This window comes from Artemia sp. Qi Xiang Cuo, chromosome 19 (genome assembly GCF_049724085.1).
Source record: "Artemia sp. Qi Xiang Cuo chromosome 19, ASM4972408v1, whole genome shotgun sequence".
Lineage (NCBI taxonomy): Eukaryota > Metazoa > Arthropoda > Branchiopoda > Anostraca > Artemiidae > Artemia > Artemia sp. Qi Xiang Cuo.
Window position 1 is genome coordinate 26,822,809 of NC_142812.1, and position 144,179 is coordinate 26,966,987.

At 36.9% G+C, this 144,179-nt stretch overlaps 3 protein-coding genes across 3 annotated transcripts in view; 1 reads left to right on the forward strand and 2 right to left on the reverse strand.

Moving 5' to 3' along the window:
• The first annotated feature begins 2,392 nt into the window (after positions 1 to 2,392).
• Positions 2,393 to 2,827, forward strand: LOC148940674 (uncharacterized). The gene has a single exon (XM_089105036.1). It carries the CDS (start codon positions 2,393 to 2,395, stop codon positions 2,825 to 2,827), a length of 435 nt encoding a protein of 144 aa, XP_088961162.1.
• A 10,266-nt stretch (positions 2,828 to 13,093) lies between these two features.
• LOC148940675 (late secretory pathway protein AVL9 homolog) lies at positions 13,094 to 103,540 on the reverse strand. The gene is made up of 10 exons (XM_089105037.1): positions 103,486 to 103,540; positions 78,812 to 78,892; positions 74,848 to 75,048; positions 70,748 to 70,970; positions 59,299 to 59,629; positions 42,741 to 42,999; positions 36,934 to 37,068; positions 33,149 to 33,365; positions 22,148 to 22,319; positions 13,094 to 13,256 (listed from the first exon to the last, which is right to left on the reverse strand). Exons 1-10 carry the CDS (start codon positions 103,501 to 103,503, stop codon positions 13,094 to 13,096), a joined length of 1,800 nt encoding a protein of 599 aa, XP_088961163.1. The 5' UTR covers positions 103,504 to 103,540.
• Positions 103,541 to 121,375: 17,835 nt separating this feature from the next.
• Positions 121,376 to 144,179, reverse strand: part of LOC148940676 (transmembrane protein 45B-like) — a 38,055-nt gene continuing 15,251 nt past the window's right edge. The window contains exon 2 of the mRNA XM_089104828.1: positions 121,376 to 122,013. Within this exon, the coding sequence (XP_088960954.1) occupies positions 121,618 to 122,013 (396 nt within the window). The 3' untranslated portion in view covers positions 121,376 to 121,617. The remainder of the gene's footprint in view (positions 122,014 to 144,179) is intronic.

Sequence of the window (144,179 nt, forward strand, 5' to 3'; positions counted from 1 at the left end):
CCATATCTTTGATTTGGACAAGTCCAGATTGACTATACCCGCTTAATTTATTAACATGTCTGTACATATTTTCCTATTATGCCGTCTGGCTGCATCTTGCCGGTATTCGGCAATTTTATTGATGGCCTCCCCTTCACACCTCCTAAATTCACATTTTAAAACTTTCTATACTGTCTTTAGTTTCTCCTTATTTTCGTATGATCTATCATTCAAGTAATTTTTTCACAGGCCTCTCCTCCTTTCTATTAAACATAAAATATTTTCACTAATATTCCTAGCTGTGTTTCTAACTTTCTTCCCTAAAACACCATCACCGACTTTACACACTATTTTCCTAAAATTATTCCATCCATCTTCTACATTGTCAAATTTTAAACTCTTGACTTTCGTATTCAACTGCTCTTGAAACTTTTATCTCAAATTCTCATCCTGGAATCTACCAACATCATAACTCCCCGGAATGTAGTTACCCTTCCTAAATTTCAGCTTTAAATTAACCCTAGACACTACTAGACACTTACCTTTAACATCAATAGCTCGACACCGACAGACCCTAGTATCTTGTATCGATCCTGCCAATCTTTGACTTTAATCAATAAGGTTAGCTTTCTTATCATCAAGTGAATACCATGTATACTTATGTGTCATTTTATGACCGAATGCTGTATTGGTTATAACTAGATTGTTATACCTACAAAATTGCAGCAGTTTGTAACAATCACCCCAGGAGAAAAACGACAAGAAATTGCATTTACCCGTAGACAATTTTTCCGAAAACGTGTTTTTCCATGTAGGAACTTGAGCCTCTAGAGTAATGTCCTTTGAAATGCTGAATTTGATAGCATAATTTTCATCAAGATTGCCATCCTTTTCTGTGGGATATTTTTCAACCTTTTCAAAGTCATGAAACTGCTCTTATGCTAATAATTTTTGGTACGCAACTTTAAGCTTGATGAATCTTAAACGTCTGGAATTACCTTGCAAAACATCTTCTTTTGATGTGTAAATTGCTATTCAGATTTTGCTTTTTTGTATTTCAGTTACTATTGGCGCTAGTAATTCTTTACTTACAGTTCATTACCCAAAAACGAAATAAGCACTGTGGGGCTTAAATCGAGCCTGTAGCATTAAAAGCCATTGAAATATAACCATAAAAAAAACAGTAAGGATACAACCAAAAATCAAGCCAAAACGGAAGCTCGTATTTAGTTTTGCGCTGATTCACTTGATTCAATCTAGCAGTAATACGCCCATACTGATAAAATGGAAAGGAACGGAGCCTCGGCTTTTTACTAGCTCAGTTTTATGGAGTCTCAAAGGTCAATCTGATAAGAAGTACCCATCTAACAAATGGAAAGTTTACTGCATGTTATCTATATCAAGTTCTATTTGAAAAGACCTTTGAGTAACTTGGTGCCTGAGGAGCGAGATAAATGAAACTTGGATAATTTCACTGATCCATATTTCACTTGTCTCGCTTATTTTACTGCGATGACCTATGAACAGACGCGCGGTGTTTTAGGTCAGAATTGATATGATAAGATACCGGTATACCAAATATATCGAAGAGATAGTTGAAAAATCAATCCCCATTCTTTTAGTCTAAATAAAAATTTCATAAAACACCAATGCAAGTATTGGATAATTATTTCGCAAACAAGAAACATATTTGAAGCATTTATGCCTTCAAGAAACAGTTTACCTTCAAATCTACGAGTCCTTGGCTACAATACGATTAAAGAAGATTAGTTGCTGTGTTTTTCACTTGCGTGTGATTTTTTCTTTGTAAATTGGTTTATTAACAATGGTAGGTTAAAAATAAGATAATGTAAGCAGCGTTAAATTGGTACTTTAGGAAAATATTTGCATCACCAAGAGGAAAAAGATACGTAGTCATAATATTATGGGGTTTTTACTAAAATGGCCTAAATACAGCTTTCATTTCAAGAATGAACTGACAGTCACTGATAAATACTGAGTCTCCAAAGTGACAGAACGACAATCATATACGCTCACATAAGATATCTGTTTCAAGCAGTGGAACATTTATGACATTCCTGAGCAACTTATCAGGGATGACTATGCAAAGATTATGCAAAGCAGTACTTTTGGTACTGTGTGTTAACCGTAATATTTTTACGATAGTACAGACCAGCAACGAGAGGACCACTTGGTACACTGGGACATTGAAAGATTTCTCAATTAGACTTCAGCGTGAAATAGTGAAAAATCCACTAAGTTTACATCTATGGATGCTGATATCGTGTTAACATCAGCCATGTCAGATAAGAATTGATAAGAAGAAGTTTAGAAAGCACATTTTTGAACTTCGTAATTTTTTATATCTCACCACAGTCAACTTAGAATTTTCAACGCCCTCGTCGGTTCCGTGATGCTTTATGGAGCTGAGACTTGGCAAGCATCAGCCACAACCCCAATGGCTATCGATAGATTCCAGTCGAAGAGTCTGAGAAGGATAGATGGTCTACGGTGGGTAGACCACGTGAGTAACCAGAAGCTGCTGTATCTCACCAAGCAGTCCCGTTTTTCTACCCAAGCAGCCGAGCGTACTTTACGGTCGTTTGGAGATCTACTTCGAATGCCCCCGCACATACCTGCAAAGATGATCTTCGACTTTGACCCTGTCAAAGCCAGTTGGAAGCGACCTCGCGGCAGACCCAAGAAGCGATGGCCCGACAGCGTATCCGAGTTCCTAGCGATGGCAAATATCAGACCAAGTGAAGCGCAAACCCTTGCAATGGACCGAAGTGGATGGAGGAGGCAGACGTCATCCTCTACACCAAGTAGCACCCAGCAGGAGACCTAAGTCAAGTAAGTCAAATCACCACAGTCAACTCCCTTGCAATAAAGTTACAAACAGGCTGGTGTTATGAATCCCATATATTGGCCAAAGAAGTTGTCATTCGCCACATCTACCTACCATGTATAGATTACCCCGAGGGCTTATCCAGCCTTCACTGGCAGAAGAATATTTTCATCTCTTGTAAACTTTTTCGCATGCTGACCAAAGGTCTGCGTTGCGCAGGTACCGATCTCCAGATTCAATGCCTTCGGCCGGGAGTACAATGCGTGGTTGGGGGCAAATCATCCGACGGTTCCCATGTTTTTCTCCCAGCTTTCTCCAGGTACCCATTTATAACTGGGTGGACTCTTGTTGAGCTTATAGTCACACTATTGACCCATGTCCCAAACCAAATAACCCGCGACACCAGCATTCGAACCTCTGACCTCAGGATTTCAAGTCCGGAGCACTAACCACTCGGCTAGCGCTCATATCTTGTTGTAATTTATGAATTAGTGCCAAATCTTTTGAGTTAATTTACCAAATTTGCATCAAAGAAGGAGCCATTGACATTGACATTTGCAGCCATTAACTATGTACATGAAATCTAGCCTATATTTTCAACATAAAAAGGGACTATTGGATATAACAGATCCTACAATGTCTACTCCAGATACTTAAACAGGAATTTATTAAGGAGGGACGTTTTTCTTTTGGAGAGGACGGGCAAGGGTCAGATAGTATGCAGGATTTTGTTTCAGGAAAGCACTGATATTTTGGGAGAGGGAGGGGGGGTCCAAACTTCTATAGAAGTGTAAAAAATAGAGAATGTATTGAAACACAAGAACTTGCAGATCAAATCGTTGACTACTACTACTACTAACAACTCACCGCAGCACCAAGCCACCTGAGGCCAACACAGCTACGCACGCTCCTCCTCCACCCAATCAATTCAAAGCCTCCCTTTTTACACCCGCCCACGAAGTTCCCATTTCCTTTAAATCTTTCTTTATGACGTCCTCCCACCCCAGACGGGGACGACCTGCTTTCCATTTAGCCCTAGATGGTTGGCCGAAAAAAAACGATCTCCGACAATCTGTCATCCTTCACCCGCACATCGTGCCCTAGCCACCTCAACCTTTCTTTCATTATAGCCCTGGAGAGCGGTATTGAACCACATTTTTCGTATAGCCTATTGTTTGAAATACGGTCAGTCATCTGGGTACCCAAAATAATCCTTAAGAAATTTCTCTGGAAAATATCTAGCAAATCTTCATCGGCTTTTTGGAGCACACATGCCTCAGAGCCATATTTGACCACTGTCATCACTATAGCTTCCAATATTCTAATCTTGATTTGCAGACTTATCTTCCTATTCTTCCAGACTTTTTTTTTACTGTGAAAAAACACTCTGAGCCTTGGCTATTCTATTTTTAACATCTTCACTGCTCCCACCATCTTTACTAATAATACTACCAAGGTAAGTGAAGCTGCCCACCTGATCAATCTTTTCATTACCCAACGTAACCTTTTCATCTTCACTTATTCCTAGCCTTAGTGACTTAGTCTTCCTAACATTAATTTTCAAACCAATTCTAGCACCCTGAACTCGCAAAACCTCTAAAACTTCATTCACTTTGCTAACACTTTCATCTAGGATGCTTAAATCATCAGCATAATCCAAGTCCAGGAGACTTTTTCCTCCCCATTTGATTTCGTGGTCTCCCATTGCCTTTCCTGCTCTCCTTAATACAAAGTTCATCAAAATAATCCATATAAAGGGGGATAGAACACAACCCTGCTTAACTCCTGATTTAATACAAAACCAGCTGCTAACCTCATTTCCTACCTTGACCGCAGCAGTGTTATTCTCATACATAGCACTAATCACTTTAATGTATTTGTCTGGTACACCATATAAGGATAAAACCTTTACTAAAGCTCTTCTATCAAAAGAATCAAACGCTTGCTCATAATCTATAAGACTGAGGACCAAAGGTGTTTGAAAACTCAGGCACTTCTCAACTATTAGCCTAAGAGTGAAAATTTGGTCGACACATCCTCTACCTTTTCTAAAACTGCACTGCTCTTCTCTTAAAACTTTGTCTACGGCATCTCTCAGTCTAAAAAGTATCATATTACTAAGTAATTTGTTACCTACAGAGACCAGACTAATGCCTCGGTAATTACCACACTCACTTTTATTACCTTTCTTATAAAGTGACTTAATTAGGGTTTTCCTAAAATCGTTAGATTCTTCCCGCTTTTTAAAAATCCTATTTATAATCTTTAGTAACTTATTTCTAACCTCAGAGCCACCATATTTAAGAAACTCATTTACCACCCAATCAGCCCCTGGACCCTTATTATTCTTTAATCCTTTTAGTACTGTTGCTAATTTCTCCTCACAAAACAAATCTTCCTTCACATCCAAGGTATCCCAAACTTTTTCATTTTCCTCTATATTTTTTCCTGCTACTCTATCTCGGTTAAGCAAGTTCTCAAAATGTTCGGCCCATCTCGCTTTAGTTTTTTCCTTATCGCTAATTGCCACCCCATTCCTATCTTTAACTGGGACAAGTCTGGATTGACTACTCCCTCTTAAATTGTTAACGTGCAATTAAAATATTTTACTCTTGTACAGTCTAGCTGCATCTTCCAGATCCTCAGCAATTTTATCCATGGCCTCCGCTTCAAACCTCCATCGTTAATATTTTAATGATTTCTTCACTTTCTTTACATTTCTTTTGTTTTCATACGATCTATCACTCAGATAATTCTTGTACAAGTCCTTTTTCCTTTCTATTAAACATAAAGCTTTTTCACTAATATTATTAGCTGCAGTTCTAGCTTTCTTCCCAATGCACCTTCAGCTACTTCACAAATTATTTTCCTAAAATTATTCCAACCATCTTCCACATTATCAAATTTTAAACTCTCAAGTTTAGTATTCAACTGTTCCTGGAAAGTTTCTCTCAAATTCTCATCCTGGAGTCTACCAACATCATAACTTCCCGGAAGGTAGTTACCCTTCCGATATTTCAGCTTTAAATTAACCCTTGACACTACTAGATGGTGATCTTTACTTTTAACATCAATAACAGCACTCCTATATACCCTAGTATCTTTTATTGATCCTACCAGTCTTCGGTTTACTATCATATAATCAATAAGGTTTGCTTTCTTACTATCACATGGATATCATGTTAACTTATGGGCCATTTTATGACCAAACACCGCATTGGTTATAACTAGATTGTTATACCTACAAAATTGCAAAAGTCTGTAGCCATTACTGTTTTCTTTTCCTACACCAAATTTACCCAGACTGGGATACCATCTATCCCTATTTCTACCAACCTGGGCGTTAAAATATCCCAGTAATAACATCATATTTTTACCTGGGACCTTGTCTATTTGCTCCTGTAACTGTAAGTAAAATTCATCTGAGTCACTATCATCTCCGTCAGTCGGTTCTAAAGGGTCGTATACTACTATAACTGATACCCTGAACTTTCTAGTCATAAAATGAGCAATTAGTATTCTATTATTAATACCTTCCCAGCCTAAACAAGACTTAGCAGCTTCCTTATTCATCATGGGCCCTACTCCCTGTCTATATACCCCATCCTTCCTGCCTGAGTAAACAAATTCTATATCACCTAATTTAATGCTTCCTACCCCTGGAATATGAGTTTCTTAAACTCCTAATAAATCCAGTTCGAATCGTCTGAATTCGTCAGTCAAAATGTCGATACGATAGTCATTGTTTAATGTCGTAACATTCCAAGTTCCAATTATCATGTTTTTTAAATCATTGAAATTATTTTCACCTCAGTGAAAGCAATGATCCCGGATACAAGTGCAGGACGGTGCTCACATATCTTCTCAAGTCTACACCGAAGTGCTTAAGCCAGCTTGGAACTGGAAAGCAAGAAGTCCCTAGGACCCTCATAAATGGAGGCTTTCTGAAATCCAGGACCAATCTTGGTCACAACATGGTTTTCAGCACTTGGCAATGCTCCTCTGTCAACAAGAGTTGAAATCCTGCACAGACAGTCTCAAGTCCATTACTGCCGACTCAGTATTTATTCATGCCTACAAGTATTATGCTAGTGCGGTGATGCGCACCGTAGTAGATAAATTATCTAGGAAGAGATTTTTCAGTCCGAAGACGTCTGTCAAAACATACCAATCCCAGAAGAATTGTCCATTAGTCAGAATCCCGTACGAATTCTGTGTCGTTTTCTAGGCTATAATTTCCTCGAGGGGCGCCACTCCTCAAGTGGGAATAGAGTTGACCGCAAGGTCCCGAGTCTTGCAGGTACCCAAAAAAGGTCGAGGCAGCCCTTTGCAGAGGCCGGTGTCCATAGAGCTGAATCTTACGCCCTGCCACAGTTGTCCTCCTATAGAGAATCCTCCCGTGATCGTGTTCTGCATCACCAAGCAATTTAACCCATTACTGGGAGAAGGTTTGCAACTCATGGAACTTGTGGACAAACCAGTGGTCCCTTTTAAGTGAACATTTGAGGGGCCTTCTTCCTCCTCCGCCTGTATTTATGACCCCGGGTGAGGGTGTCCCAGATTCTATTATGGACCCCTATGGACAAGGTCCCCCCTTGGTCCGTGCCTCCTATGGAGGTACTCTACATATCTGTAGAGTGTTCCGCTTTAGTATTTACGGGAAAACATGCCCTGAGGTCTTGCTTACGTGCCTGGATAGAGGAAATATGCGAAAAAACAAAACTGGTAAACTGTATGTGCAATGTTGAAAATCACGGGGAACATTGCAAATATATAGGTATTTCGAGGCCAGGTCTTAAATCCGTCTCCACAGTACGTGCCTGATTTACTACTCCACGATACCTTCAACCGCTTCTCCATTATACATCTTAAACAGGTCTTCAAAGAGGCAAGCACTGGATTGAAAGCAGGAATAATCTTAAGGAGATGGTGACAGAGGGAAATGAAATCACTACATTATAACAAGAATCGAATGTAATATCCCTCAAGAACGCAGTAACATGCATAGGATATACATAGCTTTATTCATGATTAAATAAAAAAGTTTTTCGACAGAAAGTAAGAAACAACACTAAGATTGAAAAAGTACATAAATTATTCCGTAGACGGGGGGAATTACTCCTTCCTCAACCTTCGCTCTTCACACTAAAGTCGAGTTTATTTGAAACCACTTCGCAAGCAAATTCAACAGTCATTGTGCTTGGGCAGTCTTTCTCAAAGGATTGTGACAAAAAATCAAAGTTTAGCGTAAAGAGCGAGGGTTGAGAAAGAGGCAGCCCCATTGTATATAGAATAATTTCTGGTCGTTTCAAGTTTTAATACTGCCTCCTTACTTTCAGGCAAAAAAATGCTTTTATTTAATTTATGACTGTAATACCAATCTTGCTAAGAAATCCCCTCTCCCCCTTCCCGTGAAAATTTTTTCCCTAGAAAATTCACCCAAAAAACTTTCCTCTCTATAGAAAATCCCCCCGCAAAAACATTCTCCCCTGCCCCCCCCCAAAAATCCATACATTTACTTACCCCAATAACAAATACTATTTTGAATGGGCAAATTGCGTGACTTACAGTCCTTATCCCAGGAGCTATGTGGGGTCTTGTCATCTCCAAAGGATAGTTATCGGATATTTTAACTGTGGTGAATCGAATAACAATCTACAAATTTTTATCCGACGTCTTTGAGCAAAGCCGTATCTAGGGGGGGGGGGTTTACCCGGTTTGAACCCCCCCCCCCGAAATTTTTGACTGATTCGAAAATTAGTCTAAAAAATACCTGAAAGACAAAACCTTACCAGAAAAAAAATATGCTCCCACACTAAATCCTATTGCATTTATGTGGGTTAACGGTTCTGATCAGCTGACGCACTTAGGTAACCGTAGGTAACCCCATGTTCACCTGACCTTGCATAGTAAATTAGGGTTAATAATATGCGCTCTGATCAGCTTACACAATTAGGTAACCCCATGTTCACCTGACCTTGCATAGTAAATTAGGGTTAATAATATGCGCTCTGATCAGCTTACGCAATTAGGTAGCCCCATGTTCACCTGACCTTGCATAGTAAATTAGGATTAATGGGCGCTCGAGGTATGGTATAAGAGAGTGCAAGATTGTCAGTTCAGTTGAATTTTAGACTTGGCTAAGAGAAGAGCGATTTTCAACATGAAGAGGAAGTGTGACATTACGTCGTTTTTCGCCCCCAAGCGGACCAGGGATGTTTCTGACAGTGGCATTAGCGGGACGTCTGCGGAGCATTCATCTACACTTGTGGGTCTGAAGGGCACTGGAGCCATCCTTGAAGCTTCTGAATCACGCACACTGGAACCAACCACGACGCAACACGCACTTGCACCAACCCAGTCTTTGTCGTTGTTTGCAAATGACATCGGTCGTTTTGTCAACAAATCATCCAGTCGCAATTTGTTGTGTGTCTCCATGTGGTCAAAGGGCTTTTCTCCTTACGCTTCCATTGTTCAAGACTCTTCAGTCAGTTGACTAAGATTTGGCAGCTGCATGCAGGCACGTGGAAACTGTCCTTTCAAAAACAAAGGAAATGCGAGGAAATGCTGCTACTGCTTTCACGGCTATTTTCGACGAAGTTCAGCGTTTTGCCAGCGACTTAGGACTGGAGATGACTCGTCCAAGGACGAGAGGTAGCCGGAATATGCAAGCAGATGACCCAGACCTTCTCAATCAATATAGAACCTCGCTCTTTATTCCTTTCCTGGACCACTTCACTTCCGAGCTGAAACAACGATTTGTGCTTCACCAGAAACTACTGTCAAATCTCAGCGTCCTTTCTCCTGCCAAAAATTGTTTCTGTCGATCTGAAGGCATTAAACCTGGAGTCATTGGTTGAATTGTATGGCAATATTCTTCCCGAGCCAGACTGTCTGAAGCAAAAAATTGAGCTATGGCGCATCAAGTGGGAGATTGTTTCGGTATCAGAGAGGCCTACTTGTGCTGTGTCTTCGCTTCAGGCATGCGACACTACCTTGTTTCCAAATGATTTTCTTCTTCTTGCTGTTCTTGCGACGTTACCTGTTAGCACTGCTACTCCGGAAAGAAGTTTCTCAACGCTCAGAAGGCTCAAAACCTGGCTGAGAAATGCAACAGGAGAAGAACGATTGTGTGGCTTAGCCCTCCTTGCAGTCAATAGGGATGTTGACATCTGCCATGAAAAGGTTATCGACATTTTTGCAAGGAAGAAAAATCGTCGCCGGGATTTCGTTTTATAGATATTAGCCCTTACTTTTAGCTAAAAAAAAAACAAACTAAAAAATGTATAGACTACATCGAGCCTACTATTTGGCTTCTTTTTTCGCAAAAAAAATAAAATAAAAAATAGCTTGATGTAAAATTTGATGTAAAAATGTATCAAGTATATTTTTGGAAAACCTTACAATGGGTGCGCTCAAAACTCAAACTCAAAACTCAAACTTCTTCCGCGATCATCGTTCATCTATCATTCCGTCCCTTTTCATGTTCGGGAAAAGATCAGGGACCGTTTTTTTTTCACATACCCATTCCCCCATAGTTGCAGCCCTTTGACTTTATTTAGGATTGTGTCGAGAGATTACTGCCATCTTCGCATTTTATCGCACTTCACAAGAACGGTATATATTATCTTAACCCTTTTTAGTGCCCTAAGAATTTCCGATTTATAATCGGAACACTTAATTGAAAAGCCTGATTTCATTTTCATAACCCATATAATGTTTTGCTTTTAAGAGCTATTTTACACACTACAGCTATTTACAGCTATTTTAAAAGCAAGAAAATTAAAAATTTTCTATAGTTGATCTTCAAATTTAAATGGAACAGCAAGTGTGCAAATCGAAATTTAAGATTGAAGTGAGGGTCCGAGAATTTTATTAAGTCCAAACAAGTTTTCTTTTCTTCTTGACATTAATCCTAAATCCTACTTTTTCCCATTAGAGTACACTCATTTCCACCCCACACGTTAATGTTTGACTTTATGTATACCAACAATACTTTTTCGGTTTTTCTTGATATTCCAAAATTTTTACGTTAATATCGTCTTTTGTCAAGTTTTACATCATGAAATACTGTTCAGTTAATCAATAACTCACATTTTCTAGCTCCATATAATCCGAGGGTCCATATAATTTTTTGCTTTTAAGAGTTATTTTACACACTATCAAAATGTTGTTGGTAACATTTTTTTTTTCAATTTAAATTAATCTTTAATTTTTGGGTCATGTTGCTTGAAGATTTATTAATTGTAGAATGGCAATAATTTTAACTTCTTTGTTTCTGCTAGCTTTTTTTTATATAAAAATTGATGTTGTGCTATCAACCACTGCTGCCGCTAAGAATTCAATTCAACTATATCCCAAAGCTCACTTGCAAAAACCCCCATTGGTTCAAAACCCCAACACTTTTCTACTTTTAGCATATTTAATTTATGCTTCAGCAATGTCCAAAAAACTGTTCCGATTCTTTGTTTTTTCTCTTTTTTTTGCTTTTCACATTTTCCATGATCAAAGCGATTTTCTTTTCTTTTTTTTAAACATTAAACTTTTGATAGCTGCATGTAATGTAATTTTGAGAAATTACACAGAATCAGTCAATTTCTGTCGGTAGGAAAGGAATATGTGAATTTTCTACTTATCTAAGGTATTTGACAAGATTCGAAGGTCAGGACTATAATCCCAAGATGCTGGGGAAAATCCTACGGAGTGGCAACCCTGAATTACAGATCTCAGAGGAATTCACTTAGTACCCTGATAAGAGAGGTGAAGACATGATAACAGCAGAAGCTTTCAATTTTCCATTTATACCAGATGTTTGGAATTTCTGAGAGGTTTTACACGTAGATATAATTTGGCCAAGAAACGTTATCCAAATAATTCACAAACTGGAGTTTTAGAGATTCGAGCAATCTACGAGATATTTATCTAGGTTTTGTCCTGGCTCAGCCACGGCAAAACTTTCGTCGAAAAATCTCACACCAAAGGGAACTCAATGTCCTTTTCAAAGGAGATATTTTTTTTTTCGTTCATACTTGGGTTTGAACGAAAGTACAGGGTCTGGTATTTTTGTTCCTAGGAGTGGCATCGATAATCCTGATTTTTACGTTGCGAGGATTTTAAAGTTATGCTTAATTTTAAACTTTCCACATCGACATCAGCGAGTTAAAAAGAGCATATTCAAATTTTCAAACTGTTATATCTGGAAAACTTCCAGATATAATCGTAAAAAAGACCCTAGGAGCCAGGTCACAAACATGCGTCTATACCTGTTCCAGCGCATACGAGTTATCCTTCTTTCAAGGCATGTTTCATTATCTTAAATAACCTTTTTTTGCAAATTGATTGATAAGGACAAAAGAAACGAATTCAAGTTCTGACAAGCGTCATTTGTTAAAAATCTATCAAGGGTTTTCAAAAGAAAATTGAGATTAAAAAAAATAAAAATAATACGTTTAAATAAGCTTCGTCACTTAATTCCTTATTTTTAATGTCCTTTCTTTTGTGTTGTAAATAAAGAGACCTGAAGTAAAAAATAACGTAACAATCATAGTTTTTTAATTAATTAATTATTGAATTTCCAATTAATAATTAAGTGTTAATAATACTAATAATGAATAATTACTTATCTGTTATTTCTATTACAGATGGCAATAAAATAGCATATCCTTTTTTTCATTTCTTCTCTTAGATGTTTTTACTTGCTAACTGAGCAGTTTTCAAGTCAACAAAAAAAAAAATATTACTGGTTTAAAGCACCGTCTTTAGACATATATTTTGAAAAATGAGAATGGGAGTAAAACCATTTCAAATGAGAAAAACTTATACAGAGCACTCAGAAATGCAACTTTTTTGATGTTTTGCATTAACAAATATAAAACACTGCACAAAAACTCCAGCATTGATGTGAGAATGGAATTTGAACCATTGAAACTGTGTTTTAGACAATTTAGGAAAAATTATCAAGGAGCGTTTTTATATGAATGGAACATAACTTTGATCCAAAATCAGGTTTCATTTTTATTCTAAAAGTTATTTGGAATACATTTTTGCCTAAAGATGTTGGACCTAAAGATTCAGGTTCAAGACGTTTTTTAAAGAAAGGTTGCTTTGTCCGTAACTTACGTCAATTTAAGAAAACAGTGAGTCTGATTAACCTATCAACTTTAATAAATTCGTGTGGTATGAAAATTTAATATTGATAATCTATATTAAACACTGAAGGGCTTAATTCCTAGATGTCTTTAAAGATTCTAAATTTAAGAATATAGGCTAAATAAAGCACACAAATCTGACATAGCTACTACTGCGTATAAAACAAAAGATATAAAACAAAACAGACTTACCCACAGCTTTTCCTGTTTGTGCAACAACTTTTCCTGTAGTAACAGCAGCAAAAGAGAGCTTTCGTCCACTTTCTGAAGTGGATATGGTACTAAAAATATCATTTATTCCATTAGATGTAGGCCTACACATATATATATATATATATATATATATATATATATATATATATATATATATATATATATATATATATATATATATATATATATATATATATATATATATACGCGCATATAAACAACAAACAGGAGGAAGGAGGAACTAAATTATCACCAGAATCGTTTAATTAAACTGAAATTCCTGGTTTTTCCCAATAGAATGAAGAACTGTTATTTTAGGGTGTGCAAAGATACACAGGAGGGACAATATATATCTGTTGTTAGAAGAAAGCGACAGGCGTGATCACATCAAATCGTAAGCGAGATCTGCAGTTAAAAGCGAAGCAACAGTGAGAATCACAACGAATCCCAGGAGTAAAAAAGTCCTATATAATGGATGATACTTTGATGCGTTAACAGGAGAAAAGAATTGAATTCAAGCAAGGATTTCTTAATTCATTTGAAATTACGGATTTGAGAACTCATTGCTTAAAAAATACAGAATAACGAGAGGATTATACTAATGGGTAATTAGAGAATCAAATATATACAAGCCTGCCACGTGCCGAGTTCCAGGACCCGGGTGAAGTCCGGTCTCCCGGCACCAAATGTATATATACATATACATACATAACTTTACAATACATACATTTATCAAATAAATGTATGTATATACATATATATATATACTATATATATATATATATATATATATATATATATATATATATATATATATATATATATATATATATATATATATATATATATATATATATATATATATATATATATATATATATATCATAAAAATATAAATGAACTCCACAAGTCTTCTGATAACAGAACCCCAGTTATTTTGCTTAAACCTGTGGTAGCTAAATTCATTGATGCTCTGTTTGGCACAATGGGGCCGGGGTTCAATTCCTACTACCGCAAGGTAGTAGGAATTTTGAATTTTGTCACTGAAAAGGGCATGTTAAATTTCATTAAATTAGGCTGATATCTGTTCCCTTTTTCACCTTTTACGACATATGATCGACATTTCGAGATACCCATTTTGTACTTTCTCTGTGGATGCTCAATTTTGCATCTGAGAGAAATTTTAATCAAACATTATTTAATCGGGCGTATTTGGCGAAAAAAGGGGGCGTGGAAAGGGAACTAGTTCCTCTCCAATCTGTTTGGTCACTGAAAAGGACACTAAAACTTAAAAAATTTTTTCGAATGAGTCCTCTGACGATTTTCTAGGGATTCTCGGCCCGATATGATTCCCCTGGGGGAAACAAAAAACAAAACAAATAGCAAACAACACATATTCGTGATCTTTCTTTGGCGGAAAATAAAAGATTCAGAACTTTTGTCGAGGAGAGCTTGAAACCTCTACAGCAGGGTCCTCTGATCAGGTTGTAGTTAGAAAGGGGTTATCAACTCCAAAGGGTGTATTTTGACGCAAAACATCTTAACTCTCATTGAACCTTGAGATAAATACAGAATTAGTTCTAAGGAAGGAAGGTGAGGGAGGAGAAGGAAAGGTGAGTTTTCCAGGTTGGAAGCCGGCCCACTTGCTACCTGTCCCTGTAAAAAAGACCCAGCTACTGAACCACCCATATTAGCCTGTCGACGTACTAGGTGCCTGGTCATGGAGCATTTTTAGAATTTTTTTTTTTTACTTTCTCTTGAACCAGGGCTCCAATCAGCAAATCATATAAACTAATTATATGCAAAAAGGTCTGGTCATGGATGGCAATCTAGCTTACTTTGACGTAGGTCCTCCAAGGCACAAAATCGTTCTCGAGAAGGAACATTCTTTGAAACATAGTAACTAAATTTCTTACCTTGGGTCAAAATAAACTATGACAATCAACTGTAGTTATTGTTTGGAAATACAGTCTTTTAGTAACCAGACAGAGCTAAATTTTAGAAATATATATAACGACAACGGTTGTTGCTCAAGTGTGGAAAGGCAAGCCAAGGAAAGGTCGAAAAGGACAGAGAAAATGAGTTCCGACAAGAATTCTCTTAACAAAACCATTTTGAATATTTTAAAATCGTAATAAAATCAAACAAAGTAAGAGGTAAATCTTCATTTTCCCAAATTAGTTCTTTTTTTCTTTGAGCAACGAAGATGGGACATTTTCTCACTTCTACAGATAGCTAATGGAAAACTGTTGGCTAAATGAACTTTATTTGAAAAATGTTTTCCCAGAAAAATAAATGGCCAAACAAACTTTTCAATGAATAAACGTGCCAAAGAGAGAACTTCTCGGAAAAAGAGCTATAAGGGATATAAATGTCAGCCTTTCATTACTTTTTCTGGACCACAGAAACTTGCTGGCTAGTAGGAGGATCAGTTTAACGAAAGTGAGTAATAAAGAAATTCGTGGCAAGCATATTTTTGAGAAGTCTAAATAAATGCATGCTACTTAGATCCAACTTAATTCAACCCACAAAATCCATCAAAATTTAAAGCGTCCAAACTCAGCCCGAACACATTCAACCTAGCAAAACTCAACCCCTCAGCATTCAAGCTACACAAATTCAATCTATACCGTTTACCTATTAATCCAATAAAAGCCGATCTACGCAAACTACATCCCACTAAAATCGTCCTTCAAAAACACAGGTGGAGCTAAATTTTTAGAAAAAACTCTACAAAAATGCAATTTACCATTAAACTAAGCAAAACGCAACCCTACAAGACTGACCAAGAAATATTCAGACTCTGTAGTTTTGCTTTCATTTCCCTCATGTTGATATATTCTTGATTACTGGTGTCACGCAATGAATGAAAGTAGAAAGATTATTTATATATGTTAATGTGAGTACATAAATTTGCAAAATATACGAAATTTAACACAGGCATCAATCTATGACTCAAAAATTCAGGCTCAACCCGATATAACTCAAACTATAGCCTACACATGAAAATAAACTTAAGAGAGCCATGGCGCGCTGAACTATCTACCTTTGCATCTACGGACTTTTAGTTAACTTGGACACAGGTAATTTTTCGTAAGCCATTCTATTACAAAAAAAGATGAATTATATTTTCAGCACTTTTTAAAAGCAACTGGGTTGTTTCTTTTCTTCTTTTTTAAGTAAGGGACTATAATGAAGAAGCGTGAGTAAATTACGATCATCGGGCGGCGTACCTTCTGCGAAAGCTTGTCAACGTGTCGTGTGATTGCTTTCTAAACATTTAAAAATATTTGTGCGATTTTTTTTTTTTTTATAAAAAATAAGATGCTAAGCCATTTACGTAAGAATAAATCTGAATTCTTTGAACTTTTTTTGTAACAAACTTTAACAAATACTGAGTTTTGTTAGGTCAAACTTATGATGCTCAATTACGCATTAGTCAAATGTAATTTGTAATGGCATTGTTCTCTCTTGTGGCGACAAAAAACTTGTAGCTTAAACATCACTTTGGTAACGAAACTTTCCCCTTCCAGAAAAAGTAGTATTTGGAGGGGATGTAGCTAGAATTTTTCTCTAGGCCAGGGACGTTCAATCATGAAAATGGTCAAAAAAAAAAAGTCTTTAGCACCTTTTCTCATATTTTGGGCGGGGAAGTGGTCTAACACCATAAACTCCCCTAATTAGGCTACTGAACGTATTAAGAATAAACACACTTGATTAGTTAAAGATCCCAGACTAGTGTAAAGGCACGGGGGGCATGGTTTTATCAAAGTCTCACGAGTCATATGACTTTAACCTACGTTATTTTGTTTTGTAATAACTCATACAATTCCAAAAGAGCCTCAACTAGTGTAACAGCCAAATAGGGCAGAGTATGAGCGTTGAAAGATTACTTGTATTATACTATGGGTAAATGACTTTGTGAAATATATCTTTACTGAGATAATACGTGGCTTTATACCAAACATGAACACATTCGAATTCGGTTTTTAAGAAATAATGTTATGAACAGGCACCAACAAGGGGCTCGAGCACATATGATATTTCCCTTTCCTTAGGTTTTGAGCCTAACTTGTTATGGTTCTGAAGCGTCAGTCTAGGAAATATCTTCCAGGGGAAATCTCTAAAAAAAATTGTCATAACTGGTTTGGGAAACTTTTTTAGATATAATTTAAGAAAGGTGAAGATGGTTAAGTGACTTTTACGTAAAATATTTAATTTGCCTGGAGCGAGTAAAGAATAAAGTTGTAAAGTGGAAAGTTTAAATACAATCTAGTGCTGCAATATTTTGTGAGTAGTAGTAGCATATGAAAACACTGGTTTTCTTTCAGCTTCAAATTAACAAGCCTACGGATTTACAGGGGCACGACAAAAAAAAGGTAGGTAAAAAAATAGAGACTAAGAGACTTTTCAAAGCCCTCGCCAAATACGTTAAGCCAAAACGTTTAAAACGTAAAATTTAAATCTATTTTACACTTAAGGGTTGTTACACCGGCATTTTACTTCTTTTAAAGTATATTTGTAGTTTTATCAGCGCTAGAGATGTTAATTTTTTTTGCATTACTATTTACGATTAAATCCTCGTTATTATGCATCATTTCGTTAAAGTCTTCCCCGTTTACATGGTTTTGTTGAGGTTTAGCGATCGTTTACCACAAAGACTTGTTTTTCAGAGCTATTTTTCCAAGTAATGAATTTACTAGTAGAAATAATTGATTTTGTGAGCAGCTGAGAATATTTTGGTCATACTGTGATAAACTTAAGATTGTTTCCAGAGTTCCTTTTCTCCATAACTCCAAAAGATACTTTGAACGAATAATGCGATACGACTTTCTTTTATTTCTGTTTTCGATAAATAACAGTAGGGTTCAGGATCTATTGTCAAAGAGAAATCATATTCTTCACCAGACAAGTCAAGCAAGAAGATTTCAAACCAAAGTTTGAGCCGGTTCTATACATATTTAACTAAGAATGACAGCACTATTATTTTACTTTCTTTTCAAATATTTTTTTATAGTTGTATCAGCCCTTAAAATATGATCTAGACAATGTCAGTGTTTGCGTTTGAATCCTTAATAACGTACTTGGATTTAATCTAAGTTTAAACATATTAGACTCAGTAATAAAATAGAAAATTCAAACAGGATGTTTTCCCCATAACTACAAAAGATAAACAAAAAATAATGTGAGGCAACTTGCTTTTATTTCTTCTTTCAATAAATAAGAGTAGGGTCAAGCCTCTACCGGCGGGACTTATCAAGTTTGGCCACACTTGACTCGACACTTATGATCCTGTTTTACACTTTTGTATCTAAGAATGAGCGCACTGATAATTATTTTTTAAAACATTTGTTTATAATTTTAGCGGCGGCAAAAAAAATACCTTAAACGTCTCAATTCTTTCCGCAAAAGCCTTTCTTGTTTACAAATTTGATTTTATTTAGATTTAGCAACCGTTTCCCAGGAGAGACTTCTTTTCCTAGCTATTTTTCCACATTGTGAATCTACCACCAGAAAATAGCATATTTCATGAAAAGCTGGGAATGTTTTGGTCATGCTGTGATAATGTTGAGACTCTTTCAACAGGTTCTTTCCCCCAAAACTGTTAAAGATACACGAAGGAATAAAACAAGTTAGAATTGGATTGCCACGCGACTTTCTTTTATTACCGCTTTCAATATATAGTGGCAGAATTAAGGATCTATGGGCGATTATCTTGTTTTGCTCTGAAAACCGCTAAATAAAAAATTTTTATTCTGCGTACAAAATTCAAGAAAACGAAATAACAACAATAATCGTCTTAATGTTTCATCTTAGTACAAAAGGGCAAGCGATGGGGCTTTTGAAACCATCATAAACGATGACTGTGTGTATTTCTTAAAAATAATGAGGTTATCTTGATACGAATTTTACAAACAAAAAAAAAAGGTGGTAGAAACAAGTGATGCTAACACAAAAATAGATTCTCAAAGCTTGAACGGAGTGTGATATTCATAGACAAAGCAAATGTACTATAAATCAAAGCTACGAGTTAAATGAAAATTTTCTCTCCTGACTTTTTGCGAACAATATGTTCGGTATGATAACTCAGGGAAAAAAATGATAGGAACACGTCTCGCTCTTCCGGATTTTCATGACAATTTATTCGGTTTAACAATCCCAGGAATTTTTTTTCCAAACAGCTTTCATCTGCAAATGAACTAAAAATCTAAATAAAGGGGTTAAAGAAAAAAGAAAAACAGTGCCTAAAACTGTAAATTAGTAGAGAGAATACTTCAGTAGCCACAAAACATGCACTATCTTACTATCACAGCAAGGTGAGCGTTTATTTTTAGGCTTTCAAAAATACTGAATCTAAAGTTGAAGCCTTTACCTAGATTCAATAGCCCCTTCAGGGGAGGGGCATGAAATCAATGTTGTAGTATAGAAATTACTCCTAAGGCCACCTCTAATCCCAATAGAAGCATTACACTGTATAGGGCGTTCAGTGCTAAAGTGTACTAGGTCCATAAAGCTATTTTCAACTGTAAGGCTCCCAAAGTTTATAGACAACATAGAATTTCTTAACTTTGGTTGTAACTACCCGACACAGAGACAAATCCCCTTTGAAAGATACGCTCCAAATATACCACCCACCTTGCCATGGAGTATGGAAAACATGCAAGAAACTACACTGGTAAACAGTAATCCCTTTCACAGTAATTATTGGTGAAAGCACCTCTGAAATTGCCCGTCTTCGATAATAGGTTTGTTCTTACATATAATTGCCCCTATTTGTAATTTTTTTTCTTCTTGTCTGTTCTTCTCTGTTTTGGTTCTGTTTGTATTTGTTTGAATTTATTTGTTTTTTTTCCATTTTTTTCTTTATACTCCATCAGTGTTGTATTTTACATTTATGATGGGCAATAAATTTATACATACATACATACATACAGTAATTCAAAACTGATCCAGCTTGAGAAAATTTACTAACAAACAGTGCTGCTATTGAATTAAGAATAGGATTAGTGCAGATTTTTATCGAAGTGTGTGGCGTGTCTTCTTTGTTTGATTTTCTAGTTGTTTCTTTTTTTGGTTTACCTAAGCGTCTTTGTAGTCTATTGTAGATGCTTGCCCGGTGTGTGACTTTTTTCAATTATTACGGAAGTGAACTAAAGCTAAGTACGTGTTGTTTATTCTTGCTGTGAAAAAGGCATACAATTGTTTTCAGAGTTCATAATAAACTGCTATAATATCTCGGCCAACGCACAGATTGGAACTCGGTTCATTAACGTGCTGCAAATTATAAAATTTTCCTCAAGTGCATTTTTTAAAGCCATCTAAATGACATGACCCCCCTCACGCAGAAAAAGGTAAAATATATCTCTTCAGAAAAAATATCACCTAAAGATACATCTTCTAAGTTTTTCGTTAGCTTTTAAATCTGTAATATATGTGCACGCGCTGCATTAAATGTGTTATCAACTGTCTAACTTTTCAATAAATAATACCTTAACATTTTTCTTCTTCATTTAAGTTATATTTACGAACAACAACAACTGTGCCAAAACTCGCTTTTTTTTCTTCTCCTAAAAGTTTGACTAATTGCTTTACACGCGGCACATCCACAATGCAGAAGACTGGAATATTCGGAATTGGACAGAGAAAGAGATTTTCTGCAATATTCTATCCCCGACTTTAAAAATTTCAATTTTATAAGCTATGGAAGGGATATAATTTTGATGGTTTCTCAGCTCTTATGAAACACTACTTCAGATGTTACCTTAACTGTTTCAAAAAGCACAAGTCGAGTGCTGAGTTGCCCCGTACTTCAAATGCTCTTATATGGATAAGACAACAATCGATAAGACAGAATAATGAAAAAAAAAAAACATTTTGAATACGAAAGCATAATGTAACATGTTTTTAATAGCATCCATACTCCAAATTTCAATAGCAACCGCTTTATTATGTATAAAATAAAATTGCAATGAAATCGGCTTCAGCAGCGAAATAAGGAATAGGTTCTCATTAAAATTGGGTCGTCGGTACTCGGTCCAGTGTTCTTTGGGATGTAAAATCAGGGTAGGAATTAACTAATTTTGGGGCCCAAAACTACCTAAAGGCGGGATAGCAGCTTGCTAATTCCGGTGCAATAGGGAATACGCAATAAACTTGATATCAGTTTTTTTGGTAATTTGGATTTCGAGGAGTGGGGCGAAATGTTACCTACATTTTGCCTCGGTTAGAACAACCACAAATACTTTGTAGTACACATAAATATTTTATTCTTATGGCTTCACATTCCTGGCTCTTTAGGGACAGGGGGCGAGGGGGGGGGGTAGAGTTGCTACGTAGAAGAACATATATTTCCTAGTTTTCGACATATATTATAGACAGGTTTTCCTATTAAAACGGTTTTGCAATTAGTAATTCCATTGATATCCGTCAGATGCACTTTTCCTCTATCTAAATTATTTTATTTATTTTACTGGGCAATAAAATTAGCGATTAGCATACCCAGTTTTAGATACCTTTTAATTTATTGGGTACCCAAATTAGAAAACTGCTGCACCAATTTTACATTGAGCTACATAGAGATCCAACCCGGTTCCGGAGGACAGACTTTATCCACTATATATATAAAAAAAAAAAAAAAAAAAAAAAAAAAAAAAAAAAAAAAAAAATGGATAGATTCCACAAGGGATACAAAACAAGCCATTAATCCAAACAAAAGTGCAGACCCTTCACCTTCAGATGTACACATATTTATATAGGCTGAGGGTAAAAAAAATCTTCAAGAAAAAGAAGGGACATGGCCTGAGAGCCAAACTGAAGACCTGTTTGTGCGGATTTTCCATTAATTCATAGTTATTTTTCATCAGACGCTCCTTGACATGAAAAACATCCTATCCCCCTGTTTCCCCTGCGCATGCAAAAAAGAACAGCTGAAACATATTAAGAAGAGCTTGTGACTTACTGTGATAGCCGTAGTTTCACGTCTGACACGGACATCTGACCACAACCAGGGTGAAGTGGCTGAACCTTCAGAATATCAAGCCGAGAATTTTCCATCCACCGTGAATAAATCTTCGTTTTCTTGAAGGCTTGTATGAAATGCAGATTGAAGCATTCAAGTTCTCGTGCGCTTTCTAGAGTAACGAAGCAATATAATACGGTATGAAGTAAAATAAGCCTTATTATAAGAAAATTAGTTTGCAAATGAAATACATAGATTTAAAAAAAGAATACAAAAAAACTGAACAATAAGCTAAAAACTGTTTTGCCTTTTAAAGAAGAAAATACACTTTTACTGAAAATAAAAACTAAAGTTAGTTAACCTTTAAACTTAAATTTGGTGAACCATATCATTACTTCGTCAAATCTAATCTTCACACAGTTCGTATTGAAAAATGTTAAATATCAGTCAAAGACCTCTTCTATCATTTTCTTCTTAACTGTGCAAACAAACAAAGTAAAGTTAGTATCTTAAGGAATTCTGAAGAATTTCCTTCTTCTTAACTCATTGGGCAAGTTCTTGCAGAGTGCTTGCAAGTTTCTGTTTATGCTATTTTATGTATGTATGTAAGAAGTCACACAGGGGGAGGAGGGGGCGATTCAGATGAGCAAAGATAGTTTCGTTTTTTGAACAAAACTATTAAATCCTTACGACAGACGCTAGTTAGTTGGTCAATTTAAGTGAGTTAAACTGAAACTTCCTAATTAATGTGCGAGCTTCATACACGTTATGATTCTGTCTTATTTCAGCCTCCCCTTTACCCCAAATTACACGAATAAAACGGTAAATTTATTGGATAATTAATTTTATAAAAACTTAGAATTTCTAGGGCTTTATGATAATCTGAACAAGATTGAAACTGTATCAAGCTTTTCTAATCATTTCCGCTACAAATTTAAATTTTACCCAACGATTCTAACTGACAATAAAATTCCAAAATTGCCTCTGCGACTGTATTGGATAATTACACCCGTCAAGATTGAGAATTTCTTGGCAGCGATTATACTTTGACTAATTTTAAGACTACTTCCAACTTAGATCTATTATTTTTGCTAAAAGTTTTCCATAAGCTACTAAAATATTCTTAGCAAACTTATTTAATGAAATCGACCTGATGCTACTCAAAAAATATTTAGAAGAATTTGTTTCAGTTTATTCTCATGGAGGCACGCAAGAGTTTATTAGACTTTAAAAGCTTATAGTGCAACATTAAGAACGAAAATTATCTTTTTTCAACAGTCTTTCGGGACCCCAATAGCAATACTGACAGTTTTGGATACTTAAACATGCTAAATCCTATTTTACCACATAAAACAAAAGTTGAAATCAAAGTTTGTTTTTAAAACAGATTATTATGTAAATAAGAGGCAATTATGAAGATTACTGATGAGTTATTTTCATGTAGCTTTAGATAGCTTCAAGGAAAAGTAAGAGGATTAGAAAACATGATTTCTGGACGACTTATTAGGGAGTTTAAAACTCAGGAAAACAATGAAACAATAAATGAGAGGGTACTACGATTCCTTAGCGTTAATTCAATTCATCAAATTTCGAAGGGTTGAACAATAAATTGGCAGATAAGATGTAAATATAATGGCTGACAATTGTTGGAGTATCACTCCGGAAATAGCAGAACTAAACATTCCAGAAAAGCTATAAGCGAAAATATTTACCTTAATACGTAGGATTACCTTTTGTTAAAAACTTTCTATGATCGTAATTTAACTTGCAGTAAATCCATACAACCTTAGTACGAATAAAGCAATTCTTTGTGAAGTTTTACATCTATCTTCCTTTTAAAAGTATATTTTTTATGGTTTTTAAGACTAAAAGAGGGTATCCTGTAGCTTTAAAGTTGACATTAAAGTGGAAAACTGAGTTATATTCCACTGAGTGGAAGGTCTGCATCAATTGTAAGCTTCAACTGAAACCTTCGTATGATTTAAAATCCTATGGTTTAGAACGGTGGATGATTTAAAAGATAAGCTCGTCTACACAAAAATTTTAAGGTTTAAAGCAGGTAGAGAGCAAGCGAAAAACTAACTTTAGAAACTTTAGAACTTTAGAAACTAACTTTAGAAAAACTAACTTTTGAACGAACAAAGAATCGTTTTTTCAACTGGGATAACTTCTATAATTCCATCACACTAATATTTTATTTGATTATCCCATTCTAAAAAGAGCCTTTGATTTTTCGTTCTTTATACTTGTCTTCTTTATTAAGATTTTCATATATTTTCCTATCATAAGATCTTGACAGCGCATATCTCTTCAACCTTCGTTTATTGTTTGTATAATCATAAAAATTAATGTTAGACTACACACAGACTACTAACAACTCATGCAACACCATGCGAACTGAGGCCAACACAACTGTGCACGCTCCTCCTCCATCCCAATTTATTCAAAGCATCACTTTTTTCCCTCTCCCTTGGAAGTAAATTTTTACAACCCATGAACTCCATTTTCCATTAAATCATTCTTTATGACCACTTCCCATCCCACTTGGAGACGACCAGCTTTTCGTTTGGCCCAGAAGCATGGCCAAGAAGAAGCAGAAGCACAGTTTTTCATTTTAGACAATCTGCCATCCTTCCTCCGTCGAACATGGCCTAGGCATCTCAACATACTAATATTTCTCTGGGACTATACTATTGTACAAAAAATCTTTTATTTGTTCTTTTTTTTTGTTTTTAGCAAATGTTAAGTTTTTAACACTCTTCTTTTATTCCTTTCTTTTTATTTCCGTTGCCAAGTTGAGAGTCATATATTATTCTTACATACGATTTTTTTCTGGGTATGCAGCTCCTTGATTGTATCCATACCTGGATAAAGTGAAAGGTTTTAGAGAAAAAAAACCATTTGAATATCAAATTTAAGAACAGTTCTTGACTTCCCGTTTCTTTTTTATTTACTATTAATTAAAGAGTTTTGAAATATGTTTTAGTGTGTTTCTATCTTTTTAACTTTTAGCCTCCCTCTCTCTTTCATTATTTGTTTTAGTGTCTATTTTACCGGGAATGTCCCAAATCTGGTTAATGTCGACATTCACCGGTAAAATGTCCGAAATTCCTTTTTCTCTGCTTGGATTCAATTAGCATTGCGAGTTAGCTTTTTCAGTCTTAGGCAAGCTATGATGGTTAAAGTTAAAGTTAGGTTATGTTAATTAAAATTAGATAAGGTTAAACTTGGTTATAAATATCAGAAATGGCTTAAAAACCTAACTTAACCTAACCTAACCTAACCTTTCATCATCAAACCTTGCATTAAACTGAAAAACTTGATTGGCAACACCGACTAAATCCAAAGGGAAAAAAAGGTATTTCAGACATTCACCGGTGAATGTCGTCATTCACGAATTTCGAACATTCACGGTAACATCTATATTAGCAACAGATATCGTGACGAAAAATCTACTTAATTATTTGTTTCTTAATCATAGGGTTAAAGGTTTAATTTAACAAAATACTTCTATTCTCCGGCGAAATAATTCTCTCAGTGTTTCATGTGTTGATTGCTATAAATCTCTAAATATTAGAAAATAGGATCGCTTTTCTAATACGACAATCCTAAATATCAGTTGTAATATTTTTTCCACTAGATAATTTTAAACTTGTAAGAGAATATACTTCAATTTATAAGAAGGAACATAGCGTTTGATTTATTTAAAAAAAATTGCATTGCGTTTTCTAATTTAATATTCAGATTTTTGATATTTCTTCAGTAGGTTTGTAACAAGCGTTTAGCACTTACTTTACATTTCGGTAATAACAATAATAAGGCCAATAATACGCTGCGCATCAATCCGTAACGTCTAAAAACCATCGAAGAAGACTAATAGCGAAAAACCATTTACAAATTTAGAGTTTACACAAAAAATCACATCACTCTTTAAGCGACTTCAACTAACTTCGACTTCAATTTACTCTGATTTTTCAATTTCTTTTCACTGCAGCACTCAGCGACCTAAAGCCAACATAGCTACGCACGCTCCTCTCCCACCCCAATCTGTTCCCAATGCTTCACTCTTTACCCCCTGCAAGAAAGTCCGAATTCCTTTATATACTTCCTTACAACCTATTCCCATCCCATTCGGGACGATCTGCTTTCCACTTTGGCAATTTGTCATCCTTCATGTATGTTTTTCGTACAGCTTGTTGTTTGATAGCGGTTTTGCTTTGGCTCGCATGAATAAATTAACGGAGAATGCATTACAAGAAATACATCAATTTAAAAGAGCAAAAATTCTTACTGCGCCATAAAATATATAGAGATAAGTCTGTTACACAAAAACCACCACTGTGACGATTTATTTAGATACGTCTATCTTGTTAGAACTTGCATGACATTTCTAAGTGACATTTGGCTTTCGAATACATAATAAGGTAGAAAAAATTTACGAAACTTTAAATATACCAACACTTTAAAATAAAAAATATGGAAATCCATATTTTTGACACCAAGTAAGGCAGCACAGATAGTTACTAGCAACCACCAACTTCGGCAAAGGTTACAGTGGAAATTGATTTTGAGAACGCTATTACTATATAATCTTGTTGAATAGCCTTATGACATCGTAGCGAATGAGATCGAGGCTATTGATTAAAGACTTCTCGGTTGAATCCCACGCGCCGCAAGAAAATTGTCACCAACTTACTGCATGTGCGTGATGAATGCCCTGACAAGGATAGGCCCGGCGTAAAATGTTGGAGCTGTTCCGGTGCTGCGAGATGGTTTGGGTCTCCACTCCGTCATAAGTTCCATTCCCCATCCCTATCCCCGACAGGAATATCCTGCTTGCGTGGCCTCATAGCGGCACCAGGGTGAACCTTTCACGAGTTTTCCTAAACATAACTGTGACTACTAAAAGTGCTGCAGGGTGACCTTAAGGATTGGCGCCCATCCAGGAAATTGTGGCCTAGTCAACAACACAGCATTTTCACTTGATTCTGATTGATGGATAATTCTTCTGGGTTTGGTCTATTTTGGTAGACTTTTTGGGATGTAAATCTTTTCCTATGGTTGCCATCCCGTAGTAAAATGATATTTGTAGGCATAAATACACAGCGAGTCGGAAGTAATAGGCTTGAGATTTTCTGTGCAGGATTTCGACCCTTGTTAATAGAAGAGCATCATCAAATGTGGAAAACCCTGTTGTGACCAAGATGGCCAAGGATTGCACAAAGCCTCAATTCAACTGGAGCGCCCAGAGACTTCTTGCTGTCCGGTTCTAAGCCGGCTTAAGCGCTTCATGCAAACTTGAGAAAATGTGCTAGAGCCCATCCTGCACTGGTTCTGAGACCATTGCTTTTCCCAAGGCCATCATAATTTCAAAGATTCAAAGAACATGAATATTGCAACTTGGAACATTACAACGTTAAAAAACAACTATCGTATCGAATATGTTGACTAATGAATTCATAGGCTTCATACTTCTTAGGGGGTTTAAAAACTCAAATCCAAGAGGTAGGAAACACGAAATTAGGTGATATAGAATTTATTTACTCAGGAAGGAAGGATGGGGTGCATAGGTAGGAAAAAGGGCTCATAATGAATAATGAATATGATCGTAAGACAGCTTACGTTATTGATTATGTTACTGTAAACCGAAGACTGCTAGAATCGATACATTATACAAGAGTATACGGTATAAAAATACTGTTACTGGCATCAAAAGTAAAGATCGCCATCCAGTAGTGTTTAGGGTTAATCTAAAGCTGAAATTTAGCAAGGGTAACTGTCTTCCGGAAAGCTATGACATTTGTAGCCTTGGGGATGATAATTTGAGAGAAACTTTCCACGAACAGTTGAATACCAAGCTGGAGAATTTAAAATTTGCCAATGTAGAAGGCAAATGGAATAACTTCGAAAAGTGTGCGAATGATGATGAAGTCACTAATGGTGTCTTAGGAAAGAAATTTAGAAATCGTTCTAGGAATATTAGTGAAAATACTTTATGTTTAATAGAGAGGAGGATGGCCTTGTACAAGAATTATTTGAGTGATGGATCGTATAGAAGTAAGAAGATTGTAAAAAAAAAGTGGTAAAGGCATTAAAATGTCGATTAAGGAGGTGTGAAGTTGACACCATGGATAAAATTGGTGAAGAACTGGAAGATGCAGCCGGACGACATAATAGTAAAATATTATACTGGCATATTCATAAATTGAGAGGGAAGATCCAATCTGGACTTGTCCCAGTTAAAGATAGGAACGTGGCCACAATCAGTGATAAAGAAAAAGTTAAAGAGAGATAGGCAGAACGTTTTGGGAATGTACAAAACTCTAGCAGAGTTACAGTAAAAGATATAGAAAATGGCGAAAAAATTTGTGACACTTCGGATGTGAAGGAAGATTTATTTAGGGAGGAAGAATTAGTGACAGTACTAAAAGGATTAAAAAAGAATAAGGCCCCAAGTGCTGATAGTGTGGTAAATGAGTTTTTTAAATATGGTTGTTGTGAGGTTAGAGATAAGTTACTGAAAATTATGAATATTGGTTTTTTGAAAAATGGGAAGTACATAACAATTTAAAAAAAAAACTCTAATTAAACCCCTTCATAAGAAAGGTGATAAGAGAGACTTTGATAATTATAAAGGCAGTAGCTTGGTTTCCGTAGGAAGAAAATTACTCAGTATGATGATACTTTTTAGACTTGGAGGTGCTATAGAGAAAGTTTGAAGAGAGGAAAGGTGTGGTTTTAGGAAGGGGAGAGGATGCGTTGACCAAAATTTCAATATTATATTAATAATAAAAACAGCTTTAGTTATTAGTTTTATAGATTATGAGCAAGCACTTGATTCAGAAAAGCTTTAGCGAAGGTCCTATCCTAGTATGATATATCAGATAATGTTGCATTAAAGTGATTAGTGCGATGTACAAGAATAACATTGCTGCGGTTAAAGTAGGAAATGAGGTACAAAGGCGCCACTTCTAATTTAAGGTCCATTTGGACGTCATGACATCAAGAAAAGGTTCAAATTGTCTGCGTCTAGAAGACAAGCAACAGTGAGAATCTACATATAGAAGCCTGCTGCGTGCCGATCTCCTTGTACTATATATATATATATATATATATATATATATAGATAGATAGATAGATATAGATGTATATATATATATATATATATATATATATATATATATATATATATATATATATATATATATATAGTATATATATATATATATATATATATATATATATATATATATATATATATATATATATATATATATATATATATATATATATATATATATATATATATATATATATATATATATATATATATATATATATATATATATATATATATATATATATATATATATATATATATATATATAATGTTGAAGATAGGATCTTCTGATTATTTGTCGTAATTGGCAATGGTCGGAGATATTAAATGGTTTTATCTTTAAAGTCATTTAAGAAAATTTCTATAAAATAAAAATATGATAAAATAAAATAAAATAAAAATATGAGACCGTAGAAGTATAGTTTCAAAAGATTTTGTGCCTTTTTAAGAAAAAACAAAATGTTGAGAGCACTAACATTGCTGCGGTTAAGGTAGGAAATGAGGTTAGTACCTGTTTTCGTATTAAATCAGTAGTTAAGCAGGGTCAGTTTCTATCCCCATTTACATGGATCATTTTGATCGGCTTTATCCTAAAGAGCACGGCAAAGGCAATCGGAGAACACGGAATCAATTTGGGAAGTAAATCTCTCCTAAACCTAGATTATGCTGATGATTTAAGCATCCTAGGAGTAAAACGTTAGCAAAATGAACGAATTTTTAGATGTTTTGCGAATTCATGGTGCATGAACAGGTTTAAAAGTTAATCTTAAGAAGACAAAGTCGCGAAGACTAGGAATAAGTGGAGGTGAAGAGGCGATGTTGGGTAACGAGAAGATCCATTAAATGGACAGCTTCACTTACCAAGGTAATACTATTAGTAAAGACGATGGGTGCGGAGAAGATGTTAAAAGCAGAATAGCGAAGGCCCAGGACTTTTTTTCATAGTTGAAAACAGTTTGGAAGGATAGAGAGACGAGTCTGCGAACTAAGATTAGAATATTGGAGCTACAGTGATGACAGTGGTCAATTATGATTCTGAAGCATGGGCACTCGGTAAGTACGAAAGAAGTTAGCTACACAAAAAGCTGTGGTTCCGTCCAGCTTTCTAGGGCTACGAGGGAAAGATTGAGATGCCTAGGACGCCCTCTTTGCGGATGAAGGATGACAGGCTGCCAAAGATCGTCCTGGTTGGCCAGCCGTCAAGGGCCAAACGAAAGCAGGTCGTCCCCGAATGGAGTGGGAGGATGTCGTAAGGAAAGATTTAAGAAAAATAAGAACTTCTTGGGGAGGGTGTATAGAGGGAGGTTTTGAATATATTAGGATGAAGGAAGACCCTGTGTAGCTATGTTGGTCTTAGGCGGTTTAGTGCTGTAGTGAGTTGTTAGTAGTAGTAGTAGTAGTAGTATTACTAATCCTGGAAACTCATCCCAGAACCAAGCCATATGATGCTAAATTAGCTGCTCAAACTCCTCTCTCATCCTTAATTGCTCAGGGCTTCACTATTTACTTCCTGACATGACGTTTTATAAGATAAGATATTTATTTCAAAAAGATCACTATAACAAGCCCACAAAGGGCCGAATTCGGACTTCGGAGTCGACATTATAAATGGTTGCACTAAAACTGGCAAAAATCATTATGAACAATCATTTAACAGTCAATAATTAAAACTGTAAAAAGTCAATTAAAAAGTAAAAAGATAAAAACTGGTCAAACTAAACTTACACAAATACGAATCGGAAAAATAATTAGAACGGACATAAAAAAAAGGAAGGGGGGAATAAGCGAATATACACAAAAAAAGACCGAGACATAAATGCGTATAAATTAAAAGGGACACTAAGAAAGTATCAATAATCCAACTACATTAAGTCAATAAAATAGTTAAAAATAAAAACTTATCAAGAAGGGGGGACAAAAAAAAGGGGGAAAAAGAAACAATTGGGACATTTTATTCATTTTTCTGTAAAAAAGGGGACAAAAGTTCTTTCGTATCTCGAAGTAACGCAGCGAATGGGGGACAAAACAGGGATGGGCTCAAAAACAGCTCGAGGCGGCCGTAATCTGGACGGGGAATGACGTTTGGGGAAAATACTTGCGGCGAAGGGTTTGCTATGGCATTTTTTGGATAACAGAAGCACAAATTATTTCTTCGTCTCCCAAGGGTCTCTAGTTTTGAAATATTTAACAAATGCAAATATGGTATCTTGCCCTCTTTAAAAATAATTCTTAGAGCTCTCTTTTGGACATTTTCAATTTTTATGTTGCTTCAGTTGAGAGGCCAGGGTGCCACACAGGACAAGAATACTCTAACATGGGACGCACAAAAGAAATGTATACTTGTAGTAAATGCGATTGGGGGCAACTAAATTTATTTGAAAGTTTAAGGAGGGAAAGCGAGGAGTTTGCTTGTCATAGGATATTATTTATATGGGCATCCCATTTCAAATTGGATGAAATTGTAACACCAAGGAGTTTAAGAGATGTGACAGAGGTTTCAGGAGGAATAGAAGCAAGAAAAAGCGGAGAGGATTTAAGGAAAGTTACTAAGAGTGTTGCGGATTTAGAAGGGTTATCTGTCATGTCAAGGGACGAGGCCTTACAGGCAATATCTTGGAGTATGACCATTAGGTTGCTAAACATGTTTTTATGACATATCTCTAAAACTGTCAAGTCATCGACAAATTTCCACCTATTGTCATAAAGGGTTGAAAGGCTGTTAATCATAAGAGGAAAAAGGAGAGGGCCTAGAATGTCATTAAATATGGGGAGATGATCTGAGAAACAATTTAGATATTTAACTGCTTGAGATCTATTAGAGAGAAAAGAGGCAACGGGCTTAACAAGGACAGTTTCAATGTAGAATTCCTTTATAAGTTTACCTATGAGTAAATTTAGGTTAATAAAATTAAAAGCTTTTTGAAAATCAATAGAAACCAGATTAAGCCAAGTGTTAGGTTTTTCAAGTAATTTAACCATGGTGTCAACAAGATGCATCAGGTAATGAGACGTTGACATGGATTTGAGATTACCAAACTGTCTAAGATCAATGAGTGGGAGGACTTTCATCTTAAGCCAGTCTGAAGAAAACTTTCATACAATTTTGAAAAAATTGAGGTGAGGGTAATAGGACGAATGCGATCAAAGCCACTCAAATGGTTTCTTATGATCCATTTCTACGTCCTTTGAGGACGTGCAGCTTTTTGTTTGCCCCTGACTGGATTGAACAAAAAACATAACTTTTGGTAACCAATCATCATTGAACCTTAGAATATAGGCTTTCCTTATTAAAGCCATAGACATTGGGATAAAAACACATTTTTTGCTCAGCATAATGCTTGATATACAATCTCGACAAAATTTCCAGACGATGATAGGCTTGGCATAGACGTCTAGAGGTGTCTTGGTGTTGTGAGATGGTTTTGGGTCTCTACTCGCCTTCGCGAGTTCCTTTAACAAGAATTTGTCCGTAAACAGCGTTGTGGGATGACTATCAAGAGTGGCACACCTGCGAAACTATAGCCCAGTAAACGACTCAGCATTATATTAGACTTTGAGCAATGGATTATTTTCAGGGTTTTATTAATTTTGGTGGTCATTTGGATCGTTTAACCTCCTTTTTACTATCCCAACCTGCAATTCTACTGGTTTACTCCTGAGTGCTGTACAATATTTTTCGACATGAGCATACAGTGAGCTGGAGGTAATAGGTCTTGGATTGCTTGTACAGGAAAAATCTTAGCAAACTGATGATCTGTGTGTCTTTGTTGTGATATAGCATACCTGGTTTATTTTCAGTCTTACATTTCAACGAGTTGTAAAACAAACAATTTAAAAGAAAAACAAGAAAAAACGAAAGAAAAAGGAACATGGCAAGTTACCTGCAAGTTGAGTCGCTCGGAGAAGTTGGATTATATAATTTCTGAACTGAGATCGCATCCATTCTTCAACCCCTTCCCAACCAACTGCATCAATATAATCTTGTTTTTCAGAAGAGTTTACTCTAACTAAATTGTCAAGAAACCGTAGATCTTCAGTAGTAAGCCTTAACTGCTTCCGCAACTCTGCGTCGGAAATAGTTAGTCGATGAGACGCAAACTGAAGGATAATAAAGGAATTAGCTTAAAAAAAATCAGTTGTGAAATACTAGTTTAAGCAACGCCATTTCTACAATAGAATTAAAGTACTAAGGACAGTGAAAATGAAATCTGACTGTTAAAATTGGTAAAACGTAAGCTTAAACAACCAGATATATGTTACTAACTTAGGAAAAATTAGGAATTCAGTTTTCAAATAAGAAAGAAACTTGAATTAAAAATCCGCAAAAAAGAACAAAAACCCAGAGCACCAAACTGCTTGAGAACTGCCTGTGGCTTTACTGCGCGTAGCTTTCATTTAAAGGTGTATTTGCCTTTGTGATTGACCAAATTGTTAATGTTGGAATTTTGATGAACAAAACGCGTTGTCAAATTTAGCTAATTTGTTCCTCCTATTTTTTTTTATGTGCAACGCTGACGAAAATGTAATACTGCCCTAACACCGTCATAACTTTGAAACAACCTATAGAAACATCTTAGAAAATCCCTGTTTTCAGGTATGAATAGACCTAAAATGGGTAAGATGGGACCAAGGGGAATGAATGTTATCATTTTGATGTTCTTGGTACTTTAAGAATAACATATAGTCAAAGCCACAGAGAACAAAACCATAGATTTACTAAGAAAGAAAGCTACCTAAGGAAGAACCAGATTTTTTTTAGAAATGGAACAAGGGGTTAAGTTTCAAAGGGTAGCTTTTATTTTACTTTAGCGACCTATAAATAGAAAGGTTTTGTTTAACCCTGCTCGTATTTATATTGTACTTGTTTTGTATCATATATATAAATATATACAAACATACATATATATATATATATATATATTGCCTTACTATAAATGATGATTCTTTGGAACCAACACCTGAAATATCAAACGTGATAAGATGTGAAATTTGACAACCCGGACCATCAATTGCGACAACACCAATACGGACAGCTGAAGCAAAGGTCATTGCTAGATTGTCTGAAGTAATCAAAATCCAAAAACGTATCAAAAATGAAAATGAAGAGCAAAGACACGGGCGGTTAGAAGATATGTAAAAACGACAATTAGAACGTGTTAAAAATGAAAATGAAGTTCAAAAACACACGCGGTTAGAAGACATACGACACCAAACAACTGAGGGAGTCAAAAATAAAAATCAAGAGCAGCAAGTCAATGAAAATTAACCCGAACAGCGAGAATCAAAACATGTCAAAATTGAAAATGATAGCAATCATAATTGGGTTTGGGATTTTAACATGCATAAGGTCATCAATGCCTATCATACCTTTGTAAAGAAAAAAAAACTTAGGTTCGGCGATATGTATTTGGTAATGACGAAAGATAAGACGATGTGGAAGGAAGCAAATAAATTGAATAAGTTAGTAATGATATATGGGTTTTTGATTTTGATATGGAACAGTTCATCAATACCTACCAAACCTTTGAAAATCAAAAATATGGACATGGTAATTCGTTAGAAGAAAAAGAAGTTTTTCCCCACCACCCGAACAATTAAAGAAAACAAAGGTTGGCGATATGTCTTTTATAATGACGAAAGACAAGCCAAGGCAAAAGAAGAAGTTTTTGTCCCACCACCTGTACAATTAAAAGAAACAAAAGTGGTCGTCAATTTCTTCCATACCTTGTAGAATCAAAAACTTGTACCAGATAAATCGTTAGAAGAAAAAGAAGTTTTTGTCCCACCACTTGAACAATTAAAAGAAACAAAGGTTCGGCGATATTTCTTTCATAACGACAAAAGACAAACCGAGCCCAAAGGTAAAGGTCCAATAAAAAAAAAATGTACTTCCAAAACGGCCAAACTTCTAATTGAAGATTCATTTGAAGGCCATTGTTTCAACAAAAGGCTCAAATGGTGAGTGTTCATAAGACACACGATGGTGAGAATCAATATATAGAAGTCTGCTGCGTGCCGAGCTCCCGGTATTACATAATATATATATATATATATATATATATATATATATATATATATATATATATATATATATATATATATATATATATATATTGTGTGTATATATATATATATATATATATATATATATATATATATATATATATATATATATATATATATATATATATATATATATATATATATATATATATATATATATATATATCTATCCAAGTATATATATATATATATATATATATATATATATATATATATATATATATATATAATGTTGAAGATAAGATCTTCTGATTAGTTGTCGTAATTGTCCATGGTCGGAGATATTAAATGGTTTTATCTTTAAAGTCGAATAAGAAAATTTCAGTTTTTGGTTGTTTTCGTAAGCAGGGCAGATCAGGCCCTATGAAATAAAAATATGAGACCGTAGAAGTACAGTTTCAAAAGATTTTGTGCCTTTTCAAGATAAAACAGCATGCTGAGAACACAATTTGTCAAATTATTCGATTCCGGCAGTTTTTCTTCTTCCAAGATTAGTCCGAGAGATTATTTTGCCCAAGGGGAAATCATGGGATTGGACCCTTAAACTGAGCATTACTGTTTTTGCGACCCCCCCCCCCCCCTCATCCTAAATTGCTTCCTCTTCCTTTTTGACTTAAAGAAAATACAGATTTTATAGCGTTAAAAAACAAAACAAACCTCAAACGACCTGCGACAGATTGTAAAAACTAATAATGTTTTAATTAGGAATGGTGGGTAATGACAGCGAAAAAATCAGTGGCCATGAAAGTTAAGTGGTACATGAAAACTGCACAATGAATGACTTTCATTTCGTTAACTACTTTAAATGCTTTTATTCTTCTAAAATCTTCTAAATTCTGATATGATGAAAACTCCCAAAAAAATATTGCCAAGATATCTTATACTTACCGTATTTACTTAGTCACTATTATTTGCAGTTTTATCCGTAGGATTTGCCTCATAATTCCTGATTTGCCTCATAAATTTTATTTCTCTAAAGTTTGAGACGAAAAACTAGTGCAACCTTTATAATAAGCTAACATTTGACTAATAGTATAAAAATAGAATACAACAAATACAATTTACCCTCGAGGATTTGCAAAATCAAGTAACTATGTATTTGGACACAGGGGCGTGCTCAAGGGGGGAGGCAAATTCTTACTCTAAATGGGTTTACATGTGACATTCATACTGAGTTAGCCTCCTCGGTTTTTTCAATCCTGTTCTTCTTATATTTTATTATTATAATTTTTTTTATCGTGCGTTACTTGGCATTGCTTTCCAATTATTTATGTATTAAGCTGACAGATCAAGCTCTGCTCTCTTTTGGCAAAGGTTAAAATTTTGCTCTAATTAAGTTGATTAATAGATCTTTCATGTTCATCCATACAAAGATTTTAGATTTCTCCACGATCCAGTGTTATAAAATGCACTCACACGTTTTAATCCGCTCATTATGATACACTCAAAAACTTATTATAATTTTTCAGTTTCGTCAGGTTCAGTTTGTTTTAAGGCTCAGCACTTTTTGCAATACAACCTCAAAACAGACGTAGCATCTTCACTGATTAAATCAATTCCTTGATTTAAACCGTCAAACAGTCGTCAGTAAAAAGCTTTTTACCTCTATTTGAACATCAAACAGTTCTTTCTTCTCAATGAGTAAAGCATTAGATGTTCCTGCCACGAATCCATAAACTCCTCTTTCGGTTAAGACTTCCATATTTGAGAGAGAGACAAATGGATGAAAAAGGTATCCCTGGAATAGAAACCTTTAATGGAAAACAAATAATAAACCTATCAGTAGAGACATTCAGCTTCCTCTATAAGAGTTACTCCATTTTAGCTGGGCTCACCATTAAAGACTACCTTCAAAATATTTGATTCTTCAAGTCAATGTTGGGAGGGTGTCCTCATCTCTCCACCTTGTGTTCCGGTAATTAATTCATGTCTGAGATGACAGATATTTATTTTTGTTCAAAGATATGTTATATGATCTATTTTACGTAAAAACATGGGAATTATTTATAATTTGGCCCCATTATATCACTCAATGATATCTCTGTCTATCACTCAAGGCTGTGTCGAAAACTCAGTCTTGGACAATGAAATCATTCCATATTTGTTCAAGATTATATTTTCTTAAATGATTAACGTTGATATTAATGATACTTTTCATTGAAGCTATACCCACAGGTTGGGTTTGGAGGTCTAAATTTTCGCAGAACTAGTTTCAAAACTTTTTGCCTCTTTGGCTGGCATAGAAGAAAAGCTCGAGATCACTAAAGCTTGCGCTTTCTCGTTTCCATTATGCCTTAATTCTTATATATCCAACAGCTTTCAATGGAACCTATCACAGCCTATGACAGACCCATAAACAAGGTCAATACTACAGCTCTAGTAACTCAGGGTGTTTTAGTGTTGTAAGGCATGACTTTTTAACAATGGCGTAGAAATAACTTTCTGGTTTTGACCGCTACTCACAAGCAGCTGTTTGTACAAAAAGTTTTTTTTTTTTAAATGAAAGAAACGGCGAAAGTACTTTTTCTAGGAATATTTCCGCTATTTAGCTATTTCTACGAGCGAAAAAAGGGAGATAATACGTGATATAAAAAAACATCTTCGCAGTAACTTAAAACCCAAATAAGATAAGAGAAAGTGAATCTAACCGTTTCATAGAGCGAGCCGATTTTAGGATTATACTCTATGAAAATTAGTTGACAAAAATGTTACATAACACTTTTTGGACCCCAAGCGCTACGAATTTTTGGTGGTCTGCTTAAGGTTCTTGGGAGATTTTTAAGGAATCGCACTCCCCATAAAGTTTTCAATGGGTTTACTTCCAGTGAATATCTAACAAAGGCTAGAGTTCCTCAGGGTAGTATCCTTGGACCCAAACTAATGACGCAGTATTACAACACTAATGACGTAGGGGATAATCTTATTAACCATCTATATCATTTCACTGACGATACCTGGTCGATGCAGTTCTTCATAAACGGGAAAACCTTATGCAAGCTTCCCTATCTTTGAATTTAATCTCCTGGAGACAGAAAAGTGGTCTGATGCCTCGAAAGTCAATTTCAATGAATCCAAGACTAAAGAGCTACTCATCACCCTAACCAACCGATGAAAGTTATCAATCGGTCAACATCCCGACTTTATTTCCAGGGGCAAACATATCAAGAAAGTTGACAAACTTCATCTCTTGGTCATTCCTTTTTTCACAGACCTCCTTTGAGGCCCATATCATACCTCTCGGTTCAATCCTCATGTGCAAGAAAGATGGGAACAAATTTTCGTTCTTAGAACCTGATACTATCCAGCTCAATTATCCCTCAGTGTAAGTTATGCATTAGGCCAATTGTCAAATATGGAATACCGGCTTTTGTCAGAGCCTCCAAAAATACTTCTAACCCCCCCCCCCCCCCAAGAGGGTCCAAAATCGAGCCTGAAAGCCGAGTTGTAGCACTTATCAGGTAACTTTATAGCCACTCACTGAGATATTTGATATGGCATAAATGGTTTTCTACGGGTATACCCACTACCCTCCCTCCGGCGAATTATCTCTACTTGTACCACCCTTTACCAAGTCAATACGGCAGACATGCACCAACCACATACAGCCGGATTACCCTCAAGAGAAAACACCACGCACTGAGTACTTGAAAACAGCTTTGTAAGACGTAGCCCCTTCATTGGGAATGGTTTATGAAGGATGCTATCCCTAAAAACTCGTCTGGTGATTGCTTTAAAAGGAAAATCAGCAGGCACAGCTCTAGTGAGAAAACTTAAGTAAATGGTTCTTCTATAGCTACAATTTCTTTACTTCAAATTAAATCAAAACAAAGAACGAGGTTACCACTCAAGTATAATGCAATGTAGTATTTTATCAGCAAAAGATCACAATCCTAACAAATAGTGTCACGCATTATGCTTCGTAAAACACGCGCAAAGCTGAATACAGTGGCAGCTATTTCTATATCTTCTGATAAATTTTACTTGTTAGAATGATCTTTATGCTCTTCCCGACTGACAAGCGTATTACTCCTATTCTTATAGATGAAGGTGATAATTATAAAAGCGTGGCAACAGCAATTAAGACGTTCGTTATAGCCTTTTTCGGAGAAGGATTTGAGGAAATATCAAATACAAGTTAAAAAAAAGGTTGTCACTCCATTAGAATGCAACGCATGACGTTACTAGCAAAAAGTGCTTTCAGAAGCGAAAAAATATTACCAATAAACTTTTTGAACGCTACCAATAAAAACCAAATAAACTTTTTGGACGCTACAGCATTCTATCTTCAAAAATAATAAATACTACCTTCAAAAGCAACGGATTTTTCTTCCCAAAATCTTGTGATAAATTTTGCTTTGCTAAAACGTTCTTGATGACCTTCCCGGTCCATCAGCTCATTTATGCATTTCTCGCACCAGCAGACAAGCATTTCAAACAGATTTCCACTATTGCCAATTCAACCGACATGTAAATCAATAAGAAGTTAGGGAAATAGCCTAAGATCCCTTGTTTTGACGCTACGGTATATCTTTAAAAAGTATCCCTGTCTCAAAGGAAAGTGTTACTTTTCATTACAAGAAAGAAAAGACCTTACTTTGGAAGTTCCTCTGCTTTCTCTCATTTTCGAACCCTTTAAGGCATTCCATGACCTGCTTGTGCTAGGTACAACAACGTAACGTAAGCATTTTTTATACCGTCCTAACAAATTGTTAGCCGAAAATTTTTACTTACAATTACATATCCGTGAGTCAACAAAAAATAGATGGCTAACATTGCTACACAATTTTTCTGCCAAATTCAATTGTTCTGTGGAATTTAAAGAGCAACATTCAAAAGGAGATAATAGAGCAAAGCACCATGACTATTTTATACACTACGAATATAGATAGAGTATTTGTGACTTGTAATACTCCTTAAAGCTTAGAAATTATTTTGCTGATTTACAAAAAATATTTGGGGAGCCAATCCAGCCTAGTAGAATTATTGTTTTTTTCGAGCTCGTATCTTTTGAACTAATCCATATATTTTTCGACAATTTTTTTTCAATAATCGATTTCCACTTTTGCTCCGAGGAGCTGACAGAAAATTGCAGACAAACATTGTTAGTTAACAATTAGACGGCGAAAAAAACCGTCTTAACAATATTCAATGTCAAAATTTTTCAATTGTCCTCCACGGAATTTCCTGGCATTTACATTCTCGTGAGTCAGAAAATTGGTGCTACTTCCTTGTGCAATCCCCATGTACACATCTTTGTCAGGGACCGTTTCTTATTACTGACCAATCCGACAAAACCAAATGGCCGTTGTCACCACTTCTGACACATCGATGTAAACCAGCTAGAGGAAGCGATCGGATCAGATTTACTGTTAGCTTCCATGACAAAACTCTCATTGGATAAATTTAGACACAAAAAGGATTCGTTATATTTTTACTGAATTTATTAAAATTTTCCGGGAGAAAAAATTTGGATGTAAGCCATAGATAAATTAGGAATTAGAAGATTTTCCTAAGCGAATTTTCGGAACTGGAAAAATGAAATCTGGAAGAGTTAGCAGGAAGTTTTAGAGATGAGGATTATAATGTCTTTTTTGGATGAGCAAGCATTCAATATCTTTAGTAGACTAAGTTCAAAGAAATTGGTATATTAAGACTTCTAAGATTTTAGATAGCGTTTTCCAGTGACAAATGGAACAAATTAAGTTCTAAGATGAACCTATTCATCTGGAAACAAAAAAACGAAAATATCATTTGATAAGCAAATTGTAGCATATATAGCATCAAATGTTTAGGAGATGTAAAAGCATATTTATTAGTAAAGTAGCTTGATTCTCCTGAGTCACCTAACATGTTATAATACTTACAAAATCCAGCTGTCGTCCAATTTCAAACAGTTTTCAAAGCTTTAGAGGTAGAGTAGAAGAGTTCCAGAGAAAAAGAAAAGAAAATCAAAGTTAGCTGGACAGATATAAAGGTAGAGAGAGAAACAGAGAGAAAAGGGGGAAAAAGAGGGGGGAGGAGAGGTAGAGCAAGAGGAAAGAGAGAGTTTCTTCCCGTATTTCCGTTCCAAGAAATTCAGTCGGGTGACCAGAAAATCTGCCATAAAGATGCATGCGTGGATACATTAGAACGCATCAGAAATAAGCAAAATTTATTGGGATCGGTCGTTACTTATATTAAAAACACAAGTAGAATGAATTTTACGAACAATCCTGAAAGAAAATACCAGAAAATAGAGGTGTCCAGGATTCTCCAAGACCAAAAAACATCACACCTTTCAAAAGTCAAATTTGAATCATTGTTGCTTATATTCTTCAACATTAGTGAAATTATAGGGACAACTAGGATCTTAGTGATCAAACCGTTACTCAACGGTACTATACTAAGGTACGGAGAAAATGACATAGCCCTGAAGTGATGAATGTTTGTTGAAAGCATAATTTATTATTACCATTATCTTTAATAATACAAACTAATATAGCAAAATCTTAACTGTAGCCAACTAAGGACAATACAACACCAATTGCACCCGCTCAAATGACGTTATCAGTGGTACTGTTTCTAACAATCAAAAATATTTCTGTTTTAGACAATCTGTCTTATTCAACTGACTGGGCTCCCTTTAACTTTTATTTAATATTACATCTGTTATTAAGTGATTCTATTTTTTCCTTAATTAGCGATATTCAGGAGAAGATAGAGCAGACCCTAAGGGGCTTCCCTAGAAGTAGCTTCTAGAAACACTAACAGTAATGGCAGCGTCGAATGAGGAAATGTATGAATGGTAGGAGAACTGCAATAAAGGCGATAGTGTGGAGAGCTAAATCTGCAAGTTAACTGATTTATGGGAACAGTTTAATGTTATTGTTGAATGTCATACATTGTATTACCTTATATGTTATACCGTGTACCTTGTATGGCTCACGTTTATAAGCAACAAGACCAGAAATTTTTAAATACTAACGGTAGCGGAAATCAGCAGACAAGTGTGAAATATATACTTATTGCCATCCGGTTTAGAACATTTTTAGTCTAGAAATAGATCCGATATATTAAGACAGAAATAATTTACGAACGATCACAGAGTCAAATGAGGTGCAATAAAAATATACTTATACAGTTAGAGTTGCGGATCTGGCCCGAACGCTTTACTTTAAGCCCACCAATTAAACAACTTAAGTTAAACATAAAATAAGATGATTTTTTCAGTTTTAACAATGAAGGGAACGTTTATATAGTAGATGTAACCCTTTACACTCTTTAAATTTTTAATCTTTTACATTTAGATAGAGCATAAAATCTATTGGCAATATATAGGCTACCTTGCAGGAAAGATCTTTTAGGATTCCTAAAAAAAAGTCAAAAGCCAAAAAAAAAAGTTGTTTTAAAGATCAAAATGTAATTGCTTACTTCTCCAAATATTCTCAGCGGGAATCCACATTCTTCATCTGTTAAATGTGAAGGGGATGGAGATGGACTATTAACACTTGTTTCAGCTTCTTTCCCCAAGTCCCTTCCCCACATTGCTGACCCAAGTTTCGTCTCAAACAATGAGATCCTCGACGTAGCCTTGTTCGAACTCTCCGAATCAGATAGGCATTTAGTTAAAGTTGCAGAGACAATGCTATTCTGGCTGCCCATTATCTCCGAACTGCTCCCGCTTACAGAACTAAAAGTGGTATAAAACAAATAACCATAATATAGCTGAAAAATTGTCAGCAATATCTGCATACTCTTTGTTCTTCTCTTCTTTTCCAACCAAAATTCCCAAGGCTGTCTTTTTTCAGCCTTATCAGTGCAATAAATACGTTTAGTGTTTATGTTCCACCTAATACATACAATTTTGGGACAAGTCTACAGCTTCAACTTACACCAGAAAGACAGAATACTTGTCGCATTGAACTCACTATTCTATCCAGTTAAAGAACTATAATTATGATATTACTGATATGTTTTCTTAGTGAATCTTCTCAGCTTGGTAAACAAATTGGGGAAGTCTATTTTTTTCCTTTTTCAAATGCAAAATTTTCAATATTTTCTAATTAAAAAAAGAAGCCAATTTCAGAGACGCAACTCAGTAGACGGTAAAAGCTGAACTTCAGCAACCAAATAAAAGCAAAATTGTGGCTTTACTTTCAAACATTAAAACAGTGAGACTTCATAAGATTAACACGCCAAAACCATGATAGAGAATAGAAACTTCAAGAATGGGAAATAATTTTAGTCTAGCTAATTATCGCTCATAATTACTCCCACTGAAATGTAAATGATCGACGGTCTGCCACAAAATCATTATAAAAGTATGTACCGACTGATAAGTGAACATGTTTTTCGATTCAAAGTTCTTTTGCCTGTTGTGCAGGGTTGCAATCTTGGCCCTTTAATACCAAAACTATTGAACTTGGCTTTTTTTCTTTTTTTGTTAGACTAGTTATAGTCGCAAAGACTAATAAAGCTTTAGAAATAATGTTGTTCCACCATCTTTTATACTAGTATTACTTTCACCAACGAAACTACTTGATAGCAAACAAAATCCCACCACGTTAGGAAAATTACAAAACGAATTTAACACTAAGAACTTTAAATCTAATTGAATTCTTTAGGCATGTTGACTGTCAACGAGAAGGGCAAAAAAATATACCTCGTCAGTAGATTCTTCCTGTCCATTGCAGGCAACATATTCCTTTTTGCAATTGAGTGAATGCAAGCGCCAGATCAGTTAGAAAACAATATACGACAAGGTTGGGCTAAATGAACTGCGAAACTTTATTCCCCTTTTTAGCTATTCGACGGGTGTGTTTCAAAGTTATACGAAATGATGTTCTTGCATCTTTGAATTACTGCCGTGTTTAGTGCAAAAGGCACGCCTTAATCTTAGCTTAATTTATCAGACGTCAGCAGTTTAGGAATATTAAGAATGTAGTCTACCTCAGTTTTTAGTGAGGATGCTCTTCCTCATGGAACATACTGAATTATCAGCCACTTAAGAAACTAGGGATGTATTATAGGGACTGGTTGAAACAACCGCGGAGTTTTTCCCTATCCGTAGGCCATATTAGGTGTAATGGTACTCTCACATCTACGTAATTGGCTACTGCCGTGTTTAGTGCAAAATACATGACTTTATTTTAGTTTCACTGTTAAGGATTTAGCAGTTTAGGATTGTTAAGGAGGCAGTCTACTTCACCTCTTAGTAGAAAAACCATTCCTCGTGAAACCTATTAAATTTTAAACATATTAGCTAAAAAAAATAGCATATTTAGCAAACAAATAAAAAGTCAATAAGTATATTACCTGTGAATCGAAATTCATAGAAAAGACATAAATCTAAGGTTAGTCTGTTATACTTGCTAGCGTCACATCAGAGAACCAAGTATAAACGGATCAATTTTTTTTTTTTTTCAAAGATTACTGAAAAAGACGAAGAAAAAACAAAACATTTAAAACCTAGTACAAAGTAAGTGTGGATAAATAGGGGAAAAAATACGCGTAGAGAATAAAGCAAAACCTAAATAATCAGAGAACTGCGTTCAATCTGTCGTAAGACCTTCTTTCTCGCGGAGTTCAGCCCTTAAGATAGCCAAGACACTGATAGAGCTTTGCACTGTGTTGGTCTTATGTGCTTCTGATGAGATTTTAGAGATAGTAGTAGAAAAAGGTGTAGAGCATGTAAGATATCATCTAATGAAGTTTGTTTAGTAGAATATGTGCAACTGGTACGAGTCAGTTAAAAATATTTCATCATGTACTTGACTTCATAAGAGGAAGCTAAAATTGACAGAATACAGAAAAAAGATTCAAGTTTGTATAATATCCCATTGGGGTAGGCGATTTTAATGATTATAGATATAAATTCTCTACAGACAAATAATAATAATCAAAATTGACCGAAAAATTTTGACCATTTTTGACACAAGGCAAATTGATTAACTAAAACTTTCTGCTATTATCCCCAAAGCTCAACACATCAGCTAATAAAGAGACAAAGAAAAGAAGAAAAATCCACACTATAGTCGCTAGATAATGATCATCTACATTACAGAGATAGGGTCGGTTCCTGATAAAAAAAAATTTCTTCTTTTTCATATATTTCCACGATTTCTTTTACGGAGTTAATGGATTTGGCAGGAACCACTCGTATAAATTTCAAAGATAATCATAGCAAAACAGGACGAAGACATAAATCAATTTAGCTATCTTCTAGAAGTTATACTGATAAAAATGGAAAAATGAAAGTAATTTTTGGTTGAAATATGAAAAGCAATATTATCAAGGCCCAACGAGGCCAGTTATAAATAGAGATTCTGCTGAGAAAGGTTTTTTGGAGTGGGTTCTCCTAAAATCTTGTCATTTGTATATCTACTTGTGTATATCTATAATACCAAATATGATAGGGGGTAAAAGCGAGTCCTAATTGTTGTTTTGGGGTGTCCGAACACAGACTATGAATAGAAACAGGTTCTCTTCTTCTCTGTTGAATGTTTTGTTTTCTTTAAATTAGTTTCGCCTTTTTCTGGTATACTTCATATCTTTTTGTGCATTTGCATTCGCAATGAGGTGTCCATTTTTTCTTTTCTTTTGCTCCGTCAGTGTTGTAGTTTAACACTTGTGACAGATAATAAAATTATAGATACGTAGATTCCCGTACAACACGACCAATGCGATCCCTCTTTCAACATGACATGTATTTGAAGGGGTTGTTATGCTTTTACCAAACTTGGCGGGAAGTAAGGCCTAGTGTACTAGTTACACCCGAAAGGTACTAGAACTGACCTCTTACGGAAAAGGAGCTGAGTTTAAATTATTGTCAATGGGACACCTAACTGCAGAAACTGTCGAGTATCAACCACAATTGGCGTAAAAAAGAGCAACTGTCCCCCAAGTGTTGCCATTAGGATTTCATTCACGATCTATCCTACATACAGCGAGGAGGTCCCAAAATTTTTGTTCTTCGCGATATTTACCTGAAGGGGATGTCGGGCTAGCGAAACAAAACTTGACATAAAAGAAAAACTAGCGGTCCAGTATATTTTTGGGGGATCAAAACCCGATCTGGCTTTTAAAAAGAGTGAAAGGTGAATAACCCCTACATTCTTGTAATCAGGACATCTACCAGAATCGGTTATCAAATATCAACCAAACTTAGTCGGAAGAAAGAGTAGACGTCCTAGTTTTGCCTTTTTTGGGCCAGTGTGTACTTTGACTTTTTCTGGTATGGAGGGAGGGGTTCCAAAGTTTTTGTCATCACAGTATTGTATCTAATCTCTTATCGTCCAGACATTTTTCAGAACGGAATCTCAACCATACTCAGTTGGTAATAGGAACTACTGTTTGTACGTTTTTGCATATAAAAACAAAACTACCTTTTTGGGTACTATGGGGGGTATATACTCTTGTAATCAGGCTATCAACCATATCGGGTTGTCAGATTTCAACAAAATTTGTAGGAAAGTGAATATGATTTCTATTTTGTCCTTTCTCAAAGTTCGCATACAATCAAACCTATGTAGGGAAATGGGGTTCCGCATGAGTATGTAGGGGAAAGCAATCAGAATATATTCCAAAATAGGTGATTTGATTGCAATCAAACCTGATGGGGGAAAGTCCTGATTAGACCTCAGTGGAAGGGGAGGGGGTATGAAATCATCTATTCATCAGTCTAACTGTTAGGCATGTTGGCAAAGTTCATTAAAGGAAACATAGCCAACAGCTACAGATCAGTCTTGATATCTGTCCTCGATCAGATTTTTATGAGGGAAGGGCGACACTCGGTTCAATTATAAACCATTTATGAACCTAGACAAACAATATGAGCTTTTACTTTAACTATCGACCCAGTGGGTGGTCTCACCGCTATTTTATTATAAGCACCACCAGCTTTTTAACTGGGCATTTGCCTACCGGTCTCAGAAGAAACACTGGGAAAAAATGGCATATTTGTCCCTGAAAATATTAAATAGAAGCACACACGTTTTTTTCAACTTAAATTACGGAGGGAGTAACATTAAAACTTAAAATGAATAGAAATTATTCCGTACATAAGAGGGAGGCCTCCCTCACTCTTAACGCAAAAATTTGGCTTTTCCATAAAATCGTTACAGAGCAACTGCTGAAACACGTTGGGCTGTTGAAATGGAATAAGAAGCTATTTTTAAAGCACTAAAAAAGTTTAGCGTAACGAGAGAGGGATTGAGAAGGAGGCAGCCTCCTCATGTGCGGAATAATTTTTGTTCGTTTGAAGTTGTAATGTTGCTTCTTACTTTTAGTAAAAAAAACTTATTTTTATATTTAATTTATGATTCTTTTTCAAATCATGCCGGGAAAGCCCTCCTTCAAAGAAAAAATTATCTTAGTGGGGAATCCTCCCCACCTCCACAGAAAATCACCCCCCCCCAAAAAAAAAATCGGTATATTTCTCGATAATAAATACTATACGTAAACAATGGGTAAATTGCACAACTTAAATCCCAATCCCCAGGGGCTGTAGGGGGGGGGGGTAATATAATCCCCAGCGGCATACTTATTGAATATTAAAACTATGCTGAATCAATGGTCTATCAAAATTTTCATCAAGTGTCTTTAGGGGAAGAGGCGTGGGAGTTAGGTTAGTTGCCCTCCAATTTTTCTGCTACTTAAAAACAGGGGGCAAGGGGGAAATGCGGGGGAAAATGCCGAACATATCCAGAAAATACTTTAAAGTGAGTCTTCTGGGGTTTTCATATACGCTGATTACGAAATTGACATCTAAAATTCAGTATAGAATAAGAGTAACACGGAAAACGGGGGAACAGGGGAGAGAGGGGAGAAAAGAGAAGAATACAGGGTAGGGGTAGAAAGCGGTCTGAAAGATATTTCCTCGGGTATTCCTATCTGGTGATTACGAAATTGAGAAGTAAAATGATATAAAAAAATCGATTAACAAAGAACGGGGAAATCTGGGGGTAGGGAGGGGAAAAAGGGAAATATACAGGGTAGGGGTAGAAAGCATGTGGCAGGGGTAGAAAGCAGGGGTAGAAAGCATGTGTGCCCAGTATTCCTCGAATGGAAACAGAGGCGCCATTTCAGCCAAATCTTAGGGTGGGCAAGCAATCGACATGGGCCCTGAAGCAGGCTTGTATAAAAAAAAAAATGCCTCTAGCTTTATCCGCAAAAAAAAACTGCCTTCCGTGGGAGTTACCGTAAAAATTAAGGAAATTGTCTCAATTTCTTTGCCTTTCCTTCTTTCGCTCTTATGCCATAGGTTCGGAAAAGGCCAGATATCTGAAGAAAGCGGAAACGGTATGTGTGATGTTAAAAAAAACAGCCGTTTGGAAATCTTCCACTTTTCCGAACCTATAACTTGACGAAAGCCGAACCTCTGAAAAAACTCACGATTTGACTAAAGTATATTCTGTAACCGAATTCTTCAGCTCGATGCTTACAGTAAATACTTTAGTCCAAGTCGGAGTCACGCTCCGGCTATGACGATGCAAAACTTTGCTCGATCAAGTATATTAAAAAAATCCAAAAATACAACAAAAATTTGAAACAGATCAGTGAACACTCAAGGCAACAAGGGGAACCGTCGTGGTTTCATCTTCGCAAAGTCGTCAACAAGCTGGTCGAAATCCAAGTTTTTAACTAAATCCTTCTTTGCAAAGATCAAAAGCAGGTGACTAAGACGATCGTGTCCTGTGGTTGAGCTCAGATATTTCTTCGACGATTTCCAGCCCAAAAGACAAGCGTTCATTACTGGATGTCGTGACAGGAAGTGTGGCAGCAATATGAAGACCCTTAACAATTTCTGAATAGGCCACTGGAAGTGTCTCGATATTATCGATGACGTCCATGAAGTTCTTCGGCTTTGCCTCCTCCTCGAGCAAAAGCCGCTTGGCAATACCATCTTGGGTCTCAAGAAGAATCTGGTCAATGTCCATTTCAGAATAAAGTTCAGAGAATTGCTTGAGGAGCCCTTCATCCATGAATTTAGTTGAGCTGAGGGCCAGAGCTTCGAGTGCACTGAGCAATGGAAGGTTATCTGTAAACCGTCTATCGAATTCCGCAATCAGACGATCTACAGTCTCCAGATATTCTCTTTTCAGTTATTCCGCTAGATTTGGAGCTCTATTGTCGGATTCAACAAAGTTTTTTCCTAACGTCGAAGTGGTCATGAATTCTTTCAGGTGTTTGATAATGTTTTGGGTTCTTCTAGGTCGTCCCTTCTGACCCGCAGAGGAGGATCCAGTCGCGGGTCCATTCACGTCAGGTGCTTCAATTTCTAGGCCTTCAGCAAACTCTTTTGCCTTCTCCAAAAGCGATGCAAATGAAGTGTCAGAGCGCAGTTCAGCTATTTCCTTCCTTGTTGCTTGAATCAAGGCGCGGGACCTAGATATTACCAGATCAACTGCCTGAAGCTGCTCAGAAAGGAGTTTGTCGTCCTCAGATTTGCTTATATATACATATATATACATATATATATATATATATATATATATATATATATATATATATATATATATATATATATATATATATATATTATATATATATATATATATATATATATATATATATATATATATATATATATATATATATATATATATATATATATATATATATATATATATATATATATATATATATATATATATATATATATATATATATATATATATATATAAATATATATATATATATATATATATATATATATATATATATATATATATATATTTTAAAGTGATTCCACTATGCTTTCGCTCCTTAATGTGGAAAAATATAGTAAAAATTAATTATTTTCTATGCATTTTGCCATGCATCACTCTTTTTTCAACTAGTATAACCGTAAATCAAATAAATGCTGACGAAAGCAAGAAACGGGGAAACATATGGGAATAATACAATTCGTCTATCTATACCTCTGCATATTAGAGGGGCTGGGAGGTAAGTATAGCGAAATCGATTTCAAAGTTTGATAACTACAGTTTTTGCATATTATAAAAATAGGAACTGTCTTATTAACATATCTCCTCTTCAATAGCCTTAATTTTAGGCTTATACTATATATATTACTTTATAGTATTATAAACTAAGTAAATATATTTAGTATTTATGTATACTATATATATTTACTAGTATATGTATATATAAGTACTTATGCATTATGCGGTACCCACCTCTATATACTGTATAAGGAAACCAGACATGGAGGCCCGTCGGTAATTTTTTCGCAGTTCATATTATTGACATACGAATAAAGTAAACATATCATTCGATTCTTTTTTTATGCTCTTTCCAAATAGAAGAATCATTTTTGTCGGATATGAATTTTACCCCCACCCCTATTCTAATTCAGGGTATATATTTGCACATTAAGGGGGGGGGGTGTAAATTGTATTTCTGATGTAAATGGGAGGAAAGTTTAAACTTAACCCCCCCCCCCCACCCCCTAATGAGCAAATATATGCCCTGAATTAGTATATATAGGGGTGAGGGTAAAATTCATTCCCGACAAAAATGATTTATTATATTTGGAAAGAACATAAAAAAAGGCATTGAGTGGTATGTTTACTTTATTCGTAAGTCAATAATATGATTTGCGAAAAATTTACCTATACATAAATAAACATATATATATATATATATATATATATATATATATATATATATATATATATATATATATATATATATATATATATATATATATATATATATATATATATATATATATATATATATATATATATATATATATATATATATATATATATATATATATATATATATATATATATATATATATATATATATATATATATATATATATATATATATATATATATATATATATATATATATATATATAATTGAGCTATATCACCTAAAATTAAATTTTTACTTACTTAAGTTTCTCTCAGCTCCTTTCCCGTGATGAAAATTTTCAAACTGAAGGAATGTACCCCGGGTGTTTGACAACTTGGCTTTAGTTTTGATTTCAGACCATCAACAATCGAAAGGTTTCATTTTGTTATATTTTCATTGAGATATTTGTGTGACGTTCGGAAGCCGGAAGTAAGTTTATATGAAAAAGGCGACAGCTTGTCCTTTATCTTGACCTTGCCGAGAAAAAATCAGGGCAATAATACCATATATAGGGGAAAGAGTTTTGAAGGCATTTTCAGAAAGTTTGCTTCAGAGAAGAGCAAGCAACCTCGGAAAATAAATACGGAGCTTCAAAAATAAGTAGAAATAAGTCTTAGCATCCATTTGGTGATGAGTGACATTTTTTTATGAAAGTAATTTGTTTTACGTAATAATTTTGTAAAATTTGTCCACTTTATGTCCCAAATGTCTAAAATGTGTCCATTTTTTGCCCTATTATGCCATTATGTCCAGGCAAATAGAAATATGTCCCTTAGACATAAAATATGTCCAGTTGGCAACCCTGTCCATGACCCAGTTGCACTATTAATCTCACTATTATCTAAGTTAATCTACATATAAATGTAGCAGTTTCAAAATTTTGACTAATTGCTAATTGTAATTTTGTTCTTGTATATTTTGTAAAAGAAAAAAAAAAGGACTTTTTGGGAGGAAGCTAGGGCCCCCCAGAAAAATTAGCGTGGGCAATGGCCCACCCCTGCCCCCCCCCCCAATGGCGGCCCTGAATGGAAAATAATGCAGAAACCCCCCAAAAGACATCGCAGGCATGATCTTCCACTTCTACAATCGAAGGATCAAAGAGGGCACTGGCATGGTGTATAGATCCCTCATGAGCTGTACAGCCTCTGAAAGTAACTTGTATCTCCTTTGACACAGCAGCTGGCTTTTTATAAGCCAAAGACCTGGTTGGAGTGGCCTTATCCAGGCAGTGCACGTCGGAGAACATAACGGACGATCCTCAGTTCTGCTTCTACCTATGATAGAATACAAACCTACTGATCCGCCGTGTGTTTACTCCACACTCATATTCATCAGTGACCAAGCGCGAAGACTCGGTGTAGCTCCCATTGTCACGTTTGACCGACCCCTCTTCTGGAAAGCGACAAAGATTTTCATGCCGAGCCTCCAGCAAGTCCCCTGAAAAAAATTGTAACAATGGTTGGAGGTTTCCATACACGAATGAGCTTCTTAGGGGCCATAGGCTAGGGGTCGGGCCTGAAAGAGATGTTAGAACTTGTGTAAGGGAAGAATACAGTGAAATACATTTTCAGCGGCAAAGCGGTTGCAAGAGCAGTAAGAGCTCACAAACTAGTCGACGCATAACTGAATATTTCACTTTTGTGCATGGCATATTCGATTCCGTATGGCGAGACCTTCCGACCACGAGGATCGTGTACGAGTCTCTAGCGTGTATGACGATTTGGTGGATGGAAAGATTTCTGTGGAAAAGCGGCTAACCACGAAACCCTTCAGGCGGTTTCGCTACGCCTTGAAGCCTACGCTACGCCTCGAAGCCTATGCTACGCCTCTGAAATCCAGCAGAACTGCGAAACTATTCATGCAGTATTCCGTAATGGTTTCGATCTTTCGGAAGTTTTTGAAAGCAGAAAGGACTGGAGACTGGGATCTCTACCTATCCTTTCTTTCTGATATGCTCCCAGACATCGCAGCTGCGGGGCATAATCTTTATGCCAAGTCAGTTCGTCTTTTTCTTCAGATGATGCAGCAACTTGAAACATTGAATCCACAGCTCTTCGGACAGTTTGCACGCGGCAAGTTTATTGCCCGGCGAAGTACTCCTTTTTGGGCTGGATTGGCTCCAGACCTCGTCATCGAGACAGTGCTGATGAAGAGCTTAAAACAGATGGAGGGCTGACAAGAGGAAAAGGGATGGCTGAGCTTCAGAGAAACTTATGGACAATGTCTATGCAATTACTCGCTTCAGTGAATGATCTAATGTAGAAACTGGCGGGCCTGGAGTACAGTTCTAGTGAACAGCACGTTACAGCAACCGCAGCACGAATAAAGAGAGATACTAAGGATCTACTGACGTTTCTTGAATTCCTTCTAGAGAACTCTCCTTTCTCTAGTTCCACAGAGCTTAGAAGAATAGGTTCCGGGCTGATTGCCCAAAAAGGCGTCAATGCAGAGGATGCTAAAGCTGTAGGTGAGCTGATCCTCCAGCGCATGGATGGCCAATCCGTCGAAAAAATTTTCATTCAGGAAGAAAGACGAAGTCGTTACACTGGCATCCGATGGGAACATTAGGATAGATGGCGAGATTTTGCATATCGACCCTGCACTGATTTTTCAACGCCTTTCGACTGCTGCCCATATATATGAAAATGACATGGCAGAAACTCTACGGTACAAACTGTGCAGTTATCCACCCGTTTTGTTTGAAGATCTTGGCATAATGCGTCAGCTAGACAAACCTGCACTAGCAAAAGCAATATGGAAAGAAGCGAAAACGGACTCAATTCACCACCTGCCAGTATCATATCGTGTCACTGTAGTTGACAGAGGTTGCCTGCTTCAACAAGTACCTTGGAAGATTGGTGATACTTATGGTTCAATCTGTGACAGCTATGTTAGTTTCATTACTCGACGCTGTACCTCCCCTACTGTTGTCTTCGATGGCTCCAGCGCTGGTCCAACCACGAAAGATGCTACGCACAACCGACGGTCTAAGGGAAGCCAGCATCAAGTGATCGGTTTCAGTTTAGGGATGAACCTCCAGAAAAAGAAAAGAGTTTTTGAGCAACTCTCAGAACAAACAGCGAATTATAAGCTACATCGGGGAAAACCTCAGAGCCAAAGGATTTGAAGTCGTCCATACGAAGGACGATGCTGACTATCTAATCGTGAAGACTACCGTAACGAAAGCAGAAAACTCTGAAACAATAGTTCTTGGCAACGACACTGACCTTCTGATTCTACTCTTGTATCACCTCCCGCCTAATGCAAAAACACTTTTCTTCGAATCGTCAACGAACGCAAAAGAAGCAATAACACGGTTCTGGTCCCTCAACGAAGTGCAAAAAAATGGGATAAGTATCCAGGCTGCTTCTGGTAGGGCACGCACTCTTGGGATGTGACACGACCTCTCGAGTTTTCGGACTTGGAAAGCAAGCTGTGCTACCTCTTTTGAAGAAGAGCGAAGTGTGCAGAAAAAAAATGCGAAGTGTTTCTGGATGAATCATCGTCCAAAGATGAAATTGTGAAAGGGGGTGAATATCTTCTGCTCCGCTTGCATAAAGCAAGACCAAACAAAGTTCTCACTAAGCTGTGACATCAAATTTTCTTGGAAAAAGTTTCTTCGTCTAATCCTACGGCGTTTGTTAAGCCTGAAAGGCTTCCGACAACCGAAGCTGCAGCTTCATTCCACTCCATGCGAGTGCGCCTCCAGGTATCCCGTTGGAAAGGAGAACCAGCTGACCTCGACCCGGCTATTCACCTGTGACGACCGATTTGTTGCCCACACCTCAGACTCTTTTGAGTGTCGTGAGATGCAACTATAAGACAGGCTGCAAGAACTCGCGATGCAGCTGCCAGAAAAATGGATTAGCTTGTATGTTCGCGTGCAGAGAAGGGCAGGATATCAACTGTTTGAACAGAGACAACGAGATTGTCGAAGACGAGGGACTCGACTAGTGATATCAATGCTGTGTTTTTCAAGTCAACTATACTGCCTTAAAAAGTGCAGATTTTACCTATAGTTACTGAAGTTCTTTTTTTAGTTTTTATTCAACGATATTGCCTTCGAAAGTGCAAATTTTACATATAATAGCTGAATTTTTATACACTGCCAAGCAGTTGTTTTCTTTATGTTTAGTAATTCACGTGGTTGTAAAAAATGTATGTGATTCAAGAAAGTAAAAGTTTGATACTGAAGCGAGTTATTTTGTCCATAGGCCTACTTATTAGCCATTAGCAGCTGGCTCAGGAGTCAGGCCTCCCTTCCCCTTTTCCGTTATTTCCTCCAGTTTTGTTCGGTTTTCATGGTTGTCGTTTTCTTTTCTTCATTTTTGGTGTCAGTTTCGTGATCAGCAGATAGAAAAACCCCCAAAACACATTTCAAACTTATTTCTACCCCTAACTTCAATTGTCCCTTTTCTTCCCCTCTTTCCCCCTTTTCCCCCGTTATGATGGGGCTCATGTTCTTTATTTCATTTTAAATGTCAGTTTCGGGATCAGCAGATAGAAAGATCTTAGAAAACATTTTTCAAAGTGCTTTCAATCCCAACCCTGTATTTTTAAATTTTTTCCCCTCTTCCCCCTGTTTTTCGGGTACTCGCCCCACTCAAATTTATGGGGACTTTTATTATGTTGTACATAATTTTTGTCTGATCATTTTGGTACCATTTTCGTTTATATTGCAATTTTTTCCGGGTCAAACCCTAAAAGTCCTGGACTATAAGCCCTCTCCCGATCTTCAAAGACCATTGGTCCGATACAATCACCCGTGGAGAGAGAAAAAAAAATGTATCCGTGATATTTCTTCTGGCAAAAAATACAAAATTTCACATTTTTGTAGATAGGAGCTTGAAACCTCTACAGTAGGATGGTCTGATATGCTGAACCTGACGGTGTGATTTTCATTAGGTTCACTTGAGTTTCGTGATGTTCCCCTCTTTTTCAAAAATCAAGCAAATTTTCTCGGCTCGTGGCTTTTGATGAGTAACATCAAGCTTAACGAATTTTACATATTTGGAATCAGCATAAAGAGACAATTTTTCTGATGTTTCGTTATCAAAATTCCTTTCATTTTTTGAGTTTCAGTTACTATTGGGCTGAGTAGCTTCTTACTCACAGTTTGTTACCATGAACTGTTTGATAAGCAGTTCATAATAAAATTAATTGTGATTCTAGATCATATATCCAATATACTAGTGATTGTATAGTATTGGATAGTTGCATATCAGCTATTAGGGAGTATCAGTGGCATTTAGCGCGGTTTTAGTGAGCAGACTATTTAGGCCCACATTTCCAAACTTCCATGAGAGGTGCCTCAGATGAATATGGATGGGGAATTTTACCACATTTGGAGAAACATATTGGGACTAAGCGTGCAATATGGGTGCAGAGGGGATACACCTCCGCTCTTATTGCAAAGTAATGGCTTTTAACGGAAAAAATTGGTTTTGAGACACTGGTAATGTGACAAAACTGAGCTTAAGAATAAAATACAATGTTTAATCAGTACAGCACCTATAACCTAATATCATGGTGTCAATACTGGACAAAAAATAAAAAAAAGTACTACTTCAAGGTCAACAAAAAAAAAATACAGGAAAACGTCATGCAACAAATCAACTTTAAAATGATGAACAAACTGTCCACTGGTCAGAGAAATTATGATATCTTTCTGTTCCCGAAGTGAAATTCTCACGAAGTAAAAGCCTACTGGCATTCAATCTAGTTAGTCTATTGTACTAAGACTAGAATCATAGAAACTGCTGCAATAACAGAGGTCAAACGTGGTTTTGAAACGTGGGCGCTTCGAAGGCAGAGGAAGATCGGCTTAAAATTTTCCAAAGGAATTATCTAATTACAGTTTTAGACATCCGTTTGACTGATCAGATGCCAAACATTAAGCTGTACGAAAAATGTGGTTCTGTCCCACTCTCTAAAGCTGTAATGAAAGAAGGATTGAGATGGGTAGGACACGTTTTATGGATGACGGATGACAAATTAAGTAGTAGGAGGAAGAACTAAGAATAATTATTTGAGCAATTTTTTGAAGGTTGCCAATTTTGTATGTCCTATCTTTGGTACCAGATGAATGCCAAACAGGACAAGCGTACAAGCGAAACTTATTAAGGTCACTGTCAAACTAAACATCTAAGAGGTGCACAGAATCTTTGATAGGCAGTTCTAAGTAAGTGCAGTCAGTTTTATTGTTTTTGAAACAAAGAATGGACGTGTGTGACTTCATTTTACTGTTCAAAGTGAACTTAACTTCATCAAGGTCGTATTTCAGTATCTTCAGTAAGGAGTCAAGACTAATTACCGAAGCTAACATGTCTTAAATTTAAAATGGTTAAGTAACTGTAAACTTAAAACGATTTTGATAATTGCTCACAAAACTGTTGAAAACAATCAGAAAGGATAATGGGAGCCTGAGTAGACCCAAAAAAAAACTTTGATAAAATTAGCCTCGTCCTTTTTTTTGGTATAGGGACACAATGCTTCCAATCAGACAGAAAACTACCTAGCATTCTTATAGTGAACTTCTGTGCTCCGAGTTTATCTTCATCAATTGTCAAAGGCTAATTAATTTTTCATAGCAGGAGTCAGATTCCATCTAATTTGTGGAAATTATATTTTATTTTGATGCACTTTAATGAGCCTTTTTTCTCAAAGACTTAGGAAACAGCAGGGGTTAAGAGCAGGGGTGAAGAGTGGGGTGGTAACCTCCGTCATATTTAGAATGATCCTAAATATGGTACTAAAATTATCGGGAATTAAACTAAAGTACAATCTTATTTTCAGGCAGAGGTAAAGAGCGATACTAACACTTAAGACGAACAGAAATGGGGGGGGGGCTACGCCCCCCCCCCATTCTGTGCTACGACATCTAAAATATACATGACAGCAAAATGAATTGTCTTCGGTCTCAATTAGCTTGATGGCAAAACAGATTGTTGTTAAGCGAATCCTTAGACTGAAAGCAGTCAATACATCGAACCTTGACAGACTGTGAAGAGAAACTCTTGTGACTCAGACAATAAGAAGGGATTGAGAGAAAAAACACCATAAGCGTTTAACCATAGTTCGTGAAGGTAAAACGACATTTGAACGAAACTAAATTACAAAAAGACAGCAGTACCCTTTGAAACAGACATCACATCAAAATAAACAATTCTCGAAGTTCAATAAGTGTGTTAATCGTACATTTGAAATGCTTGGTAAAACGGTTCTAGGTCAGCAAAAAAATAATCATTGTTACATTCTTCTCCCGTTTTGTTTCAAATTTCTTTAAAAATGTTCAAAATAATTTTACGATTATAGGTATTTTTCAGACCACGTCTTGGTTTAAGCGCAACTTACTGAAAATACCCAAATAGTTAAAATGTTTTCCGTTATCTTTATCAGTTGTATAAAACAACATTGGCGGGGGTGGTCTGGCTACAGGACCCCTACTCCTTCCGATAGTTAGTACCTCTGACGACAACTGCTGCTTCAACTTTTCTAACCAATCGGCCTTTACTTCATGTATACTCAATTAAGGAAGTATTTGGAAATACGGCAATGTTTTGTACTAAATTTCGAAATTGAGATTCAATAAGTGCAAGAAATTTTTTAAACATTGACTAAGCGACACATAATCAAAGAGCAATATAATTTTATCCATTTAAAAAATGACTAGCGATAAACTAAATAAATACTACTTGATCTCCAGTTTGTGGAATGATGATAAATTCTCAATATATATTTAAGTGTCTGAATGTGAAGGATGATTATAACTTATCAATGATGAACAAATAACAATTCAAAAAGAGATAAACCCTTTTATTGTATAGAGATAAACCCTAGTGATGACAATGAAAAATCTCTGGATATTTCGATCCAGAGATAATTTGATGACGATCACTGTGTATGTGACCAAAATATCCATTGATTTTATCGTTGTTTTCACCGTCTAATAAAAGGATTTATCCCTGTTTGAACTGTTATTGGTACGTCATGGAAAGGCAGTGTGGTCTTCGAAAATACTTACTTGTCAATGATACTTTTGTAATTCCAAAAAGTCAGTCTCTTCATTGTGTTTTTAGAACACTCGAAGATATCTGTTTATAGCTGTAGGATTTTTTAAGAAAAGTTATAACAGAAGAAAACATTTAAGGGATTCCCCAACTCTAGTAACATTGCAATTTTTTTACAAAGTTCAAAATAAACGCAACATACATAAAAATATCAAGCCATACATTTCTTCTAGAAGACGGAGTAAACACTACTTCACTTCTTTTTTTTACGGCAACACAACAGAAAGTCTAAAAAAAGACGAATAATTGGAAAAATGAATAAATTTTCTTACAGCGGTAATCCTCTATCTTCGTCATCTTCGTCACCGTTACTACATCCTGCATCTACATCAATGGAATCAGCATTTAGATTTTCAGACGGTAGAGAGAAATGTTCTAGATCCAATCCAGGATGATCGGGTGGAGTTTTCAAAGTGCTAATACAGTCATCAAGCCCTTTTTCTAAAGTACCGGGAAAAACTGATGCCAATGTTAGCAACGCCCTACACATTGGTTTAACTGGAGAACCAAATATCAAGACTCTTTTCTCAAGTAATATCAGTTTCAGAAGAGAGAGCGTCTCATGATAAAAATTACATAGAACTTCAGACAGAGATTGTGAAGCTGAAAAAAGAAGGTAAGCGTTAATGGTAATCTTCAGACATATAGATAAAAAAGTCTAGTCGGTTGTAAATACGGTCATGGAGAAACGGTGAAGTGTTCACATTGCATAGAAAGAATTTTCTTGAAGAAGCGTTTACTGGTGAAAATCACATAACAAGATCTGCTACGTACGAGAACTTACGGAGTAGCAGTTTTATTCGGATGTTTCAATTGTCATCGGGAAGGGACTCGTTCACAGAGTCACCACGATGTCACTTATGCGTGTCTCATAGAATTTATAAAACAGTACACGCACTGCGCAGAAATTCGAACTGCAAAGCCTATGTAAGTAAAGTAGTTTGTTTCATTTTTTTCAAAGATGTTATTATGATTTGACTTTGCTTACGCACTAAATCTTGGTGAGCAATATACCAAATTTCAAGAATACAGGATAGCATTTAGGTGTTGCAGACGTTGATCACCTTTATTTCAAGCTTTTGGAGTTTCTAATATTGAAATTGTTTGAGTATTTGGCTTCTCATGTATTTCTTTCACCTTTTTCAAATGATTAAAGCTTAAAATCTGAACCAAAAAAGAAATCAGGAAGCAATGGAGATCCCTTAGCGTTGAGTTTTTAGGAGCTCCTCGTAAGAGCGAGTATTTTTGGTTTTCATTTACCCTCACAGGAAAATGACACCACAATTTTCACAGAAACCGTAGTGAGAATACCAAAATAACATGATACAGAACTGAAGGAATGCTGTCAAATCTACTCGTGTTGAACTAAATAAAATGTAGAGAAAATCAGATGTCTTTACGGTAAAAAATAATTGAGAAACTATTACTTATAATATCAAGCAAACAACCGGAGAAGCGGCCGAATTGGAAAAACGATCTCATCAAGTTATTATACATTTTCAGACAATTCAAATAACTCGACAAAGTGTTTAAAGTCAGTGAGCTGAGTTGGCAAGTTTTTGGCTTGAGGACAAAAACTAAATGTACGGTGGCGAATTCAGAATTTTTAAAAGGCGAGGGGGCGGGGGCTCGTTGTCGATTCTGAGGAAAAACCGATTGCCTACCAGTATCGCGCTGACAAGTCATGAATCGTATCAGTGGATTGTTCTTTGTTCGTTTCCGTACAGCTTATTGGCAAGAACATACTGTGCTTGAAAGTGTCAAGTGTTTCTACAGAAAAATGGATTTCTAAGTCCAAATAATCGTGTCCAACAAAGAAATAAAAACTGATATTCTATAATAATCCTCGTGTGAATTGAATGACACATTAATCAAATTCGTTTACTTCTTTGCTATCCTTGGTTCAGATTCATTTATTTTCGAATCATGTATAGATAACAAACAGTATACCAATATCTGGCAGAGAGATAAGCTTGTTTTGCACAGATAAACCAACTAAAGTACTAAATAACGGAATATAGGGATGATTACTTAAAAAGAAGAGACATAATAATAATTACTCACCACAGCAGACATCCCACCCAACGATAAACAAACAAACAAACAAACAAAAATTCAGTTTTTTCAACCAGCAATGGGACAACAAGAGGAAAGTGAAGACCCGAGAAAAAGACCCAAAAACAAAACAAAACATCAAATTAATAATAAAAATAATAAATAAAAAAGTAGAATAACTCATAACTATCCAAAAGAAAGGACTTTAACTTATTTTTTGAAATTCCTAACGACAAATCAAAACCAAAAGCAGACTCGTATTGGTTCCATGCAGCAACCACACTATTTCTTAGAGAAAAACAGGACATCTCTGAAATTATCAATGGCTAGCGTCGTTTGCGTGTATTGCGAGTTAGGTACAAAAGTGGCAGAGCAATTCGGAACAGATCAAAAGAAAAGAAATAGCTAGGTAGTGTCAGGAGATTGTGCTTGACTTTGAATAATAACGATTGAAAAGTAACTGCCAGTTCAACAGGAAGAATGTGTATTGCGAGTTAGGTACAAAAGTGGCAGAGCAACTCGGAACAGATCAAAAGAAAAGAAATAGCTAGGTAGTGTCAGGAGATTGTGCTTGACTTTGAATAATAACGAATGAAAAGTAACTGCCAGTTCAACAGGAAGAATATTCAATAACGAATATCAACTCTCTGTAGAGGAGTTGCTTGGAAGCGACGCTGGGGAAGGAAGTAAGCCTTCTAAAATACGAAGCGCCTTATTTTGTTGTCTTTGGAGTGGAATAAAGCGGGATCTGAATATATTTAAGTAAACAAGTGGACAGTAATTTAGTTAAGAAGGAACAAGAACAAAATAAATGCAACGCTTATCTTCCAAAGGCAAAAGGAATTTCATACGGTGCATAATACCTATATTCCTTCCAAGCTTCAATATTAGACTATTAATATGTGGCTTCCAACTTAAATTTGAATTAGTCAGTATACCTAGGTAATAAAAGATATCAACAGGCGATACGTCTCCACTTGACATAGAAGATTTAATCAGCTTAAGACCTGGAAGGGATTGTGATATACGTGAATATACTATAAATTTAGATTTGGAATATTCAAAGCTAATCTATTTGCCGTAAACCATACTACTAGTCTATCAAATGCAAGAGTTAAAGTATGTTTTACGCTGTCCTCACCAACCCGAGAAACCGTATAGGCTGTGTCGTCAGTGAATAGTGCGGTCAGCCCCAGGTCCGCAATTTAATTACTAATATCATTAACATAAATTAAAAACAAAAGAGGGCTTAGAATTGAGCCCTGAGGTATCCCAAAATTATTTGACTGATTTGAAGCCAGTGATATAACATTGCCCCCACCAATGCACTGAACTATATCTTTTAAATATGACATTATTAAAGCATTAGCTTGACCTAGTATGCCACAATTTGATAATTTTGTATGTAAAATTATATGACTTATAGTATTAAACGCTTTCCGTATATCCACCAATATAGTAGCTGGAATTTAATCCTTGTCCAAGGCTTCATGTATAAACTGAGTTACTGCCAAGATAGCATGTTCTGTGGAATGGCTTTTGCGAAACCCAAATTGGGACTTATTAAAAAAAACTATTTTCTTCAAGGAAATTGACCCTTCTTATATACTGACAATGTTCAATAGTCTTTCTAAAAGTAGAAAGGATAGATATAGACATAGGTCAATAGTTAGACGGGTTAATGAAATCTCCCCCTGTATGCAGTATAATAAAACGGGTGGACTTCATGCTAGAAGGAAAGACACCATTCTTGAAACAAAGATTAATTGTATGCTCAAGAAAATTAACTATACTAGACATGGTTGATTTAAGTAAATTCGTAGAAGATTCATCAGTTTCTTCTGATTGTCCATTTTAGGTTGATGAGGTACCATCATCAATTCATCAGCTGATAATGGGGTGTAGAATATAGATTTGTGAGTAGAGGGGGGTAAAAAACTTTTAAAGTCAGCAGAATTTGTTGCTAAATTTATGCATGCCTGTTCTGAGGTCTTTTCACCTATTTTGGCGAAGTGATTGTTGAGCATGTTAGCAACGTTCATTTTTCCTTTAACAGATGTATTACCATCCGGGGTCATCATCTCATCCGGAAGAGAATTCATCATTTTTTTTTTTTGACGATACAATCATTTATTAATCCACGCGCATTATTGAATGCTTTTAGATAGTACTGCTGTTTAGCAGACCTTAGAGCTTTGGTTAAGCAATTCTTGTACGCTTTGAAAGAAGCTTGAATTATCTCATTTGGATGAGATGAATACTTTTTTTACAGCCTGTTCTTTAATTGAATTGACCTTAGTAGTCCTCATGTAATCCAAGGCTTTTTGGGTCTATTATAACGTCTTAAACGGGTTAAATACAAGGGACAAGCTAAATTGAGCGCTTTGATGAATTCATAAACAAAATAATATGAAGCTAGATTTGTATTCTCACAGTCTAAGCATCATAAGGGGCCAAATTTAAGCAGCAGTTCATTCAATTGCTGAACAGATGCAGTGTGTCTAGTCTTCTAGTTGTATTGATCGGAGTTATTGCTTGCCGACACGTATGAATTACCATCAGAAGCATAAAGTGGTCTGACGTGTCATGGACAATGACATTACATGAGTCAAACTCATTATTAAGAAAAATATTGTCAATTATCATTGCTGTCGACAGCATCCGGTAAGCTGGGAGAAGGCCCAGCAAAAGACAAAGAGTCACAGAATCAAAAGTCGAGGGTGAATAATATTTGGATACAAGAGCATGACTAGCATTACTTAATGTTAAAACCCCCACTGTACATAATCTTTCGACTCAATTGCGACAGAAGAAAATATATCCAGCTTACTTATAAAATGTTGCAGCGAAAAACTAGGGTCACCTAGAAGCAACACAAAATTTTATCTGACACAAAATCAAGCTCAACAGCGAGGAATTCAAACACTATTCTTCATACATGGAATAAAAATCTGAAAAAATTCTACAAGAAATATCACTATGAATAAAAAACAAAGGCATCCTCTCGATCTAGTATTCCTAGTCTTAAAATAAAATTATAACCACTAATGTTTGCTAAATGACTAGTTGACTCATCTAAAAAAGATTTACAAACACCTTATATATCCACTCGATGATAAGGAAGGAATCAAGATAAATGGTCCAAGCTTGGGACTGTTATTTCTAAACCTGGCTAGGTTTCTACTTTAGGAACCTCGTCAAATGTTTTGTTGAACTTGCTTTCACTTTCTCGACGCTTGATTTCAAGCTGGGTAAGAAGGTCCTTAACATGGCTAGCTACAGACGGAAGGTCCAAATTCTTCTTATGAAATAGTCGATTGAGCGGTAAAATCTGTCCAGATATGTTACCAAGAATGTAAATCGTTACTATCAAATCGGAAGATGTGACAGATAACAAGTCAACCATCGCACAGTTCATTAGCTGTTTTACGTTTTATTTAATCTTCATCGAACTGATTTGTATTTTGACTTGCTCTGGTCGAGCACAGATTACCACCTAAGATATGTTTTAAAAGCTAAGCTCGGCTGACGAAAACCAACAGATAAAACGATAATTGCCTACGGTGACACCAGAATAATTAACCAGGATTGACCCTACATGGATAAAATTTAACAAGACTTTTATTAGATGGATAGATAATTTAGTAGACTAGAAAAGACTTCAGGTGATTGGTAGAAAAAAACACAAAAGAAAAGAAGATAAACAACGTTTTATTTAACGAAGTGAGTAACATTAATCGTTGTAAGGACATCTTCCATCTAATCTAAATAGTAAAATACAGAAAAGACAGTGACTCTGTAGTATATTAATATCTGAATTCCAGAGAAGCAAAACTGAAAGTGCTTTTGCATAGGGGAAAAAAATCATATTGATCAAGTTTCTTGGGAATAAGTTAAGTCTTTAAGGCTAGACAGATTCTGTGTAAATTAGTTTTACCACGAACTAGTGACGCTGCAAATAAAGTATTGAGGTATAAAAAAAACAGTTTAAGAAAACGTAGATAACGAGAATTTATGTCGATTTCAGGAAAAAGGAGATATGAGAAAAAGTTACCTCGGAATGCCATCTATAACAAAGCATCAGTAGAAATAAACAGGCAGTGAACTAAGCAAATGGTTGAAAGATAAATCTAACGAAAAAAAGGGTTTTCTTTATCACTTTATATTTGGAATATTTGGACGAGTTTTCCATCGCAGAAAGCGTCAGATATACTGCAGATTGTTTCAAGGCAATGGGAGAAAAAAGTTCGTCTAACGTCATTCTAATTCAAAGAATGTGCATCATGTCAACCTAACTGGTGGTTTTTGGGGAATGCGGGGGGTAACTGGACCACTTAGGTTCTCAGTCATAAAATATTGAAAATCATTCCGTGATTTCGGTTTAAAAATGTGCAGAATACCAGCCTTTCTGAATAAAGGGTTGACAGTGGGAGGAGCTAAAGGCGCACTTTGTGCCGACAATCATACAGAATGAAAATCAGGTCATATTCTTGATTTGAAGAGTGTGCCTTTCTGCTGAAAGTAATTTGCAGTGGTGAGGATCAAGTATAGCTTAGAGCTCGTATTTACAGCAAATCAGTCCTTAGCTTGCATTTTACACCAGGCGAGAACTTAGCTCAGCTTTGTACTGAATCAGGCCTTAGCTCGCTTAAGTACTTAAAATACAAGTCAGACTGCAGCATATAGTCAGGCCGAAGTGTATGGTAAAGACTATGGACACATACAACGTCACCACTCAGGTTGTTTAAGATAATTTTATAAACAGGGGGTAAAACAGGTTCCGGAAACATGGTTACTAAGGAAAGAAGGAACTGAATGGTAAATCTTTTTCGAGAAATAGTATAAGGATATTTTCGAGATACAACTTACTGATAAGGTGCCAAGCACGATTCTTTATCAAGAGATTGGTCCAATCTGCCTTAAGAGGTGTAGAATAAAAGTGTGTGTCACATCAGTAGCGAAATAAGTGATTTGGACATTTCTTAACTATACACAAAAGCCGCATCTCTAAAATACTGCTTCAAAATAGCACAAAGGGAGGTGAGGGAAAGGGCAGATGCCTCAGACTATGGTAAGGTGAAATGACCCTATGGAGTTTCTTGGAAGGTGATGAAAGGATCCGCCTTATTTGTCTTTGGGTTTTCTTCAATTACACGGTGATGTTATGCGGTCCTTATAATTAGACAATCTCTTGTCTCTGGTCGTTCTACGTATTATCTTCGTACTTATGATATTTTTTGTATTCCGTTCAGTCCATCAGTCAGATTATACTTTAAACCCCAGACTACTTGCCTGTCCATCTGGAATACTTTACCTGATTTGGCTGGAAAGTGTCATTCGTTTGGTGCCTTTAAAAGAATTGTAAAAACATTTTTGATCTCCGGACAATTTTTTTTTTATTTACTTCTTTAATTTATTTTTTCTTTTCTTTTCTATGGCCCAGGTGCATTTGATGTCTCTGGTTCAAGTTGGAATTGTGTATTGTTTTGTTTACTTGGCAAGGCACTTTGCTCCGGTTTGGTTTTCGGCGAGTAATCAGTGGTGAGCAGCTGATCGGTATTTTCCTTTTTAGTGCGTGTGTCTGTGTTTTCTTTCTCTCCTTTTATGCTTTTCTCAGCTTTTTTGTCTTTTGTTTCTTTCTCCCTAAATTCCCGGCCTTAGAGGCTTGTGAGGAGGGGAGCTATCTGATGTTTGATGTTGAGAGTTTTGTTATTCGTTAGATTTATACAAATTTTATCTTATGGGCGGATGAGATGTGTTCACTAATCTGTTGGCCTTATGTGGCTTAACACTGAAAGAGACGGCAGTAGAGGTAGAGCAAATCGAGAAAAAAAAACGATTTCAATGACGACGGTGCTCGGCATCAATTCTTCTATGCTTGTACACGTGAGACAAATTGGAACATAATGAACTGCTTATCCCTTGCCTTTAAGAATTGCATTATTCTGCGGGACTGATCAGGGTCAAGTGACCATTGAATTCAGAATTAATTTAAAATACAATTTTTTTCTACTGAAAGTAAGGAGCAACATTAAAACTTAAAACGAATAGAAATTATTCCGTATATGAGGGATGGCTGCCCCTTCCTCAATCCTCACTCTTTACACTAAAGTCTTTAAGTTCTTTAGAAATATAATTCATTAAAATTCAACAGCCGTTGTGTTTGCGCAGTCTTTCTTAAAGAATTACGACAAAAAGTCAAACTTTAGCGTAAAGAGCAAGGTTGAGGAAGAAACAGCCCCTCTCATATACGGAATAATTTCTGTTCGCTTAAGTTTGACGTTGCTCCTTACTTTCAGTTGATGTTTTTTCCCCTTACTTTCTCCTTACTCTAAGCAAGGAGCAAGTTTTTTTTGTTTATTTAATTTTTGACCGTTTTTCGAGTCATGCCAGGAAATTATTCCCCCCGTGTAAGATTTCCCATGGAAAATTCTTTCCGGATACTTTCTTCCCAACGGAAAAAACCCCCTCCCCCCCCCCAAAAAAAAAACTATAATTCTCAATACCAAAAACTAGACGGGAACAATAGGTTAATTGTGTAAGTTACATCCCTTTCTCCACGAACTATGGGTGGGGGGAATGTAACCCCCAAAGACATAGTTATTGGTCTTTTTTAGTATGATGAATTAAATAGCTATCTCAAAATTTTCATCTGAAGTCTTTAGGGAATAAAGGGGCTTGGGATACGACCGTCCCCGAGGAAAAAAATAAACTAATAAACACGCATCCGTGATCTTTCTGCTGGCAAAAGAGGCAAAATTCCACATTTTTATATATAGGGACTTGGAGCCTCTACAGCAGGGTTCTCTGATATGCTGCTTTTGATGGTGTGATTTTCATAAGGATCACTTAGCTTTTGGGGAGATGTTTCTCCCTTTTTAAAAAATCAGGCAAATGTTACCTGGCTCGTAGCTTTTAATGGGTAACATTAAACTTAACAAACTTTATATATTTGGAATCAGCCTATTCTAAAAAGCTAATTCTTTTGATGTATCAATAGTTATCAAAATTCTGTTTTTAGAGTGTCGGTTACTATTAAGTAAGTAACACTAGGTTTAATTAATAATAAAGTCTTCGATTCCCTGAAGCAAACTTGTACAGGAAAAAACCCTCCTAATAAACCAATAAACCAAAAAACCAGATAAAAAAAAAGAAAAAAAGAACAAAAAATCATAATTAGAGCTCAACTTACCGGACCCGAAAACCACCGAACCTCCAAACAGCCCCCATCAAATTTATAATAATCATATTCATATTCATTTTCAGCTGCAACAAACCCTCCTCAAAAACTTAACTTGCCCAGAATAATCCATCCAAAATATACACATCAAAACAATGGTTCTTTAGCAACTTACGAAATTCCTACAAACACCCAACATTCCTCAAACCTCTGGTGAACTCTTCCAAACTAATGGAACAACATGGCGGATTGAAAATCTAGACCTAGACGTGACCATAGCTGGTCTTCGCAGCTATTTATTGAGCCGAGTCTTTCCTTACTAACTGTTGGTCATCACGAGCTGTTGGATTAAAAATATCAGCTCAAAAACAAAATTATTTGTCTGTAGTCAAAGATCATTACAATAACGTCATAAATTACCTAAATAAAATATGGCAGATTCAATCATATACACAAAGAAAGAAAACATTTTAAGGAATTAAGTTCATAGTAAGCTTCTAAGTGAAAGTGGAAGACCCAAATCATCCCATTTTTTGGGAAGCATCTGAAACCACAAGTCACAATGACATTTATTTCTTTCTATCATTAACGATGGAACTAGGTGTGCTTCCAAAATTCCTACAGATATTTCGAAAGATCCAAAGGAACGTAGCTCATAGAGAATATCGAGGATCTTCCATTAGGAGGAAATCAAAAAGTTCCTTCAGCAGGGATGGGTCAAAAGCCAATAAGAATATTCTATAGCAAATTAATTAATGGTAAAGGGATGTATGTCCTTTCAATAGATTTGAGAGGACCTCCTTCCAGTAAGAATATGTAGACGATGATAAAAAAAATTTCGGCTAGGTGTTCAGTGTACTAGGCTAAGACTACACTGAAGGTACAAATTACTCAATGTTCTTTGTCAAAGTTGAAGTGCAAATCACACATACATAAACTCCAAAAATACGTCAGCACTCAGTATCAAAAGAAATCTTTTTTTCTGATGGAAAAGACCATGGTCTTTAAGTGTTTTAGTGTTTTTTTACTGATTTCGGAGGTATAGATTTGTAGAGTGTTGTGAAGATGATATTCCTGAAAGAATAAATTTGACAGCTTTAAAGTAGCTTAATTTCAAAGTATGTGTCAGAACACTTGATGATTATGTCTACGCAATTGGCCTTGAATCTACTATCCTGCTCATGGAATTTAAACTCACATACTTTGAAAAATGTGTTTCTTGCTCTTTTTTGTAATGGCTTTGGTTATCCTAACGACTCAGTAACACCATCTGTAATTAACTTACCACTCAGATGGCATGGACAGTTTGTACGAGCAAAATTAACATCTTTTGATTGGACAAATTTATGCATTCGAATGGAGAAAGTTTCAAAAATAGAATTGTGTTGATCAGCTCCATGTTTAAGTGTTCATTTTTTGAATCTACTGAAAAAAAGGTACAAAAAACATTGGGATTTCGAAAAGTGAGCAGGGGTACGTAAAAAGGCCTGTCTTGTTGCTTAAATCTCTTAAAAGAATGAATTATTTTGACAGAAAAAGAAACTAACATCAAAAACGGTTTATTGCACTTTTGGACTATGCACTTTTGGATTATTGGACTATTAGACCGAATGTTATAAATTTTTGATCGTACGCTACAGTTAAAACCTTTAGCATCATGGAATGACTAAATTTTTTTTGTAACAAAAGCACACAAAAAATTATGGCATTCTCATAAAAATGTCGTAGTCCATTTGGGGTATACAACATGACTCATTCGCGAGGCTCATATATACAAATCAAAGTAAAGAAGGGAAAAAATAGGTTAAGAAAGTAAGAATAACATATTTAATTTATCAATAGTTTTATCCTTTCATTAATCTATCAATCAATCTATCATTTATTGCCCACAACTACTAGAAAACAAGTAGTTCAAGTGGATTATAAACATAATAACAAAAAACAAAAACGAAAGAGAACTCAACAAACACTAGCAACTCAATTAAACTAAGAAAAGAACTGTAAAAGACCGTTGTAAGGGCCAATCTTACAAAATGCATCTGCAGAAAGCTTTTTGTGTAGGTCACCGAGCTTTTGAGTTACATCCGTAACATAGAAATTTTTAACCAAATACCGATTTCTAGTCCAAGGCGGCAGAGAAAGAAGAAATTTGCAAAATTTGAAATATGTAACTTTAATCTTATTTAAATTCTTTAGCTTAAGAACAGAATGAACACCCGAAAAATAAAGCATCGAATGATCAGAAAAAGTCAAGAATAAGTGCCCAAGAGCTCTTCTGTTATATTTTCCACGGTTTGCTACAATTTTTGAATAACTGAACTGAATTTTTCTTACTGAATCAGCAACAATCTGTTTACGAAAGAGAGCTAGAGAATTAGAAACAGTAATACCAACCCACCGAAAGGAAGAGACAGAAAGTATTTTGTGATAAAGACACTGTGCGTGTACAGTAGTGATCTAGCTACAAATGATTAAAAGATAGTTACCTCCATACGACATTAATGACAAGGGGTAAGTAAGACAATTTCGAAGGTTTACGTATGCTTCCTTTAGAATACCATATTCGGTAAAATCATTTTGCCCACAATACGCAGTTGCTACTAAAGACAACTTTACTTCAATATTATCGTATAGTGGAAGAGAGCTTAAGACCACTATGGATTTCTGAATTGTCCTTCTTGTGACATCTGCAGCTTTATTTTTTACACCCTATAGAAAAAAAAGAATTGTAATTTTTTTTAATGCTATAAAATCCGATGGAGATATTTACAGAGATATTTACCGATGGAGACTATCAGATATTATGTTTAATAAGAAAAATCCTACTCTTTCCCTCTTTCCCAATAAGTATTTTTCTAAAATTTATCATAGAATTCGTTCTGGAACAAATGGACTAAACTTTTTTGCATTTTCGTATCAGTTTCCTAATTCAAGTGGTACAGTTCCCCTGTCCTCTCTTTGCAGGCATTGTATTATGAATAATGAAACAATTGACCACTGCCTATTTAAATGTAATATGCTGACGTCTGCAAAACATACCTTGCATTGTAAACTGTTAAAGTGCTTCAAACACCACAAAATCTTACTATCAGCCAAGAGCCTAGCCAACTATACCTGCACACAGATCACAGAAATCGATATCTATCATCTTATATTTGAACTCCTTGAGTCGAAAGATCTACTGAAAGATATCTGAGAATATCTAAAAAAATAAGAACAACCAAGCCAGTAGCTCTGTAGCCCACAGAGTGAAGCAAAAGGAAAAGGGCTAAATAGTATCAACTGAAAAGCCCGCCTGCTGTGAAATCGAAGAAGAAGAAGAAAATCCATATCATATACAGATCAATTACAAATAGATATGGTAAATATACATAAAGTACTTTTTAAAAGGCAAGAACGCACACAACGTTTTACACAATGCATTTACTTATTTCAGAAAGACAAACGATTAATGAAGCTAGGATGCCGTGGTACAGTAATTAGACCTCAAAAACATAATTAAAAGGACATCACTGTTTCTTGGGCATTTGTCTTAAACCAAATTGGGTTAGAAGGAAGACCAAATGCATGAATAGGGTAACTATATTTTATTACTAAAAACAGAATCTTTTGATGTTTATAAGAAAGTCATATAATCTTCTTTAGCTAAGACAGTCTGTGGTAGAAAAATATAAAATCTAGGGTCCACACCATCTACATTAATAGAGCAGAAATTAGCAAAGCGATCGACTTTGCCATTAGATGGATTTTGCCATCAAGGAAACGGAAGGACTTGGTTTTATATAGGACGGGCATTTGTCTTAAACCAAATTGGGTTAGAAGGAAGACCAAATGCATGAGTAGGGTAACTATATTTGATTACTAAAAAAAAAGAATATTTTGATGTTTATAAGAAAGTCATATAATCTTCTTTAGCTAAGACAGTCTGTGGTAGAAAAATATAAAATCTAGGGTCCACACCATCTACATTAATAGAGCAGAAATTAGCAAAGCGATCGACTTTGCCATTAGATGGATTTTGCCATCAAGGAAACGGAAGGACTTGGTTTTATATAGGAAAATGGTATTTTCATACATAAAAGGATATAAGGAGCTGTTGTTACCTTTCTTCGATCTATTGAACTTTTTGCTCGATCTGTGAAGTCTCGTATCGCCTGATCTGAGTCGATAAATTGCATCTGGTATCCATTTTCCTTTTTGATTGTTTGCTCTATTCCTGTTGTTCGTGCTTAGCAGCCAATAGGGAGGGATGGTGCCCATATTTTGTAATACAAAATTCATTTCTAGGGGGCTGTCAGCGTATTTATTTCTCTATAAATCAGCAAGGAAGGAGTTTGATGAGATAATTTGTTGTGATCTTTAAGTTTCACATTCTATTCCAAAAAGAATACATTTTTTTTTTCTACAAGCATGTCTCTTCTCTAATCAGTAAAGTAAGAAGTTTGGTAATAATTTTTAAGTTCTCAATTTCCCAATTAAATTTAAAGTTTGAATTTCTAGGATACTATTAAAACCTTAGTTCAAAAGTGTTTTTTTTTTTTTCATTTTCCTATATAAAACCAAATCCTTTCGTTTCCTTAATTGCAAAATCCATCTTATGATCTTGCAAAATCCATCTTATGAGAGCAGAATTCAGATGGTCTATCCGATTTTGATCCAGTCAGCAATGTATACAAACCGGAAAAACAACTACCGTAAAGAAGAAAATTCCCACAACTTTGTTTTCACAACAAAATTCCATCATTAATTCTAATCGAAATAATAGTTACCATTCCTGACTCTGGCTCAAGTGGCGATTCTTCCTCCCTTTTTTGAAAACGTTCTATTTTCGTTTACAATCGGTTGGAGTTCGTTATTTACTAGATTACGCCAACGGGTAATAATGATTATTTTACTTATGCATGAAGCTTGATATAACAAATAGAATGAGTTCAAAAAAGCCACTAAGTTAAGACATTGTGTCCTTTTTCATTATGCTATCTCATAACTAACTAAAAACACTTTGATAGTATTCATGAAAAGAAGGTACCATAATCAAGAAAATTAAGACTCTTTCACGTAGCAATGAAATAAATGTCTATTCTGAAAATATAAACACGAGCCCCTAATATGACAAACATTTGATTGTCATATTGTCATTTCTAATGACATTTCTTTGTGGTCATTTCTTTATTGCAATTGTCATTTCTAATGACAAACATTTGATTCATTATGTAGTGTGCACTGAAACATAAACCTTAATCTCTACCCTTCAACTGGCTTCTTTATATTTCTGGGCACTACTAAGCTCTCAGATTCAATGTCCAATGACAAGTTCAGGGCGGTATTGCCTGCAGATGGCAGATGGCAGATCCAGATGGCAGATGGAGGGCAGTATTCGACTATTCTATTGGAGGAAACATTTAAAACTGAGCCCTTAAGAAACAGCTTTTTTGACTCTGCATTTGTACTTAAAACCAGTTTCTATCAAATCCCTCTGTTAGTTACTTTGAAGAAAGGTTCAAAAAACACACCCAACCTAGTAATGAATTGACTAAAAAAAGAACAAGTTACTGCAACTAAAAGTAAGGAGCAATATTAAAACTTAAAACAAACTGAAGATATTTCTCAAATAAGGGGGGGGGCTGCTCCTTCCTCAGCCTTCGATATTCACCCCAAAGTCCTAAAATTCATTAAAATTACTCCTCATTCAAGTCACGTTTGAGGCAAAACTTCTGGCAGACTAGGAATTTTTTATTCAAATGGCCCTCAAATAAATTGCTAAGAAAAAGTTGTTTGATTTTCTATGCTTTGTTTAAAAGGCAGTGGTTACTCATGGGTAACTTATGTCGGGAATGAATAAAAAATTTTGAAGACTTGGTGTCAGTTTTGAAGCTCAAACTTTAAATTAACTTATTATTTCCTACTTTGCGAAGCTTAGCTAGCTAATTTGACAGCTTTTAATAAACAAAAAAATATCATAGTTAGGGCCATATAGATATGAGACTATAGAACATGTTTGTGTAGCATATTTTGAGGTTAAGTTTCCCATCAAAGTATTCATTTACTGGGTAAATTTTGAATTTAATATATCATTTTAGTTAAATAATCGATATAGAAAATTTTATAAGAGACCTTTGAAATTAAAAAATCAGTGGGTTTGTTACAGAAAATTCTAGCCGAAAGATTAGGCAAGTGTTATTCTGCTACAAAACTCTTGCTTCAAGACACTTGTCACAATACCCGATGAATAAAATACAAAATGGTCAATCAGGATTTTTTTTGCAATACAAATGATAATAGGGCCTTCCAATCAATTATACACGAACTATTTGTGTACCCCAAAATGAAGCTGCTACTAAAAAGCGAATAAAGTTGATGCAGCAAGTCCGAAAGGAAAAATCCCAGAGCATCAAATTAGCACCCCTAAAAATGTGTGCAACCTGTATCAAAGTGGCAGGGACTTCCGAAAGAGTGAGTAGAACGAAAAGCAGAATGATTTTAATGAAACTAAATAGGCAGGTCATCAAAACTAATGGTCGAGGTGCATGCAGTTGAGACCAGACAAAAGCTATGAATCAAATTTAATCTAATTTTGTAAGCTCACCGCAGCAACCACCTGCCTGTAGCAGCCAACTGCAAACACTGTTCCGTTATCTGAATCCAAACTTGGAAGGTGGAAATATACTGTATCTTCATCATAATTATGGGAACCGTCAGGAATTGCCAAGTGTGAAAGGTATTTCCATTTCTCTGGACAGAAGGATGAAACTTCGTCATCTTTAAAGGCTGGATATGAATATTCCACCTAAAAAAATAATCTGTAAGTTGACTTAGAATTCCCTCTGAAATCAGAGGAAAAAAATTTGCTGCAGTTGTTAATTGACTGGAGGAGATGGAAAGATTAGTTTTGGTACTCTTCCCTAATGGTTATTTGTTTGAAGGAAATTATGAAAAGAATCTGGAAAATGTTCACGGATTTTGTGCAACACGCAGGCACGTATAATGAACAAATGAGCAGCGCTATAGCGTTGCCTATAGTAAAGGGCCATAAGGCTTCAATGCATTATATTTTTTTTCTAGAGACAATTCATATGGAAGGGGTGGCCACATAAACTTCGGAGGGGGCTCATTCAATTGGAAAGCAAAAGTTCTATTGCCCTTTCAAGAATCAAAAGTAATCCGGGGGCAATCAGACCCCTCCCGCCCCCCCTTAATGCCCTTTTTCCCCAAGCACTCCGACCAAAATTTAACATAACCATTTTGTTCGAAATAGTCCAAACGTCAAATAACTACGCCTCCGGGTTCGACAAAACCCCCCAGAGCTCCCGGGGCAATGGCTGTAAGTTATGCAAGTTGTACATTGTTCACATATAAGGTTTTTTATTCGGAAAAGGGAACATATTTGATGCTGGGTCTCCAGAAAGGCTCAGGGTATTAAAGTGAAACGTTAAGAAAATGTTAAGAGGGATGTCAAACACAACCAAAACGCCCTATGCGCTTGTTGGTTGTGAAAAGGGAATATCAGTAATATCTATGGAACGGCTAAGGGTATTAAGCTGAAACTTTCAAGGTATGTTGAGGGGATCTTGAAGAGGAATTGGAGGACAGCCAGCCCCTCCCTCCTAGCTCTTTTAAGGTATCCTCTCTGCTGGGTAAACAGAGAATGTTTGACCCTGGGGAAATAGGGAACGTTTGATCCTGGGTCTCCAAAAGGCTAGGGTGTTAAGGTGTTACTTTAAGGAAATTCTGAGAGGGAAGCCGAACATAACCAGAAAACCATATGTGCCAAAGGTTGTCAAAAAGGGAAAGTCAACAATATCTAAGGAGCGGCTGAAAGTACCAAGTTAGAACTTTCCAAGTAGGCTGAAGGGATATTGAAAAGGGATTGGAGAGCAACCAGCCCTTTTTAGGTGCCCTCTCTGCTCAATACTCATGCAAATATTGAAAATTGGTCAAAATGTAGATTTTTATCACAAATATTTAAATACGTTTATTTAAAATGTTGAAAAATAAATGCATAAAATATATATATATATATATATATATATATATATATATATATATATATATATATATATATATATATATATATATATATATATACATATATAATGTATTATGGTTTCTTTTTCCCAGAGGCACTACATATGGAGGGGTGGTCGTGCGAACTTTGGAGGGGGCTTAACGATTGGAAATCGTAAGTTCTAGTACCCTTTTTAAGCGTAAAAGGTGATCGGAGAGAACAGCCAGCCCCCCTCCCTCTTTTTAGGTGCCTCCACTCAACACTGATCAACATTTTTAATTTTCATTTTGCTCAAACTAGTCAAAAGGCCTAATAGCTATGCCTCCAGGGATACCATTTTCCCCACGGCCCTAAAGCAAGGATTGTAAATTATGCAATTTGCCCACTGTTTATATGCAGGATTTATCATTAGGAAAAGAAAAATGTTTGATTCTGCGTGTTTCCGAAAAGATTCAGGGTATTAAAGTGAAACTTTGGAGAATGTTGAGGGGTATATTATATTAATTAAATCAAAAGGCACTATATGCATCAGAAAATGAGAACCTGTAATGTCGTAAGAACGGCTGAGGGCATAAGTTGTAATTTTCAGGACATATTGAGGGGGCAGTTGAAAAGTGGTTGGAGAGCTGTCAGCTCCACTCCCATTCCCTTTTTAGCAATCTTTCCTCCAAAGAGATTCAATCAGAATGTTTAAATAGCCATCTTGTTTGAAATAGTCTGAAAGTCAAATAACTATGCCTTCAAGGATGACAACCAACCACAGCTTTTGGAGAGGGCTGCCAAACACAATCAAAACACACAGTGTGCATGCTGGTTGTCGAACGGGCGTACCAGCAATATCTAAGGAGCAACTGAGGGTAATAATTTGAAACTTTCAGGGTGTGTTGAGGGGGATGAAGAGTGATCGGGGGCAACAAGCCCCTTGCCCTTTTTAGATACCTCCTCCCCTCAACACTCGTCAATATTTTGAAAAAGTGATTTTGTTCAAAATAATCAAAAGGTCTAGTAACTATGCCTCCAGAGATGCAATATCCCCCCCCCCCCATTCCCCATGGCAAGGATTGAAAATTGTGCAATTCGTCCTTTTTTACACGGAGGATTGATTATAAGGGAAAGGGGAAATTCGTGGTTCTTACAGCCATCTTTGAGTCGGTTAAATCAGATCAAACTATTTGACCAGGTCAGTCGTTTACCTCCAAAAGCTGTTCTTAATAATCCATACTTCTCCAAGGCAGGTTTCCCAGGTATGAAAGAAAGTTAATAATTTTCTCACAAACACATTTTTCCAGCTTTTCATCCGTATTGACCAGTTAATAATCCGCCAGGTTCCTGCGCTGTACTGAACAAAAATATATCGGTCAGGTGTCAGCTACTCTTCCAGAAGAGTGCTGACATCTGACCAAAAACTTTCCAATCACACCTCGTAATTACAAAAAAATCATCTTATTGGACATCAAACAATAGTTTTTTAGCTGCCAATTGGACTTCGTAAATTGTCAATAACGCTTGTGAGCATTTCTGATAGTCCACTGCATCAGCATACAAAAGAAAATTCTAGATATCTTAGTTTATTAAATTGCCAAGTGTCTGTAACACTCAGCCAATCCCTAATCTGAATGCAACCAAGTGATACTATGGGATGGGTAACGCTTTCTCTGGAGCATTGTTACAAGTCAGTTAGTTTTTGGATACTCACGAGAAAGCCTGATTTTTGGCTCTACAGCTAAGTTTTTTTTTTCAATTTTTGTTTCAGTGGTACCAAATGATTGATGTGTAAAAAAATTTTAGAATCCAATGGACTACGTAAATTCTCAATGGCACTTATAAACATTTTTGATATTCCACCGGATCAGCATATAATAGATAGTTTTAGGTAACTCGGTCTACTTAATTAACGAGAGAGCTTACATTTTTTTTCTTAAATATTATTATCAGGAGCCTATAGGCAACTAAGTATATCTCATTATAGAGATAAAAAAAATGTCAGTAGGTTTCATAGAATGGTCACGAATCCTACAACCTAGTTTGTTGAGTATAACCAAATTTGTCTTATGGCAGGAGGATTCAATTGAAATTTTCAGGAGAGTTTTAAGAAGGGGGTAAAATAACTTATAATTCCGTGTTTGGTCGAATTGAGCAAACTATTTTCTTTTATCTGGTTCCCAAATAATTGTATACACTACAGTTGTTTTTTTTTCCTCTTCATGCAAGTCTCTAAAGCTAGTTTTTTAGGAATTTGGTTTCAATGATATCAAGAATTGATGTGTTAAAATTAAGATTAAAAATGAATCTTCTTTTCATGTTTTCTCCACTGTTTGTTTTATAGATGTGGTTAAATTGGCTTTCAAACAGTTCAATTGTATTCTGGCAAACAAATATTTTAGAGCCAAAACAACTTTGCAAAGGGATATTTTGCTGAAACTAAACATGATCAGGTAACATAAAATGACCAGGTGTGATTGTATTCTGTATATTTTACCAGTTTTGTGTTTTTCTTTTAGTGTATTTTTATCAGACCAAATTTAACTTAAAAAAGAATGTTTACCTGCCATCCTTTTAGATGATTGAAGCCAACTACGACTATATGAAGGATAGGTGAATATCCAGAGGTCATCTTTAATAATTCCTAAATAGAAATAAAAAAAAACACTTCATTATAATTGTTTGTTTTTTTCAGATCGTAAGTCATTTGGTACGAATATAAACCACAACTAGCACAATTATACAGTCCTTGGCCAAAAAGAGGAGTAATTATACTAAAATTAGGAATTAAACTTAAGCACAAAAGTCAAAATTAAGCTTTTTTTGTATCTTTGTAAAAAAAGAGCTTTTGACATAACATTTTGAATACTTTGATATTTTGATACCATTGATACTTTGATACAATTGATACTTTGCTGACACTAATTTAACATTTGCTGATTTCAAATACGGTTTTAAGGACAATTTTAAGTCGTCACATGGCTGACAAAAAATGTGGTCTGGTCCCATTTTCTAGGGTTATAATGAAAGAAAAGTAAATATGGCTAGGCCATGTTTTATAGATGAAAGGATGACAGATTGCCAAAGATATTGCTTTTCGACCATCGATCTGGGCCAAAAGGCAGTACAAGTGGGTTGTCCAAGAATGAGATAGAAGAGGGCATAAAAAAGGATTTAAAAGAAATTTGAACTTAATGGGATCAAGTACAGAGTATATCTTTGAATTGATTGGAGTTGAGGAGGAGCGTGCACAGCTGTTATGGCTTCATGTGTCACTGCAGTGAGCTGTCAGTGGTAGTATTAACATTCAGATCTGGGTCTGTTATGTTCAGTTTGTGTCAAATTTTAAAGATATTTTTGGTAAATATTTAGTGTTTCACAACTTTTTTTTACAAATACAGCTGGAAAATTGGCTGTGTTCCAAACGCAGCTTTTAGTTTTAACTTCGAGTTTATAATGAAAAATTCTTACTGGCCTATATTATTTCATTTACACATCTGAATTCAACATACATAGAAATATAAAAAAAGAATCCCAGATCTCTTTTTCCACCAATGAAGGTTATACAAACGTCTCCTTAACATATTTGAATTCTTCTTTAAAGTTCTACTCAGAATCATATTGAATCATATTAATATTTCTGATAATTTTGTTATTAGTCACTAGCTGAAGAAACACAGATTCCCAGGCCATACAGGGCCATACCTGTATGGCCTTACAGCGGATTCATTTCGCTTGGTTTAAGTCCTAATGTGTAATATTTATTTTACCAAAACCATTTTGTTAACTCATGGAAAGGAACCTTTGCTAAGGCAAAATTATTGCTTTTTTATAAGATTGTACTAAAATACTAAAAAATACACTATCCCTCCTCAACCTTTATGGGAACCTAGACCTAAGGAGTATTTCCCAAAGTACTAAAACCCATCACATGACAAGAGGCAAAGCATTTGCCTCACACATGACAAGAGGCAAACACATGACAAGAGGCAAACCCACACATGGGCAAAGCATTTTGTAATGATTCTTCTTTCAAATAATGATTTATCTCTCTCAAAAAAAAAGAAAAAAAAAACGCCTTAGGTTTACATAGGGTCTTAGACCCTTCCTCTTCTTCCCAAAAAATATTTAGATGACTTTTGCTATAGCGAATCTTTTAAAGGTTGTCTTCTATAATTCTTGCCTTCCCTTTGCAAGAAAAAACACCAAACAATTTATGGAACGCGGAGGTCCCAAAGAACATTTTGACTAAGAATAAATTATAAGAGTATTTTCTGTAATGAACATACTACTATAGCAGTCAGCAATGCATATTTTGCACGAAGGTCTTATAGAGATTATACTATTGGTTGTCTGATACTACTATTCACCAAAATAGTAGCATTTAATTTTAGTATAGAGGTAATTCTGCTTCTAATACCCAGGAAAAGTACAACCAGCCTCCTTCATTTGCATCAGTACTGCTACAAAAAAGTATACATTAGGTCAGGGAGGGGGGGGGAGAGTTGAATAAAATCCAATAGTCAAGCATCAAGTACCCGCTTACCCAAAGACCTTATTAGCAACTCAAAAATAAGTTTTTTAGTCCTAATTTGGCGCAAATATCTTAAAATCTTATTTATTGGAGTTTAGACAAGAATCTTACTTACTGGAACTTCTCAAGAGCTTATGTTACTATAAAGTAATGTACCAGATACCAGCGTGCTATTATTCCCCCAAACGACATTTTTGGTGTTTTACCTACCACTATTATGCAAAATACCTCTGTTTGGGTTCCACCCCTGTTTCTCTTCCTTTCAGATAAATGATCTGTTTTCGTTCTAATTACATTTGCTTAGATTTGCCTATAGTATAATTTTTAATGACAATTTAAAAGTCTCGTTGCTAAGCGATAGTTGTTTTGCAATAAGTAAGCTTTGAACTAAATTCTATTTTGGACTTCCTGGTTTGGAGTCATTGAAAGATAAAGCTAAGAGAGTAGAATTGGTTCTGAATGGGGATTGAGATGATTGGCTGGGCCAAGCGAAGGTCCACCCCTATAGAGCTACGAGATACCGTCATTATTATATTGACAGGGGGGGGGTTGTTACCTCCAAGGAGAGAGTTAGAGATTATTAGTCGTAACCCAGGGCGGGTACACTTGGCTTTAGAAAGTGGTTATTTGACCACTCAATCACGTTTTCATACTCTGGGACAGGGTGTACTGTGAATAGGGCAGTACCAAACCCGATATTTGCAGAACCAGTGTGGTAGACGCGGGCATCACATTATAATTTGGGGTCGGGGCTTTCCCCTCCAATAAGTGGTGACACCCGTACCTTACACCCCCAATAAGTGGTGGCAGCAAGAAAAGGTCTAATCAGTAAACCTGATAGTAAAAGAATTCCGCGTTTTCGAAGAGACAAGTTGAGTTAGCCTATATAGTAGCCTATTGTGGTTACATATATGAAAAATCGTAAAGAGAATTAAGTATCAATAGATCACGCGAGTAATTAACTTGTGAGACAAGGGAGGCTGCGCCGCCCACGTAGAATCGGCAAATTAAAAGGAAACAATTTTTCACGAAAGGATAAAAACAGACATTAGTAAAAGGATTTTCATTTGGACGGAAGACGTTAAGTAAACCTTGAAATAATGGCGGACAAACAGAGAATTCAGACAAGATCTACCGCGGTAAAACAACAATCATATGCAGACATAAAATTGTATGTAACTCCTGTGAAAGTACTCTAAGAAAAACACCATCAGATAGAACCTTATATCACTCAGGGGGTGAAATAGACATTTCTGACACGTGTGAAGGGGAAATCTTCAAACTAAAATCAGTAATAAGGCGATCTCCGGTGCAAACCATGGGAGAAGAAAAGAGTCTAAGGCAGAATCAGAAAGAATTATTCCCAGATAGAGAAACCCAGACAAAAGAAACAGTGGCAATAATACATGAAGAAAACTCACTATATGAAAGTACGAATAAAACAAAACCAACTCACCCTTCAGATGAAGTACAAAATGTAGGGGAGTTGAGGGTAAAAGAAAATATAATTATAGAACGAACAGAATCAGAAAACGAATAAAGAGGATATCAAAACAGAGAGAATCATAGTAGGCCAAGTAGCACCAGGAGTAGAAGCTCAATTTCCAGCAGGGGCTCGCTAAAAAGTACCCGAATAGATACGACACAACAATCATTAAATTTCATGGAGAATGACAGAATAGACAGAGAACGAAAAGAGGAGGAAGATAGAAAATAAAAAAAGAAAGATAGAAAAGAAAAAGAGAAAGAGAGAATAGCTAGAGAACGAAAGGAAGAGGCATATAGGGAGGATAGAAGAGAACTAATGCAAATGATTGCAGGGAAAAATTCCCAAGAGCCTCAGAAATCGTCTACAGTAGAGGTAATGCAGGCAGTAAACCTTCAACCAATGAAAGAAAATGAAGATGTACATTTATACATATACAATTTTGGAAAAAACAGCGGAATTAAGCAGATTGCCGAGAGAAAATTGGGTGACAAGAATACAACCCCTCCTTAACCATAAAGCACAAATTGCATATAAAGTATTTCCAAGGTACTATTCAAAAGATTTTGAAAGACTAAAAGAAGCCATTTTTGAAAATTGTCGACTCTTCCCCATGCACTTTCAAAGAGGGTTTAGAAGCGAAAGAAAACGAGACAACGAAACATATAAAGAATTCGGGTACAAATTGTAAGATATGTGTTTAAAACGGCTAGAGTTAGAAAATTATAGAACGTATGAAGACCTGGAAGAGATAAAGGAAAAATTGACGGAAGTGATAGATAAAACAGTAATAGAAAAATTCTTAGAAAATACCCATTCAATTATGAGAATGTACCTAAAAGAGAAAAACCCACAAACAATTGAAGAAATGTCCGAATTAGCAGACAGGCACACCGAAATTAGGAGGGAGACATTCCCACCAAGAATAAGGCTAGGAGGTAATGGTAGGAAAGAATACCCTTACACAGAAAATAAAAAGAATGCTAGCCAAATATGGCAAACACAAGGAGAAGTAACATGCTACCATTGCAACTTGGGCGGCCATTATAGCACCAATTTCCCAAATAAAGACATTAGGAAATACAACCAAAAACAGGAACAGTATGATATTACCTGTTATAACTGTAATAAACGCGGACATTATGCCTCAGATTGCCGAAGCACGAAAAAAATTACGAAAATAACTACAGAACAAGGGACGATGGGGCAAACGGAAAACAGGACAATCCGAGAAACGATCGCTCCCGAGAGAATGGGAAAAAGTTTCAACCGCATAAGAAAACCGCATGGGTTAAAAGCCCGGAGAATATGAAAACTTGCGCATTTGCAGAAACACACAAAGTATGTGGCGAACTAAATGATAAATCGGTAGAAATAGCTATCGATTCCTGCAGCGACCAAACCTATGTACGGGAAGACTTGATAAAGAAAACCGACATAAATTATAAAAATATAGTGGCAGCGCTATGCTACTGTGGAGCAAAACATAAATGTCTGACAGCTCAGTTCATAATAGAAATCGCTAATAAAGAGGGAAATACGGTTAAAAAGGAATTAAAAGTAGGGGTTGTACCTACTCTTGCAGTATACGTTTTATTAGGGGGAGATTTCGGCAATATCGCAAACTTTCTAGCGCTAAAAGTAACTTCCACGGCTAAAAAGGTACATGCAGTGACATAAGACCAAGAAAAAAAGAAAAGAGAGGCTGCGTTACGCCCTAATGAAAATGACGATCAAGATATACAAAACCAATTTCAATTTAACGAAGGGATGCTCATAAAAAATGCGAAACTAAGAAAACCTAAAAGCCAAAAAAGGCCAGACAAAAAGGAATATAACCATAAACAAGAGAAATTATTGACCGTAGAAAGAGAAGCAGAGAAAACCAAAGGTGAACTAACCGAAATATTCAGGGTAACCTCCGAAAAATTTGCAGAATTATAAGCAAATGATAGAGATTGCAGAAAAATAAAACGAGCACTAACGAATCAAAAGAATCCACAATCTAAACAGTTTAGATTGTGATGTGGTACCAAAAGTTGTAATTTTCTAGGGTTTTCCCCAGTCTCCATTATTTTGTAAAGTAGATTTCCATTACTGGAAAGTAATGGAAATCTACTTTACAAAATACTGGAGACTGGGAAAACCTAGAAATTTATAACTTTTGGTACCACATGAACTAAGAAAAGCGGTAATAAAGTTGGCTCACTCAAGCCCAACGGGGGGACACATGGGATCCCAAAGAACAAGAGATAGAGTCTTGCAGCGTTTTTGGTGGAAAGGATTGAGAAGGGATATTTTCAACTTTTGTAAAAGATGCAAAGATTGCCAACTAGTAGCATACAAAAACCAAATGAAAAAGTTCCAATGAAAAAAATGCCCATTTTCGGCAAACCATTTGAGAGAATTTCAATGGACATTGTAGTTCCACTTCCGAAATCTAGCGCGGGAAACAGATTCATTCTAGTTATGGCTACGAGATACCCAGAAGCTATCCCAATGCAAACAGTAAAATCACCAAAAATCGCAGAAGAATTAGCGAAATATGTCTCACGTCATAGAATCCCGAAGGAACTTTTAACAGATAATGGAACCAATTTTATATCGACATACATCCGAAAATTATACGAAATTCTCGGCATTAAACAAGTATTAACTACTCCATTCCATCCTCAGACAAATGGAGTGACAGAAAGATTTAACAGAGCCCTAATTATTAACTTGAGACGTTTTGTAAGAGATGATGTAAATCAATGGAACAAAAAGGTTTCTAAAGTCCCTTTTGCATATAGGGAAACACTATACCAAACTACAGGGTTTTCAGCATTTGAATTACTATATGGGACAAACCCGAGGGGGGTGTTTGAGATTTTAATGGAATCATGGGAGAATGAGGAGAAAAATGAAGAAACAGTGATAACCCACTTGCTACCACTATGAGAAAAACTGCATAAATACCATGAAATTGCCAAGCAAGCACAGGGGGAATATGCAGAAAAAACTAAAATATGGTACGATAAATCCGCCCGAATGCGCGAATTCACGAAAGGGGATGAAGTCCTCATATTGCTACCGGACGGAAATAATAAATTGGAAGTAAGATGGAAAGGACCATTTAAGGTGAAAAAGAAAATGGATAATGTAAATTATATGATAGAAGAAGATGGAGCAAGGAAAAAAGAAAGAAGTTTATCATGTGAGTCTGCTGAGTAAACTTAAAAGGGAGAATGAGAGGGGAAGCCACAAATATCCGCAGAAGAGCTGTTTCATGATCTCGACCTCAGAAAATGACGAGGAAAGTGCTCATTTGGATACAATAGACCTGGCGGAAAAGCACGTAAATTCCATTGAAGAAATAACATAGGAAGCAAGTCTAAAAGAAACTCAAAAATTAAAGTTTAATCATTTTCTTACAGAATTTTCATACCTAATAAGAGACTAAATCAGAAAAACAAAAAATGTTGTACATAAAATGCCAGAAACGGACAACAAACCATTAACGTACTGCCCATACCTAACATCAGAAGCAAAAAGAAAAGAAACGAAAAAATAAATAGACCGTATGCTCGATTTAGGGGTTTTAGAACCATCAAATTCAGAATATACAGCGCCAGTCGTATTGGTCCCGAAGAAGGATGGCTCCATTCGGTTTTGCGTAGACTACAGAAAACTGAATAATATTTCCGAATCAGACGCGTACCCAATATCAAGAATGGATGAAATTCTAGAGTCAGTTGGCTCCACAAAATTTATATCAATTTTAGAGTTGAGAAAAGGATGTTGGTAGATAAAGATATACCGAGAACATTCAGCATAAAACAGATTTTATTATGCCTTTGGGGTTGTGCCAGTTTAGGTATATGTCTTATAAAAAAAAAGGTGCACCGTCAACATTCCAAAGATTAGAATATTGTATCTTCAAATCCTTACCATATACAAAAGCCTACTTGGATGACATTATAGCATTTTCAAACTCGTTCAATGAACATATAACTCATATGGAACAAGTGTTGACCAGACTGAGGAGAGCAGGATTAACTTTGAATGTAGAAAAATGTAGATTGATGCAGTCAGAGACAGAATACCTGGGACACAAAATAGGGAACGGTATCCTATTCGGGGCTAGCAGTCCCGAATACAAAGAAAACATTTCGGTCATTTTTGGGGTTGGTAGGATATTACCGAAAGTTTATACCAAATTTTGCGACGGTTGCTACATCTTTGACGGAGTTAAGAAGGAAGGTGGCCGTAGACACCGTTAAATAGTAAGAAATTGAACAAAATGCATTTGATAAGCTTAGATGTTCTCTTTGTAGCGGAAGAATTCTAAAAAATCCAGATTTTTCCTTGCAATTTGTGCTACCAACAAGTAATTCAGATTACAGATTAAGGGCTGTTTTATCCCAAAATTTTGAGGATGGGGAACATTCAATCACACTTAGATCGAGAAATTTTTAAAAAGGAGAATTGAATTATAGCACGACAGAAAAAGAATGTCTTGCAATAATATTCGCGGTCAAAAACTTGATTATTATGTATATGGACAAAAAATATAAAATAATGACGGATCACAACCCATTAAGATGGCTAAACATAATTAAATTAGATAACCGACGATTTGCACGTCTGGCCCTGTTAATGCAAGTATGCGATTTCGAAATAAAATCAAGACCGGGGACAGATAATGGGAACGCTGACGGCATGTCCCGATTGTGATAAAAATATATGTAAATAGAAAAAAAAATATTGGATGGGCTGTGCCTTGATAACATAAATAATAGGGAGAAAAATAAAATTTTGGATGGACTGTGCCTTGATAACATATTGGTTGGGGGGGGGGGAAGAGTGCCAAAGCCCATGAAGAATAAAACAAAATGGTTAAAAATTAGACTGGAATGACCTACAACTGGTTGGGGGAAAGTTGGGGGATATGGAATGTCGAATCGGATTGGAAAAATATGAAAAGGAATCTGAGATTCGTAATATCAATTCAAAAGATACATCACAGCACGAACTCGGGGCTCAGTTGTTTGCAGATCATGCAAGTAGCCTTTACTTCCAAGTCTCAGAGTGATACAGAGAGCAGTAGTCTCATCAAAATCAAAAAGGAACTACGGGACATTGTATTTGCCTGTACACATTTCCACCAGTACTTTTGTGGTAGAAAGATCATTGAGACAACACATCACAAACCACTAAAAGCAATCTTGTCCATACCTATAAACAAAGCACCACCTAGATTGCAAAGAATAATGTTAGTGCTCCAACAATATGGACTATCATTCCAGTACTGTCCAGGCAAAGAGACTCCTGTAGCATATGCTTTATAACAGATACATTTACCAGATTCAGACCCGGGAAATCCAAATTGAAGGAGAAATAGCAATTCATGCATTCTTTAGTGATATTCCTGTAAGCAGGAACAAACTAGAGACAATCCACCAGGAAAAGCTGGGAGATAGTGAGCTAAAAACACTGTCAGATGTCATTGAACCTGGCTGGCCTATTGATAGGAGAAAAGTACCATCTATATTTCTACCATATTGGAACTACAGAGACAAGCTGGATACCAACAATGGTATTATATTAAAAGGCAAATGTATTGTAGTGCCCAAGACACTACATGGAGATATACTGCAACAGTTTCATTATTCATATATTGGAATTGCGAAAGCCAAAGAAAGAGCCCATAACTTAGTGTTTTGGTCTATCATCACAAAAGATGTTACACAGATAGTGTCTAGATATAAAATATGTGCCAGACATCAGACGAATCAACAGAAGGAACCACTAATGTCCTCAGAAGTCTCACAGTATCCATTCCAACGCATGGGTGTTGATATTTTTCCATTCAGCAGCAGGGAATACCTCATCACTGTTTCTATTATAGTTGATTTTTTGAAGTAGATAAGCTTGCCGTTTCAAGTTCACAGCAAGGGATCTCAAAATTGAAAATACATGTTGAAAGATATGATATATTAGACAGAATTACTTCAGACAATTGGACACAATTCAGCATGGAAGTGTTTTGAGTTTTCACAGAATCCTAGGATATCAAGCACGTCACATCGAGAGCAGATACCACCAGTCAAATGGGATGAGGGAAAAGGCAGTCCAGACTACAAAACGGATAATAATGACTGCTTCAGAAAGTCAGAGATCCTTACAATGCATTGTTGGAGTACTAGAACATTCCAGTCAATGAAGCATATCCACTGGTCCAGCTGCTTATGAGCAGAAAAACATGGTCAATAATCCCAGCACTGGCATCACAAATGCAGCCGAAAATAATCAAAAAGCATGTTTTTGAGAAAGCTCAAGTTACACAACAGAGTGCTCCCAACAAGAACGCCAAGGAGCTGAAAGAATTGTGCCCAGGAGAAAAAGTGGAGGCAAAATTTGATGAGAGAAGTAGATGGTGCAAAGTTGTAGTAGAAAAGAAGTTGAGGCAGCCAGAGTGATCATACCTGGTACATCTGGGAGACTGCAGCTTGCTTTATAGAAACAGGCACTCCCTACATCCCAGGTTAGAACCAACCATATCTAAGTCAGCACTAAAACCAACATATCCATGAAAGGTTAGCTATTTTAACCAATACCCAGAACAAGACATATGCCCAAATGGAATAGCAATAGATGGTGATTCTGTAACGCCTGTACCAGGTTACTCCAGTGCCAGAATGCATAACAGCAGGAATAAGGCTGAAATACCAAATGTTATGGGGGAAAAGAAAGGAAAGTATTGAGTCAAAGAGGTGAGCTCCCTCCTTGCACAGGAACACCCCCTGTAAATAGAGCACTGCCACCCGAGGGAAGAATCACATACTCCAGTAGATTTTTCAAGCCACCTGTTTGTATGAGCCTGAGCACAGTTGTGACAATAACAACCAACGCCGGCCAGCCTGTCCATGATATAAATCATTTCTATATGAGAAGGAAGATGAAATATATTGCTTTGCTTGCTTGCTTCTGTTTATTTTCTTTTTATGCTTTTTTACTTATGTGCTTTATTTATAGGTGGTGGATTTTCATTAAACGGTTATATCGAAACTTGAAATCAGACGAGGAAATACGTTACAGGTGAGAGTAGAGAAAACTGTTTGAAAATACCTTCCAACACCATAAATTCAGGCTCTGAACTGATTCTTGAAAGTTTAATTCTCCTAACTTTATTACTTTCTATGAAATTGAAAAGCCTATTATCTTGAATTTTGCCTTGTGTTTTCTAAATCTATAGTCGAATTAAATTAGAATCAAACTAAAATTAAGGGGGAAGTTTATTTTTGACAAAATTAAGACATGTTACCTTGGTTATTAAATTGTAAGGTGATGCAGAACACCGTTGTGGGAGGAACCTCTATAGGAGGACAACTGCGAAAGGGTGGAAGATCCAGACATGGACAACAGCCTCTGCAAGTTGGCAGAGTGGAATGGCTCACCATCGTCAACGAATCAGCCAAAAAACCTTCCTCTCTAAATATGAATATGAATATGACCAGAAACTCGAAAGATCAAAGTACTACCACATCCCAGGTAACAGACGACCTTTTTTATGATGGCAAACCTTTTACCACGGCCAGGGTAACGAAAGACCTTGCTACCACGTACGGAGAAACCGACAACCTTCATAGGCCTAAGATGAAGCCCAGGCGGGACGACACTCTAATATCGAGGGAAAATGTTTTTAACATTGGCACACTTAACACCCAAACTTTAGCAAAACCTGGGGAAATTGATCTCCTATTGAGAGAAATTAATATATACAAATGGGGTGTAGTTGGCCTGTCTGAGACGCACCTCCCCAAGCTGGAGAATAAAATACCCTTGAAACCACTTTCTTATTGTCAGGACATACTGATAATGTTCACCAATAGGGTGTCGGTTTCATTCTCTCTCCAGCCACCAGAAGGACACTGATCTACTTCACTCCTGTGTTGAGTAGAATTGCAACCATGCGTCTGAAAGGACCCATCAAAACCTCAGGGTCGTCCAAACATACGCTCTGGGCTCTTCCCAAAGTGAAGAAGACTATGATCAGTTCTACTTCCAGTTGCAGAGTGTAACTGATCAGATACCCAGAAACGATTTACTAATTTTCATGGGAGACTTCAACGCAATGGTGGGCAGTAGCCATGCTGGTCGGAAAGCTGTCATGGGCCCAAATGGACATGGGGGTCTTAATGCAAGGGGAGAATGGCTAATTGACTTCTTCAGAGAGAATGAACTATATATCACCAACGACACTTTCAAACACTGACACGGACAAAAGGTTGCATGGAGATCACCCAATGGAATGACTGAAAGCAGAATTGACTATATTCTAAAGAACAAAGAGAGAAAAAACTCAATGAAGAACAAACAAACGAGACTGCGGCCAGTAGAGAGAAAAGATAAAAAACTAAAACGACGCAGATATTACGCCTGTATGAAAACGGGGCGTCTCCAGCACAGCAGAAACAAAAATAAAAACTAAAATAAACTAAAAACAAATGAAACCACCACCAATATTAATAAAATACAATTGTCACAACTGGTCTACATAGGTCACAGAGGCTAATAGAGTTGCTTTGATGAGAACACCAGAGCAACTGAGTTGCTCTGGTGTTCAACTGCAGTCGAAAAAATCAAAAAGCATGTTTTAGAGAGAGCTCAAGTTAGACAACTGAGTGGTGCAGCCATGTTCTCATCGAAGCAACTCTATTAGCTTTTGTGACCTATGTGGATCAGTTGCGACAAATATATTTTACTAAGATTTGTTGTGGTTTTATTTGTTTTTATTTTACTTTAGTTTTTATCCTTGTTTCTTCTGTGCTGAAGACGCCTTGGTTTCATACAGGCGAAATAGCCACGTCGTTTTAGTTTTTCATCTTTTCTCTCTACTGGCCACGGTCTCGTTTGTCTGTTCTTCCCTCTTGAGTTTTTTTTCTCTCTTTGTAGTTCTTTGTCATGGCTGGTCAGTTCAGCTTAAAATCTTTCATTCAATTACATTCTAATATCAAGATGATGGAATTTTTCAGTAACAGACACTGTTTTATTACCTGGAGGAGACTTTGACTTGGATCACATGCTGCTGATGTCTAAACTCAAGCTAAAATTAAAACGACTTGCCAAACAGACAAAGATTCCCAGATTTCAAACAGAACTTCTCCAAGAACCCAATTCAACCCAATTCAAGAAAGACAACAGTCATGAATTCTTCAAAACAGTCAGAGAATTATCCACCAGAAAAGATCCTTAAACGTCCGTAATATTGGACAAACAAGGGACTGATAATAAGCTCACCCAATGGAAAGAATATTTTGAGGAAAAATTAAGCCCACAGATAGTGACGGAGCCAAACGTCCTAAAATACTTCCCATTCACAAAGCATGACACTCTTCCACCTCCAATAAGATACAAGACCAGAGTGGCCATAGAATCCCTGAAGCGTGTTAAAGCTCCAGGACCGCACAGTGCCTCTGGAGAACTACTAAATATTGGCTCATAAGATGTTGTTGAGCTATACCATAGTATTATAACAGCCACTTGGGCCACTGGATATGCCGCACGATCGTGGTGTAAGGCCGCAATAGTCCCAATTCACAAAAATGGCTCGAAGAAAGAGTGTGAAAAGTACCGGCCTATCAGCTTGACAAGCCACCAAACCAGAGTCATGACTAAGATTATCCTCCAAAGAATACGAGCAATCACTGCTCATGTTATTGACAAGTATCAAGCTGGGTTTTGACCAGGACAATCTACTATTGACCAAATCTTTATTGTACACCAACTGATGGAACGCTACAACAAGTTTAAAAGAGAGCTATATCAATTATTCCTTGATTTCCAACATGCCTTTGACTTCATATGGAGGAAAGGTCTTTGGCATACTCTAAAAGACTACAGTGCCCCAGATGAAATCGTCAAAATCCTTGAGGACATTTACAACAAGTTCAAAAGCCCAATTCTGACTAAAGATGAATTCTTGACAACTTCTGGAGTCCTCCAGGGATGCATCCCGTCCCCACATCTGTTCAACCTATTCCTGCATGCCATCTCTTCCTGACATCCACTGGGTATGGAATGAAAATAGGCGGCATCCTACTCAACAAACTAACGCATGTTGATGATATTGACCAGCTAGCTACAACCCCTTAAGAACTCCAAAGACAGGCAGACAGTATCTCTCAAACAACTTGATTTTTGTAGTCTATTAACGGCTGATAATTGCCACACCGCCAACATTAAACGCCCCCTAGCCTTTGCCAGCTCTAGTTTCAGAATATTCGCAAGTTTATGGAAGTTTTTAACTGCCTGATCGTACCCATTGCTCTGTATGGGTGTAAAACATGGACAATAAAATCCCAAAACGTGTACACCCTTCTTGCATTCGAAACGCGATGTCTACACCAGATAGCAAAAGTTTAACAAAATGACCATGTCACAAATACTAAAATCAACAGAAATAATCCTAAACAAAGTTAGAAGACAGCAACTATGTTAGTTTGGGCACATGAAGAGAATGGACCCTATTTGATTACCCAAGATCTCGCTTGAAGGAACTGTTGAAGGGCGTCGACCACTGGAAAGACCTTGTAAGAGGTGGACTGAAAACTTTGATTGGCAACATATCACCCAACTATCCAGAACTACAATTGAACAAACAGCATATTCAGCACTGGTCCAAAAAATTTCCAAAGGAGCAGCCCCGAAACGTCAATGAGGATGAGGGACTTAAGTAAGTAAGTTGATGTACTGGCCTGGCCTAATGTCTCCCTTATCTTTTAGCCCTATGCCTTCAGATGAATTCTTTCAAGTTTTAAAGACTATACATCTATTCTTCTGTTGTTGACAGATATGGTAATAATTACCAGATGTTTTTCCTCAGCCTATTAATTTTTTGTCCATATTTTTATTTCCTGTAGCTTGTATGTGTGATTTATTGTTTAACTTAAAGTTACCCAACTTTATAGTAGGCTAGTTTGTATATTATCAAAAGAAAATGAATTTGACATTTTGAACTACAGCTTGAATTTCAGATTTATTGTTGTAGTTAAGTTTAACTGACTATTTTATTTTTGAAAACAGCCCAAACCAACCAAAAAACTAAGTGAAATTACATTAATTATAAAAAAAATGAATAATATGTGACAATGAATAACTTGTGATTGTCTGGTTAAATTTTTTCTATAATTAATATTTTCGTTTTTTGTTTGTTTTGTGTTTTTTGTGTTTACTTTTTTTTTTTTTTACTCCACACTCTAATTAATTATACATCTAATATTCAGTTTAATTTATTAGCTGTTTTTAAAATTTTGAAAGGCGAATACAGTTTCACGACAAACAATAGTTTGGATACTGCCCCCTTTTTAACTGTAAATAAAAACCAAAAGCCTACTGCGTCATTGGCGCTTAACTGAAAACGAATTATATTACAAATATTTTCTTTTCCAGTTCTTACAGTATTTAATATAAAAATAAAATTATAGTGAAATAAATTCTTGAACTGATGGATCTTTCAGCAATTAATATCATTATACATCAAATATTCAATTTGATGTTATTTATACTTTCCAAGACTGTTCAAGATGCATATAGTTTTCAGCAAAGCACCAATGACGTAGTAGGTTTAGACTTTTACAGTGAGAGGAGGAGGCAATACCCAAACTCTTGTTTGTAGTTATTTTTATTCGTTTCAAGCTTGATTTGCATATTCAATTTAATTTCACTTGCTTTAAGCTGTATTTATTCATTTACATTAGTATCTACTGTATGTTTGTTTGCATTGATTGTTTATTCAATTTCTGTTTGTTTTAAGTTTCATTCATACTTCGATAGCAAAATATTTTTTGTCGTTTTAAGCTGGATTTTCATATTCAATCGAAGCAATACTCGCTTTAAGATCTATTTATTCATTTATATTATTACTTGTTGTATGTTTTTTCCTATGATTATTCATTTAATTTCTGTTCATTTTGGGTTTCATTTATTCTTTAATAGCAATTTCTGGTCGCTATGAGTTTGAATTTTAACAGGTATTTTTATATGCTGAGCTTAAGCTTAAAATGGTATTTACTTTTCTATGAAAAACTTATTTTTCGGATAGTGTTTTCTTAATTAATTCTTGTTCGTTTTTGATTGTAAAAAGTTCCAAGTTTTAAAAAATTCCTTATTTCAAAATCAAACTTTTTTTTAAAATCAAATCTTCATCAAAGTATCAAAACTGGTATCAAAATAACAATATCAAGCGAAAAATGTTTTTTTTATTTATTATCTGATATTTCAACTATTTTTAACAAAATGGCTATCTCAAAATTTTTATCAGATGGGTTTGGGGAAAAGGGCGTAAGGGGAGGGGGGGGCTAATTGCCCTTTGATCTCTTTTGACTCTTTAAAAGTGAATTAGAACTTTCTATTTTCAATCAAATGACCCCTCTCTGAAGTTTATATGAGCATCCCTTCTATAAGAACCATATAAACCCCCAGACTATAACTTAAAACGCTTTTCCCTGGGCCCTGGGGGTTTTTTCGACCCCGGAGTTTTAATATCTGATGTTTGAACTGTTTTTAACAAAGTGGTCATCTCAAATTTTTATCAGATGGGTTTGTCCATCCAAAAAACCCAAAGGCGTGGAGGGCAGGAGGGGCTAATTGCCCTCAGATCTTTTTTTACTCTGATAAAATGAACTAGAACTTTTAATTACCATTCAAATGAGCCCTCTCTGAAGTTTATACAAGCATCCTTTTCATAAAAACAATACGGCCCGACGACATAGCCTACAATGACTGCCCCCGGGCCCTGGGAAGTTGTATTGACACCGGAGTTTTTGTTATCTGACCTTTGAACTATTTTTAAGAAATGGCTATCTCAAAATTGTATCAGATGGGTTTGGGAAAAAAAGGGCAAGGGGGGCTAGAGGTCCTCTGATCTCTTTTGACTCTAAAAATTGAACTAGAACTTTCAATTTCCATTCAAATCAGCCCTCTCTTAAGTTTATACAAACATCCCTTCCATAAAAACCATATATGCCCCCAGGGCATAGCTTGCGACGCCTGCCCCCGGGTGGTTGTTTTGACACCGGAGTTTTTTTATCTGACCTTTGAACTATTTTTAACAAAATGGCTCTCTCAAAATTTTTATCGGATGCATTTGGGGGAAAAGGGGCTTGGGGGGATAGTTGCCCTCTGATCTCTTTTGATTCTTAAAAACTGAGCTAGAAGTTTCAGTTTCCAATCAAATAAGCCCTCTCTGAAGTTTATACAAGCATCGCTTCCATACATGGGCGTAGGCAGCATTAGGCAGCATATTGTCTAGGGGGGGGGGGCAGTCGATAGTGTGATGGAGTTTTATCAACTGCTTTTTCCAAACCATCTGCTTTTTCAGCCATATCTAATGTAAATTTGAAGGTCTAGTGGGGTACAGCTGCCCCCCCTCCGTACGCCCATGCTTCCATAAGAACCATATATTTTCCCAGGGCATAACTTACAATGCCTGCCCTTGGGCCCTGGGGGGCAGTGTCGACTCCAGAGTGTTGTTATGTGGTCTTTGAACTATTTTTTAGAAATGGCTATCTCAAAGTTCTTATTGGATGGGTTTGAGGAAAAACGGCATGGAGGGGGGGGCTAGGTGCCCTCCAATCTCTTTTGACTCTTAAAAAGTGAACTAGACTAGTGGTCTAGTGAACTAGACCAGTGCCCCCGGACACTGGGGGGGGGGGGGTGCGTTGACACCAGAGTTTTTGTTATCTGACCTTTTAACTAATTTCAACAAATTAGCTACTTCAAAATTTTTACCTGATCCATTTGGGGAAAAAGGGCGTGGTGGAGGGTAACTACCCCGATCCCTTTTGACTCTTAAGAAGTGAACTAGAATTTTCCAATTTCCAATCAAATGATCCCTCTCTGACGTTTATACAAGCATCCCTTTCATAAGAACCATATATGCCCCCAGGACAACAGTTACAACGCCTACCCCCTGGGTCCTGGGGGGGGTGTTGACACTGGAGTTTTGTTATATAATTTTTGAACAATTTTCAAAAAACTGGCTATCTTAAAATTTGTCGTGGATGGGTTTGGGGAAAAAAGGGCGTGGTATGGGGGGGGGGCTAGTTGCCCTTAAATCTCTTGACTCTTATAAAATGAACTAGAACTTTCCATTTCCAACGAAATAACCCTCTATGAAATTTTTACAAGCATCCTTTTCATAAGAACCATACATACCTTTAGGGCATAACTTAGAACGCCTTCCCTGGGCCCTGGGGGGTTGTATTGGCACCAGATTTTTTCTTATCCAACCGTTGAACTGTTTTTTGAAATATATGTATCTCAAAATTTTCATTAGATGGGTTTGGAAAAAGAAGGCGTAGGCTAGATGCCCTTGGATCTCTTTTGACTATTAAAAAGTGAACTCAAACTTTCAATTTCCAATCAAATGAGCCCCCTCTGAAGCTTATACAAGCATCCCTTTCATAAGAACCATATATGCCCCAGGGCATAACTTACAACACCTGCACCCGGCCCTGGGGGGTTGTGTTGACACAGGAGTTTTTCTTATCTGACGTTTGAACTATTTTTAATGAAATGGGCATACATAAAGGAGTTTTTGTTATATGATCTTTGAACTATTTTTAACAAAATGGCTACCTCAAATTTTTTATCAGATGTATTTGGGGAAAGAGGGCTTCAGGGGGGCTAGTTGCCCTCTGATCACTTTTGACTCTTAAAAAGGGCACTAAAACTCTCGATTTCCAATTGAATGACCCCCTTTGAAGTTTATATGAAAACCTCTTCTATATGAAGTGCCTCTGGGAAAAAATAAATGGAGTGTGGGGGAGAGGCTAGCTGCCCTTCAATCACTTTTGACTCTTAAAAAGTGAATTACAACTTTTAATGTCCAATCAAATGAGCCCTCTATGAAGTTTATACAAGCATCACTTCCATAACAACCATATATGCCCACAGTGCATAACTTACAACGCCTACCCCTGCGCCCTGGGAGGTTGTGTTGAAAACGGAGTTTTTGTTATCTGAACTTTGAACTATTTTTATCAAAATGTCAATCTCAAAATTTTTATCTGATGCATCTAGGGCGTGGAGGGGGGGGGCTATCTGCCATCTGATCTCTTTCGACTCTAAAAAAGTGAACAAGAATTTTCTATTTCCAATCAAATGAGTCCTCTTCAAAGTTCATACGGGCATCCCTTTCATAAGAACCATATATGCTCCAGGGCATAACTTACAACGCCCACCCCTGGGCCTGGGGGGGGTTTGTGTTGACATCTCAGTTTTTGTTACCTGACTTTAAACAATTTTTAACTTAATGGCTATCTCAAAATCTTTATCAGATACATTTGGGGAAAAGGGGGGCATGGGGAGGGGGCTAGTTGTCCTCCAATATCTTTTGACTCCCCAAAACCGAACTAGAACTTTCAATTTCCAATCAAATGAGCCCTCTCTGAAGTTTTTACAAGCATCCCTTCCATCAGAACCCTATATTCCTTCAGGGCATAACTTACAATGCCTGCCCTCGGGCCCTGGGGGACTGTGTTGACCCCAAAGTTTTGTTTTGTGGTATTAAAAATATTTTTAAAAAAAATGGCTATCTCAAGTTCTTATCGGATGGGTTTGAGGAAAAAGGGCATGGAGGGGTGGGGGGGGCTAGTTGCTCTTCAATCTCTTTTGACTTTTAAGAACCATATATGCCCCCAGGGCATAGTTTACAATGCCTGCCTCTGGGCCCTGGGGGTTTGTGTTGACACTGGATTTTTGTTACATGATCTTTGAACTATTTTTAACAAAATGGCCATCTCAAAATTGTTATTGGATGCATTTCGGAAAAAAGGGCATGGGAGGCTGATTACCATCTAATATCATTTGACACTTAAAAAGTAAACTACAACTTTCAATCTCCAATCAAATGAGCCCTCTCTGAAGTTTATACAAGCATTCCTTCCATGAGAACCATATATGCCCCCAGGACATAACTTATAACTGTTGTCCTGAAGACTGTGGGGGGTGTGTCCTGCTCAAAGATATAATTTCCAGAACTTTCAACCAAGTTGGACAAAATAGCTATCTCAAAATTTTGATTGGATGTGTTTGGGGAAATGGTGGGTGTGGGAGGGGTGTTAGTTGCCTTCCAATCACTTTTGACTAGGGCCTATTAAAAAGGGCACTATCCATTTAAATGTCCAATCAAATTGGCCCTTTTTGAAGTTTCTATAATAATGCTTTCTACAAAAACCTTATATGCCCCCAGGTCATAACTTACAACCCTTGCCCGAAGGGATATGGGGGGGGGGTGCCATCCTCAAAGACCTAATTTCCAGAATTTTCAACTACATTGAACAAAAATGCTATCTCAAAATTTTGATTGGATGTGTTTGGAGGAAAGGTGGGCATGAGAGGGGGGTTAGCTGCCCTCGAATCACTTTCAACTATTAAAAAGGGTACTAGCCCTTTAAATTTCTATTCGAATGAGTCCTCTTTGAAGTTTCTACAACAAAACTGTCTATAAGAACCTTACATGCCCCCAGGGAATAAATTACAACCTGTGCCCTGAGGGCTGTGAGGGCAGTATCCTCCTCAAAAACATAATTTCTATCTGGAAATCAACTATGTTGAACAAAATGGCTATCTCAAAATTTTTATTGGATGTGTTTGGGGAAGTGGTGGGCGTGGAATGGGTGTTAGTTGCCTTCCAATCATTTTCGACCCTTAAAAAGGGCAGTAGAATTCCTGATTTCCAATTGAAAGAGCCCCCTTTGAAGTTTATACAACGACCCCTTTCATAAAAAATAAACAAATAATAAAACATTGGAGCCATATGGCCTTTAATATAGGCTACGATATAGCGTTGCCTCTGACTATATGGTTCATTTTCATTTTTTACAGTCATTTCACTTGACATGGGAAAATCAGCTTCGACTTTGCACCCCTCCCCCCCCCCCTCCCGATTTTGATTAAATTAAACGACTGAGTAGCAGCTGCGTAAACCCTGGGGTAAAAGCAAGACAACTTGAAAATGAATGAAAAAGATAAGCTTCAAAACCTAACCATCTAGCCAAGCAAAGTCAGATTTGAAAAGTGCATCTATTGTAATAATAAATAGAGTGGTTAAAGGTCTAGAATTGGGCGTCTTGAGAAGTAGACATGCTAGAACAAAAAGAGACACATTTCTAAATTGCTAATTTTATGCTTATTTTCATGGGTTGGCTTGTGTTTTTGACAATTCAGCCCCAATCCTCTCTAATGGTCTCATATACCCTTGTGCTGTGTAGAAATAAATAACATAATAATTGTTGAGAACTCAATCAAAAACAGATAAAAATTTGGAAAAACAAGGAAACAAGGATGCTTGCTCAATATTATAAAGTAAGAATTCCATCATTTTTTGGTTATTTTCTTTATATATACTAGTCTATGGCTATATGAGACCATTAGAGGAGGGTTGGGGATACATTTTCAAAAATGCAAACCAAACCATGAAAATAAGCATGAAAGTAACAATCAAAATATGTATCTCTTTTTGTTCTAGCTTGTCTTTTGTAAAGGTGGAGAAGCTTATATTACTAACCTAAAAATAAGGTGAACATATGATTTGATCCCATTTTTCCATGCTCTTTTTGAAATAATAGTTGTTTTACCCAGAAATTCAATTTCTAGCCCTTTTTGGACCCTCAAAGATGATACCTTTTTCTCTTATTTTGGCTATATAAAAGGGTTAAAAACAACAACTATTACTTCATTATAACCAGAATAATTGTAGTTAACAGAGCATCACAATGTAGTTAACAGTCATTCAGAGCATCAGCATTTTGAAAGAGTCAGACGTTTGAATATTACATTTGGAATCCCAACCCAGACTGATGATGCAGTTTACCTGTATAATTATCTGTTACACATTTATGGAGTTGACATAGGTGCCCCCCCCCCAGTAACATTCCCTCCTCTCCTATTCTCTGTCATCAACTGAATCTAGAAAACAAATAATTGAGCAAATCCTTTGAAACAAAAGGATCAATCTGTTTCTACGGTGATAATGCAAAGTAAGATCATACAAAGCACAGAGCCCTAGTTGACGAGTTGAAATACAGAAAATTTAATGGAGAGGAGGATTTGGTAATTTGTAAGGGTGCAATCATTAAAAAAAACTTGCCAATTGTAGCAATCCACCCAACTGCTCCAATGTCTGTGCCTCCTTCTACCCCTGTAAATTGTTTAAATGATTATGGACTTGCACCACCAGATTTTGTCTCTCAACTGTCTAGTAGTGATCATAATAATGTTTCCCTGTCTGATGCTGACATTTCTTGTTTCTTCTGTAACAGCCTGATCACCCACTTTTTCCTCTTTGTCATTTCATAGTGCTACATCCAACAATTTTATCAGTCCTTTGGTTCCTACTTACTCTAGTCCTGCATCCTTTCAAATTCCAACCTCACAAAGAATGAAGTTCCTTAGCTCCAATGTTGATAGCCACCCTAATAAGCTTTCTGAACTTTCCTTTCATATGATAGCAGATGGAGTGGATGTTGCAGCATTTACAGAAGTTTCACCAAAAAACACCTTGTCAGTCTTATCACCTAATGAAAGGTTACCAAAAGAAATGGTTTACCAAATCAATGGTTATCAACTCTTTTCTAACCTGAATTCCCCACTTTGCCACAGAGGAGTGTGCTTATATATAAGAGATGAACTAAAGGTTAGTCTCATTCATTTTAATTCTCTGACTACTAATGGAATTGAGTCTGTTTAGATAAAAATACACAATCAAATAATCTTAATGTTGTTTGTAGAAGGCCTAGTGCTCCCTGTGTTTTGGACTCCAAATATAATTTGGCTGCTATGTTATCACATGAGATGTCCAATTTTGTCAGTTTTGATCTTGTCCTTCAGGGGGACTTTAACCTTCCTGAAATCTAATGAATTGATGGATCTGGATTTTGCAATATAGATTCTCATTTTTTTGTCTGTCCTCTCTGATAATTCCCTCTGTCAAACAATATCACAACAAACTCATTTCAGGGAAGGTCAACTGTCTAACACTCTTGACCTGTTTATTCTCAGTAATCCTGACCTTCTTATTGAGGATGTAGTAACCACACCTGTTGGTAATAGCAACCATGTTGTAATTATTTTGGAGTTATGTTTCCCTGCTAAACAACCTTCTTCTAAGCAACAAAAATATGTCAACTATAAACTAGTCTCCAAAAAACTTGCCAACATCAACTGGAAACAGGTTATTACTGGCAATATTTATGAGAGCTGGTCAAATGTAAAAATGGAAATTCTCCATGCTGAAAAGTCTTGCACAAGATTTTTCTCAGCAAAACAGGCAAAAAGATTACCTTTTTTAACTACCAAAACAAGTAAGTTAATTAACAGAAAACACTGGCCATGGAATTGCTAAAGAAAAAAAAGACCACAGACAATTATCAAGTCTTCAAAACTTTTCATAATCAGACAACCAACCAAATAAAGGAGTTGAAGTGAAAGTCTGAGGAAAAATTGGCTGAGGATGTTAGGATAACCCTAAATCTTTCTGGCATTATGTCACTCAAAAGCAAAGCAGCAGATGCACAGTCCCAGATATCTTGCACAAGTCAATCAGTTGATCATCCTGAGCTGGAAGTTGAAATTTTCAACCAACAATTCTCATCTGTTTTTTTTTTTTTCTGATTCAAGTATTGTTTATTGCACACCTTCTTCATATGATATATCACATAAGATGGAACCAATTCTGATTACTGATACAATAGTTCTAAAGAACTTATATCCCTCAAACCAAATAAATCTGCTGGTCCAGAGAGGATTCACCCATATATCCTACATGAATTTTGTAGAGTTTTGTGTCAACCTCTTTCCCTGCTGTTCAGGTTACTATTAAATCTTTCTAGACTACCTCTGGATTGGAAAACTACACATGTCATTCCTATATTTAAAAAAGGTAGAAAGGGCCTTAACTGAAAAATATCAGCCCATTAGCATGGCATTAACAGTTGTTAAGGTTCTTGAAAGAATAATCAATTCTGCAGTTGCTATACTTCTTGAAGCAAATAATGTTTTGCAAAGTTTACAACATGAGTTTTGTTCAGGAAGATTTGTTGATACCTTGAATCATATGATCATATCACCAAGTTGTTTAATATGGGGTTGGCTGCTGACATGATTCTTCTTGACTTTTCTAAAGCTTTTAATAAAGTTTGTCACATGCAACTTGTAATTAAATTACATGTAGTCATGCTTAAAGAGAAACCCCTGCTCTGGATCCTTGATTTTGTTTATTTGCGGTCTTAGTGTGTCAAGTTATTTGATGACTCTGGTAACCTTATTCTTTCTCACTCTACACATATTCTTAGTAGAGCTCCTCTGGAAAGGGTGTGGGATCCTACAATATTTAATATCTTCATCAATGATGCTCCTTCTACTATCAGCAGTCAATCAACTCTCTATGCAGACAACCTGAAGCTTCTTGGATCAGCCTTGTCCTGTGAAGATCATACCCTTCTACAAATAATCTTTGATTGCTTGGTCAATGGGCTGAGGCTTGGCTTCTTGAATTCAATGTTGCCAAGTGTTATATTATTCACTTTGGCAAACTGAATCCTTGTTGCTCTTATTTTTTCTTAGACCACCCACTCTTGTCTGTAAATAATTAGCAAGATACAGGTGTCACTACTGACAATGAACTGAAATTCAGCACTCATGCTTAGAGGCCTGCTGCTGGTGCTTGTTGGGACTATGGGACTGATTAAGTATACTCTTATTACTCATTCCCCTAGAGTCATCAGTCTTCTATAGGCTATAAGGGCCTTGTGCCTAGGCTATGGTAAGAATGTGGCTGTTTTACTAGTTTATTCTGAGCTGGGAGTAGGCCTAATTGCTTTTGATTATCTAGACCTAATATAGCATAGGCTATATTTACACTATGTCTATAGGCTACTTAAAGTAGTGTGTCTTCTATAGGCTAGGCCTATTTCAGTCATAATGTCCTCCTGGATAAAAACAAACAAAAAATTATACCTAACAAAAAATAAGTTAAATCCACTTGAGATATAGCCTACTCTACTTGATTTCATGTGATTGGAAACCAGCAAGCCAAAACAAAGCTTTAGGCCTACTCCAAAAGCACTTCTATTGCAATAACAGGATTAAACGGAGTTGTATTAATAATAGAAGGCAAGATTTTGGTAGTTTTACTAGTCATTTTGGACAGGGAATAATGACTCGTGATTACCAAGGCCTGTTCTAGCATAGGCTTTCTAATGTTTATGCATAAACTAGACTATCTTGTATATTTCAGTATAAATGCAAACCAGACCACCTTTCATATATTTGAATTACAGGCTTAAGTTTCCATGTAGTGTTGCCGTAATGGCTTATTTCCCGCCAGACTTGCGTATTTTGATGGTTATTAAAGTTAGTAAGTATGACGGAACTAGACCTTAAGGTCAAAACCGCCGGTGCTGATGTCCGTTCGTGGCCCTTCAGCCAGGAAGTGCAAGGGGGGTTTGGGACCATCCTGTGGTTTTGCACACCCCCACTTCCCCATATTTCTCCAGGTACCCATTTAGAGCTGGGTTGACTCTGGGTAAGCTTACAGAGTCATATAAGTGTCACCCCTGTCCCGAACCAAATAACTGGCTACACCAGGGATAGAACCCCTGTCCCTTGGACAAAGAATTCTCAAACCAAAATACCAACCACTTAGCCAGGACGACTTTGATGGTTACTGACAAGCAAATTTTGAATTATCCCACCAGGCACAAATCTTGGCGCATTTTATTTGATATGGCTTATTTTTGGCGTGAACTGCTTTATCGGGAAGAAATTATTTCTTCATTTGATCCCAGGGGCATCGTTTGGGGGTGGCAAGGGGGCAGTTGATCCCCCCCCAATAGTGTGGAGAAAAATATCATACATCCCATGCCCATTGACTATCCAGATATGGACCCCTCTTGCCCCCCCCCCCCAAAAAAAATGCTGGAGAATCACCCCTGTTTGATTCAATAATCTTTCATAATATAATAAAGCTGTGACCTTTGTACTGTATTCCACCCAGAAACAGGGGCGTCACTATGCAAGGATTGGGGGACTCCCCCTAAAGGTCCTCAGAAGCCCGACAAAAGTCGATATCTTTCGACGCAAAGTGAAGCTTCTGGAAGGGATTTCGTCGGGCGAAGCCCGACGAAGCTTCTTAATTCATGTGCGCAAAGTCGAAGAAACCTATTGCCCCTTTAAGAAACGACTATTCAAGCCGAGCCCTACAAATCTTAGTATTTTTTCGGTCCAATATGATCACAAAAAAGACTTTCTTTGGGAAAGAACAACAAAATTTACTGCTTCATCTGTGCAAAGTCAACAGAAACCAAGTGCCCCCTAGAAAATAACTTGTTGAGCAGAGCCCTACAAAACATGATACATAGTTGGTCCAATTTAATATCATTTGACTTCCGTTGGGCGAAGTACTACAAAATTTACTGCTTTGTCGGCGTAAAGTCAACACAAAATTAATATTTTATTTGTCTATTACTATGTCATAAAATACTTCCGTTGTTCAAAGAGGACAAAATTGACTGTTCTATCTACGCGAAGTTGAAAACCAATTGGCTACCTAGAAAACAACTTTTCGGGTGGAGTCTTGCAATACATGATATTTTTCAACGCGTCAGTTAGTCGGGAAAGTTCTTTTGGCTCTAATGAGATAAAACTTGCTGGGAAACATTTTTTTTTCTTTTCAAAATATCGTAAATAGCTGACATATTTGCTATTCCAAAAGAAACTTTTATAATACACACACACCTCGAAATAAATTCAAACCATACCAGCTTGTCAAGAGTGAGGAAAGTTTACAGGGAATTAAGTTTCTCAGTGATCTAGGAACTGTAATCTGAATTAATGCAATTCTCCATTTGAACCTAAAAGGACGTTTCGAGCACTATTATATTTGTTTAAATCATCATTACATGAAAATGTTTGCAGAAAAAAGGAAAAGATGCAGAATTAGAATAAAGCTTGTGCGTGAAGTTTACTTTAAAGAAGGAAAGATGAAAGGTATTACGAATTTAGCTCTGATTATCGAGCTATTCACATTCTAAAGCATCATAGTAAGAAACTAAAAAACGGAATTAAATCGAAGATTAGGTCAAAGGATGTACAAAAATCTCTCTATTTTATATTTCACACGGCCAGGAAATTAAAAAAAAAACTGTAGAAGGCCCTGTCACAAGTGAACTTCATGTCGAAAAGTAAGATAGCTTAGTGCAATTGAAGTCGAGAGAAAACTTAGTCTGTCTTCAGTGTTGCCTCATGTTTAGTGCTTTGCAGTCACAGCCACCTCGTGTCTCGTATTCTGACATTGCTAAAGATGTATATCACAAAGGTTCAGCAGATGTCCTAGTTGTAAAGACATGATTTGATAGGATAGACTCCCAGAGTCTAGGCAGAATCTTACTTTTAAGGGGAAAATTTGATCAACGAGCGTACCAAATTGACTGCAAGAATCAAAGAAGAATATCGTTTTGAAATTGCCTTTTCAAACAGTTCGTGGTAAAGAACCGTAAGTAAGGAGCGACCCAACTCAATAATAACCAAAACTCTAAAAAACGGAATTTCGATACCAATATATACAACAAAAGAATAAAATTTTTATGCTGATTTCAAATATATTAGTTTCATCAAGTTTAGTTTTACCCATCAAAAGTTACGCGCCTGAGAAAATTTGCCTTATTTTCGAAAAAAGGGAGAAAAAACCCCTAAAAGTCATATAACTTTAATGAAAATCACACCATCAGATTCAGAATATCAGAGAACCTTACTATAGACGTTTCGAGCTCCTATCTGGAAAAATGTGGAATTTTGTATTTTTACCAGAAGAAAGATCACGGATGTCTGTTTTTTTTCCCAGGGATGATCGTATCGACCCAGGGGTCCTAGAATATAGCAGGAAGGCTTATTCAAACGGAAATTAAAAGTTCTAGTGCCCTTTTTGAATGACAACAAAATGGAGGGCAACTAGGCTCCCACGCTCATTTTTTCCCAAAGTCACCCGATCAAAATTTGAGATATCCATTCTGCTCAGCATGGTCAAAAAATACAATAGCTATGTCTTTGAGGATGAATTAATCCCCCACAGTCCCGGGGAAAGGTGTGCAAGTTATGTACTTTGCCCAATATTTACATATAGTATTGGCTATTGGGAAGTATACAGAAGTTTTCAGGGGGATTTTTTCTTGTAGTTGGAAGGGGGGGGGGGTTCGGAGTTACGTTGGAAGATCTTTCCATGAAGGAAGTTTTCATGAGGGAAGGGACATTGCTATGAAGGGGGTGCCGAATTTCCCAGCATTATTTAGAAAAAGGATCAGAAATTAAATAAAAAAAAAACGTTTTTTCAGCTGAAAGTAAGGAGCAACATCAAAGCTTAAAAGAAAGAAAAATTATTACGGAATATGATTGGGTTCGTCCCCTAGTCATTACCTCGCTCTTTATGCTAAAGTTTTTTGTACTTTCATCAGAGCTATTTATTCTAATTAACGACCTTTTCCATTACGGGGTCGTTCTTAAGGATTTGAAACAAAATTTGAACTTTAGCGTAAAGACTTAGGTATTGCCTAGAGGGTGAACCCCCTAATATACGTAATGAAAATATACGAATATAGAAGTTCGCTACCTAAGTTAATTCTTAAGTTATGTCGGATCAAAATTTCGAGAAAGCCATTTAGCCAAAAAAAAAGTAAAATTAATATGGAAATTTCTTTTAATTATTCATGTACGGTGAGTCAAAATGAAAGCTGAATTAATTCCAAAACGTTCAGAATTTAAATTTAATAAAACAAGTTTTTTTCAACTGAAAGTAAGGAGCGACATTAAAACTTAAAATGAACAGAAATTATTCCGTATATGAATGGGGTTGTCCACTCCTCAACACCTCGCTCTTTACGCTAAAGTTTGACTCTGTCTCATAACTTTATTTTTTAAAACAATAAAAACATTAGCATAAAGAGCGAGGCGTTGAGGAGGGGACATACCCTTTCATATACGGAATAATTTCTTTTCGTTTTTAAGTTTTAATGTTACTCCTTACTTTTATTTAAAAAAAACTTATTTTTTATTTAATAACTTTGATAGGTTGTGGTTAGTTTTCCTCATAAAAGTTTTGAATTTGTTACGAGCTTTTCAATTTTTTTCGAATGTGTCAAATAAATACAGACAAATACAGACAAAATTTTTCTTTGTGAATTCGAAGTAAAATTTCAAACATCACTTGAGGAAGTTCCTCCTGGTCCATCCTTGACAAATATCGCAGTATGGATAGAAGGCGATGCGGTGAAAAAATCGAAGTTACTTATCCTCTCAGATCTGACGCTGTGAAATTTGGTGAAAGAAAAAAAAATTGAAAGAAGTTTACAGTTCAGAAATTGATCACGAAGAAACGATAGGATTCTGCAATACCTTCGCTATTCTTTCTTGCATTATTGACTGTACCGAGGTAGCAAAAAACTGACACTTGAAGTTAAGTTTGATTCAGTCACTAACGAATCAGACGCTGCAATACAAGCTCTAGACATGGGCGATCATTCAGCCTATATGGAACTATGCTCATTAGTCAGTCAGACAAATTTATTTCTCAGAAAGTGCCAAGAATAGAAGGAGTAGAATCTGAAGCCGAAAGTTTACAGCAAGCTGAAATCATAAGAGTCGAGCACAATCCCGGGCTCAAGAATAATAATAATAAAAAAACAAAATCAAACTCAGAAAAGCCGAAGCTTATTATACAAGGACCCTTTCAGCTAAAAATCAATTTTCCAAAAAAACGAGGAAATCCAATCCCAGAGTTCCAAAAACCAGTTGCGGTTTGTTAGAAACTGGTACAATGAGTACCCGCACCTAGAGTAAAGTGTCGAGAAAGATTTAGCCTTCTGCTTTCCAACTGGCCCTGGCTGCAAATACAGAAACAAAGATTCTTCATTTATAAAAGGAACTAGAAACTGGCACAAAATGCGAAGCAAGGGCGCCAAGGCTGAAATGCTCGTCACTCACTTCCCTTCAAACGGTCACAAAGCTTTTTATAGGTGGTTTAATTTGCTTTATAGAGAGAGATAAATCATTACCAAGTTTAGTTAACAAGGAGGAACTAATGAAAGATATGGAGTCAGAAAAAGATAAGGAAAGAGGTCGTACATTATATACATGTTGCTAGATGTTCCCACCACTCTAGGTAAACAAGGGCTGGCATTTCGTGGGAAGAATCATGATGGGGAAAATGACGTTAGGTTAGCCAATCTTCTTTCTAGATGCAACATTGAAACAAGTCATTGAATGAAAAACCAGAACAAGCCAAATGTCACCAGTTATCTGTCGGGTAGTTGCCAAAATAAATTAATTGCGATTGTTGGAACAGGGCTAGTTAAAAATCGTAGCAGAAGCTAATGAAGCCGACTTCTTTGGCAAATTCAGCTCACTGCTTTGCCTATTCGAAAGATTTAGCTCACTGCTTTGCCTATTCGTTGTTTTCAACTAGACCTGGCCGTGAATACAGAAACAAAGATTTTTCATTTATAAAATGAACTAGAAACTAGCACAAAATACGAAGCAAGGGTGCCAAGGCTGAAATGTTCGCCACTCACTTCCAATTAAATGGTCACACAGCTTCTGTAAGTGGTACTATTTGTTTTATAGAGAGAAATAAATCATTAAGGAGAAACTGCTAGCTGTTACCACCACTCTGGTTAAACAAGGGCTGGCATTTCGTGGAAAGAATATTGACGGGAAATTCACGTTGAGCTAGCCAATCTTCATTCGAGACACAACATCGAAATGGACAATGAATGAAAAACCAGATTATGTCAAATGTCACCAGCTATCAGTCGGGTAATAGCCGAAATAAATTAATTGCGATTGTTCGAACAGAGCTAGTTCAAAAATCGTAGCAGAAGTTAATGAAGCTGATTTCTTTGGCATCTTTGCAGAAGAAACATTCGCTACCAGCCATGAAGAGTGTTTAGCTGTAGGTGTACGGTAGGCCTACATTGATAGATAGGGATCCACTAAAGAGCATTTACTCATCATTGTTGATTCTGAGTTAAAGAAAGGAGGCGATATAGCTGAAGAATTTTACGAGTTTTGTGAAGGCTCGTATCAGTGAAGAAAAACTGGCATTTCAATGCTACGATTTTGCAAGTAACATGTGTGGGCACTTCAATGGAACACAAGCTTTCATTTCGAAGAAGTTAGGAAGAAATATTCAACACCTCAGATGCCTAGCCCGTTACAGGGAACATTGCCGTTCTTTTTGCAAAGATTTGCAAAAGCGCTGGGTGTATCATTGAGTTTGCCGAGTTGTTCTCTCTAGCGAATTAGAACAGACGAGGGTTGTATTTAGTTTACAGAGCATTCACTTTTGCATAAACTATTGCAGTGACATTGGCTGAAGGTGAACGAATATTTGGCAAGATGAAAATCGTCAAGAACAGATTGAGGTTAACTATGGGAAATGATCGACTTGACCTTCTCATGCTCATGATGTCAGCCTGCTGCAAAAATTGGCCTCAACCTACTTATTGAAAAGTGGAAAGTTGAAAAGCCGCACAGCCTTAAAGTTAGCTTATTTTCTTTGTCTTGATTTTGCCTTTGTACCTGAGTTTTTCTCTAGATTATATGACAATATTCCGTAACTAATAAACATTGTTTTAACACCTCAAAAACGACATAACGAATATCAGTCGTCGGCACCTGCCCAAATTCGTAGGAATATTTGGGACGTCCCCCACAAAGCTAAAATGCTAGTGACGCCCCTGCCCAGCAGTATCAGCATGTCTTTTTCTTTTACAATAATTTTATTACTATCCATTAAAATCCAGACCAGACAAAGGAAATTGACATAATTTATATCATTTCCTCTGAGACGTATTTATTGTATAAAGTGGAGACAAATTCAGTAGCAACCAGTAACAACCAGGCGTTGCTTAAAGAGTATAATATATATATATTATATATATATATATATATATATATATATATATATATATATATATATATATATATATATAATAAGCAGGCACAAATACATATATAAGCAAATACAAAAGAGCTATTCCTATGCCACGGAAGAATTCTTGAAGCCATTCGACTTAACGGTGACTACCAAGAGCCCCTTGAGGAGCTCCGCAAGATTCAACCTTTCTTGTCGGATCGTTTCTTTGAAAATGTTTCAAATTGAATAGCTCTTGCAATGCTGAACATTGATAGCGATGTAAGTGTTTTGTTTTCAGTGTAGGTGGCAATTTTAGAATATTGAGTCTTTGATGGTTTTGAGTAGCTTCCATGCATTCAAAGAGTTTTAGGTTTATGCTCCTTGTGAAATATGCAATTTTGCGACAAGCCTTTAGCTGCAAATTGTGCTGCCTTGTTCATTAGTTTCAAATCTATCTACTCAATGAGCCAGAGTTGTGATGTTACTCAGACTTTTTCTTAGAGAATGATTCAAACTTGCTTAACAAATAAGAAGCATTTTCTATTTTTGAACTCTTCAAATTCTGAATTTTATATATATATATATATATATATATTTTAACTGAAATTAAGGAGTATAATGATATATATATATATATATAATATATATATATATATATATATATATATATATATATATATATATATATATATATATATATATATATATATATATATATATATATATATATATATATATATATATATATATATATATATATATATATATATGACACGATTACGCAAGCGGTTTATAAAGCAATTGAGATGCAGTTTCAGTCGAAATTTGAGCAGGTTGAAAAGGCTGTCAAGGATTTACGACTTGTTCAAAATGAGTCCAAGCTTGAAAAACTTGAGTCGAAGTTGGACGACTTAGTTCAGTCTGCCCTTCTAAATAAAGTCATTGTTGCTGGTGTCGAGACAACTGCCCGGCCCGTGATATCCCGGTACTAGGTGAGAAAGTTCTTGATCCTTTAAATTTGCAAATGGGACTTCAGCTTGAAAAATCAATCATTAAGGGGGCTAAACGTATAGGAGCTAGTGATCAAGCTCTAGCCCCTATCGAACTTACATCGATCTCAGAAGCTACAGCAGTCGAAATACTTCGCAATCGAAAAATGCTGAAGGGTTCCCTTGTCTTTGTTAATGAAGCGTTAACTAGGGAGAGGCAGGAGGTTTTCAAGCTTGCTCGCAACAGATTTGAAAATAAGAATGTGTGGACGATGAGAGGCATCATTTTTGTGAAAAATGGCTCGCAAATTATACCATGCAAAACAATAGCGGATGTGACTCAGATCCTCAATATGGCTAATGAACCTTCACTGTGAATAATTGAAGTTTGATTTAGTTTTCCTTTGTTTATTTGTGATATGAATAGATTTCATTCGTTTTTGGAGTCCCGTTTAAACTTAGATGCGATACTTAATGATTTGACTTGGAGTGATAAAGATGTACAGTATTTCAGAAATCTACCGGATTGGGATTTTTCGAATGACCCTTTAACTAATGAAGTTGAGCAATGTGAATTCCCGATAAGGGTATTACATGTTAATGCGCAAGGATTGCAGAGTGTGTATAGTGAACTTAAGTTTTGTTAAATTCTAGTCCTAAGGATATTGTAGCTGTATGTGAAACTTTTTTGTCGCAAAAGTCTCCAATGTCTATGCTGTCCCTTTCGGGTATGAAATCTGTTTCAAGGTGTAGGTCTGAGAGTCCGAAAGGTGGTCAATTAATTTATGTCCGACAGGATTGTTCTGTTAATATACTTGATGATTTTTCAGTTTGGGAAGAAGGTTTATGTGAGACTCTATTTGTTGAATTAAGTCCCATTGGCTGCGAACCTTATATTTTTGGATCAGTATATTGACCGCCATCAAGTAACCCCAAAGAATTTTTTGAGATTTTTGAGCCCCTAATTGTAAAAGTTGGTGGATGTAAGAAACCAGTAACAATTTCAGGTGATTTCAATTTTGATTTGCTCAAGTTAGATGTGGCTTTTCATAAAGAGTTTCTGAACATTATGCTGTGTTCAGGCCTTTTTCCAAGTATTTCGCTACCTACGAGAGTAACAACTTTGCTGGATAACATTTTCTTTTCTGGTGTTTCTTTTAAAGCGATAAAGTCTTCTGTTAGTACATGTGACATGTCTGATCATTTTCCAGTTAGTGTTGTTTTAGATGTAGCCCAAAGTTTATTTATACCTGCTTTTAAAAACATGGAAATAAAAATTCTTACCGACAGAAAATAGATTGATTTTAAGCTTTTCCGTGAATTGATAGATAATAAAGACTGGACCCCCATTTTTGATTCAAATGATGTTAATGATCCTTTTTCGAAATGTATCCATGATATGATGCAACTCCGAGATCAAGCAGCATCGACAAGATCTTTGCGCGGAAAGTTTTCAAAAAAATTTGACCCGTGGATTATGGATGGTATTTTGACGTCATTAAAGATGAAAAGAAAAAAACATCGTCAGTATCTGGCTGCCCAATCTGATGTATTGTATGAGGATTATAGAACTTATAGAAATAAACTGAATTCTATTATAAGATATGCTAAAAGAAAATATTTTTCAAATAAATTTTTACAGTATAAGTCAAATATGAAAAAGGCATGGGAGCTAATCAATGATAAAATCCGTCCCAATCATCGTTCGAGTTTTGGAGTTAGATGTCTTGAACTTGATGATTAAAACGTGACGGATCCAAAAAAATTGTGGATATTTTTGAAAAGCATTTCAGTACTATTGGGTCTAGGATTGTATCGAGTACAAATAGGCTTGTTGTGATTTTGTTGTTGAAGATGAAGCACAGAACTCATTTGATTTTTCTGAAATTGCACCTCAGGAAGTTAAAGGGCATATAATGAAACTAAAGCAAAGTTTTTCATTGGATGATTTTGGGTTTTCTACACAAATTGTGAAACAAATAGCTCCTAATATTGCCCCATTGTTGGCACATATTTTTAATTTGTCTTTACTAAATGGAGTTTTTCCTGATATTTAAAAAAATGCCCTTGTTTTAGCTTTGCATAAAAATGGTGTTTTTACGGATCCTTCAAATTATAGAGGATTTTCACTGTTATCTGTTTTTAGTAAAATTTTGCAAAAATTGCTCACAAACAACTTCAAAATTATTTATGTAATAATAAAATATTGCATCCTTCGCAGTATGGATTCATTAAAGGAAAATCAGCAGAACTAGCAATACATCGGCTTTTAATTGAAGTAAATAATGCGATGGCCACTGGCCATAGCGCCTTGGCTGTATTCTTGGATGTGGCCAAGGCGTTCGACTCGGTGGATCACCGTCTTTTACTAAATAAACTAAAAAAATATGAATTTTTTTCAAAATCTTTGAATTTTCTTTTGCATCCTACCTTGCTGAAAGAAAAATTGAATGCCATGATAGTAAAAATGGAATCCGATCTAAGTCATTTTCTGTAAATTGTGGGGTTCCTCAGGGCTCTCTTTTGGGTCCTACCCTATTTCTTCTCTTTATTAATGATTTGCCTGAGTTTATTCCTATCTGCAAAATAGTTATGTTTGCGGATGATGTTGTGATTTTTTCTTCCCTTTCAGATTTAAAACAGTTTTTCCTGACATCCAAAGTACTCTATCAACTACTTCAGAGTGGTATTGTTGAAACCTTCTTCTATTAAATGAAAGAAAATGCCAGTATATACTATTTTCACGAGTTGGTTCAGTCAATTCTGATTTTTTTTTTCTCTTTATTTAAATAATGTGGAACTGAAACGGGTACAACAGTTTAGATATCTTGGGATAATTATTGATGAAAATTTGTCGTTCCATGAACATGATAAAACTCTATCGGTAAAGGTTTCTAGGAATATTGAGATTATGTGCCGTCTCTACCATTTTTTTCCGGTTAATATATTTCAATGAATTTACTTTTCTCTGGTCCACCCTTTTTTTCTATAATGTGTTTCAGTGTGAGCTTCAACTTTTCCTTCAGTTTATAAACCCCTTCAAATTTTACAAAATGTAAGCGATAAGGATACTTTTTCATATTGATAATAGGTCTTCTGTTGCTCATCTTTTTGGATCAGCTGGAATTTTTTCTTTACATCGACTTCATTTCACTGGAATATCCCAGATATGTCACAATTACGTTTTTGGCCAGTTAGCATCAGATCTCCATGGACTTTTCCCTCTTAACTCACAGCATCATTCATATCCGACATCACTCAGGTTTAGTTTCTCACACGAGTTTAGGCGAACAACTAGAGCAGGATTTAGTTTGAGGCATATTGGTCCGAAGGTGTGGAATTCTATTCCCCTGGATATTAGAGAGTGCGCTGATTACCAGCAGTTTCGCAGAATGGTGAGGAAGTTTATATCTGAAAGTTGACTTTGGTTTTATTTACCTTGTTTGTGTTTGGGCAGTTGCCAAAGAGGCTTGTTTTTGTTTTTTTGTTTTTTTTTCTTTTTTCTTTTTTTTTCCTTTTTTTCGTTTTCATTTAAATTGCTAACGGTGTTTCATAATTTGTTGTAAATTGCATGGTGATGCAGAACACCGTCGCAGGTGTATCCTCTATAGGAGGAAAACTGCGGCAGGGCGCAAAATCCAGATCTATGGACAGCGGCCTCTGCATAGGGCTTCCTCGACCCTTTCAGGGTACCTGCAAGACCGGGGGCCTTCTGGTCAACTCTATTCCCACTTGAGGAGTGGCGCCCCTCGAGGAAATTATTGCCTAGTAAACGACATACCATTCCATTGGGATTCTGACTCCTGGACTTTGTATGTTTTGACGGGCGTCTTCGGGCTGAATAACCTCTTCCTAGCTAATTTATCTATTATGGGCTGCCTCCCCGTAGTAGCATAATATTTGTAGGCATGAATATATAATGAGTCGGAGGTAATAGGCTTGAGATTGTCTGTGCAGGATTTTGACTCTTTTCGATAGAAGAGCATCGCCAAGTACTGGAAACCATGTTGGGACCAAGATGGGCCCAGGATTGCTCAAAGCCTCCATTCATGGAGGTCCCAGGGACTTCTTACTGTCCGGTTCTAAGCGGGCTTAAGCACTTCGGTGTAGACTTAAGAAGATATCTGATCCCCGTCCTGCACTGGTGTCCGGAATCGTTGCTTTTCCGAAAGGGTAACTACCTCCCGGGAAGTTATGATGTTGGTAGACTCTAGGATGAGAATTTGAGAGAAACTTTCCAGGAACAGTTGAATACTAAACTTGAGAGTTTAAAATTTGATAATATGGAAGATGGTTGTAGTAATTTTAGAAAAATAATTTTTGAAGTTGCTGAAGGTGTATTAGGGAAGACAGCTAGAATTGCAGCAAAGAATATTAGTGAAAAAGCTTTATGTTTAATAGAAAGGAGAAAGGACTTGTAAAAGAATTATCTGAGTGACAGATCATATGAAAACAAAAGGAATGTAAAGAAAGTGGAGAAAGCATTAAAAAACCAACAAAGGAGGTGTGAAGTGGAGGCCATGGATAAAATTGGCGAGGATCTGGAAGATGCAGCAAGACGGCATAATAGTAAAATATTGTACTGGCATGTTAAGAAATTTAGAGGGAGTAGTCAATCCACACTTGGCCCAGTTAAAGATACGAATGGGGCCGCAATTAGCGATAAGGAAAAAGCTACAGAGAGATGGGCCGAACATTTTGAGAATTTGCTTAACCGAGATAGAGTTGCAGGAAAAGATATAGAGGAAAAGGAAAAAGTTTGTAATACTTTGGATGTGAAGGAAGATTTGTTTTGTGAGGAGGAATTAGCAACAGTAATACAAAGGATTAAAAAATAATAAGGCTCCAGGTTCTGATAGGGTGGTAAATGAGTTCCTTAAATTTGGTGGCTCTGAGGTTAGAAATAAGTTACTAAAGATTATGAATATGATTTTTGAAAAAGGGGAAGTACCTAACGATTTTAGGAAAACCTTAATTAAGCCACATTATAAGAAAGGTGATAAAAGTGAGTGTGGTAATTATCGTGGCATTAGTCTGGTCTCTGTAGGTAGTAAATTACTTAGTAATATGATAATTTTTAGACTGAGAGATGCCGTAGACAAAGCTTTAAGAGAAGAACAGAGTGGTTTTAGAAAAGGTTGAGCATGTGTCGACCAAATTTTCACTCTTAGGTTAATAATTGAGAAGTGCATGAGTTGTCAAACACCTTTGGTCTTCAGTTTTATAGATTATGAGCAAGCTTTCGATTCTGTTGATAGAAGAACTTTAATAAAGGTTTTATCCTTGTATGGTATACCAGAAAAATACATTAAAGTGATTAGTGTTATGTACGAGAACAACACTGCTGCGGTTAAGGTAGGATGGAGGCAGATGGAGTTCGTCTGGAATGATGTAGACCTTGTCTGCTGACCACGTGCCTCTGGATATGGGGTCATCCCCTAACTAAACACTCCGATCAGGGTGGCTGCAACCTGATGTGGCGGGTGGAGCCCACCTCGGGAATCTCAGTATCTAGGTTAAACCTATGTTTAATTAGATTCCAAGCCTTGGGTTGGCTGGGATACCAACCCTTCACCCGAAAACCAAGTGCCACGCAGAGTGATAACACAGCCTCGGATCCGGTCCCTCTTTTAAGATTTCGACCATCACGCGTCAATGGACATGATGATGACGTCAGAAAGACAGACAGGCTGAAATTTCTATACCAAAGGGGGGTTCTAATAGCCACCTGGAATGTTTTGACACTGAATGCACCACCATCAAAGAACCTACTTTCTCAAGAACTTCGTAAGAATAAAGTGGCGATTGCAGGTCTCACGGAAACCCGTCTTACTGGAAGTGGAGAAGAGCGAATAGGCGATAATCACTCATTAGTCTGGTCTGGAGGGAGCATGAGAAGAAATGGTGTTGGCCTCGCGGTAAACGGCCTTGCAAGAAAGGCCTTACTCTTGCACGAAGCTGTATCGGACAGAATAATGAAGGCCCACTTTGGGCACAAGCATGGCAAGATGACAATTTTCGTATGCTATGCCCCGATCAACGATTCCGACGACGTAACCAAGGAATAGTTCTACTCTGCTCTGTCTAGATGTCTTTCAATATTGTCTCCCCACGATGTCACTTTTCTTCTCGGTGACTTCAATGCTACAGTGCGAGATGATATGGGTGTTTGGTGTGGCACAATTGGACCTATATCCCCCGACCCACTGAACGATAACGGCCTTCGCCTACTCAAACTGTGCCGATCCAATGAACTTGTGATCGCAAACACCTACTTTTAACGTAAGACTATCCACCAGTACACGTGGTATAGTAACGACGGTCGCACAAAGAAGATGATTGACTACGTCATTGTTTCTAAACGCTGGAGATCATCACTGAAGAACTGCAGAACTTACAGATCAGCAGAGCTCGGAAATGCAGATCACAGGCTTGTGTGTGCTGATGTCCAGCTTCGCCTCCATGCACAGCGATCGGAAAGAAAACCAGTAGCAGCGGATATTGGGAAACTAAAGGAGCCAGATACTCGCCAGAAGTATAGTGTTGAGATATCAAATCGCTTTAAGCTCCTTGGCACACTCAACAGCAGCGAAGACGCCTGGAAGTATTTTAAATCGCAGACCAGCGAAGCAGCACAGCTGGTGCTTGGCAAGCGCAGTTTCCCGAAGAAATTGTGGCTAACTGACGAAACACTGCAGGTCATAGAGCAAAGGCGGAGGGCAAGACTTCTTGGGGATATGGCCACCTATCGAAGGCTCAATGGAGTGTGGAACAGACTTATTAACCGAGACCGAACTCAGTTTGTTGCAAGGAAAGCCGATGAAATCGAACTAGCAGCAAAAAAGAAAGACATGGGTAGCCTGTTCAAGCACCTCCATGATTTCACAGAAAATAAAACACCAGCATTGGGACCCGTCCTATCCAGGGATGGGACACTTCTCTCTGATGAGGGTTCTTGTCTCGAGCGATGGAAGGACCACTTCTGCTCACTCCTGAACAACACTAGCCCTTCTATGCCTCCTACTGATAGTCCCAGCCAACCTGGCAGTCCAAGACCCGAAGCAGATGCTCCTCCAGACGAGCCTTTCAGCCCCTCAGAAATTGGAAATGCAGTAAAAAGGCTCAAGAACAATAAAGCTGCCGGTATCTGTGGCCTGAGTTCGGAGCTGCTAAAATATGCAGGTCCTGTTATGCTCCTGTTTCTCCACACCCTGTTCTATACAATCTGGCAAACCAAGATAATTCCCGAAGATTGGCGGAAGGGTGTCATTATCCCTTTATGGAAGAGGAAAGGCTCTAGAAGCGACTGCTCGAACTACCGTGGAATAACCCTACTGTCTGTCCCGGGAAAACTTTTCTCAATGGTCCTGCTAGATCGATGTCGAAATATCATTCGTAAAATCCGGCGACCGGAGCAAGCTGGTTTCATGTCGGACCGTTCAACCATCGAGCAGATTTTTACGATCCGACAAATCATAAAAAAAGCCACGGAGTTGCGACAAAAAGTTTTTTTACCTTCGTCGACTTCCGTGCTGGGTTCGACTCAGTGGACCGAGAATCTGTTTGGCGGATTCTAGAATCGACAGGCCTCACTGAGAAATACTGCAGACTCTTCAAAGCTCTACACCATGGGACGGAGAGCTGTGTTCAAGTGAACGGCCGGCGCAGCCCGTTCTTCCAAATCACGACAGGAGTGCGCCAAGGATGTGCAGTGGCCCCAGAGCTCTTCAATGTCATCATAGACTACGTTATGACAAGGACTACTTCACGTCTCAGCTTTGAACTCAAGTTTGGAGATCGTGTCATTACAGATGCTGATTTTGCCGATGACTTTGGCCATTCTAGTGGACTCATGGAGTAGTTACTGGAAGTGCTTCGAATCCTACGAGAAGAGGCTGTAAAGGTAGGACTGCATATAAATTGGATTAAAATGAAAATTATGACGAGAGACACCTCCTCCCCAGCTGCCAATCCTTCAGTAAGCCTAGATAGCACAACTAGCATCGAAGCTGTCCAAAGGTTCACCTACTTGGGCTCCCTAATTTCTTCAGATGGCTCGCTTCTTTCTGAACTATAAGCGAGAATATTCAAAGCGTCTTCTGCCATGGGCAGACTGAACCGTCACCTTTGGCGAAAACCAAACATCAGTCGCAAAACGAAGCTGCGGATTTTCAACGCCCTCGTCGGCTCTGTGATGCTCTATGGAGCTGAGACGTGGCAAGCTTCAGCCGAAACCCTCAAGGCAATTGATGTCTTTCAGTCGAAGAGCCTGAGGAGGATCCAAGGTCTACGATGGTTCGACTTCGTCAGCAACGAGAAGCTGCTGCAGCTCACCAAGCAGTCTCGGTTTTCGACCCAAGCAGCCGAGCGAACACTACGATGGTTCGGCCACCTACTTCGAATACCTCCACACATACCTGTGGAAACTATCCATGACTTCGACCCTGTCAAAGCCGGTTGGGAGCGACCTCGCGGCCAACCGAAGAAACGATGGTCTGACAGCCTGTCCGAGTTCCTGACGATGGCAAGTATCGGGTTGAGCGATGTGCAAACGCTTGCCATGGACCGAAGGGGATGGAGGAGGCAGACGTCACTCTCTACGCCAAGCAGCGCCCGGCAGGAGACATAAGTCAACTCAAGGTTAAGGTAGGAAATGAGGTTAGCAGCTGGTTCTGTATTAAATCAGGAGTTAAGCAGGGTTGTGTTCTATCCCCCCTTATATGGATTATTTTGATGGACGTTGTTTTAAGGAGCACAGGAAAGGCAATGGGAGACCACGGAATCAAATAAGGAGGAAAAAGTCTCCTGGACTTAGATTATACTGATGATTTAAGCATCCTAGGTGAAAGTTTAACCAAAATGAATGAACTCTCGGAGGTTTTGAGAGTTCCGGGTACTAGAATAGGTTTGAAAATTAATGTTAAGAAGACTAAGTCACTAAGGCTAGGAATAAGTAAAGATGAAAAGGTGAAGTTGGGTAATGAAAAGATTGATCAGGTGGGAAGCTTCACTTACCTTGGTAGTATTATTAGTAAAGATGGTGGGAGCAGTGATGACAGTGGTCAAATATGGCTCTAAAGCTTGGGCGCTCCGTAATGTAGATGAGGATTTGATAGATATTTTCCTGGGAAATTGCTCACGGATTGTTCTGGGTACCTGACTGACTGATTGTATTTCAAATAATTGGCTCTACAAAAAATTCGGTTCAATACCGTTCACTAGGGCTGTAATGAAAGAAACATTGAGGTGGCTAGGGCACGTTGTGCAGATGAAGGATGACAGATTGCCAAATATTGTTCTTTTTGGCCAACTGTCTAGGGCTAAACGGAAAGCAGGTCGTCCCTGTCTGGGGTGGGAGGACGTTATAAAGAAATATTTAAAGGAAATGGGAACTTCGTGGGCGGGTGTAAAAAGGGAGGCTTTGAATAGATTGGGGTGGAGGAGGTGCGTGCGTAGCTGTGTTGGCCTCAGGCGGATTGGTGCTGCGGTGAGTTGTTAGTAGTAGTATTAGTATTAAAGAATGAGACACTTGTTGATTTAACATAGGAAGATTCGATACTAAAATCGACTAACATTACTGACAATTCAGCCACTGGTAACTTCATTAAAAAATAATGAATTTCGAAAAGAAATGAATGATTGATATAATGAATTTCCAACGCTATAGGAAAACGCTAAAGTCTTTCAATAAAATACGATTAGTTAATGCTTCTTCAAGAGTTATCACAAGTCAAAATACAGTCTACACAGAGCACGCGGAGATTAACTTGAGAATATCTGGCAGAATAATAATGTTTTTATTGTACGACAGACACACTAAATGCAGAAAAAAAACTAGCTAGCTGTATTTTCTTTATCATTTAAGACAAAGACCCCTGAAGTGAAAATCTAAGACTTAAGCCATTGTCCATTTGCCCACACCCTTTTTCACACGTTAAAAACCATCACAGAGTAGGCTATAGCCTGAAAATTCTCACTTTTTGTAATATTTTCTAAGCTCTCTTCCATCATAGAAAAAAATTCCTTCATATGACCTTACATCTCCTTAACATTTCTCCCATTTTGTTAACATGCAAATGGGGATAGTTCGTCGCACGGGCAACATGAGATAGTCCTGACTGAAAGAAACTACTGTCTAATTTGTAGAGAATAAACAAGTAGAACAATTCAAGATATTTTTACATTTATTTAGATGCATAAATTATACAATATCACTGTATCCGCAGCATAGACAAACAATGTATTTATTCAAGTTTGCATGAGAGAATTGGCTATAACTCTATAGAATACCGTCTCTTAGATTTTCTCAATTGATTTTAGAGCGGCAGGTACAGCTTTTTAGCTGAAAATTTTTTCCGGAAGGCAAACCGAATTCATTGATAAGTTCTGTAATTGAAGCAAGATAGTACTATTTTCTCAATGAACTCCTACCCTCATCGTCAGATGAACTTTCTTCATTGTAGACTCTACCATATTCTACCAGTAACAAATTATCTTCCTTAAGTCCACATTTTTGGGCAAAGAGTGATGAGATACTTCCGATAATAACAATACAAATAATGGCCAATATATAGTGCCAACAGTAGAGCGTCGTTATGTTCATCATTTGGTCATGATCTTCCTGGTTCCATGGTGCCCATCCGTTTGGAGGGTAGAGAATGAAGCCCACGGTATAAAACCAAAACCCCTGAACCATTGTGAATAATACTCGACAAATTGATGGTATTATACTTTTTTGATATCGCATCTCAACAAGAGTTGATATTGCACATGCCATCACTGCATAATTCAGAAAATAATGAACCTGAAATCAAACATTTATTACATACAGGGCAGAGAACTTAAATTAAACAAACAAATAAATGTACAGTCATTGTAAAACCGTATAGAACAAAAGCATGCACACACAGCCCCCTAGTGTAAGCAAAAATTAATGGGCCAAAAGATTTGTGTCATCTTTGCCTTCTGGCTATTTCCTCTGATTATAATTCAGTTTATGTGACCATCAGTGCTACAATACCGACGTTTTTTATAGTTGTTTTGACCATGCATTTACTGTCAGTAAATACATATTTGTTTATTTGGTATCCATGTGAAAAAAAATGTAATCTCTGGCTTCTGATTATTTCCTCTGATAACAGTACGCTTACAGTTAATATGACCATTAGCTCTACGATTATTTATTATCTAGAAATTCACTGTCATGCTGCAATAAAATGATAAGTAAAGACTTATATTGCAGCCATACTATGAGTCTGATTGTAATAAATATATACGCATATGTATATGGATACCTAAAATGATTTTTTTCTAAGTATTGAACCATAGTCTAGTTGACCGCCCAAAGTTAACCAACTATATTTAAGACCCTTAATATTCCTTAGGATCTGGAATTATTGTTATAGCTACAGCAATTTTTTGATGAAAATTAAGCATAAAAACAATTTTGTTCAATTAAAAGTGAATAGAGATAATGAAACTTAGAGCAAAGAAAAACTATTCTGCAAACGCGGAAGGACATCAGCCATCCTCTATCACTTGCTCTTCATGTTAAGATTTTTTTTTCCCCTCAATTCTTCAAGAACAAATACCCAAACCAAAGAGCATTGAAATTATTGTTTTTACTATCCTATTACCTTGAGGACTATCCTGCATTTATTATATTTTGAAAATATTTATATATATATTTCAAAATTATATTTATATATATACATATATTATATATAGAAAAAAGCTATATTTAAATGTTTCAGTGTCTAGTGGTATGTAATTCAGCAATGATGGGTCGTAAGTGAGGTACTCTACCCAGTACAGCTTTAATAGTTAGCTTTCTTCAACAGCCTTTTAGAACATAACTATTATTTGAATACTTAAAAGGATCAGTATATATTGCTACATATTTGTCGCCACAAAAAATACACTAAATTTTTAAATTGGGAATGGAACGAAGTTTTATTCAAACTTCTGCGGGTATCAGTTTCATTCAACCCCCTCTTGCAATGAATAAAACAGGAAAATCCCCCCAAAAAACTATATAATAGTTCTTTCAAAATGATCTCACAGCTGGAAAATACAGAAAATGTTATTATTTTTACATTAAGATCTTGTAAAATTTTGTTCAAGATTCTAAGATGTGTCGAATTTAGCAGGGTAAAAGCCCGTAAGTCGTTTCAAAAACCTTTGTCGTACCAACTATGTCATCTTTTTACAATTATGTTTCTTACTAAGAAATTTCAAAATAAAATGCCTTTAAAGGTCGATGCGATGAAAGTGACATATCGTAACTTTGTTTGCACACATTATTTGTATGTAGAGACTTGTAGGCATGAAAAGTTATCATTACAATTTATACAAAGATTAGTTTACTTAGGTAACAAGCTCCTTCTGGAAATAGTCCACCATATACCGTTTCTAACTCCATTAAGAAGATTTTCAATTTTTGAAAAAGAAAGATAATTCCAAGACTATCAACCTTGTTAACTGGTAAGATCAAACCTTGGTAAGATCAAAGGGGCGACCACTTTCTAAGAATAATTTAGTTTTGTTGAATTTGTCATCATTGTAATGTAGTTTTGATGTGTAGCTTCAGTTTTGGTACAAGGTATTCATATAAAATCAGCGTGAGCAGTAAAATCTTTTTCACTATGTGGTCTCTCGCAATTCCCAGTTTTTAATTCAACTATTATGGCAGGTGAATTGTTCTTCACTTGATTCTCACTACCGTCATCAACACCGCAAAATTTATGCTTTTTTTTCAGAATGTGAAACAAGAGCGCTTGACAGAAAAGACCGAAAACCTAACTTTTATCAGAGGTAACGCTATAGCGTCACTTATAGTAAAGGCCATAAGACTTCAATGTTTTATTATTCATTTATTTATTATTTTTTCTCAAAAGCACTTCATATGGAACAGCTTGTTGTATAAACTTTGGAGGTGGCTCATTCGATTGGAAATCAGAAGTTCTAGTGCCCTTCAAAATAACCCTAAGATCAGGTAAAAAACTCTGGGGTTAACAAAACCTTCAAAGCCCAGGTGTGAGTGTTACAAGTTATGCCCCGGAGACATAAAAGGTTTTCAGGGACGGGATGGTTGTATAAACTTTGGAGGAAGCTCATTCGATTAGAAATCGGAAATTCTAGTGTCCTTTTTAAGAGCCAAAAGTGATTAAAGGGCAACAAGCCCCCCCCCACGGCCTGTTTTCACCAAATGCGTCTCACAATATTTGAGATAGGAGTTTTGTTCAAAATAGTCCAAAGATCATATAACAATTTCTCCGATATTGACACAACCCCCCAGAGCCCGGTGGTAAAAATTATAAGTTATTCCCCGGGGGCATATAAGGTTATAATGAAAGAAGACGTTGCATAGATTTTCCCACCACAGTGTGGCTCACACTCACTCACTCAATTACACTCACTCACACTCATTCACTCGCGCACTCACTAACTCAAAGTCCCTCACACTTGCACTCACACTCATTCACTCACTCACACTCACACTCACACTCGCAAGTATTTATATTTTTCATAGGAGTTTTGTTTTAATAGCCTAGATCCTTAATACTTCATAAACTTTAACTTGCATTTTAATTCCAACATTTTAAAACTTTTAAATCCGTTAAAGACTTATTACCCAGTAATTAAACATCTTCGGACCCCCCCCCCCCTCGAAAAGACCTTGAAACATAAGTTATTGGACGAGAAGAAAGTGAAAACCTTCAAGGGATTTGTTGAAATACATCGAAATACACTAATAAAACAAACTGGAATTAATACATAAGAATCGGGCATTTTAATTATTGAGCATAAGACGTGAAAACGGTAGAAATATTCATTTTATTAACAAAGAAAAGTAAACAGCCAAAGAAAAGTATTATAAATAATAAATAATTATTAATAATTTATAATTTATAATTATTAATGGTATAATTTGCAAATATACCATTATAAATAAAGTCCAATAATAGTTCAAATCAAAAGATAAAAAAGTATATTTGCAATATCTCAAGAACAGCTAAGGGTATTAGTTGAAACCTAAGACTAATAGTAGGTTAATGGGGATGTTGAAACATGATTAGAAGACTACAAACCCCCGCCCCCATCTTGCCCTTTTAAATGTACCCTCCCCTCAACACTGATTAAAATTTTGAAAAATTAATTTTCTTAAAAATAGGCAAAATCTAGTAACTATATTCCGAGCTCACAACACCCGTAAGACAATAACTGTACCGATTTGAAATCCGAAATCGACAGGAAATTGGAAGTTCTAGTGCCTTGGATAAGAGTCAAAAGTAATCGGAGGGCAGCAATCCCCCTACGCCCGTTTTACCCCATATGCCCCCGATCAAAATTTTGAGATTGCCATTTTGTCCAAAATCGTCTAAAGGTCAAATAGCTAACCTCCGGGGTTAATAAAATCCCTGCATCCCCCAGTGCAAGTGTAGGAAGGAAGGGGGGTCTTATGGACTTCGGAAAAGTCTCATTCCATTTTGAATCGATAGTTGTAGTTCCCTTTTTAAGAGCCTAGAATGATAGGAGGGCAACCAGACCCTCACGCCTTCTTTCCCCCAAATGCTTCTTCGGAGGGGGCTAATCCGATTGGAAATCCAAATTTCTAGTGCCGCTTCTAAGAGTCGAAAGTAATCAGAGGGTTTTTTCCCCAAATGCATCCGATCAAAATTTTGAAATAAATAGTTTGGCCAAAATAGCCCAAATGTCAAATAACTATAATTCAGGGGTTGATAAATCCCCCACTGCCCCGGGGCAAGGGCCGTGACATATACAAGTTGCCCATTGCTAACATATAAGGTTTTTGTGGAAGGGGTGGTTTTGGAAATTGAAAATTCTAGTTACTTTTTAAGAGTCAAAGTTGATCAAAGGACAATAGTCCCCCCCCCACCCCGTTTTCCCTAAATAAATCGAGTAAAAATCTTAATATAGCATTTTTTTTAAATAGTTCAAGTCCAAGGAAAAGAAAATCGATTTTGAAATGGGGAACGTAGAAAAACTTGAATCTTTAGCAACCAAAAACGAACAGAAACTAATTAAAAATTTTCCGAAAAAGGAGTTTTTCGAAGAAAAGTAGAAGCCATATTAAATCTAAGATCAGAGTAGAAGGGCCTTATTGACTCCGAACGGGGCACCAAATATGGGCATAGAGTCATTAGGGAGACCACGTTGTTAATGGGGTCAATGACCTCTTAGAAGGGCCTTATTGACTCCGAACGGGGCACCAAATATGGGCATAGAGTCATTAGGGAGAACACGTTGTTAATGGGGTCAATGACCTCTTAGAAGGGCCTTATTGACTCCGAACAGGGCACCAAATATGGGCAAAGAGTCATTAGGGAGAACACGTTGTTAATGGGGTCAATGACCTCTTATACGGGCCATAGTGACTCCGAACGGGGCACCACATATGGGCATAGAGTCATTAGGGAGAACACGATGTTAATGGGGTCAATGACCTCTTAGAAGGGCCCTATTGACTCCGAACGGGGCACCATATATGGGCATAGTGTCAGTAGGGAGAACACGTGGTTAATGGGGTCAATGACCTAAATTTCCAGGGTCGATATTGTTGTTGTTGTAAGTGCACGCTCTCAGCGAATGTCAAGGTCGATGTTGTTGTTGTTGTAAGTGCACGCTCTCAGCGACTGTTATGCCGTCCAGGAATTTGGAAAACCTGTGCTGTCGACCTCAATTCACCTATCGTGAATCAATAATTCCCCTTAGAAACAACAAATTAATTCCCCTTTCTTGACAGATCAATCAACCAATGACATCATCTGTCAGACTTTAAAAATTTTCGCCTAGAAACGATTCTCCAGGAATAGATCCAAGTCATTAATGTCTTTGCCTCGGAAACAACTCTTTTGGTCGAACTCCAAAGGATATTAATAAACAATGCCATGGAAACAACTCTCCAAGAAACATCTTAGCGATGAATTGTTTTAGCGCGGGAATCAGGTTTCTTATTAATTTGAAATGCGTTAGCGCAGAGATGCCAAAAACAAAAGGAACACGCTGAAATTACGTTTAGGGATTATTTGGGCGAAACTGTTTTATCCATTTTATGGAATTATTTCGGCGAAACAGTTAGAGACATTTTGAAAGACGATTTTAGGAAAGGTTCTAGAAAAGAATTTGAGGGTGAAACTCTGTGGTCGTTATAATACACAAGTTTCATTTCAACAGTGTTGTGAGGTCCTATACCCCAACCCCAAAGGGTTCCGATCTCCACCCCAACCCCGAAAGAAGCCCCCGGTACTCAAAGGTTCCCCCAAGCTCCCAAAGAGCCCCAGCCCCCCCAAACGCCCTCCTCAGACCCTCAAAGGCCCTCCTCTGGTCCTCAAAGGGCCCCCGGACCACCAAAGAGCACCCCGGACCCCAGAGGCCCACCCCCCGGTCCTAAAAGGTCCCCCGGGACCGAGAAGCACCGCGGGCCAGGAATGCGTCGCATGGGGATGCGCCGCAGGGGATGCGCCGCAGGGGGATGCGCCGCAGGGATGCGCCGCAGAGATGCGCCGCAGGGATGCGCTGCGGGAATGCGCCGCAGGGATGCGCCGCAGGGATGCGCCGCAGAGATGCGCCGCAGGGATGCGCCGCAGGGATGCGCCGCAGGAATGCGCTGCAGGAATGCGCCGCAAAAAGTAAACTAAAAAGTAAAAATTTTGAAATGTTATCCCCCAAACGCCCTCCCAGGGCCCCAAAGGCCCTCCCCCGGTCCCCATACATTCACACAAAAACATACACACACACAAAAACTTACACACACAAACACACAAAAACATACACACACACAAAAACTTACACACACACACACAAAAAAACTTACACATGCACACGAAAACTTACAAACACAAAAAAACTTACATGCACGCAAAAACTTACACGCACACACACACACACAAATCTTACACACACAAACACACGAAAACTTACACACACACGCAAAAAATTACACACACACAAAAACTTACACACACACACACACAAAAAATAACACATGAACACAAAAAAAACACACACAAACACGCACAAAAACTAACACACACACACACACACAACTTACACACACACACACGAAAACTAACACACACACTCCAAAACTTACACACACAAAAACTTACACACACACACACACACACACACAAACATATATACAAACAAACACAAAAAAATTAAACAAACAAAAACTTACACACACAAACACACACACACAAACTTACACACACACAAAAAAAAACTTACATCCACACACAAAAGCTTAGACACACAAAAACTTACGCACACACACACAAAAACTTAGACCCACACTCAAAAACTTACATGCACAAAAAAACTTAAATGCTCACAAAAAATTACACACACAAAAAAAATAACACACACGCACAAAAACTTACACACACACACACACACACAAAAAAACTGAAACATGAAAAAAAAAAAAAACCACACACACACTCACAAAAACATACACACACACACACACACACACAAAAACTTACACACACACACACACGAAAACTTACACACACACGCCAAAACTTACACACACACAAACTTACACACACAAACACACACAAAAAAACTTAAACATGCACAAGAAAACTTACATTCACACAAAAACATACATGCACACAAAAACTAAAAAACAAACACAAACACACAAAAAACTTAAACACAAACACACACGAAAACTCACACACACACGCCAACACAAACACACACACAAAAACATACACACACACACAAACACACAAAAAAACTTACAAAAGAACACAAAAAACACACACACACACGCACAAAAACTCACACACACACACACACACACAAAACTTACACACACACACACGAAAACTTACACACACACGCCAAAAATTACACACACGAAAACATAGACACACACACAAAAACTTACACACACAAAAACTTACACACACACACACACACACAAAAAGCTAACACAATAACATACCAAAAAAAAAACAAACAAACGAACAAAAAATTACAAACACACACACACACAAAAATAACACGCACACAAAAGAAAATCTAAACAAACACGCCAAAACTTACACACACAAAAACTTACACACACACACACACACACATACAACAACTTACACACACACACACACACAAAAACATCAAAATGAACACAAAAAAAAACTCACACACACACGCAACAAAAATTACACACACACACACACACAAAACTTACACACACACACACAAACACAAAAACACAAACTAAAAAAATTAAACACACAGACACATACACACACACACACACACACACAAAATGATACACACACACAAAAAAAAAACTTGCACATAAAAAAACTTACACACACACACACACACACACACAAACTTACACACACACACACAAAAAACTTACATCAACACACAAAACCTAAGACACACAAAAACTTACACACACACACACAAAAACTTAGACCCACACGCAAAAACTTACATGCACAAAAAAACTTACATGCACACAAAAACTTACACACACACAAAAACTTACACACACGCACAAAAACTTACACACACACACACACACACAAAAAACTTACACATGAACACAAAAAAAAACCACACACACACGCACAAAAACTTACACACACACACACACACACAAACAAAACTGACACACACACACACTAAAACTAACACACACACTCAAAAACTAACACAAACAAAAACTTACACAAAAAAACACACACACAAAAACTGAAACATGCACACTAAAACTAACATTCACAAAAAAACTTACATTCACACAAAAAAATACACACACACACACACACACACAAAAATTAAAAACACAAAAACACTAAAAATCACACACACACGCCAAAACTTACACACACACAAAAACTTACACACACACACACACACACAAAAACTTAAACATGAACACAAAAAAAACTCACACACACACGCACAAAAACTTACACACACACACACACACACACAAAACTAACACACACACACACGAAAACATACACACACACACCAAAACTTACACACACACAAACTGACACATGCACAAGAAAACTTACACACACACACACTCAAAAACTTACACACACACACACACAAACTCACACACACACACAAACACACAAAAGCTTAAACATGAACACAACAAAAAACTCACACACACACGAACAAAAACTTACAAACACACACACACACAAAACTTACACGCACACACACGAAAACTTACACACACACGCCAAAACTTACACACGCAAAAACTTACACACACACACACACACACATACACACACTTACACACACACACACACACAAAAACATACAAAACAACACAAAAAAAACTCACACACACACGCACAAAAACTAACACACACACACAAACAAAAAAATAAAACACAAACACAATAAAAAATAAACACACACGCAAAAAATAAAACACACAGAAACATACACACACAAACACACACACACAAACTTATACACACACACACAAAAAAAACTTACACATACAAAAACTTACACACACACACACACACACACAAACTTACACACACACACACAAAAAAATTACATCCACACAAAAAAGCTTAGACACACAAAAACTTACACACACACACACAAAAACTAAGACCCACACTCAAAAACTTACATGCACAAAAAAACTTACATGCGCACAAAAACTTACACACACACAAAAACTTACACACACGCACAAAAACTTACACACACACACACACACAAAAAAACTTACACATGAACACAAAAAAAAACCACACACACACGCACAAAAACTTACACACACACACACAAACGCAAAAAACTTAAACACACACAAACTAAAAATTACAGACACACGCAAAAACTAACACACAAAAAATCTGAAACACAAACACACACACACAAAAACTTACACATACAAACTAAAACTTACATGCACACAAAAACTTACATCCACACAAAAACTTACACACAAACACACACACACACAAAACTAACACACACAAAAACACTAAAACTCACACACACACTCCAAAACTTACACACACACAAAAAATAACACACACACACACACAAACAAAAACTAACACATGAACACAAAAAAACTCACACACACACGCACAAAAACTTACACACACACACACACACACACACAAACTTACACACACACACACGAAAACTTACACACACACGCCAAAACTTACACACACAAAAACTTACACATTCACACTAAAAATTACACACACACACACTCCAAAAATTACACACACACACACACAAAATTACACACACACACAAACACACAAAATATAAAACAAGAAAACAACAAAAAACACACACACACACGAACAAAAAATAACAAACACACACACACACAAAACTTAAACGCACACACACGAAAAATTACACAAACACTCCAAAACTTACAAACAAAAAAAATTACACACACACACACACACACATAAAAACACTTACACACACACACACACAAAAAAAACTAACACACACAAAAACTTACACACACAAACACACACAAACTTACACACACACACAAAAAACTAAAACCCACACACAAAACCAAAGACACACAAAAACAAACACACACACAAAAAAACAAACACCCACAAGCAAAAACATACAATCACACAAAAACAAACAAGCACGAAAAAACTGACACACACGCACACAAAAACTTACACACACACACACAAAAACTTACACACACACACACACACAAAAACTTACACATTCACACGAAAACTTACATGCACACAAAAACTTACACACACACCACACACGAAAACTTACACACACACACACACGTCAAAACTTACACACACAAAAGCTTACATGTACACAAAAACTTACACACACACAAAAACTTACACCCACACGCAAAAACTTACATGCACACAAAAACTTACATGCACACAAAAACTTACACACACACACGAAAACTTACTCACACACACAAACACACTCACACACACACACAAAACTTACACATGCACACGAAAACTTACATGCACATAAAACTTACATGCACAAAAAAACTTTCACACACTCACAAAATCTTACACACACACACAAAAACTTACACACACACACACGAAAAATTACACACACACACTAAAAATAACACACACACACAAAAAAACTTACACACACACACATGAAAACTCACACACACAAACGATAACTTACACACTCACGCAAAAAATTACACACACAAATATTTACACACACATACACACACAAAAACTTACACATGCACACTAAAACTTAAATGCACACAAAAACTTACACACAAACAAAATTACACACACACACACACACACACACACACACACACACACACACACACACACACACACACACACACACACACAAAAAAACAAACACACACACAAGAAAAAATACACACACCACCAAAAAATAACACACACACAAAAACTAACACAGACACACACACACACAAAAACTTACACATGCACACGAAAACTTACATGCACACAAAAACTTACATGCACACAAAAACTTACACACACACACACAAACACACATACAAAAAAAAACACACACAAAAACACAAACAAAAACAAAAACACAAAAACCCACAAAAATTACACACACACACATACTAAAACTTACACACACACGCCAAAACTCAAACACACACACACAAAACTTACACACACACACACACACATACACACAAACACACACACACACACACATACACACACAAACACACAAACAAACAAACACAAACACACACAGACACAAAAACTTACACATGAAACACAACAAAAACATAGACATACACTCACAAAAACATACAAACACACACACACACACAAAAATTACACACACACACACGAACAATCACACACACACGACAGAAAAAAAAATCACAAAAACTTACACACACACACACACACGAACAAACATACACACACACACACACAAAAAACAAAAACAGCCACGCACACACACACAAACTTACAACACACACACAAAAACTCACACAAAAAAACAAAAGAAGAGACACACAAAAAATCGCACACAAAAAAAAACACTGAAACACCCACGCAAAAACTTACAAGCACACAAAAACTTACATCACGTCACAAAATTACACACACACACACAAAAAAAACGTACAAACACAAAAACTTACACACACACAAAAACTTAATAACACACAAAAACTTACACACACACACACACAAAAAAAAAAACTTACACAAGCACATGAAAACTTACATGCACACAAAAACTTACACGCACACACACACACACACGAAAACTTACACACACACACGTCAAAACTGACACATACAAAATCTTAGAAACACACACACATACACACACACACACACACACAAAAAACTAACACACAAACGCAAAAATTTACATGCACACAAAAACTTACATGCACACAAAAACTTACACACACACAACAACTTACAAACACACACACAAACTTACACACACACACAAACATACAAACACACGCCAACACAAACGCGCACACACACAAACACACACACAAAAAAAAAAATAAAACAAGAACACGAAAACTAAAAATCACATAAAAACTTACATGCACACAAAAACTTAAACACACTCACAAAAAAATACACACACACACAAAAACTTACACACACACAAACGAAAACTTACACACACACACGAAAACTTACAAAAACACAAAAAAAAAAATAAAAACACACAAATGAAAACTTACACACACACACACGATAAAATACACACACACGACGTAAAGTACACACACAAAATAATACACACACACACACACAAAAAAACAAGAAAAAACCCGCGATCTCAAAAAAGCAGAACCTAAATTAAAAGACAACACCCGCATCCACGCAAAAACAATAACACACACACACAAAAACACACACACAAAACTCACACAAACACACACACACACACACACGAAAACTTACACACACACGCCAAAACTTACACACACACACAAAAACTTACACACACACACACACACACAAAAACTTACACATGCAAACGAAAACTTACATGCACACAAAAACTTAAATGCACACAAAAACTTACACACACACACACACACACACACACACACACACACACACACACACACACACACAAAACTTACACACACAAACACAAACTACACACACACACACACAAAAACAACACACACACATACACAACACACACACACACACAAAAACTTACACACACACACACAAAAACTTACACACACACACACAAAACTTACACACACACACAAAACTTACACACACACACACACACACAAACTAACACACACACTCAAAAACAAACAGACACAAAAACTAACACACACACACACACACACACACAAACTTACACACACACACAAAAACTTACACACTGACACACAAAAACTTACACACACACACAAAAACTTACACACACACACTACATGCACACAAAACTTACACACACACAAAAACTTACACACACAAAAACTTACACACACACACAAAAACTTACACACACACAAAAACTTACACACACACACACACACACACACAAAAAATTACACACACACACACAAAAACTTACACACACACACACACACACAAAAACTTACACACACACACAAAAACTGACACACACACACAAAGCTTACACACACAACAAAATACACACACACACACACAAAAACTTACACCCAACCTAATAATCTGAAATGAACAAAAAAACTTACAATCCCACAAAAACTTACACACACACACACAAAAAATACACACACGCACAAAAACAAACATACGCACAAAAAAAATAAAAAAATAAAAAAAACAAAAACACACACACACACACACACAAAAACATTCACAAGAACACTAAAAATTAAATGCACACAAAGACTTGAACACACACACACACACGAAAAATTACACACACACACGTAAACAATTACCAACACAAAAGCTAAGAAACAAAAAAACTTACACACACACACACACAAAAACGTACACCCGCACGCAAAAACTAACACCCACACTCAAAAACTTACATGCACACAAAAACATACATGTACACAAAAACTTACACACACACTAAAACTTACACACACACACAAAAAACTTACACACACACACACACACACAAAAAAAAACTTACACACACACATGAAAACTTATGCACACACACACACACACACACATACACACAAAAACTTACACATGCACACGAAAACTTACATGTACATAAAAACTTACATGCACACAAAAACTTACACACACGCACAAAATCTTACACGCACACACAAAAACTTACACACACACACTAAAACTTACACAGACACACGAAAACTAACACACACACACACAAAAACTTACACACACACACATTAAAAATAACACACACACACACGAAAACTTACACACACACGCCAAAACTTACACACACACAAAAACTTACACACACACACACACACACAAAATTACACATGCACATGAAAACTTACATGCACACAAAAACTTACATGCACACAAAAACTTACACACACACACACACACACACAAACACACAAAAAAACACACAAAAACACACACAAACACAAACAAACAAAAACACACACACACACAAACTTACACACACACACACACACACACACACACAAAAACTGACACATGCACATGAAAACTTACAACCACACAAAAACATACAATAACACAAAAACTAACACACACAAACAAACAAACAAAACTCAAAAACACAAACACACACACACACGAAAACTTACACACACACACCAAAACTTACACACACACAAAAACTTACACACACACACACACAAAAACTTACACACACACACACACACAACAACTTACATACACACAACAACAATAAAACTTACACATGAACACAACAAAACTCACACACACACGCACAAAAACTTACAAACACACACACACACACACAAAACTTACACACACACACACGAAAACTCACACACACACGCCAAAACTTACACACACAAAAACTTACACACACACACACAAACACAAACTACACACACACACACAAAAAAAACTTACACACACACACAAACACACACAAACTTACAAACACACACAAAAACTTACACCCACACACAAAAGCTTAGACACACAAAACTTACACACACACACAAAAACTTACACCCACATGCAAAAACTTACATGCACACAAAAACTGACATTCACATAAAAACTCACACCCACACAAAAACAAACACACACGCACAAAAACTTACACACACACACAAAAACTTACACACACACACACACACACACACACACACACACACACACACACTTACACATTCACATGAAAAATTAAATTCACACAAAAAAGAACACACACACACACACACACACGAAAACTAACACACACACACACGAAAAAACTTACACAAACATAGTCAAATACACACAAAAACTAACACACACACACACTCAAAAACTTACACCCACAAGAAAAATCTTACATGCACACAAAACATACATTCACACAAAAACTTACACAAACAAAAACTGACACTCACGCACAAAAATTTACACACACACACACAAAAAATTACACACACACACAAGAAAACTTCATCACACACACGAAAACTTACACACACACACGCCAAAACTTACACACACACAAAAACTTACACACTTACCATATCACAGTTACATTGTCTTAATTTTTCAAATTTTATTTTGAATTTCTGTCATGAAATGCAAGAGTTGGAATATTTCAGTAGTGACTTGTTGTGCTTTACCTTCTCACAGTTACATTCTCTTGATTTTTCGAAGTTCATTTTGAATTTCTGTCATGAAATGCAAGAGTTGGAAAATTGGGGTCTTAGTCCACCAGCCTGAATGGTGAAAATCCACTAGCTCAGTATTGGGGTCCCAGTCCACCAGCCTGAACGGTGGAAATTCAGCTCAGAATTGGGGTCTTAGTCCACCAGCCTGAATGGTGGAAATCCACTAGCTCAATATTGGGGTCTCAGTCCACCAGTCTGAATGGTGGAAATTCACTGTTTAAGTTAGGTTAGGTTAACTTATCATGAGCGCTCATGATAAGTTAACCTAACCTTTTCGGGCGAGTATGGTTAGGTTAGGCTAGATTAAGTTAGGTTAGAGTTAGGTTAGGTTAGCCCACGTACGCTTCACTTAGGTTAGCTTAGGTTAGGTGAGACAGGCAAAAAGTTAGGTGTATGATTAGGTTAGGTTAGGTTAGATTAAGTTAGGTTAGGTTAGTTAGGTTAGGCTAGGTTAGCCTACGTACGCGCGCGTACGTAGGCTAACCTAGCCTAACCTAACTTAACCTAACCTAACTTAATCTAACCTAACCTAACCTAATCATACACCTAACTTTTTGCCTGTCTCTCACCTAACCTAAGCTAACCTAAGTGAAGCGTACATGGGCTAACCTAACCTAACTTAACCTAACCTAACTTAATCTAGCCTAACCTAACCATACTCGCCGGAAAGGTTAGGTTAACTTATCATGAGCGCTCATGATAAGTTAACCTAACCTAACTTAAACAGTGAATTTCCACCATTCAGACTGGTGGACTGAGACCCCAATATTGAGCTAGTGGATTTCCACCATTCAGGCTGGTGGACTAAGACCCCAATTCTGAGCTAGTGAATTTCCACCGTTCAGGCTGGTGGACTGGGGACCCCAATACTGAGCTAGTGGATTTCCACCATTCGGGCTGGTTGACTAAGACCCCAATTTTCCAACTCTTGCATTTCATGACAGAAATTCAAAATGAACTTCGAAAAATCAAGAGAATGTAACTGTGAGAAGGTAAAGCACAACAAGTCACTACTGAAATATTCCAACTCTTACATTTCACGACTGAAATTCAATATGAAATTTGAAAAATTAAGACAATGTAACTGTGATATGGTAAGTTTGTAAGTTTTTGTGTGTGTGTAAGTTCTGGCGTGTGTGTGTGTAAGTTTTCGTGTGTGTGCGTAAGTTTTCTTGTGTGTATATGTAAGTTTTTGTGTGTGTGTGTGTATTTGTGTTTTAGTTTGTGTATTTGTTTGTGTGTGTAAGTTTTTGTGTAAATGTAAGTTTTTGTGTGCATGTAAGTTTTTGCGTGTGGGTGTAAGTTTTTGTTTGTGTGTGTGTGTTAGTTTTTGTGTGTCTAAGATTTTGTGTGTGTCAGTTTTGACGTGTATGTGTGTCAGTTTTCGTTTTTGTGTGTGTGTGTAAGTTTGTGTGTGAATGAATGTGTTCGTGTGGTTGTGTCAGTTTATGTGTGTGTTTGTGTTGTTAAGTTTTTGTGTGTGTGAAAGTTTTTGTGTGTGTGTGTATTTGTGGTAGCGTGTGTTGAAGTTTTTGTGTGTGTGTAAGTTTTTGTGTACCTGTAAGTGTTTGTTTTCATGTAAGTTTTTGCGTGTGGGTTTGAGTTTTTGTGTGTGTGTGTGTAAGTTTTTGTGTGTCTAGCTTTTGTGTGTGGGTGTATGTTTTTGTGTGTGTTTGTAAGTTTGTGTGTGTTTGTGTGTGTGTGTCAGTTTTTGTGTGTGTGTGTGTGTATGTGTGTGTGTGTGTGTGTGTGTGTGTGTAAGTTTTTGTGTGTGTAAGTTTTGCGTGTGTGTGTGAGTTTTCGTGTGTGTGTGTGTATGTGTGTGTGTGTGTGTGTGTGTTTGTAAGTCTTTGTGCGTGTGTGTGTGAGTTTTTGTTGTGTCCATGTGTAAGTTTGTGTGTGTGTGTGTGTTTGTGTGTTTGTTTGTTTGTGTGTGTGTTTTGTGTGTTTTTGTTAGTTTGTGTGTGTGTGTGTGTGTGTGTTTGTGTGTGTGTGTGTGTGTGTGTGTGTGTGTGTGTGTGCATGTAAGTTTTTGTGTGCATGTAAGTTTCGTGTGCATGTGTAAGTTTGTGTGTGTGTGTGTGTGTGTGTGTTTTGTGTGTGTGTAAGTTTTGTGTGTGTGTGTGTGTGTTTGTGTGTGTGTGTGTGAGTTTTGTGTGTGTGTGTGTGTGTGTGTGTTGTGTGTGTGTGTGTGTGTGTCAGTTTTTGTGTGCAATTAAGTTTTTGTGTGCATGTAAGTTTTCGTGTGCATGTGTAAGTTTTTGTGTGTGTGTGTGTGTGTAAGTTTTTGTGTGTGTGTAAGTTTTGGCGTGTGTGTGTGTCTTCGTGTGTGTGTGTAAGTTTTCATGTGTGTGTGTGTAGTTTTTGTGTGTGTGTGTAAGTCTTCGTGTGTGTGTGTAAGTCTTCGTGTGTGTGTGTAAGTTTTTGTGTGTGCGTGTAAGATCTTGTGCGTGTGTGTAAGTTTTTGTGTGCATGTAAGTCTTTATGTGCATGTAAGTCTTCGTGTGCATGTGTAAGTCTTTTGTGTGTATGTGTGTGTGTGTGTGTGTGTGCGTGTCTCGTGTGTGTGTGTAAGTTTGTGTGTGTGTGTGTGTGTTTGTGCGTGTGTGTAAGTTTTAGTGTGTGTGTAAGCTTTTGTGTACATGTAAGTCTTTGTGTGCATGTATGCCTTTGTGTGTGGGTGTAAGTCTTGTGTGTGGGTGTAAGTTTGTGTGTGTGTGTGTGTGTAAGTTCTTGTGTGTCTGTTTTGTGTGTGTAAGTCTTGACGTGTGTGTGTGTGTTTTCGTGTGTGTGTGTGTGTGTGTCTTTGTGTGCATGTAAGCTTTCGTGTGCATGTGTAAGTCTTGTGTGTGTGTGTGTGTGTGTGTGTTTGTGTGTGTGTGCTTTGTGTGTGTGTGTGCTTCTGTGCGTGTGTGTGTCTTGTGTGTGTGTGTAAGTTTTTGTGTGCATGTAAGTCTTTGTGTGCATGTAAGTCTTTGCGTGTGTGTAAGTTTGTGTGTGTGTGTAAGCTTTGTGTGTCTGTTTCGTGTGTGTGTGTAAGTTTTGTGTGTGTCTGTAAGTTTGTGTGTGTGTGTGTGTGTGTGTAAGCTTTGTGTGTGTGTGTGTGTGTGTGTGTGTGTGTGTGTGTAAGTTTGTGTGTGTGTAAGTCTTGCGTGTGTGTGTGAGCTTCTGTGTGTGTGTGTAAGTTTGTGTGTGTGTGTGTGTGTGTGTCTTTGTGCGTGTGTGTGTGAGCTTTGTGTGTGTGTGTGTGTGTCTGTGTGTGTGTGTGTGTGTGTGTGTGTGTGTGTAAGTCTTTGTGTGTGTGTGTGTGCTCGTGTGTGTGTGTGTGTTCATGTGCTCGTGTGTGCGTGTGTGTGTTCGTGTGATCGTGTGTGTGTGTGTTTGTGTGTGTGTGTGTGTGTAAGTTTTTGTGTGCATGTAAGTCTTGTGTGCATGTGTTTCGTGTGCATGTGTAAGTCTGTGTGTGTGTGTGTGTGTAAGTTTTTGTGTGTGTGTAAGTTTTGTGCGTGTGTGTGTAAGTTTTCGTGTGTGTGTGTGTGTGTGTGTGTGTGTGTGTGTGTGTGTGTGTGTGTGTGTAAGTCTTTGTGTGCATGTAAGTCTTGTGTGCATGTAGTCTCGTGTGCATGTGTGTGTGTGTTTGTGTGTGTGTGTGTGTGTAAGTTTCTTGTGTGTGTGTAAGTCTCGTGTGTGTGTAAGTCTTCGTGTGTGTGTGTGTAGTTTTCGTGTGTGTGTGTGTGTTTGTGTGTGTGTGTGTGTGTAAGTTCTTGTGTGTGTGTGTGTTTGTGTGTGTGTGTGTGTAAGTCTTTGTGTGTGCGTGTAAGTCTTGTGCGTGTGTGTAAGTTTGTGTGCATGTAAGTCTTTGTGTGCATGTAAGTTTTCGTGTGCATGTGTAAGTTTGTGTGTGTGTGTGTGTGTGTTTGTGTGTGTGCGTAAGTTTTCGTGTGTGTGTAAGTCTTTGTGTGCGTGTAAGCTTTGTGTGCATGTAAGTTTTGCGTGTGTGTGTAAGTCTTTGTGTGTGTGTGTTTGTGTACTGTGCTGTGTGTGTGCTCAGTGTGTGTGTGTGTGTGTGTGTTTGTGTGTGTGTGTGTGTGCATGTGTGTGTGTGTGTGTGTGTGTGTGTGTGTGTAAGTCTTTGTGTGTGTGTAAGCTCTTGTGTGTGTGTGTGTAAGTTTCTGTGTGTGTGTGTGTGTGTGTCGTGTGTGTGTAAGTCTCGTGTGTGTGTCTTGTGTGCATGCAAGTTCTGTGCGTGTGTGTGTAAGTCTTTATGTGTGCGTGTGTCTGTGTGTGTGTGTTTGTGTGTGTGTGTGAGTCTTTGTGTGTGTGTGTGTGTGTCTGTGCGTGTTCTGTGTGTGTGTGTAAGTCTCTGTGTGTGTAAGTCTTTGTGTGTGTGTGTGTGTGTTGTAAGTCTGTGTGTGTGTGTGTGTGTGTGTGTGTGTGTGTTTTTGTGCGCATGTAAGCTTTCGTGTGTGTGTGTAAGTCTTCGTGTGTGTGTGTGTAAGCTCTGTGTGTGTGTGTTTGTAAGTCTCTGTGCGTGTGTGTGTGAGTCTTGTGTGTGTGTTCATGTGTGTGTGTTTGTGTGTGTGTGTGTGTGTGTGTCTTGTGTGTGTGTGTGTGTCAGTCTTGGCCGTGTGTGTGTGTGTAAGTTTCGTGTGCATGTGTGCTTTTGTGTGTGTAAGCTTCGTGTGTGTGTGTGTAAGCTCTCGTGTGTGTGTGTGTGCTGTGTGTGTGTGTGTGTGTGCGTGTGTGTGTGTTTGTGCGTGTGTGTGTGAGTCTTTGTGTTCGTGTGTAAGCTCTGTGTGTGTGTGTGTGTGTGTAAGTCTTGTGTGTGTGTGTAAGCTCTGCGCGTGTGTGTGTGAGCTCTCGTGTGTTTGTGTGTGTGTTTGTGTGTGTGTGTGTGTGTAAGCTTTGTGTGCATGTAAGTTTTGTGTGCATGTAAGCTCTCGTGTGCATGTGTAAGCTCTTGTGTGTGTGTGTTTGTGTGTAAGTCCTTGTGTGTGTGTGTTTGTGCGCTGTGTGTGTAAGTCTTTCGTGTGTGTGTGTGAAGTTTGTGTGTGTGTGTAAGTCTGTGTGTGTGTGTGTGTGTGTGTCATGTGTAAGTCTTGTGTGTGTGTGTGTGTAAGTCTTTGTGTGTGTGTAGTTTTCGTGTGTGTGTGAGTCTCGTGTGTGTGTGTGTGTGTGTGTGTGTGCATGTAAGTCTTTGTGTGCATGTAAGTTCTCGTGTGCATGTGTAAGTTTTGTGTGTGTGTGTGTGTAAGTCTTTGTGTGTGTGTGTAGCTTTGCGTGTGTGTAAGTCTCGTGTGTGTGTGTAAGTCTTCATGTGTGTGTGTGTAAGTTTTTGTGTGTGTGTGTGTTTTCGTGCGTGTGTGCAAGCTTTGTGTGTGTGTAAGCTTTGTGTGCATGTAAGCTTTTGTGTGCATGTAAGTTTTTGTGTGTGGGTCTAAGTTTTGTGTGTGTGTGTGTGTAAGTGTCTTGTGTGTCAAGCTTTGTGTGTGGATGTGCGTCTTTGTGTGTGTGTAAGTTATGTGTGTGTTTGTGTGTAAGTTTTTGTGTGTGTGTGTGTAAGTTTTTGTGTGTGTGTGTGTAAGTTTGTGTGTGTGTGTGTGTGTTTGTAAGTTTCTGTGTGTGTGTGTAAGTTTTTGTTTGTGTGTAATTTTTCGTGTGTGTGTGTGTAAGTTTTTGTGTATGTGTGTGTGTGTGCAATTTTTTGTGTGTGTTTGTGTGATTTTTTTTGTGTTCTTGTTTTAGTTTTTGTGTGTGTGTGTGTGTGTATTTTTGTTCGTGTGTTTCAGTTTTGGAGTGTGTGTCTGATTTATCTTGTGTTTGTTTGTTGAAGTTTTGTGTGTGTGTGTGTGTGTGTAAGTTTTTGTATGAATGTAAGTTTTTGTGTGCATGTAAGTTTTCGTGTGCATGTGTTACTTTTTGTGTGTGTTTGTGTGTGTTTTTTTGTGTTTTTGTGTGTGTGTGTGTAAGTCTTGGCGTGTGTGTGTAAGTTTTGGTGTGTGTGTGTAAGTTTTCGTGTGTGTGTGTAAGTTTTTGTGTGTGTGTGTAAGTTTCCGTGTGTGTGTGTAAGTTTTTGTGTGTGTGTGTGTGTAAGTTTTTGTGTGTGTGTAAGTTTTTGTGTGCATGTATGGGGACCGGGGGAGGGCCTTTGGGGCCCAGGGAGGGCGTTTGGGGGATAACATTTCAAAATTTTTACTTTTTAGTTTACTTTTTGCGGCGCATTCCTGCAGCGCATCCCTGCGGCGCATCCCTGTGACACATCCCTTCGGTGCATCCCTGCAGCGCATTCGTGCGGTGCTTCCCTGTGGCGCATTCGTGCGGCGCATTCCTGCGGCGCCTCCCTGCGGCGCATCCCCTGCGGCGCATCCCCATGCGACGCATTCCTGGTCCGCGGTGCTTCTCGGGCCCGGGGGACCTTTGAGGACCGGGGGGAGGGCCTCTGGGGTCCGGGGTGCTCTTTGGTGGTCCGGGGGCCCTTTGAGGACCAGAGGAGGGTCTTTGAGGGTCTGAGGAGGGCGTTTGGGGGGCTGGGGCTCTTTGGGAGCTTGTGGGACCTTTGAGTACCGGGGGCTTCCTTGGGGGTTGGGGTGGGGATCGGAACCCTTTGGGGTTGGGGTATAGGACCTCACAACACTGTTCAAATGGAACTTGTGTATTATAACGACCACAGAGTTTCACCCTCAAATTCTTTTCTAGAACCTTTCCTAAAATCGTCTTTCAAAATGTCTCTAACTGTTTCGCCGAAATAATTCCATAAAATGGATAAAACGGTTTCGCCCAAATAATCCCTAAACGTAATTTCAGCGTGTTCCTTTTGTTTTTGGCATCTCTGCGCTGAGGCATTTCAAATTAATAAGAAACCTGATTCCCGCGCTAAAACAATTCATCGCTAAGATGTTTCTTGGAGAATTGTTTCCATGGCATTGTTTATTAATATCCTTTGGAGTTCGACCAAAAGAGTTGTTTCCGAGGCAAAGACATTAATGACTGGGATCTATTCCTGGAGAATCGTTTCTAGGTGAATATTTTTAAAGTCTGACAGATGACGTCAGTGGTTGATTGATCTGTCAAGAAAGGGGAATTAATTTGTTGTTTCTAAG

Bases quoted from the DNA above. Each gene is read 5' to 3' on its own strand.
- LOC148940675 (XM_089105037.1), bottom strand. The intron at 75,049-78,811 runs GTAAACATTCTT...TTATTTTTTTAG, and splicing joins ATCATCTAAAAGGATGGCAG to GTGGAATATTCATATCCAGC. The intron at 22,320-33,148 runs GTAACTTGCCAT...TCGTTACTCTAG, and splicing joins CCGAGCGACTCAACTTGCAG to AAAGCGCACGAGAACTTGAA.
- LOC148940674 (XM_089105036.1), top strand. From the start codon at position 2,393: ATGCTTTATGGAGCTGAGACTTGGCAAGCATCAGCCACAACCCCAATG.